At 40.9% G+C, this 130829-nt stretch overlaps 5 protein-coding genes across 13 annotated transcripts; 3 read left to right on the top strand and 2 right to left on the bottom strand.

Moving 5' to 3' along the window:
- Positions 1-14116: 14116 nt before the first annotated feature.
- On the top strand, positions 14117-31430 carry LOC125297707 (zinc finger protein 664-like). Its single transcript, XM_048248159.1, has 4 exons — positions 14117-14291; positions 14512-14832; positions 24201-25094; positions 31306-31430. Exons 1-4 carry the CDS (start codon positions 14267-14269, stop codon positions 31428-31430), a joined length of 1365 nt encoding a protein of 454 aa, XP_048104116.1. The 5' UTR covers positions 14117-14266.
- Positions 31431-54263: 22833 nt separating this feature from the next.
- Positions 54264-58469, top strand: LOC125297405 (stonustoxin subunit beta-like). The gene is made up of 3 exons (XM_048247778.1): positions 54264-54312; positions 55382-55428; positions 57887-58469. The coding sequence occupies exons 1-3, from the start codon at positions 54278-54280 to the stop codon at positions 58447-58449; spliced, it is 645 nt and encodes a 214-aa protein (XP_048103735.1). The 5' UTR covers positions 54264-54277; the 3' UTR covers positions 58450-58469.
- Positions 58470-63546: 5077 nt separating this feature from the next.
- Positions 63547-80987, bottom strand: LOC125297416 (zinc finger protein 239-like). The gene is made up of 3 exons (XM_048247799.1): positions 80812-80987; positions 68904-69228; positions 63547-65025 (listed from the first exon to the last, which is right to left on the bottom strand). The coding sequence occupies exons 2-3, from the start codon at positions 69181-69183 to the stop codon at positions 64316-64318; spliced, it is 990 nt and encodes a 329-aa protein (XP_048103756.1). The 5' UTR covers positions 69184-69228; positions 80812-80987; the 3' UTR covers positions 63547-64315.
- A 3170-nt stretch (positions 80988-84157) lies between these two features.
- On the bottom strand, positions 84158-114755 carry LOC125297260 (zinc finger protein 91-like). 8 transcript variants are annotated; one of them, XM_048247514.1, is made up of 4 exons: positions 114696-114755; positions 111211-111546; positions 90334-90432; positions 86876-86961 (listed from the first exon to the last, which is right to left on the bottom strand). In XM_048247514.1, exons 1-3 carry the CDS (start codon positions 114709-114711, stop codon positions 90353-90355), a joined length of 432 nt encoding a protein of 143 aa, XP_048103471.1. In that variant the 5' UTR covers positions 114712-114755; the 3' UTR covers positions 86876-86961; positions 90334-90352. The 8 variants fall into 8 exon arrangements, with proteins under 8 accessions (XP_048103463.1, XP_048103464.1, XP_048103466.1 ...); XM_048247506.1 differs by lacking the exon at positions 90334-90432 and having other exon boundaries at positions 84158-86916; XM_048247507.1 differs by lacking the exons at positions 90334-90432; positions 114696-114755 and adding an exon at positions 114325-114689 and having other exon boundaries at positions 84158-86961.
- Positions 114756-123780: 9025 nt separating this feature from the next.
- On the top strand, positions 123781-129951 carry LOC125297399 (oocyte zinc finger protein XlCOF6-like). 2 transcript variants are annotated; one of them, XM_048247761.1, is made up of 3 exons: positions 123781-123994; positions 124191-124497; positions 129447-129951. In XM_048247761.1, exons 2-3 carry the CDS (start codon positions 124236-124238, stop codon positions 129935-129937), a joined length of 753 nt encoding a protein of 250 aa, XP_048103718.1. In that variant the 5' UTR covers positions 123781-123994; positions 124191-124235; the 3' UTR covers positions 129938-129951. The 2 variants fall into 2 exon arrangements, with proteins under 2 accessions (XP_048103718.1, XP_048103720.1); XM_048247763.1 differs by lacking the exon at positions 129447-129951 and adding an exon at positions 127061-127110.
- The last annotated feature ends 878 nt before the right edge of the window (positions 129952-130829 follow it).

Genomic DNA, 130829 nt, shown 5'->3' with positions numbered 1-130829 from the left:
GTTATTGAACTGTTAAGCCGCAAACTTGGGTTATGTTTATTGGCGTTACTATAGAGATGACGATATCTGGGGCTGGGGGACATGAGTCCGGGCGTGTGCAGGCCCAAACTGCACTGTATGACCACTGAGCATAGATAAACAGTAAAATGTAGCTGGGACGGTAGAGGGGTTAGAAACCCATGAATGAAAATAGCCTATTTATTTCAGGTAGCCTATTTTTTGAAAGACCATGAAAGTTTAAAATTAAAAAAATAAAAACTCACGTTCCCAGCACCCCCCTAGGTTGTATGAACGCCCCCCAGAAACCCTACACTAGAGAGAAGCCTTATAAATGTGCACAGTGTGAAAATGCCTTTAGAACAGCCGCACAACTGAAACGTCACATGCGTATACACTCTGGAGAGAAAACCCTCCCGAATTACATTTGGTAAAGTTGACTAAAAACATGTAGCCTGGCTAACGTCAGACCTCATCTCATTGAGATGGGGTCTGGGAACTAGACATTCATTTTCTCGTATTTGAAACGTGGTTTACGAATGCCCAGGGCCTATCAAATGTGTCTATCAAATGCGTCTGTACGTAGCTCATAACGGCTTCGGTGTGTCATCATCGTCTTGCTGCCCTCCCTCTGTTCTGTGATTGGTCCCCTGAGGCGAAAATTTGCTCCATGGAATCCAGGCTGCCTAGCAGCGTGAATAAAATTGCGCGCGTAAGGCAGCATGGGAAAACCCAGGTATAAAAAATTGTCTTTTGATGATTCATTGTACTCTCACAATGAAAACAATTAGGAAAAAGCGGTGGCGATTGGCTCAATGTCTTCACAACACACCTCATTATTGGCTCAATATATTCACAACACACCTCATTATTGGCTCAATGTCTTTCCAACACACCTCATTATTGGCTCAATATATTCACAACACACCTCATTATTGGCATGTTGATGCTACAACTGCCATGTTGATGCTACAAACTAACCCCATGCATTTCTATGGAGGATTTTTAAGTGCTGTGTCTACTCATTAGAAAGACTAAACTTTATAGAAAAACCGTGGGTGAGTCACAGAGGAGAATGTGGACCTAGGAATTTCGACTATCTGGGGAGATTTTGTGAAGACTTAATTTTATGTGTTAAATCCCTTGCTTTGTATTTTCAAACGTTATAGGTTGTCACAGGAGAATTTGCTGTTTTATTGACAAAGGGAGGCTTAAGAAGGTATTACAGGTAGGAGTGCCAATAATTGTGAGTGACTTTTTATTTTTCTCAAAATAAATTTGCTTCCCTTCAACGTTGTAGTACGGTGTGTTGTGTAATCCCACTGGATTTTCTTGTAAAATTGTTTTTTTGTGTGTGTGTGCATATTTTGCTAGTATAGAGTCTAAGAAACAATATATTTTTTTGTCTTCAAATTTTCACAATCCATTTTCACACTTACAAGACATCATCATTTATATAATGCATAATTAAGACTGGGACAACTATCCCTTGGGGGTCAAATGTGAGAAAACACTGATAAAGAGGGTATTTTGCCTAATTTTTGGTTGCTGATTCTGGGATGCGTTTCCCGTACAACTACGGAGGTTAGCTTTTTACTAACGTGGTACGATGCATCGTTCAACTAACCAACATGTAAGTTACGACTGTTTCCCAAAACCGTCGTACTTACATAGTACTTTGTTAGTTTGAACCATGTTGGTTTCAACCAACATAGTTCAGACTACAATGGTTGCAGATGTGTTCGGAGAATGTCGGGCTATGTCGGTTAGAGCCGAACGCATGAAGTCACGTAAAAGTAATGAAATTTGACATTGCATGACGTTTCCTGGGCCCAGCAGTTATAATATCATTAACAATAATAATAATAATAATAATAATAATAATAATAATGTTAATACTTATTACAACAATAGCCAGTAATTTCAATAGGCCCTAGCAGGGTAGGAATTTCACGGCGGCCACGACGGCCATGGCGTTGGCCGAGATGCCCCTTTGAAAATCAGAGGTTTACAGGCCACTGTGGCCTTGGTGCCCCCTTCTCTCAATATTCTGGTTTGCGTCGGACTCATAGCGTATTTTATTAGCCTATGGCCTGACAAAATAATCTTTCACAGCGCAAATTATTGTAGCATTTTACGCAGTGGAAAAGTGACAGCGCACGGCAAGAAAGTAAGTGCGTCCAGATTCCCATTCTTCTCAGTTGAACTACTCGCGAAGTAGCCTACTCATCATACAGGCATCACAAGTATTACATCACATGAAAGAGCTTTTTCTCAGCTTTTAAACGATGTTAGCCATTTGGTGAACGGTTCGCGAGACAGATAAATACTATGATTAAATTGAATCATAAATTCTAGGATCTGCGCCCATCTCCCTCATTCATCTTGGAATACTTAACGAACCCTTCGTTCAAAACATGGTAAACCATATATCAAAATAAATATCAGACCTTACCGAACACGAAGGTATAAAGCAGTCCCCTGTACAGTTAGCCATTCCAGAGTAATCCGGTTTTGAATTTGTAGCAAATTTCGACATGCATGTCTCCAAATTTGGGCTTTAAGTTTCACAACGTGTTTAATTTTTTTTCCTACGTGATTTCATAACACGCCAAATACAAAATAAATGTTACAAATATCGCCTAGATGTCGGTAAATATTAAAATCAGAGGATATACAGCTGACTAAGAGTTTGTCAAAGTAGCCTTAATGATGACAAAATGCTAAGCATGCATCTAGGCTATTTGAGTTTCTTAAAGCTGAGCTGTGCTTAAATTGTTCAATTTCATAACAGGCCAAATATAAAATAAATGTTAAATATAGCCTAGATATCTGTAAATATTAGATGATCAGATGATTTACAGTTCTATGTAATATGTCATGTTTCATGTTTTTGTAATGTTTCATACCAGTGGCGGAACAAGTCAGAGCGGGGGTGGGGCACATGACCGGGCCCTTTATTAAACTCATCATAACATCATTTTACAACAGGCTACACATGCCCGCAACAGCGGGTCTTACAAGCGTCAGCACCACGGAGAGCAACTATGTAATTTTGAAGTCCATCAAACGTACATGAAGTGTAACCAAGAGAACAACAACAAAAACATTAGGCTACATGACCCCTAATAATAAAACAACAATAATACGCAGCACTATTTGAAGGGCATACGACGAGCCTTGCGCTCCGCGAACTCGTCCACGATGCTCTGTGTATGTCCATTTTCTTTGCTCTCTCATTCTCTATGGTGGTTTTTAATGATCTTTAACTTGAAGAATGAGTGCTCAGAGGTTGCAACGGTGACGGGAAGAGTCAAAAATAAAATTAGGGCGGTGCAAATCTCACTGAATGCAGAAGTTACTGCTGGGTGGTTGCATTGGCGGAGTGAGGGTATGGTTTCGGGGGCTCAAGCCCCGAATCTCTTTTCAAAAGCCCCGAATATTTTTTTGTATGTGTTTTCAATTTCCAACGATTCTAATTTCTAATTTAACTTCCCCTCGGTTTCTCTATAAATGTTACAAAATGAAGCCTACTATTACTGAGCAAATATCCCTTACTTTCAACGCCCAATATTGACAGATAATCTGATTTCCCACACGATGAGTTTAGGCAATGCCAGAGCCGAGATGCGGTTTACGTCATAAACCTGGCAGGAAAGTTCAGAGCGGCGCAGTCAGTTTAAACAGCAAGCCGGTAAGAAAAACTATTGTCAAGACATTATGCAATTAGGCTACTGTACCCCGGAATACAAAAATAAACTTCAGAAAGACAGAAAGTTTGTTGTACTGTAGTCTGTATTCTGTAGTCTCAATGACCGAATCAGTAGATATACCTGTTGTCAGTTGAGTTCGTTCAATTTATTGTAGGCTAGTAGCCTAGTAAAATATGAAACGGAGATGTAACGTGGCTACCGGCGGGATTTTGAACTTGCGTGTTTCATGCATTTTAGGGCAAAAAATACCATGGGATTGATGTGTTTCCCATTTGAGGAACGTAATCAATTGCGGACGTGCACAGACAGCTCAGTCACAGAGTGCATATAGGTTAGGCTACTTTCACTTTCTAGAGCGCATTCATTAGGCTACGTAAAATATGCTTCATACCAAAACAACGATCAAACATAGACCTCTCCAGAATAAGTCCGGCCTCCTAACTTCCGTATCCATCCAACTTCCTGGCGTCGATTGTCTATGGGAAATAACATGGCGTTTTGAAAGATCGTACCTGTCAAACTCTGTAGGTGACAAAGTAGAAAAAGCTTCTGGGCAGATTGGCCTACACACTTCTGCCATCTAGTTTCCACTGGATTTTTTTATTTTCGGTGCTGTTTAAGTAGTATAGTCTATAGTATACTACTTAAACGGCACCGACAATCCAAAAATCCATTTGAGGCGGGACTTATTCTGGAGGGGTCTATTATCAAATGTATCATGACGTGTTGTCACAAAGACTTACTCCAATTAGAAAATCGAAACCAAAATCATGTAGGCTAAGTGTAAGTGTTCTCTCATTGACGCCTGTAGGAGACAATATCGTTGATCCAATTTTTGTAAATTTGCACGTCAGAAAGTTCAATATGAGAGTTAAAATAAAGCCAGTCATACAGCAGAACATTTTATTCAATATTTTACACCTACTAAATTATCAAAGTAAATTTCAAAACTTTTCAGCAACCATGAGTCATAACTCGTCCTGACTGGGGCAACCTATAAGCCTAATACGTCCCACTCTGATGAAAATGATTGAAAAGAAACCGTTTGCATGATCTTAGCTCCTCCGCCTTGTGCGGAGAGGCCCGGCCCCCCCTTACCCGGAGGTGGGGAGGGCGCCCACACCGGGCCCCCTGCGGGGTCCCGGGCCGGGGGCGTGACGCACCCCCTCAAGCTCCGCCCCTGTTTCATACAGTGATGCAGGTCTATTGAATAGGCTAAATACAATTTCAATCATTTTTACCGTAGGCTATAAAAATGATTGAAATTGTTAAAGGAACCATATGTAAGATTGTGGCCAAAACCGGTATTGCAATCACTTTCAAATTACTGTAGGGCGGTGTATCCCCTCCCCCTCCCTCCTGACTTGAGGTTGCCAACCCAGATGCCGAAACACTACCATACCACACTCCCGTTTTTCCCGGGTTTCTCCCGTATTTCAAGGTCATCTCCCAGCACCCTCCCGCTTTGTTATTTCTCCTGGAAAACTCCCGTAATTTGTATGGCCATCAAACTTAATCTTAAAATCATTGATCCATTCAGGTTGCCAGATTGTGTATGAAATACACCCTACACATACACGATCACTTAGTTTCAATTTCAACCGTTTTGTCATAGGCTAAAACCTGGCAACCCAAAACCCAAATAAGGAAGCGGGTGCCGACTGCGCAGCCTAAGTCTCGTCGCCGTAAGCAAGCCGGGCTAGTTGAATGGCCTACTCCAGAACTAGCTGTTGTGAAATTGTTGGGAATTTAATTGATTAACACATCACATAAACTGTTATTGAGTGTTGTTGATACACTGAACTTGTGCCCTCGAACCAAATCTGACAGCAAGCAGCTTTGGAGTTTTGGAAGTAGGCTGCAGGCAGGCAGCTGGTGGATACATAACTGGCGTGGGTAATGGTAAGGTAAAAGCAACGACCGAAATGCAGTGTTGAAACACGTGTATGAAACGTATTGAATATGCAAACACAGATCCGGTATAAACACTGACCCCGAAAAAAAAAATCTCCGTTTTTGGAAAGCTAAATGTTGACAGGTATGAACACTACTGACTTTGTGATTAGTAGTTAGATGGAGGGTGGCGATCAGGCCAAAACCACGACATGACATGACAAAACACAACATCAACATCAGTTGAGGGCTGCAACTTCACTTTTAAATGACAATATCCTGGCGGACTACTGTTATCAGTGATATAAGTATTTGAAATTAACATGATTTCTTCATGTCTAGTGACATATCAGGGCTATTTTATGATTAAGTGAAATACATTTCTTACATACGGTTCCTTTAACTTTGGCCTTGGTGCCCTGACATGTGGCCTTTGTGCCCCCCACCAAATATGCCCAACTGAAGGCCAAGTGGCCTTGCCCCCAAAATGGTGAAATTCCAAGCCTGGGCCCTAGGCTATGTATGCTTTTAAAAAATATATATATTAGGCTATTAATAATAATAATAGGCATAATAATAATAATTTTAATAATAACGTCACAGTCTATTGAACATAGCCTACTAATTAGCCTAATCAGTGAAGCATAAATCGCCAACCAAGCAAATGTGAACAAATAAGTTACACATTTAATGAAACACACCGAATAGCCTACATATAGGCTAAATACTGGCCCATATTTTCATTTGTTATAGGCGTGACAAGGTGGGCGTGAAAGGATAGACCTCTGCATTTCGATCTTGTAGTTGTAGGTTCGGGCCTGGATAATGATCAATTAACAATGGTGTTGGAATCTTGGCTAGGCTCAATCACTAAATATTCCTATGATCGTTTAGAACCTGTAGTCCTAGTTTTAACTACTGATTGGAGACCATATGCTTACTAGCCTAGGCTTAGTATAAATGTATATTATGTTCTATGAAAATTGGCATGGTTAGATTAGATTCAACTTTATTGTCATTGTGCAGAGCACAAGTACAAATACAACCAAATACAGTTTGCATCTAACCAGAAGTGCCAAAAAGGCAGAAAAGTGCAATGTGATATATAAAGTATAGACAGGTGGTGAAATATAGTGCATTGTAGACAGTAGTATACAGTTGGTTTGCAGAAGGTGGTTTAGAGCAGAGGTTCCCAAACTGTGAGGCGCGCCTCCCCTGGGGGGCGCCAAATAATTTGAGGGGAGGCGCGGAAGGTTGAAAGAAGGAAAAACTTTTATTTCATGTTAGAACTATCTATGTTTTTTTTTTTTCAATGATTATGTAATTTTCAACATTATAAAATCTAAATAAATAACAGGAGAGATGTATACTAAATCTTTGGGATAGTGGAAAGTATTATTGATCCCTATCCTGAGTGAGAATGTATTGTGCCAAACTTCATAACGTAATTTAGCAACAGTGCCGCCAGCCGAGCTAGCTTAGTTGAACAGTGAACAGTAACTTGCAGCTTGGAGCTCGAGCTCCAAGCGGATTTGTACACACAGCCTTACAGCACTGTTTACAGCTCTTCGAGTCACGGTAAAATGTATTTTTTGGTACATAGCTAATTTAGATACACTTATGGTGTGGGTGCTTGCGTTTCTTTAGGAACGCCGCCTTGGTTTGTATAGAAATGAATATTAAGTGGCAGATACACGTAAGAGGTTGGACATACGTGACAGTAATATATGTGACGTTCCGATAGCTAACTTAAAATGGACAGATTTGTCACATTTTATCGCTGCACGGACCCGAGCCTGATATGGGCAACAAAACCAAACGTCGAAAATATGATGAAAACTCACTGCATTGCATAGTACCGATTTAAGTGGCTAAACTGAAGTGAATATCATTATTTGTAAATGATTGTCGGAGGTGTCACTGTTTTCAGAGGGAGGCCCACATTGATGGAGTTTGGGAACCCATGGTTTAGAGTAATATAAATGAAATATAAATATGTGCAGTATGTTACCTTACAGTAAGAGCAGAATAAATATGGATATGTAATATGAACAATGTTGAACAACATGTTGTTGTGTAAGTGCTTTGGGTTTCACTCTGTTCTAAAAGCGCTATATAAATAAATACTTTACTTTATGATTGCCCTTCATTTCACTGGAATATTTTCATGCCTTTATGCAGCATTTTTCCAATGTTGCCCTTGTTATGTGTTTTTATTGTGACACTGAAAACTGAATACTGTTACCACACACAAGTATTTCATGATATTTTAAATGCACAGATACAGTTTTTTTTTACCATTACTTTTCATCCATTGTAGTTATGAAGTTGTGTGTTGAATCACAACCACAAAATGACAGTTCACATAGCACAAATGTTTCAATGCTCAAATGGTTGAAGGATCTGCACCAGCTGTACCCACACACACACACACACACACACACAGTGTTACTGTAGGTGCTGCTCATGTTGTTGCCTTCTGCTGCTGAGATAGTAGCAAAGTCTATACTGTTGTTTTCAAATGCATGTCTATATTCCCTGAGTGCACTGACATTTCAAGACCTACTTTATTCCATCAACCCCCTATGATAATACAAGCATGTCAACTGCTCCATCTAGGAGCCCAACAGCGAGGCAGAGGCGCGGTACAACAACGCCCATAGCCGGACCCGCGTTGTTGTGGAGAGGGCCCTGGGCATAAGGAAAGGTGTTTGAGCAAATCCGCTGGTTTGCTCCATCCTGCAAAGGCGTGCAGTGTAGTTTTGGTGGCGGCGCTTCTGCAACATGGCCCTTCAGGATCACATCCCACTGCCGGCTGATGAGGAGCTGTTAGTGGAGGAGGTGGAAGAGGTCATTCCAGTGGCTGCTGCACACCTTCCTGCTGGCCTGGAAGCACACTGGGAATTAGTTGCACATATGTTTGGCCCCTAAACACCCAAACCCCTCAATTCCCTGCCACATTCCCTGTTTTTCCCCCCGTTTTTCCCCCCGTTCTTTTAGTTTGGTGGGGGTGAGGGGGTAAATGTACTTAACTTTCCCACCATCACTTTCTACCCATGATCCCTCCCACACACACACACACACACACACACACACACACACGTTTCCTATGAGCCATGACATCAAAATACATACACAGATTGAAAGGTCACAAAGCAAAGGCAACTTACCATTTTTCCGCCTCCCATGACAGGCCTACCCATACCTGGGCCATGAAGGACAAGTTAAACCAGTGAAAATCATGTCACATTTTGACACTGACCACAGCACTCTGCATCCTCACTTATCCGCCAAGTCCCAGAGGTCTTAAAGTTCTCCAAGCGAGAGGCTACTCAACTTCACAGCAGCATTCTCCAATGTCATTGTACCAACATAATTCAGCTATGTGTTCAAATATCAAGATCATATAATAACTAAGAGTAGCCTAACTTATACACCCGCTAAACATAGCTTGTGATCACTCACTCCACAGGGATGCTCGCCTCACACCCATCGACTCAGTCTTGAACCCCTGACCTCTCTCATGTAAAGCTCACACGCTACAGTCTCTGCCACAGCACAGTCAAAGATTCTATAGTTAACTAAGATGAATCATAAGACGATTCACCAATGGAACGAAATGGCACTAGTTCCGGACTCCTAAATAGGCGTGTCAAAACATAAACTTTTCTCTGAATAAGCAATAATAACATATACATATAATTTTGTATAATATTTTACAGTCATTGTTTGTGTGTGATGCCAATGAAACACTCTTTCGGACACGGAATGAATAATTTCATTTTGCCCCGTTAACCGCGCTAGCTAGCTAGCTAGCTAACGTTAGCACAGTAAACGGAAAGTGAATGGGAATGTTCGCTAGCTAGCTAGCAGCTAAGAATTTTGGTTAAACTTATATATTGTTGCAAACAAACCTGAAGTAACATATGTTCAGCAACTTTGTGATAGTCTACTAGTTCTAGTAAAAAATATGTTAGGTTAGTTTATCAACCATCTCTGAGTTTAGAGCCTCTGAGAACAGGTGGATGTGCACAAGAGCTTTGAGGAGACAGTGACAGATCACAAACAAAGCTATTTTTGTCTTTATTTGTTTCGTTGGAAAATACAATTTCAATGTCGGAATGTTAGGGAGACAAGTGGCTTCTAGAAAATGGGTTCAAAACTTACATCGCTGAATGTAGGGCTAAGGGATTGGTCATATTCAGTGAAAATGTTCATTTCTCCCATAGGAATACATAGACACTGGACCTCCCGCTAGACTCCTAAATAGGCGTGACAGCTTCGAACCCCACGTCACAACGTGCCAGAATTTACCCTCTTATGAATCGTCTCGCTTTATCAACCGTCTCTGGCACAGTCACTTCACCACATCATAATGGGCTGTAGAGTCCATATACCGTTAGCTATGTGTATGATTAGCAGATGCTTCATCCAGACACACTTAACATACGACTACAATGTAACGTTATCCTTTTATAACAATTACAATGCTAGCCTCACATAACAATACCGTTGGCATTCAAAAGCTTTATCACCAGATAACTTAACGGGTGTTCGAAAGAATCTGTGCTGACACATTAGCATTAGGCTACATGTAAATTCAATGAATAATAACAACACAAATGGTTGCGGGTCACCATAACACTTCACCACAGGCCGCTCTGTTGTAGGCTAACTCCACAACACTTCACTTTCCACTGTACCACATAACGTTGTCCAGTAATGTGCAATTGTAGCCTCCAGCATTGCTATGGTATGGTATCCCACAGCAATGTTATGGGATCGTTTAATGGCTACCTCTCTTCCATCTGTCTGCTGAGTCTTCCGTCATCAGGGTTACGTCGTCTCCAGCAACTATGGTTCTTACTACATACTACAGGTTGAGAGGTGTAGCTGTAACTACACAACTTTACGATAGTGGTTGCGAACGTTAGTTGCTACTATGGTTTTGGGAAACACTGACGCAGTGTCACGATGCATCGTACTATGTAAGTTCCACCACCATAGTTCACACTATCGTTTTGGGGAACAGTTGTGTCGTACTTACATAGTTGCAACCATGTTAGTTGCTACTGTAGTTAGCAACGATGCTTTTGGGTAACACACCCCTGAATATCATATTTACTTAACTGATTTTTTTTTGTTTTAAACCTGCTAATTAGCATTTGCGGCCTAAAACTGGCTTCCATAGGCAACATAGAACGGGTGAATAGGGTAAAAAATGTAACTCCTTGTTATTCTTATGAAACTTTACTAGTTGATTATTTATGTAGAGACAATATTTTTTTGCATTAGAAGTTTTCTGAAAATATATGTTTATGGATGTAATTTAACAATATTTCATTAATTATGCACATACATTTCAATTACAGACATCTGAATATTGGATAGTTAATATTGAATGTAGTCATGTTCAGATTTGCCTTCAGAACTTTTTCTGAATTCAGAGCCTTAAAAGAATGGCTTGTTCAAGCGTCAGTCCTAGGTTATGCCGATTTCATTTGGATGCAAGCCATGTAGGATTAGGGGCAGTTCTGTCACAGGAGAAGGATGGGTAACAGTGACCAATAGCCTTTGCTAGCCGGGGCTTGCGGCCAAGTGAGAGGAACATGTCAAATTATGAAACTCAAACTCCTTGCAGTCAAGTGGGCAATCACAAAAATGGCAAGTGTCTCCTGGCAACAAGTTCATTGTGTACATTGACAACAATCCCCTCCTGCAAGTATCTCCTAGCAACAAGTTCATTGTGTACACTGACAACAATCCCCTCCTGCAAGTATCTCCTGGCAACAAGTTCATTGTGTACACTGACAACAATCCCCTCCTGCAAGTATCTCCTGGCAACAAGTTCATTGTGTACACTGACAACAATCCCCTCCTGCAGTCAGCGCTCTGGAACGAGGGGCAATTCGGTTTACAGCCTACCCATCCATGAAAAGGGTTAAAAGTGAAAAAGTGCATTAGCATACACTATATAAAAAGTATGCAATGTTAAGAATAATAAATAAACAAATAGATAAGTAAGGACTACAGCAGTCATACATCACCTGTCCAGCCAAACACACACGCACTCACACTTCACCTGCCAGTGAGGGAACAAAGCAGCAGAGTGCAAGAACCAGCAGTCAAAGTCAAAGTCAAAGTCAAAGTCAAAGTCGGTCTTTTTATTGTCAATTTCTTCACATGTCAAGACATGGTGGTGGTGGTGAGAAAAGAGAAAGTCAAAGAAATTTTCTTCACATGTCAAGACATAGAAAGAGATCAAATCCCTACTATCCCACGGTGGAGACAAGACATATTTTACCAATTAGGTCCACAGACAAACATAACATTCAAGTAAACAATATAAAAAGTAAAAATAAGAAGGCACATACAATGAAGAAATAAGAGCAGCAAAATTTGGTAGAAATTGTGCAATTGTGCATACAGTAGACAGTCAATATAATAGTGCAAAAGTCAGGCCAATAAATGGCTGAGGTAGTTTTGTTTGACCTAAGTATGCAAGTGGCATAGTGGTGCAAGTTATGTAAGAGCAGCAGAAGTGTGTTCAGAAGTGTTCAGGACAACAGGACAACAACAACAAGTTGCAAGTGTGCAAGTGTACAAGTGGAGTAGTGCAAGTGGAGTAGTGCAAGGCAGCCATTTTGGGTCTAAAAGTCAAAGGATATTATGTAGCTGAGGGTGGAGGGGGGAGAGAGTTCAGGATCCTAACAGCCTGGTGCATGAAGCTGTTGGTGAGTCTGGTGGTGCGGGAGCGCAGGCTTCTGTACCTCTTCCCAGAGGGCAGTAGATCAAACAAATTGTGAGCGGGGTGACTTGCATCTCTCACAATTTTGGTCGCCTTGCGGGTGAGGTGGGAGGTGTAAATGTCCTTCAGGGAGGGGAGAGAAGCACCAATAATCCTTCCAGCTGTGTTCACTACGCGCATTGTTGTAGTTATGTGCATTCTTTTAACAGTCTTATATGATGTTCATTTAACAGTCTTATAGGGAATGAATGAGTTGGCATAGTTTTACGTATTGGCACATAGTACCGCCGACCTGACTGCATGATTTCAATTTATTACTGAGTACATTATTTGGTTGGTACGATACTCTCTCTGCTTTCTTAACCACCTGTGTTTTCCAGAGAGAACAGAGATCTGCTAACTAGTTCCTGTTCCTGGCTCTTCCCATCTTTCCTCAGCCATTAATCTGATGAGCACATCCTGGTCTGTGTGTGCGTGTATGTGTGTGTGTGTGTGTCCAGGTCTTGTAGGCCATTTAAGTCGGTGCCTTAGTGGCAGAAGTTCTGACTGTCTGGAGAGAACCAACTCCATGTACATTTTAATGAATGTAAATAAAGACAGTTTATTTTTGGAACCACGCCACTGGTTTTCTGTGACCACAAACCTGTGTTGCCTGGTTGAGCTTCACGTAACGTATTAAAAAAGTTCAAGTGATTGAATATTCTGAGGGGCAGGGCCTCAGATGGCGTAGTCGACATGTTACAATATAGAGCTAACCTCCCACTTGCTACACATATTTTTATTTGTTAGTCTCCAGTTTTCATCAGAAAGTGACAAATCTGCAAGCGGCCACATCTGTCAAAGCATAATCTGTTAACATGTCATCAACGCAGCCAGTTGCCATTTAACACCATGCATCAGCATGAAAATGTGCCGATTGTCTTACATCCTTTTGGCATTTGTCAGTATCTTTCTCATTCACAAAAATATATTGGTCAAGAGAAAATTCAACATTCAATCAATATTTTCTAGGGGTATAAATATAAGACTTATTGGAATAAACTGTATGTTATAGTTGGTTTATGGTATTGTAACGTCGGTGCACAAGACATTGTTAGCGTTCTCCCACGCAGGGCATGCTGGGATACGGGAGCGAACAATTGGGGGTTTATGTCTGTATTTCTCCTTAGTTATGAGTGTAATGTTAGCGTCTTTATTGTAACATGTTTCCCTTTTAGTTCTCCCTCGTGTGTGATCCTTTTTGTGTGGGGGGCTGCGTCCTCCCCTGTATGTCTAGTGTGTGTGTGTACTTGACCTGCTCCGTGTGCATTGTGTACTGTGTCTGTGTCCCTGCTCTCGTTCTCAGCTAATAAACCTTTTGATCGGACAACTGTGTGTTATCTATGGTGAATTATTTCTAGTTTGCAAATTAAAATGCTTTGGACAATCAAATAGATTATTAAAAATTATATGAATATATGCTTACTTGTGTTGAAATTAGGCTTCTCTAAAAACATCAATTAAATAATTTATTTGATAACCTTGAGAAACAGTGTCATCTAGACAAACCCCTGGCACACAGAGAAACAGAGATCTTTTGACGTGTGTTCACTAACCCCAGATTGGTCACGTGCATGAAACGATTTCCATCAAGACAAATAACAGCATCCATCCATTCATTCACCCAAACCGAAAAAGATCAAAATCAAAATGCCTGCAGTAACACTCCATTCCAGGTGGTGGAAGTATTGCATAGTTGTCTGCCAATATTTGCCAACCACGGTGCACGAGGCAGAAAGTTCCATAAGCCACAGATATTTTCTGATATCTAAGTGTTCTCATATCTAAGTGCTAAGGGTTCAAGAATGCTCAGTTTTGTGAAGATAAACACGGTTTCACATCTTATTCAACATAAAATCAGATCACCTACCTCCGTATGTGGAGCAGCGGACTTGCTTTAGGTAGGCTCGTTAAATGTCTAACTAACTTGGCGACATTGTTAGACCCAATAACAGTTGTCGTTACTCAAAGTGATTGATTCAAGTAGCCTAAGCCAAGTAGCCATAAGCAATACGACATACAGCAAAACGGCAACAGGTCATGTTGTTTTTGTGTATTTTATTTAAAGCGAAACATGATCTTTAATGGCAACCTTTTGTTTTTGTGGTGTTCTGACTATAGAAAACTTTGGATGGGATCATCTTTGGTCCGTTGGGAACATGGATCTCGGACTTTCGTTTAGTTCTGGCTGTAACGTTACTGACACGCGGCAGCTTGACCAACTGAGCGTGATGGTGAAAGAAGAAGATATAAAAGAGGAGGAATATGGTCATATGATTTCATGTCCAGATGAAGATGAAAAGCCCTTTGCAGAACTTCACTGTAAAACTGAAACAGACGTCACAGAGTCCAAGGTTACTTACAATGAAACACAACAGACAACCGCGGAGATTGAAGTGAAGATTGAAGATGATAAACAAGAACACGATTATCTGCTGGGAAGTAAGTCCTTTCAGATCCTCCTTCTGGATGTGAATCCCTTGTAACCATGTTTATAAAAACAGTATATTAATGATGACCTTAGCAACCACAGGAAAGATTGTTGTTGTGTAACCTGAATCAAAGTTTCTTTTCTCAATATCAGCTCATTAGTAAAAGGCAGTCTTGGGTTCAAAGACCTCAACCAATTAGTAGGCTATGCTGTTAAAGGAAAATTCCTGCTCTTTTCCCTTCACACCGTAAAATCCTCAAATTATGGCTTTATTTACTTAGGGCCTGTCCACACGGAGACGCTTTTTGGGTTAAACGCAGAGGTTTTGCTTGCCTTGGCGGCCCACACACGAATCCTGTAAACGCACTGCCCGAAACCGCACTTTTTTGAAACCTGGTCCCAGAGTGGAAAAATCTGAAACCGTAGCCCTTTTGAATTCGTTTGGACAGCGAAACTGCACATCCTACTTGTGTATCGATGATGTCATCGCCACACCTCAGCTGCCCTGGACTTGACACTTATAGTATTGCCTAACAATACTAGCTACCACAGGTTACTCTATACAACCACAGGTGGCAGTGTGGTGAGTCAAATTGGTGTTTTCAAAAAGAAGGGATCATTGAGAATAAGGGAAAACATATTTAAAAAATCTTTGTATATTCCCACAAGGTGTTTGGGTGCTCTGAAAATGATAACCAAAATGATTTTTCAGACTTGTGAGGTCTGCTGTTCAGACCCTGAAGGGATTTATTTTCTGTTCATTGCTTTTTGTGAGAGTGTTTCTACTTATCTCAGTAAGGAAAATAAATCAAGAGCCTATGTTGAGTACAAATATGTCTTCTGAAGGCTTAAACAGAGCCCAGCCAAAAACTCCAATAAAATTTGTATCAACTTTGAGGGACAGCTATGACCATGCAGGATTATCCAGACCAAACGTGACGATTTTGTTACATACTATTCCTATTTATGTACCACCAAGCAAAATTTGAGCCTCCTACATGGTTTAGTTCTTGCGCTGTGGGCTTGTGAACTTTGACAAAAAAAAGAGGCTGGACAAAATCGACACCCCCCTCCCCCTGTAAAACTGGCTGTATCTTGGAAAGTATTGATCTTACATAAGAGTAATTTTACAGTGTGTCTCCTGGGTAACATAGGTACACCTGTTAATTTTTTCAGAATTTTTGGAGACCTAAGTGCGTGGGCCCTGGTTGAACTGACGTGGAATGACCTAGTATTGCCTAACAATACTAGTTTTCATACATGACATTACCTACGATTACACTCCGTAGGATAAATATCACAACTGGTGCTGCGCAGCGCCGATAGCTTATGACTTGGTGGACTGAACACTGTTTTTCCTGGTGTTTTTTTATGCATTCTAGCTACTGTCAGTGACGCGAGAGAACTAGGGAAGTTATTAGGGAAGTGCGGTGTAAGTTTACATTAATTTGTGCGTAGTGCCGGTGTCATTCATTCACTTACAACATAAATAAATGCATTCATAGTGAAGTCAGATATGAGTATACAAAGACGCTTAGAACTCATGTTAAGCCGATGGTAGCGCACTAAATGCGAATGCGCAATTTGATGCAGGCAAAAGTATTGACTGTTACTAACGAAGGTATTATAGCAATATTATAAATGTGGCGACGGAATAGCCTAGAACTTGGGTAGGCCTAGCGTTTAGTAGCCTAATTGGGTGATAGCCAAAACTAATGTGAATTGCGGACTATCCTACCACCAAAAAAAAGTAAAGGAGATTATTTGTACCTGCGTTAGCCAAATAAAGGACGGGACTGCACCCTTCACAAACCGTGAAAATGAAGTTTATTAGTTTTACAGTTGACTACAGTTGACAGTTCACCATCAGTCCACACAATCAATTCTGGTTTCCTTGCACTAGCCATTTCGTCATAGCCTATTCTGTCTGTTTGTATAGCCTACAGCGAGCAAGTTTTGGTCAATTTCTGTAAAGAAACAGTGCCACCTATAGGCCTGGGATATGAAGTAACGTGTTGAGTCGTGTTGAGATGGATCCGTTTGGACGCAAATATTCTTGATACGGTTCCAGGGAAGACGGAGGAAAAAAAAGATCGGTTTGGTACGTGTGGACCAGGCCTTAGGCTGCGCAAAGCACAGGCCTTTTATTTGGGGCAGGCTTCGAGGCAGGCCTTTATTTTTTATTAGGCTTCTGTTGTAGAATTTCATTCTTAGAGATAGATAGATAGATAGATAGATAGATAGATACTTTATTGATCCCTAGGGGATATTCAAAGGTCTCAGTAGCATACAGACATCACACACAACATGCACTTACAGCAGAAATAGTAAATATAAGTATAAGTATAAACATATAACCAAACTCTACTGTACAATAGAGACAGTAGAAGATAAGAAAAATAACAAAACTAAATACTAAATATACTATATAAATTAAATTTAAAAAAATCCACAGTAAGTAAAAAGTAGTCCAACAGTAGTCCTGTAGTTCTGTGTGCATGGTAAGGTGCTCAAGAGAGTGAGTTATGGTGAAGGTGCAAAAAGTAGTCCAACAGTAGAATTGTGATAGAAGTTGCAGTGTTTTTAGCTGTTTGTTGCGAAGAAATTGCGAGAGGAAGTTTTTTTTTAAATTATTTTTTAATTGAGGGTAATTAAGGTTAGTAAGACCAAAATTACACTAAACATCTTGATGCTTATTAAAAAGGATAAGTAAAGGTAAATAGTAAGGGTTACAGAAAATCAAAGTAGGCCTACTTTATTTGTGTAAATACTTTGACTGGGGTAATTCACAAAGCAGTATAACCTTTCGTAGAACTGTCCAAAAAAGACAGCCCCCTAAAGAGATAGCATCATGTCATATGTTTCAATACATTCATATATGTTGTAATTCATGTTAAGTTCATATCTTTTTAATAATTCATATTCTGTGACTTGCATAATTACAAATAGTACAAGTATCTAGTAATTTCATATTGATTTAAACTATTAGACTACACTTTTCTTTAATGTTATTACATTGGTGGTGTGTAAGTCTAATTGACTGCCTGCCACTTTAAGGACGTGAGAGTAGCGTAATAACATTTCTAAGTGGATTGGAACGCTTGCATCTCACTGTGTTCAGCTATGACTGGAAATAAAATAACTTTTTGCGTAGTGCATTACGATATGTGGATGGAATTCGGGATGTTTCTATGTCAATAGTTAAAATAAATGTTAAAAAATAACTCGTATGAAATCATTCTTAGATCATAGAAGAGGTAAATGTCTTACAATGTTATTAATTTCTATGATTTTGGTAGCACTACACAAACTGAGCCCACAAGCAAACATGACACGAACTAAAAGGACATCTCCAGGTGTAAACGTTTGCCAATGGGTTGCATATTGTAGCCTACTCAAATGTCAGTAAACCGAGTAGGCCTTAATTAACTTACTTTCATAGCCTAGGCAGGTTAGCAACACTAGGTTGAGATGACATGCAAGTAAAGCAGATCATTAACGTTAGCCTTCTATTTATAGTCATCAAAACTGCAGAGGAGTGAACAAGTTATAGGGCAGTCTCTGGTGTCTGCAGAAGTGAGTGTGGCATCTGACTCAATATTCTGTGTGAGGGGCTGTTGTTAGGTGAAATTTCCAGGGGAAAACATGATGATTGGTCAAATTTGCGAGAAAGTTGCAGTGTTTGGACAAAATTGCGAGGTCGCCCAGAATTCACGAGGATTTGCTGAATTTGCGTTAATTGTTGCGATCGCAACATCGCGAAATTCCTGGAGGGACTGAGAGACCAGCATAAATAATATGGACAAATAGGAGAGTAAAGTATAATGTAGACAAGGTAATATAAAAAACTATGTCAGTGCAAGAACAGGTTGAGGTAATAGGGTTACAGCCATTCAGTATTCAGTATTGTAGCAGAAGTCATTGGTCATGTGTGCTAATATAGCATGAAACACAGTGTAGCAGGAAAACAGTAGTAAAAACATTAGGCTGTGGACATTAGTAAAACAGTAGTAAAGCAGTAGTGGGCAGTCAGTACTCAAACATTGAGAGGGTGGAGAGGCAGACAGACTAAGCAGAGAAGTCTATCTCTCCTCTTCCCTTTAGTGAAGCATTGAACAGTTCAATAGCCCTGGGGACAAATGACTTCCTCAGCCTTTCAGTTGTGCATGGCAGTGAGCGAAGTCTCCTGCACATCAAGCTCTTTTGCTTTTTAATAGTGCTGTAGAGTGCATGACATTCATTGTCCAAGATGTTGATCGGTCTGTTAAGGGTCCTTTTGTCAGATATTGAAGTGATGCACTCCAGTTCAGCTCCTACTACAGAGCAAGCTTTCCTTACCAGCTTGTCCAGTCGCCCAGTATCCTTCTTCTTTGTGCTTCCTCCCCAGCATACCACTGCATAGAGAAAACAAAGTAAAAGACTACTCTTAATGTGAGCCAACACTGTTCAACACTTCCTGTAACCGGCATACTGGTAGGCTATCAAAAGCAGAAGATTTTCGGTTTGGGATTTAATTTATTTTTAATTTAAATGTGGCAGGTGACCACCTCACAGGTGTTTGTAGACCAAATCTATGCATAGATCTTAAATAGTATATCTGCATCACTAATCGTTGCAAAACTATAGCCCTTTGAAACTTCAAGTCATTTTAAGCATTGTAGTGAACAATCCTTTTTGTTCAACTTCCAACATTATTGGCTCTTTTGGTATTTCACACACATTAGTGAAACTATGTCAATAGAAGAACATTTTCCTGTTGAATTAAAAAATCCAATTGGATCAGACGCATCTTGTGTAATTTCCCCTCTGCAAAGCTCTGAAAATGGCTATAAATTTCATTATGTAAAAAGACATCACCTTTGAGGGCTTCTCATTCAAAAAGTATGCGACACAAATTCATCAGATTTCTTTCCCACTTATATGGATTATAAGGTCATGTCCATGCATTAACTTTGGTTGTTATCATTATCATATTGTCAGAGCATTTCACCACGTGGACGGTTAACCCTTAGAACCCTAAGCTGTTTTTAGGGCATTTTCACTACCCTTATTCATAAGGATTTATTCTGGTCATTGTAAGTGCCACACACACACATATTTGGGGGCCAAGCAGCAAAGCTGCGTGGCAACCCATAGTGATTCTACCTTTTTGGGGGCCAAGCAGCTAAGGCACCCATTGTGTTTCTAGCTTTTCCTACTATTATTATTGGGGGCCAAGCAGCGAAGCTGCGCGGCAACCCATAGTGTTTGTACCTTTTCTTATTATTCGGGGCCAAGCAGCGAAGCTGCGAAGGCACCCATTGTGTTTCTAGCTTTTCCTATTATTATTATTATTTAACATCTTTCCTCTGCCATTGAAGTCTATGGCAGCCCATAGAACTGTCTGGTGAAAAGTTGTGAAATTTGGCACACTGATTCTACTCCTAGCACTGATCACTTTCACCAATGTACAGACCCCAGACACCAAAATTCTAGCGCCACCAACAGGTCAAAACTCATACACTTTTAACAGCATTAATGCAAGTAGCTCTGCAATACTTGGACCTATGAAGCTGAAACTTCCAGAGTTGATTAAGGCAAAAGGTACGGCCCCACACACCAATTTCCAAGACTTTATCATGCTTGCTGTAGCGCCACCAACAGGCCAAGGTGCAAACTTTCCAAAAGTTTCACGGGTCTCAAATTTTGTCTGTTTCTCACGAAACTTGACACACATGATCTTCAGCCAAGCCTCACAAAAAGCCTCACCAAGGCTCACAAAAATCAGGAGACAGATTTTTCAATTTCAAAAGTATCGGCAGGTGAGAGCCAATCAAATATGGCGGCGAAGCCGCCACACAGGAAGTCAGCTCATATCTCTTCAGTGCCTTGACTTATACATTCCAAACTTGGCACATGCCATCAAGGCATGGCCCTGACCATGCACACCAACTTACACGCCACTAAGTCTTACCCTCTAGCACCACCAACAGTTCAAATTTTTGAAAGCAAGAAAACCTTAAGAGACAACAAACTTTAACCGATCTTGACAAGAATTGGCACATATGATCTTTAGACAAAGCCCAACAAAAGTTAGAAAATATTTCTGATCACACAGGGCATGGCAATGAACACGCACACCAATTTACACACCTTTAGGTCTAAGCCTCTAGCGCCACCAACAGGTCAAAATTCATAATTTTCATCAGAGTAACAGGAAATGAGCTCATATCTCTCGTAACAGGAAATGAGCTCATAGCAACCCTTTCACATATCGAAACCCATCTTGGTACATGGACTTGAGACCACATCCTGAGGACGCACAATATATGAAGTGACCGATGACCACAAGGGGCGCTTTAATTCGCAACACTTTCTTGTATCAACACCAAATTTGGTACATGACCTTGGGACACCATCCTGAGGACACAAAAAACTTTTTGACTTTCGACCACTAGGGGGGCACTAAAGTTACAGGAAATGAGCTAATATCTTGGCAAGGCTTTCAGATATCGGAAGCAAACTTGGTTCATGGACTCGGGACCACATCCTAAGGAAGCACAATAAATTTAGTCACCGTTGACCACAATGGGTGCTATAATTAGCAACACTTTCTCGTATCGACACCAAACTTGGTCCGTAGCCTCGGGACCACATCTTGAGGACGCACAATAAATTTAGTCACCGTTGACCACAAGGGGCGCTATAATTAGCAACAGTTTCTCGTTTCGGCACCAAACTTAGTACGTAGACTCCACCACCAGGGCGCCGTTAGAGGAACAGGAAGTGCTGATGCATGTCAGTTGCAGTGCAGTGCAGTTGAGAGACCCTGGGCAATGGGCAAGTGGTGCGGTAGAGACCTTTAGGCAATTGGCAGGCGAAGCAGTAGAGACCTTGGCAATGTCAAATTTATCTGCCATCTCGGCAGCTCAAGGATCTGCAACCAGCTTGGCCCCCTCATTGCTGCTTTGCAGCTATATTATATATTGTTGTTTTTTTCCAGCAGAGTCTAGGCCAGACATTTTTTTTCAGCAGAGTCTAGGCCAGTCAAAGTCTACGGCCCCCGGGATGATATTTGATTAGTATTAGAACCGGCCCGCAGGCCACAGCCGCCGGGTGCTGTTTTGCGCATCAATACTCCATTCCCCACAATGCAACGGTAGCCCACGAACTCACTGCGGCGCCGCCAGTGGGCCTCGGCTTCATTATTCATCAGTATTCAGTCAGGGCAGATGTCAACTTTCAGCTACCCCCTCCCCAGTGTTGTGCCTGAACGCGTTCATTGAACGAAAGTCACTCGTTCATATGTACAGTATTTTGAGCGAACGTGAACTGAACATACTGTATTAGGCTACTACTGCCTGATGAACGTAACTGTGAACTCGTTCATTCTGGTGTCGCTCTTTCAGTTTAACTTCGTTGAATAGGGTGCCAGATTTCTACAGAGCCTTCCACGCGAAAACCCGGCTAAAACACACCGTAAAAAGGCCTTAATATGGCAGCATGCAGGTCACCATTTGTCAAACTATGTGCCGCGGTCCGCAATGTGGAAAATGGTCTGCAGAGTGAAATTATTCCCGGGTCATCGTCTGATAATTTGCTGCGCAATTGGTCAAGGAGCCCGGACAGAAAAAGAAAACAAACATTTTTGCAATTAGTAGGAAATACTTGTTAATTTGGTGTCATCAAACATAGAGGCATAGAATTAAGTCGTGGTATGAGCGTTTATTCAATGCATGCGTGTGCACGTTGGTAGCAAAGCTAAGCTTCAACCTATTGGAAGGCTAATTATGAAACGACATTTAATAGAACGACGTGGATTTATGCAACTTCCATAAAAAAACAGCACAAACTATATAAAACACTGTTTGGCATTAAGTATTAAAGTCAGCCAAAAGCTATTAATTAGTCTTAGTTAAAGATAGTTAAAGATCTCCAGATCAGTGATTTACGCATGATCTGATCCGCCATTTACCATTCACACAAGCTGGTATTGTGTCTCCTGAATCCTTACATTCAGGCATTCAAATTAAATGTAATTAAATAACATAAAATATTCTATCAGTGTATGATGCTTGCATGAGGGAAACATCCCAAAACAACGGCACCCATATAACTGCTGTTGTTTTGAGAAGTATTTTTTCATGCAAGCATCATGCAACAATGCAAAAACAATGAAACTACTGTAGGCCATATTATATTTTACATTAGTAAAGCAGTACTCTGATGTGCATGTTTTCACAAACTTTTGTGAACAATCTTAGCACTTTAAACATTGACTGTTTTGAAGTGCACGTATAGCAATATAGTATAAAAATAATACTAATTGATATCATTATGATAATTTAATGGGGGGTGGGAGGAGGGGGTGGGTTCATGTAGGTGGGCCCTATGACCCCAAAGTATGCCTTGACTGGGCCTCAGGTCAAAGAAGTTTGAGAAAGGCTGATGTAGACGACAAAGCAGCAAGGAGGCATCATATGATCATTTAAACAAGTTTTATGACAAGGTCGGTGAGGATGGGAAAAATCGTGACATTTTGTGCAAACTTTGCCCGCACTTCAGTCACAGTCATTATTCATTTAATCATTAAATAAAATACAGTACACGTCTTGGTTCAATAGGTTACAAGCAGTCATTTTAATATGTTTTAATAAACATTGAACCAGTCCGGCCCTCGGCTTGTAGCAAATTTATTTTTTTGGCCCTCTAATGTATTTGACTTTGACATCCCTGGTCTAGGCTATCCAGATCTACAATCATTTCATGTATTAGTACTAGCATTGATTTTCATTTTGATTTTTAAAAAATTAAAATATAAAAAGCGTAAAATTATTATATTTTGACATGTATCTCACCACAGCAAGCTCATAGCTCTACATGCATTTCATGCGTGTGTAGGGCAGACTGTCTTGAATTCGGCTATATCATTGCCATGGTGGAGGTATTCTCTGGGGCTGAGCAATTTACAGACATATGTGGTGTGCGCCTTACAGAAATAAATGCCATTTTTTTATTTAGTGATTATAAATGACCTTTCTGCGCTCCATATCTATGACACAAACTGATCTGACCTGACTTGCTTAGCACTCTCTCGTAAGATCATTTTGACTTCATTTAATAAGATAGTTTTGAGGAGCCCTGTCAAGACAAATTTGCTCAATGCGCAGGCAGACAAATTTCCTTGTTTTCATGATGGAAATGTCTTAAGTTTGACTCATTTTAAGTCAAATGATCTCATGAGAAAGGTAAGTCTCTTTATACTGAAAACAATACTAACTAGATTTTTTTAGTTTTCACAGTGTACCAGATAATTGAATCACTAGATGTAGGACAAATGCCATTCTAAATCCATATTGTAACTAATTCTAATTCTCTGTCTCTATGGTAACTCTTCCAGGTGTGTCTGAATACCCAGATGCAGCGCAACAGAAGATCCATGGACAGAACGATGAACTCAACCTGCAACTCAAAGGAACGCTGCACCACTGCACGGTCTGCAGGAGGAGTTTCACAGCCTTGAGAGAACTCAAGAAACACCAGCAAACACACTCTGTTAGTGTGAATGAAAATCAGAACACTGGTAGTAAAAGGCGACATGAATGTGCCCAGTGTGGGAAAGCATTCTTAAATGATTCAACTCTTAAAACCCATATTTTAACACACACGGGACAGAAGCCTCATCAATGCATCCAGTGTGGAAAATCTTATTCACGCGTTTGGTGTCTTAAAACCCACATGCTAAAACACACTGGTGAGAAGCCTTATAAATGTGACCAATGTGGAAAAGCTTTTACATCATCCAGAAATCTTAGACTGCACATGCTCACACACTCTGGAGAAAAGCCTCATAAATGTGACCAATGTGGAAGAAGTTTTTCAAAGAGATCAAATCTTAATATCCATATGATGACGCACACTGGAGAGAAGCCTTATAAATGTGACCAATGTGGAAAAGGTTTTACAACATCCACAAATCTTACACGGCACATGCTCACGCACTCTGGAATAAAGTCTCATAAATGTGACCAATGTGGAAGAAGTTTTGCACTCAGATCAAATCTTAATATCCATATGAAGACGCACACTGGAGAAAAGCCTCATATACGTGGTCATTGTGGAAAAGGTTTTACAACATCCACAGATCTTGGACTGCACATGCTCACACACTCTGGAGAAAAGCCTCATAAATGTGACCAATGTGGAAAAAGTTTTTCAAAGAGATCAAGTCTTAATTCCCATATGAAGACGCACACTGGAGAGAAGCCTCACATATGTGGTAATTGTGGAAAAGGTTTTGCACTAATTTCATATCTCAAATCCCATATCTTAGTACACACTAGAGAGAAACCCCATGTATGTGTCCAGTGTGGAAAAGCGTTTTCACGAATTGCACATCTTAAAGCCCACATGCTAAAACACACTGGTGAGGAGCCTTATAAATGTGCCCAATGTGGAAAAGCTTTTACATCATCCAGAAATCTTAGACTGCACGTGCTCACACACTCTGGAATAAAGCCTCATAAATGTGACCAATGTGGAAGAAGTTTTTCACTCAGATCAAATCTTAAAATCCATATGACGACTCACACTGGAGAAAAGCCTCATATATGTGACCAATGTGGAAGAACTTTTTCAAAGAGCTCAAATCTTAATGCACATATGATGACGCACACTGGAGAAAAGCCTCACATATGTGCCCAATGTGGAAAAGGTTTTGCACTAATTCATTATCTCAAAACCCATATGTTAGTACACACTGGAGAGAAACCCCATGTATGTGTCCAATGTGGAAAAGCGTTTTCACAAATTGCACATCTTAAAACCCACATGCTAAAACACACTGGTGAGAAGCCTTATAAATGTGTCCAGTGTGGAAAAGCGTTTTTACAAAGTTCACATCTTAAAACCCACATGCTAATACACACTAGAGAGAAGCCTTATAAATGTGCCCAGTGTGGAAAAGCCTTTACAACAGCCACACACCTGAAACGTCACATGCGTATACACACTAGAGAGAAAACCCATACAGTACCCTCCAGAATTACATTTGGTAAAGTTGACTAAAAACATGTATAAAAAAAATATCTTTTGATGATTCATTGTACTCTCGCAATGAAAACAATTAGGAAAAATTCACCCTTGAAGGGAAGCAAGTTTATTCTAAGAAAAAGGAAAATCTCATGAAGAAATACATATTTTTAACGAAAACATGTTGCTCACAATTATTGGCACCCCTAGAAAAAATCTTATAGGATGTCACAGGAGAATTTACAAGCTATTTTATTGGCAAATGGGAGGCTTAAGAAGGTATTACAGGTAGGGGTAGTGCAGCTGGTGAGTTTCTCCATCTCAAAGTACCTGCTGTAGTAGTCTACATGATGGAGTCTTGCGAATTCCATGTGAACAGGTTAGTTCCCACAACCTGCCTTGGTCTTTCTGGTATCTGTGCGATAGGAGTGGCTCTTTGGCGTCGGAGCTGCGTCGTTCCTGGCATATTCACACCTTGCCACAGATGCTTCTATTTGTTTTCCCCATGCCGGGCCAGAAGAGGATGTCGCGAGCATGACTCCTGCTTTTCTCTGTGCCCATATGCCCGGTGTGTATACGGACGATGCTGTCTACATTATTGTCAGTGTTGGGGTAACGCAACTACGCAAATCAAAACAGTGGTGTGATAATTGAGCCAGTAGAGAAATAACTGTTCAGAATTAATGTAACCTTGGGTAGGCTTCTGCAGAAAACAATGTTGGCGATTTAATACTATCTAGCGACGTTTTTAACAGGCTACGCAATAGAGGCTTAGACAACTATTAGCCACGTTTTGGTTTTGTAAATTACAGTTTTTCCCAATAGTTTTGATACCTGTGTCAACTCTGACATCACGTTCTCAAAACAGTTAACACCCGTGTCTGAACAAAAGCACTCTGGACAAAATGACTTGCTTGCAAAAGGCTGTTACTCTCTCAAAACACTTAAAACATGCAGCAAAAGCAAATCTTGCCTTCAAACACTACAACTTGTTGCCAATTCAAAAACACTCCTTAATCAATCATTACACACTGGACAACAAAATGCAAAATCTAGTTTTCAAAATGGGCATTTTTGCTATGTCTGTTCCATTACTTTCTCATTTTTCTGGTATCAGAAAAAAACTGTGAAAAGACAAAATGTACTGAATAAAAAAAGAATTAATTCATTCCTCCCAAGATGTAACTGTCATTGACATGTAAGACATACAGCAAACACCAAGATACTGTAAATTTCATTGAACTACAACTTTCATCGAAATAGACCTACACCTTTTGTACTGTTTTCTCCATCAAAAAGGCAATACAGTACTTTGTCTAAATGTGCATTAGATCCATACTTGCAAATAGCAACACAGAAATTACATTTCTTATGTATAATGAATGATTGCTGATTGAAGAATTGTGCAAAGGAGTTTTACACAGGTGTATCAGAGATTCAGACTTATGCTTATTATTAAGGGTGTGAGAAATGTGTGAACCCAATGAAAATGTGTGAACACATTCGCAAGAGATTACTTCTGCTGTGCAAAGAAAGTAGTCATGAAGACCAAGTGGATTCCAGTTTACTTAAGCAGGTAAAAGCAATCGAGAAAAACTGTAATTTGCTATGCCTACCCCGCTCTGCTAACTTCTTGACTGCAATTGACTGCTTGACATGTCATTTTTATTGTTCTGTACAATAAACAAATACATCTGCTTTATGCCGCAGAATTACATTCATATTTGGGACTTACATAGTCCAATGCATCGTTACACTACGTTAGTGTTTCCCAAAACCATAGAAACAACGAACGTTCGCAACCACTATCGTAAAGTTGTGTAGTTACAACTAGGCTACACCTCTCGACCTGTGGTAGAATGCTAGTAGAAGCATTGTTCCGGGGATCTTCATGTCAAAGACGTCACTGACGCCAGTTATTTGTTTGCAAATTAATAATTATGACCGCCGCGCAGCGAAGCTAGGTTTAGTCAGATTTTTTTTTTTTTTTTTTTTTCGCATGTCCAAATTTCCATCAAGGATTCCCGGACACTGAAAGACCGGGTACACACGAAACTTGGTGGGCATGTAACCCCACATGGATAGCATGGAACCATCGTTTTTCGCTTTGATCTGTGGCCCCCCTGCTGGACTGGACCCCCAAAAGGAGGGTAGGGCAGACACAGTTTTCTGTGAATATCTCGAGAACCGTAGGGTTTAGGAGGACCATTTATTTTTTGTATGTTGATCTCAAGGGGCCATGTCAACCCATTCCATAACCACTCATTTCATGTATAAGCCACCTAGTTAAACACAAAAAAAGTAAAAATTAGGTGTTGTAATCGCAGGTATCTGTGACCTAACATAGTCAAAACTGCACGAAATTGGAAGTGTAGGATCATTATGACACCCTCTGAATGCACGCCAAGTTTTGTGGAATTCCGCTCATGGGGGCCACACAATAAATTAATTTATGTTACTATACACCAACTGGCCTGTAGGTGGCCGGAGACAGTTTTCTGTGAATATCTCAGAACCGTGGGCCTAGGAGGTCCACCTTTTTTTGTATGTTGGTCTTAAGGGGCATGTCAACCCATCCCATTACCACTTATTTCATGTATAGCCACCTAGTTAAAAATTAAAAAGCAAAAAAAATTAGGTGTTTTCATCACAATATCTCTGGCTGACATGGTCAAAACTGCACTGAAATTAAAAGTGTAAGATCATTATGACACCCTCCGAATGCATGCGGAAGTTCTGTGTACTGCTCATGGGGGGCTTTACAATAAAATAATGTATGTGTACATGTAGTGACGTACACCAACAAGGATTCCCGGGACACTGAAAGACCGGGGTACACAAAACTTGGTGGGCATGTAACCCCACATGGATAGCATGGAACCGTTGTTTTTCGTTTTGATCTGTAGCCCCCCCTCGCTGGACTGGACCCCCCGAAAGGAGGGTAGGGCAGACACAGTTCTCTGTGAATATCTTGAGAACTGTAGGGCCTAAGATGACCAATTTTTTCCATATGTTTGCCTCCAGGGGTCATGTTAACCCATTTCATGTGCACAAACAGATACACACGCACACATACATTCACAGTAATCATACGTATGACACATACTCACACAGTAGACATATGTACGTATGCATGCACAGGCACATACGCAGGCACACACACAAGCACGCACACACACACACACACACACACATATAACATAAAAATGTACATGCACACATGCACACAATTCAAGAATTTCTCAGAATTATGAACATGCAAGATGGAGGTGGGCTTGTATAAAATTAATTTTACATGTGAAATCTATGAACTAATCATGTTTTGGTACTTGTTGTCTAACAGATACCAGTGAGAATTGAGTGTGGATAATGCAATTTAGTGAGACAGTTAGAATCATATAGGCCTTTCAGCGTGATTTATTTTTGTGGAAAAAATTTGCTGGACTGGGCGGCGGTCATATTTTGTACTGCTCTGCGGTACATCTAGTTCATGTTGTGATGCCTTCTGTTATTTTCTAAAAGTAGAAACGGATCTGGGAAACTATTAGGTTACATATTTCATTTAGTTATACTGACTAGAAAACTTTGAATGGGATAATCGTCTTTGGTGCTTGAAAACATGGACCTCGGATTGCCGTTGAGCTCTGCCTGTAACGTTACTGAATCACACCGTTGAGCTCTGCCTGTAACGTTACTGAATCACACCAGTTTGGTTTGAGAGTGATTGTGAAAGAAGAAGATATAAAAGACGAGGACTATGGTCATATGATCGCATGTCCAGGTGAAGAGGAAAAGCCCTTTGCAGAGCTTGACTGTAAAGCTGCAGACAGCAGTGGAGATTGAGGTCAAGAAAGAGGACGAGGAGGAGGTAGAACAGAATGATTGTTTGCAGGAAAGTAAGTTAAAGATACCATTTAAAATAGTCAATAATCACATAAAATGGCAATGCAGTAGGCCTAATTCTATGTAATAAACATGTAGTCTATGTCATTGCATTATATTTTTAGGTGATGAAGGCCTACAGTAGTGCAGTACAGACGATAATCATGTAATTCAAACGTGACTTGCTTTCAGACACAACTAAAACTAGAAAAATGTGCAGCTAATAGGCTGGCATGTTGAGCTGTCAAGGACCGTGCCTTAATAAATTAGTCTTAGCTAATGGTGATTGTCTGTCTGATCCCGAGCTGATAACAGAATGGGTAGACGACGTTAGCAAGTGGCCGGAGATTCATTGGCCCGCCATATACAGCTATCTGGTTGTCAAGCCCAGTGTGTACACACAAAAAAAGTAGTACAAGTAGACATTTTTCTTAATGCTTCCTTGATGTTTCAGTCAATTCACACACACACACAATTCAATGGGGTGGACAGCTTTCTGACCCCGATATGCGCACAAATTGAACATGTAAACGGGTCAGTTAGAGTAAGAGAAAGTAATTGTGAAAGATATTACCAACTATTTTCCCTCATTTTATAGTTGTTTTATATTGTACATATGTTCCTTTTCATGGTTTTGACATGAGGATGAAGAAAAATATATCTAAAAGATTTTAGGAAACTTTTAAAATATGCTGTTCTGTAACAGTATTTTTCCCCTCCCTCAATGGCATTAAGCGCAAAAATGAAAATAATTTCCAAAAGAAAGCGTCTTCGTAAGACACTTGGTATATTTAATTTGAAAATTTTCTCTACTCTAACTCTACTGATATGGTAACACACACACCATTATGCACAAATACCCCCCACCCCACACACACACACAGACACACACACACACTCACAACCCCAACCATTCATAAACTAGCACACACAAATAGCAAGAGTAGAGGATAGAGACAGATGGACAGGCGTGATCCGGTGAGAATGTGTGAGAATGTTTTTCTTTCATTGATAAAACATACTAGCCTGACGAGCCAGACCATAAAATGTAGGGTCTGGGCACTCACCGTTCGCAGTGCTCAGTCCGAGGGGCGGGATAATCAGTTGTCTTTCAAATACCCTCTGCACGCAATAGGACAGCGGCAGCGCTATGAGTTCCATGCGTTTCCCACCAGCGGAGTTAGTTGGCTAGTTCAAACGTTTGCCAACTTAATAAAAGCTTAACTCGTAGCAGGGAATTTCAGCCAAACCGTTGCCACTCTGCCATCAATCATTATGTTAAGCCCACCTAACGACTCTATACAAGATTTCATTGGCCTGATTGAGTTTCGATTTCTGGAGCTCACAAGCCAAAGGAGAGTTGCTAGACTAGCCCTGACAGCAAATGTAATTTGCTGCCGCTAGGGACGCGTCTAGATTTCTAGGCTAAAAACATACTATTACTAATGAAAAATGTCATATATTTTTGGTTACAGTGGTCAAATTTTACATTTACAATTATTAGTTTGACATCTTTCTCTGTCATGCTAAATCTCTATGGTAACTCTTCCAGAGGATTCTAACTCGCATTTTAACTATGGTAACTCTTCCAGGTGTATCAGAACACTCACACATCACGGAGCAGAAGATCCATGGACAGAATGATGAACTGAACCTGCAACTCAAAGGAAGGCTGCACCGTCTGCAGGAGGAGTTTTACAGACTTGAGAGAACTTGAGAAACACCAACAAACATACTCTGTTGCCATTTATCAAAAGCAGAACACTGGTAAAAAGGTTCATAAATGTGACCGTTGTGGAAAAGTTTTTTCACAAATTTCACATCTTAAAAGCCACATTCTAATACACACTGGAGAGAAGCATTATAAATGTTTTCACTGTGGGAAAGGTTTTTCTCAAACGTCAAAATTCCCATATGTCAATACACACTGGAGAAGAGCCTCATAAATGTGACCAGTGTGGAAAAGCTTTCACACACCTCAACTCTCTAAAATCCCACACTGGAGACAAACCTCATGAATGTGCTACCTGTGGGAAAGCATGCAAGAGTTCCATGGAGCTTCAACGCCACATGATTGTACACACTGGAGAGAAGCCTTATAAATGTGTCCAGTGCGGAAAAGCTTTTTCACGAACGTCAAGTCTGAAAACCCATATGTTAATACACACTGGAGAGAAGCCTAATGATTGCATTCAGTGTGGAAAAGCTTTCTCTCACCTTTCATATCTCAAAAGCCACATGCTAACACACACACTGGAGAAAAGCGTCATCAATGTGCCCAGTGTGGAAAAGCTTTCACACACCTCAACTCTCTTAAATCCCACATGCTCACACTCACTGATGAGAAACCTCATGAATGTGCTACCTGTGGGAAAGCATTCAAGACTTCCACAGAGCTTAAATGCCACATGATTGTACACACTGGAGAGAAGCCTCATAAATGTGTCCAGTGTGGGAAAGCTTTTTCACAAACTTCAAAATTTAAATCCCACATGTTACTTCACAGCGGATAGAAACACTATAAATGTAGCCAGTGTTGAAAAGCATTTTTACATGTTAAGTTATAAATAAGTCATATGTGAACACACACTGGAGGGTAGCTTCATAAATGTAGCCAGTGTGGAAAAGCCTTTGTATAAATTGATTCTCTTAAAACCTGTATCCTTATATACACCTAAGAGAAGCCGCATAAATGTTTCCAGTGTGGAAAATGTTTTTCACAAATTCATCTCATAAAATTCATATGCAAATACACACTTGAGAGAGAAATGTTTCCAGTGTGGAAAGTCCTTTTCACGCCCTTCAACTCTTAAATCCATAAATACAATCTGGGTATTTCATTGAATATATTGTACAATGCTGTAAAATGGCCTATGCTTCCTAATATGTTGCTGGAAAACAGAATTGTGTGTTATGTATTTATTTATTATTATATCTGCAGCAGCAGCTGATTTTAACTCTGTTGAAGAGGATATATTAAGAACTTGTCATTATTTCAAAAAATTTGACAATTTTAAGCTTGACCTACCACTTTCTTAGAGCGATGAAGGACAGGTGGGGCTCGAGAATGCCCCCTTGATCAAAGTGGGGAATGAAAGAAAAAGTTTGAGAACCACTGCTGTAGTGGAATCAGGCCAGTGTTGTATAAAGTACTTGAGAGCAATACTTGAGTAAAAGTACAAGTATCGTACTAGAAAAAGACTTTGGTAGAAGTGAAAGTTACCTTTTAGAATATTACTTAAGTAAAAGTCTTAAAGTATCTGATATATACTGTACTTAAGTATCAAAAGTAATTTTCTGATATTTAATGTACTTAAGTATTTGAAGTAAAAGTAAAAAGTAAACAGCAGTTTTATTTTGGACTTTTATTGTGAATGTTATTTTGGCTTTCTGATAGTAAAGCATAAAGAATATTCAGGGTTCCCATATCTTCTTAATCTCACTCATCAAATCAAAATCACATTCTTTTTCAGGCACAATTCTCTTAAGTTCAAAGAACAAACAGCATATTTTTAGAGCTGACATCAAAGAAAAAAACAGAAACAGAAATTTCACTTTTGTATGAACTTCAATCAACTTATTTCTTTAAAAAAAAAATACCTGCTGGTAGGGAGAACATTTTGGTATGAGCATTTGGCTTACTCCCCAGGTCACCATCTCACTCTCTCACACACACACACACAGGCCACCTATGTCCAGCAGCTACTAATATGCCAGTCATTAGTTGAAACTGAAAAGGTGTCTGTTCATCTTCAAAAGAAGCTGGTTTTCAAAGTTGCCAGAATTCAGTGCCTGGGAGTTTCAGGCCCAAGACCGGCCCACGTTTTCCATAGTGGTGGAAATTGGATAAATGAAGCAACATTTCAGCTCTTACTATCCTGTAGTTTTTATTAGTACCATGGTTAAACAAATGTGTAAAGGTTATATAATAATTCTCTTCAACTGAGAAGTTAACAAAAAATATTCCACTATTCCACATGTTAACAAAAACAGAAAGAAAGAAAGCCTTTGAAATGTAGCCTATCCCACGCTTCCACAAAGAGGCATATTGAACTAATGTTTAGGCTACATGTTTTTTGCATGGGTAGGCTATATTGTTGTTTTTTAGCCTACTCTTTTTCTACATCCTCTTCTGAGCAAACAAGGCATATAGGTTTATCATGCAGGGTAATTGCTCTTTCTTACATTAAATAACTTTAATTTATCCTCTCTACTTGTCCCTGTAGTCATGGCCTCCTCATCACTAATTAGGGGCTCATCACTTTTCAGTGGTTGACTGGTTGATCTGCTGCTCAGTCTCTCATAGCCTCTTTCTACCATCCATCCTTCCTGACGCTTGTGTCTATAGGGCCGGATCTGCTATCCGTATCTGAGAAAACTTTTTGGAAAAGACGGGCTATATGGACCCAACCGACTCTTTTTTGGGGATGGGAGAACTCCCTCACTACAACCAATGCAGAGGCATTGCATTGGTGTCATGCACAGAATGCGGAACGTGTCCTACTTTAACATGTCTTAAACGTTCCACATACTCGACGCACCGACCGGTAGCGCGACAATGTGACGTCACAGAAGCGCCGTAACCATTTATACTCGCGCGTCGTGGACACAACACTAGTTGCAATATTCTCCTGAACAGAGGTGTCGCTGTTGTGAAAAGATTAACACTAACTACGTTACACAGCAGAAGAAGCTGCATTAAGAAACACTAGTAGCAGAGAATGTAAACGGGCTCTGCTATTAGCTAGCCTCTGTGATGGTACTTCAGACTTTGGTTGCTACTATTCACAACTACCACCATCATTATCATCTAGTTTCCAAGGTGTGCGCACAGGTAGATAGATAGATGGATATATAGATAGATACTTTAGTTAGCTGGCTAGCTAGCTAGCAGCTGGCTGAGTTTGTGTAAGTGGTGTGCTACTCAAGGGGGCAGGCGAATTCCCGGAAGTAGAAGAATCGACGTAGGCTGGAGGGACCACCTCTCTGCTAACTCCCATAGAAGTCCATTCATTCTAGGATTTTTTTGAAATACCATAACTTCATATAACATATATCCTGTGCCGATATTGTAGCTTCTGTGTAATCCACATAAACACAACAAAGGCAAAACAGACTCCACTACCTCGTCCGTAACGTTGGTTACCCGTAAGAAGAATGGTTAGCTTGTTCGGTTGGAGGGAAGCTAGCTTTGACGTAATCTCTCTTTCGCGCCGTAGGGAGATAACCGTATTGTTTGGATAAGAAGCTCAGTCCACTTTACTGTCTATGACGGTAACTCATAAGCAAAACCTAGCATACACGACTGTATGTTAAGGTAAAGCATTACACAGAGGCAACCTAATAATAATAAAAAAGTAAACCTATTTTTTTTTTTAAATGGCACTAATCATTTCAGAGGTTTCCGATGGATTGACCGTAGGTCGGAAAAGTGGAAAGAAGATTAGCTTCAAGGCTATAACTTTTTTGTTTTGTTTTAGCATGACTGTTTTTGAAGATGATCATGTATGGTAGTTTCAACATTAACACGACTTGGTGAGGATGATATTAATAATAACACATAAATAAATGTTTACTTTGATGACTTTGAAGGCGAAGGAAGTGTGAGAAGAATTTCTGTGTATCTATCATATGAGTTACAAGATTCAGTTCGATGGCTAACGTCACGAAGTTAAGTGTGAGTCTGCGCAGTACTGGGGGGACCAACTGAAAAATCGTTCTATTTGACTCAGTGCCCTCCCATTGAAAACGACGGAGTCTGTTCGTCCATTTCTTTTACTGTCTATGGCGCTACCTCGCGCTACCTGGCTAAAATCCTGGCGCGCCAGCAAGATCTACATCATTTTGACGTCACGGTGTCGCGCTACCGGTCGGGTGCGTCGAGTATGTAGAAGCCCTTACTCTTCTTGGACTGAAGACAAGTCCTGCGATGCTAAATAGCCTTTCATAGGCTGCTGAGGCAGGTAGCTGAGTGTTCAGCTTCACAGAATACGGCCACGGATATATGACGTTATCTTCACCAGTACCCTGTTCACCGAGTTCACCACTATCGTCGGGGTGGTTGTCTATGATAACGGGAGGTCCTCCAGTAGATGCTCGTGCTCATGGCGGTTTCAGTTGTGCGTTCTCCTCCTTTAGCAACAAACAAGCGCTGAATATTGAAATAGAGCGTGCAGCGTGCGTAATGCAATCTAGGGGCAGTGATTCGCCAAACCTCCCTTATTGCAGTCGCACACATTTCTTCTAATTTTATGTTTTAGTAACAAGTAACGAAGATGCTTAGTGGAAATATAACGGAGTAAAAGCATACATTCAAATACATCTAGGAAATGTTGTGGAGTAAAAGTGAAAGTTGACATAAATTTAAATAGCGAAGTAAAGTACTAGATACGTGAAATTTCTACTTAAGTACAGTAACAAAGTATTTATACTCCGTTACATTACAACACTGAATCAGGCCTCGGCTAAATTGACTCCAGTAAAAGTATTGAATTGCAGACAAACTCTGGGACAATATTATGACTTATGCTACGCCAGTATATTTTTCTGGCCTGTCCTGTGTGTGTTAAAAGTAGTCGAAACAGCAGTAGCTACCTTCACAAAGATTAAAAAGCCTACAACTTTATTTTCTCGTATGAAAATATATTATAAACCTCTAGATGGGAAGATAACCTATAGTCACAAAATAACTGGAGCTGAAACTGATCTAATGCTGTTTTATTATTACTCGCTAAAACATGCCCGAGATTAAAACGTGAACTCAAGTGTAAACCCATACAGAAAAATAACATATCCATATGTGCAGCTTGAACATATTCCAGTATAATCACATCTATGTTAAATACATATATATCTATCTATGTTAAATAAATATTTCCATGTATTTATCAATATATTTCAAAACAGAAGCAAATATTCAATATTGGCCACTTTCATATAATTAAATAGATTTAATATATGACACTAAGAAGCATGATCACATGACCCTTGATGAAAATTCTGATCACATGATCTATATATTTCAGAGTATATTTCTCTAATATAGTTCATATTCTACTATGGTTTGATATTTTCAGCATTAATCAATAAATATTTCACTATTGTATTTACTTTATAAAGAGGAAGAAACACACATTACTTAGGCTATATCTTTTATTCTATTTTATTGAAAATCTTTGTTCTTGTTATGGAACCTCAGTTCTGTCACTTTGGCATTTATTGCCTGGCCCATCAAAATACAGATGACACAAATACAGATGCTAAAGTGCAGAAACACTGTTGTGTATCACGATAATTGGAGACAAATACAAAGTGAGTCAGCAAGAAAGACATACAAATAAATTAAACTCACCAATTATGGCCTTCAGGGTCCAGGGTTTCTTTATTTTCTGGCTTGCACAACCTTTTTGATTTTGTGTATTCTCTGTGTATTCTAGGGCACTTTCAATGCTGCAAAAATATTGTATTCTTCCCCAGATCTGTCTTCACACAATCCTGTCTCGCAGGTCTACAGACAATTCTCTCAACCTTGTGGCTTGGTTTTTACTCTGACATATACCATCAACAGCAAGGCCTTATATAAAGAGATGTGTGGCTCTCCTAATGATGTCCAGAGAATTTATTTAGGTACTAGTGTACTCTGATCAAGTTGTAGATGCATCTCAAGGACCATTAATAGGAGTAGAATCAAAGATTGTTAAGGCGGAGCAAGATGTTTCATCAGGAGCCACTTCCGGGAACCCGGATCGCACGAGGGGGGGTCAAAATCCCCCTTTATGCAGAGCAGAGGCAGCGACTGCTCCATTGAAGTCTATGGGCATAGCTCAGAATTTCACCGCATATGCTAAGGTATTGGTTCTATAGAGTTAGGAATGTGAATTTCGGGCACGTTTTCATGATCCTCAAACCCTTCTGAACATTTCAGGTACATTTTTAGCATTTTTGAGCATTCCAGTCTGGAGAAAATCAACCTTATATCAGGTGTGCGCCGGTTATTTATGCAGCTGCTGTTGGCCGGTTGCAACGTACGCTCGTCAATACGTCATCGACACGCCTCTTTATGCAGACAGGATTCGATCCCCATTTCGCGCCCATAGACATGAACTACGACGAAGTATCTTTGCTCCGCCTTAACAATCTTTGGTAGAATGCACCAGAGCTCAATTGACCGATCCCAAGCCCCGCCCCCTTTTACTATGTCACAATGAGGACTTCGGAGGACCTCGGTCAACCTCGGTCAATTTTGAATTTTCTAGTGTTCATTCTGTATGACAATACGCCGGTAATGTGAATGCTATACTGCTTCTTTTGCGAATAGACTAAGTAACTAAATAACTAAAGAGCTCAAAAAGGTTAAAATATATGCCTGGGTACTTGTAGAAGTGACATCCGATATCCTGACCGTGTGAAACGCTACCACAGGCCTAACTTTGCATAACTTTGGATAGGCTGCTACTTTTCAGTAAATAAATCTGAGTGTGTACGAAAATGTTCCCTTTATTTGTGTTCATAACTACACACAAAAACATAACTAAACCTGGTTTCCACTGTTGAAACGACAACATAAGCTTACGCAAAAAATTATACCTACCTTGCAGGAACTGAACTCGCACACTCATACTCATACTCAATCACGTATCGCCTTACACACAACAAGAATACTTTCAGCTTTTAGGCACAGGCTACCTTGCCATGTTTAACTTGGGATAGAAGACTGTTCAAAGAAATAAGCTAACGATTATTTTTTCAACAAACGCAATAACCTACTGCGATGCATTATTGATGGCTGAACGAGAGATAGTCTTCTAAAGATCAAATCATGTGCCAATTCAAAACTAGGCTTTGCTGTATAGGCTATGCAGTCTCGAAATCACCAAAGGCCTACTACATTGCCCACATTTAGCCTAATCGGGCACTGATGAAGTCTTATGCAAGACAAATCATGTCTGCAATTGCTCGTGATAGCGTCTGCCTGCCATGCAGATATGTCGTATGCGTGGTAGGTTTAAACTCGATAGATCTAGTGGTTTCTTTTTCAATACACTTGTATCATGTTTATTTGAACTCTTCCTTCTAAAGCAGCCATTCAAAATAATAAGTAGGCTATCGGCCTACCAAAGCCCCTATCTCTCCACCTCCCTACATGAGCTGCTTATAGGCTAGCCACTCTCCCAAGTTGCGTGGGAACTTGGATCTGCAGCACTTGGTCCCGCTTTCAAATAATCCATGAAATATGGTTAGATTTTGTTATGACACGTCAACACCATATGTTTGCACAGACCTGTTTATTGAATCAGAGTCACATCTGCAGCAAATAAGGTAAACTACCTGCTTGTGATAACGTGCTAATTGTTTATCCCCAGTTAACGTGCATCCCATTAAGATCCGTAACACCGGATTGGTTTGTCCTCGATTTGTTGTGTTCCACCTTGTTGATAACAGCGACATTGTGAATGTGTCCTTATAAGATACCTGGAAGGCCTTTCTGGCCTCTGTTTTTTGAATATATCAATATTACTTGACGCCCAGAAATCCAGCATACACTGTTACACTAGGCTAAATGGGGGTGCTGGGGGTCCCCAAGTTGAACACGCGTTCTCACACACTTTCCTGCAAACTTGTCCGACTTAGCAACAGTAACTATGGGACTGACAATGGGAGGTGGGGCTTTGGATCGGTCAATTGCAAGTGTCATAACAAAGGGTCTGAATATGTAAACGGCATATTCCAGTCTTTTATTTTTTTATAAATTTACAAAACACTCCAAACAACTTATTTTTTTGTGGAGTGTTGGAGCATTGTGTGATCAGTAGATTGATGTGAAAAACAAAAATTAATTGAATCCATTTTAAGATGAGTCTGAAACATAACAAAATGTGGAAAACTTGAAAGGGTCTGAACACTTTCCGGTTGCACTGTATTTAGCCTAAAAGTATCCCTGATCTTACTAACAAAGCAATATGTGACTGTTCCTGGGACACAAAATCAGTGTTACACTAAATAGGACCCCATAGCCAATAGAAGATGATCAGCAACAAAATCAGTACAAACAATCAATCAACAACAACAACAACGTTCTGTTCCCGTCTCTTGCCTCCCCTCCCCTGCAGCATCTCATCCCTGTGAGTACCAGGCCTTTGATTATCATCTTTATTTCAAAACGGACTACATGCAGCTTGTGTGTGTCTGTGTAAATATGTTGTTCATTGTAGTTGTTCCTCACAGTTTTAATGATCCATGTCATGTCATGCGATGGAATGTAATATTCTAATAGACAGAATGATGATTTTACAAAGAACTATAACATAAAACAGCAGAAGCCATCATGAAATAATACATATACAAGTCGGGAAGACTGAAATATTAACATTTATACAGATTCATATCCAACATTGGATAGAGTGGCTTAGTGAATGTGGAGTGGAACGTGTGCAGGTGGGTGAGTGTGTTAGTGGAGACGCTGTAGAAGGACAGAGTGCCGGCCGGCCAGTCCAGGTAAACTCCTACTGCTCTGGAGCGGGAGGAGGGGGCAGGTATGTCAGTCTCTTTGTTATTGTGCCAGACAGAGTACTTGTTTGGAGAGCAGTACAGACTCCAGGACATGGCATTACTTCCCACCCGACTTATCTTTCACTGTCATTACCTTTCCCTTTCCTCTTGATGCTTTTATAGGCCACAGCTATATTAGCCCCATCCTTACTCCATTCAGCCTTGTCCAGACAGACCCTCTCTACACAACACCTGATACCAGAAGTCAAATCTCTCTGGGTAGTCAGGATTCGGCTCACTCACATACGTCACCTTTCTGTTCCCCTCAGAGAGAAAGAGTTATCTGTATGCTGTGGTTAGGTCCAGTGTGAGGTCACAGGCATCTGCAGACAAGAGGAGAGGAGAGAACATGAGAACATCCTCATCCGAATATGTGGAGTGACACACACACACACACACACACACACACACACATCAAGGCAAGTTTATTTGGTAACGCTTTACTTGAAGGTATCTACTGAGTGACATGACACTGTCATAACCCTAACACTAACCCTAACCCAGGGGTCGGCAACCTTTTTTGCCTGGAGAGCCACTTTTACCAAATGTATTATTTTTTTAATCTCAGAAGAGCCACATAAAGACAGTTACAAGAAAAAGTTTGGATATTTAACGTACAGTTACTTTCATTCAACAGAGGATTTTTAAATACATTTTCTACTAGTTTTAATGTGCAAGTAACTTGAAATGTAAAGTAGAATGACAGAAGTATAGGCCTTAGGCTTCCAATGTTGGCTAAACACCACCCCCTATTTTTCCAGTGTCCTTTGGTATGCAAAGTAACATCATAGCTAATAACACAACAGTCAATTTTCGTTGACATGCCATTGGCGAAATTGAACATTAGGCCTACCAGAGATTAGATTTGCTGATGGCCTTGGAGTCTGGCTGGCTCATATTCAGTGAGGTGAAGTTTCATGCAATATTTGAGGCTGTCACCATTTAAGGGCAACTCCACGCAAAACTGTCATATCCATAGAGCACCACAGTCCCGCCCACAGGAGTTTCCGGAAGTAAGAATTCAATGCAATTTCTCCATTGACAATTCGTGTATAAGCCATAAAAACTTAACTGCACATGATAGACTCAAAACCAGCTACGGCTGTACAAAGCGATTGTATATGGTCATATAGAGGGCGAAAATTCAAGGGGCACTAACCTTGTTTTGAAATAAATGTGTTTTAATCGCAATGTCTTGGATAAGTACTTCATTACCCACAATCCTGAACAATCCCACAATCCCACAGTGATGCCTCTGATTGGTGGAAAGGCCGTTATGATCATAGTTTAAAACTTTATCAGCGAAAATTATTGACAAAGATGGCGGAGTCTTTTACTGCCAATGGCGAAAATCTTAATGTGAATAAAAACTTTCTAGACGAACATTGGTACTTATATCAACAAGGATTGTGGTTTATATATCACACGAACTTAGTCAGGGCCAATACACCATCAAATAGAACACTGTAAATGCTAGTTTAAACACTTAACTTTTCAGGTAGCCGATAGGCTAATCATTAGCTTTTTTTAGACATTAGAATGTCATTATAATGCTGCTAACATTAATATAATGTTTTAGTGACCTTGTTGTTTCTATGAACATGAATTGTTGTTTATAGGAAACATCAACTTAGTCGAGGCATAAAAAGCCCTGTGTCTCATTAAGTACTTCAACTTTTGAACTAGCTAGCTAGCTGATAGCACATGCAAGCTGGATGCTACCACCGGCTAGCAGCTGGACACTGCAGTAAAATGGTTAGCAAACCGTCCATGCCCCCGTTAATATTTCACTGTTTCAAGGACGAAATCAAGAGTGTCCAAAGGGGTGAAAAACACTTTAAATCGGGTCACATTATTGACTGTTGTGTGTCCGAGGGTTAGCTTGTGGGTTTTGTAAGGGCCAGCATGAGGGACAAGACCTACAAAGTTGTGTGGTGAGTTTTGCAGGGAGGTTGGTAATGCTAGTTAACATTAGCTAGGCTACTGTAGCCTTCATACTGTACAAGTCATATCATCAATTATTAACCTAGAAATACTTCTTTGTACATTTAATGAACATTTTGCGTAATAATTCACAGCAAACTGAATATGGTGGTCCAAGAGCAGACCATGCACCGGTCCATGCATCAGGATGGCAGTCAGATACGAAGCACTGCACAATGTTGCTAACGTTAACCGCTTTCACATACACACACACACACACACACACACACGATATAAAATACACAATGGTAAATATAACATTCAATACCAAAACACGATTATTTGCACGATTACTCCTGAAATAACTGCTATTAACTGCACATTCACTATATAAAAATCACTGTTTGGAGGAAAGGGTTCGCGTGCTGTCGCCTGTTGGAAATGATTTCGCGCTGGTTCGTGCATTGCTTATACACCAATCCGCCGCAAACTTTATGGGCGCTGCCATCTTGCCTGCCACCATTACTGCGTGCCTGCGGAGTGTGACGGTGTGACACTTGCCAGTGCCTTCCAATGGCTTTTCAATGAAAGCATCCTGTCAGAGAATATCAAATAGGAGATCCTGCTCATGAAAAATGTCAGGTGAAAGGGAACATTGGGTAGATGTCAGGCAGTGGCCAAAACTTACCAATGAAGGTAATTTATTGACAACATAATGTATTAAGACGTGTATTAATTAATGACAACAATAAGCCGAATGCTATCATTAGTAGCTGTGTTGCTAATATCACAAGCTTCAGAAGTTGCACATAACTATTAGCCACGACCACTTGTAGCAGTTAAATACATGTTCTTACAGGTATTCAGGATTATTTTATTAATCGTATGTATTTCATCCACTTTTAACGCACATCTTGGTCCTCCACTCGACAAGGAACTCTGTGTAATCCGTAAGCCTGTAAACATGGGCACTCAATGTGCAACAAAGGTTTGTGAATTTCACAAACGATTTAATTCTAGGTCTGTATATTCCTACTGTTGTTAAAACAGCCGACCACACAACACGCTTTTCCTGGCATCACTGGACAGCATACGTACTAAATAAAAATTAAGAAAAGAAGATTTCGTGATCTACAGCTAACGCCTGCTACAGCCGCCTACAGGGCCAACACATTACTTCGCTACTTCCTTAGCAGCAAGGCAACGCAGTAATGGCGGCGCTGCTTTACTTCCATGTTTCGCCGGATTTGTGTATATATTATTCAGTGAGGCGCGTTGGTTTATAGGATGAGTAGTTCCTTCGCTCGGAAATTAAAATATGTACACAGTCTTGTACCTTAGACTTTTTTTGGACTTTCTTCGTTTTTTCACTCGAAATGATATGTTGTATGCTTTATATACAGCATATCTATGTTTTTTATATACAGTAGGCCTAGGCTAAATTATTATTTACTGTATATAATAGCATATTTCTCAACATAATATATCATAACATTTTCTCATTTACAAAAGCATTACAAAGGGCTTCACATGATGAATGTGAGTAAAGCCCTCCCTGATGAACTTAATGCTTTTTATGCTCGCTTTGACATGAAAAACACAGACTATATTGGACTAGCTGCAGCATGTGAAGCAAATGAGGATGCACCTTTCTGTGTCTCTGAGGTCGATGTGAGCAATGCCTTTAGGAGGGTAAATTGTAGAAAAGCTACTGGACCGGATGGAATTTCTAACAGGGTTTTGAAATCCTGCGCTGCTCAGTTAGCTCCTGTGTTCACTTATATCTTTAACACATCATTGGCTCAAGAGACAGTTCCTACTTGCCTCAAGCAGTCTGTTATTGTTCCAGTACCGAAAAACAAAAGTCCATCATGTCTGAATGACTACCGCCCAGTAGCCCTGACGTCTACAGTGATGAAGTGTTTTGAGAAGCTTGTGAAAAACATTATCTGCTCATCCCTCCCTCCCTCCTCCTGACCCCCTCAATTTGCTTACAGAGCCAACAGGTCTACAGAGGATGCCATCTCAAACCTCATGCACACCACCTTAACTCACCTGGAGGAGGGAATGGGAATTATGTGAGGATGCTGTTCATTGACTTTAGTTTAGCATTCAACACGATAGTACCTCTCACCTTGGTCACAAAGATGAAGGCCTTAGGACTGAACACCACCCTGTGTCACTGGATATTTGACTTCCTCACCAACCGTTCACAAGTGGTTAGAGTGGAGATCTGACATCTGACTCATTAACCATCAGCACTGGTGCTCCCCAAGGCTGTGTTTTGAGTCCACTGCTGTACAACATCTACACACATGACTGCAAAGCCAACAGTAGTCATACCTCCATCATCAAGTTTGCAGATGACACAGTGATCTTGGGCCTGATTAGTAACAACAGTGAACAGTTCTACTTGGATCAGGTTGATGAGGTGGCACAGTGGTGTCAATCTAACAGCTTGACACTGAATATCAATAAAACCAAGGAAATGGTAGTGGATTACAGAAGGCAGCAGCAGAACTACAGTTACACCCCACTAATGATCAGCGGGCAACCTGTAGAGAGAGTCACAAGTTTTAAATACCTTGGTGTCCACATTACTGAAGACTTAACATGGACTGTTAACACTCAATATGTTCTGAAGAAGTCCAGACAACGACTCTACTTCCTTAGTCAGCTAAGGAAATTCAAAGTTTCTACATCCATCATGAAGGCCTTCTACACTTCAGCGGTTGAGAGTGTTTTAACTGGTAGCATCATCACCTGGTATGGGAACTCCACAGTTAGAGATTGTAGTACTCTGCAGAGAGTAGTGCGCTCAGCTGAGCGTATACTATAAGAACTCAACTCCCTGCTCTACAAGATATCTATTCCAGAAGAGTACTCCTAAGAGCCCAAAAGATTCTGAAGGACTCTTCTCATCCTAACAATGGATTATTCCTACCGCTGAAATCAAGAAGACGCCTATGTAGTCACAAAGCCAGAACTGAGAGACTCAGGAGAAGTTTTTATCCCCAGGCCATCCGAACTCTGAACTCACACTATACTGACTTTGCACACATTCACTCCTCAGCACTCTCAAACATTTCCCAACTCTGAACTCACACTATACTGACTTTGCACTCATTCACTCCTCAGCACTCATGACCCCCACACACACACACACACACACCCACACACACCTACAAGACTTTTAGCACTTTTACATCCCTTTCCCTATGCTACAGATCTTTTATTTATTTTCTTATTTCATCACACGTCAAAACACACACACACACTCACACACACACACACACACATATCTGACTTTCTCCAACTTTTGCACACTTTTTATTTATTATTTTTGATTTCTCCTCCATCTACCCATGTCCTTGATTGCCTAGCCTTTCTGCCCCCCCCCCCCCACTCCACCCCCATCCCCAACACACACACTTACATCATCACTGTCATCACTTCACATACATACAGCACACTGCTTGCTACAGTAAGCCTCCTCTACATACTTGCTGCACACTGCCCCCACATACACAGCACATTGTCTTCAGGATCTTCTCCAACACACATCCTCTACATACTTACAGCACACTGCCCCCACCTACCCACACACACACACACACTACACACACACACACACAGTCACTGCTCCACTCCCCTCCCGCCCACACACACATCCTTGGTAAGGGAGTTTTTCCTTGCCCCTGTTGCTCTTGGGTGCTCCTTGTTGGTGCCCTCCACCCAATCCCAATCCTCCCCCACCTTTTTTATGCAGCCCTTGCCACTTAATCTACTAAACCCCTCTTCTACTGCACTCCCCCATACACATATCTGACTTTCTCCAACTTTTCCTTACTTTTTATTTATTATTGGTAAGGGGTTCCTTGGTAAGGGAGTTTTTCCTTGCCCCTGTTGCTCTTGGGTGCTCCTTGTTGGTGCCCTCCACCCAATCCCAATCCTCCCCCACCTTTTTTATGCAGCCCTTGCCACTTAATCTACTAAACCCCTCTTCTACTGCACTTTTACCCCCATTAATGCACAAATAGGCTGACACCAGACATAATTTCACTGCATTTCTTACTTCCAGTAACTATATGCATGTGACAATAAACTTCCTTGTATCCTTGTATCCTTGTACATGTTTCTATAGACCCTTTCAACAAGATAAAGAAAAACAATGCTTGAACGTTCTATTTTGTTCCCAATCTACTTCCTCTGCATTAAGATAACACTGAATGGCAAGTCACCTTGAAGTTGGATCAAAATGCGCTGTTCCGGCCAGAGACCCAGGAGATCATGCCGAAAATGTACTGAGCTAGAACAGAGGATTTCTACTTTGGAATCAAAGATAAACGCCCTTCCATCAAAGACGGATGAACTACAAGAGACATCTCATGAAGTGAGTACAGCAACAACTGGAAATGCAGAGAATGTAACTCAGCAGTCTAATATCACTGCTAATAGAGCAGATAAATGCATAACTGCGTTTATCCATTATGCCCCCAAACTATGGAACACCCTGCCTCTGTACATCAAGCAGGCGAGTTCAGTAAATATTTTTAAAAAAGATCTGAAAACATACCTGTACAGGAAAGCTTTTAGTTAACTCATCTTATCCTGTAGACTACATTTTCAGATTATTCTACATCTGCTACTATTGGAGGGCGCAGCCAGCCAGAAGCAGATGGGCTCCCCTATTAAGTCAGGTTCTGCTCAAGGTTTCTTCCTGGAATATGGGAGTTTTTCCTTGCCACAGTTGCCATATGGCGTGCTTGTGGGGGGTAAGAGGGTAAGAGGGTTAAGGCTGCCAGTCTTATGACGTCATTTTCTATATTTTTGATATGTTGCTGAGTATAACATAAACAGCAAAGAAAAGTGATTGATAATGACTGACAGACTATTATTGTGTTACATGCTTCAAATGTAAAGCACTTTGAGCTGCATTCTGTGTATGAAAGGTGCTATACAAATAAAGCTTTATTATTATTATTATTATTATTATTATTATTATTATTATTATTATAAACCTCACAAAATGAAATGTGAGTATAGAGCCTTGGCACAGGCAAGGTGCCAGACCAAAAAACAAGAAACGTAATACAAGAACTGTCCTTACCTCAACACCAGTAAATTCAGATGTTAAAACTTCAGGCCTCGTATTAGAAATACAGACAGATCAGCAGACTACTACAGGGCTTGTGGTCCTAAGGGAAACTCACAGCCCCTAAAAGTAAAAAAAAAACAGATTTGAATGCCTCAGGGACGTAAGAGAAGAATTTCCCAGGGAACAGACCCAAAGCAGGCAGCGAGCAAACCACAACAATAGAAAGATGGGCATAGACAAGAAGCAGCACTGGGCACCTGTTCAATCCTCGTTCTAGGCGACTCTGCTGTGAGACTTTTAAATGGGGAAAGGATGATTGTATGTTGTTTCCCAAATGCTTTGGTGTGAAGGGAATTAAAGGCCTGTCTCAATTATAAGGAACATCACAAACTAGGCTAAGCTTTAACAGAAGAGTCCATTCAATAGTGTAAAATCTTACAGAAGTATCAAATACAAGGTTAAAGTCCATCTTAATCCTTTTCCCCTCACACTATAAACACAGCCTGGACTACTGACACTTGTGACAGTGACACACACAGGATCTCTCTCTCCCATCCTTGATACTCCTAAAACCTTCCACCCTCTCAATACAAACCTCCAGTTTTGGCATTGGTCTGCTGTCAGAATTTATTTAAAGTTGTTGAAGAGGTCATTTACTAAATGAGGTAAGTAACAATTTGAAATCTATACCGTCCATAATGGCACTTGCTAATGTGATCTGATCTCAACAAGTTTTGACATTTTATAATTTCAAAATATAATTTTATAATTTCAGAATGTGCCTTTGGAACATTGGATGAATGGTTGCTGATAATGAGCATTAGATATTGCATGAAATATCAGCCATTTCTTTCTACAACACCCGGGAACCCTTTTGCAATTATGTAAGCACATAATGTAATCTGAAAACTGCTGCCCTGATTAAAAAAAACAATACAACTGATCTCAGCTGGTATTCTGTCTATAACATTTCTGGTTATTTAAAATGGTATAAAATGGAAATTTCTAGTTAGTGACACCAAACTTTTGACCATTAGTGTAGCCTTTGTTGGGTCCCACATATACCTGCATATATATACATTCTTGTACAGTATATTTATTAAATATATTGTAGCCACCTATTCAAATAAGCTGTATGCAGCTGCATATTATTATGTAAATATATTTCCCCTTGTTTTTTCTGTATGGGTGTTCCGGATGCAGCGGCACCTGCGCCTGCCACAGACCACACCAGTAACTGACGCTTACTCTCAAATCAAAAGTGAAAGGTTGTAAAGTTATCGTGTATAGCGGACAGACGTGGTTCGTTGTAGACTGTAGACGTCTTAGAAACTTGATATTTTACTAGCCTACAGGAACCTATTTCTTGGTGAGTAGACCTGCAATACTGTTTGTTTGTCCTGCTTCATTAAATTGACTAATCATTAAGAGGGATATACTACTGTACCCATAGGCTAATTTGCATTGTTCTTAGTTGTTCAGTGGCCTAACGTGAATGAAACAAGTGAATGGTGGACATGAAACGGAACAGTGTTATCAAGTGCACCAGATGTTAGATATCTAATCAGACTGATTTGTTTTCACGTTTTTTTTTTGTTGGATACTTTTGCATTTGTCCTGGTTGACATCTGAGAGAGATTACCATATATCCAATAGCCGTTTATCTGCCTGTCAGGCTAGCCTGTCTGTGGGCAACTTGACATGCTTCGGGAGGTGTAATGGTTCAATTCTGTGTACTAGCTTCAGGGGTGCTGCTAGAAAATGTGGGCCCTATGACAAAAAAAAATTAGGGCTATTTTCTATTCTTTTTATGCGTGGGGTCTATAATGTGTATGTTTGTGACAGTTTGACTGGAAAAAAAGCATGTGCATTTGTCTAGGAACAGTTTTAGATTCAGAGGGTCAGCAACCACTCTGACACTGTAGCAATTGGGGTTGAGCTGAGTTTTAAGCTGCTGAAGAGAGAAGAGACTCTCTCTTCAGCAGCTTAAAATTCTAGTGGGCTAGGGGGCAATTGATGAATTGAAACTTAAAATATAACATAGCCTACTACATTCATTGATTATAGCAACACAGCCTATTAAAACCTACACCTAGGAGAATGGCGCTGTTAGAAAATGTGGGCCCTGTGACAGAAAATAATTCTGTCCCCGCCCCCAATGCTAGGGGGGCCGGGGGCAATCAATGAATTGAGACTTCAAATATATTATATTCATTGATTATAGCAATACAAACCTACACCTACCCAGGAGAATGGCCCTTGTAAGTGGCTTTGGATAAAGGTGTCAATGAATAAATGTAAATGTGGTGAGGATTATATATACTGTATTCTGTACAGACAACAGCTTTTAACAGTGTATTTGTGCAGGTGTGGTCACCTGCATGTAGTCACGTAGCTGTAAGTTAGAGGTGTTGGAGGAATAGTGACAAGATCTCTTCACACACACACACACACAGAGAGAGAGAGAGAGAGAGACAGACAGACAGACACACAAATAGGAAGGCTGTGGTTCAATGACTGCTCACATTTTGTGCATACTGTAACATAGCTCTGAAAGCTAGTTTCATGTCCCCTCCTCTCATGGGTTTTCAGCTTTGGGTGTATTTAACTTTTTCTACCCTCAGTCAATGTCTTGCTGAGGTGAGTTTAACAGGTGTCACTTTTACATTTCAGGTCCCTCGGCTATCTCTACTTATCTACAAGATAAGATAGCCCATATAGAAGTAGAAAGGAGGGTTTGGTTTTAAGGACTGAAGGCTTTAGTGCTGTGTGAAGTTATCTAAGCTGTAAAACCTTTTATAACAGCTTCTTGCAGGAACACAAAGTTCACCCAGAAACAGGTATCAGCCAGTACAGGTGGAATATTTTTAGGTGATTAAAAAGATCTCAATGTGAGTGCCTCTAATTATTTTGTTGTGAAATGGAATTGGGTATGGTTTGAGGGTGAAAATGAAAATAAAAATAAGTAATTGATCTTACTTCATGCATTTAAATGCTCTAAACCAGGGGTCGCCAAATCCGTCGATCATGATCGACCTGTAGATCTGGGACTTTCCCAGTAGATCCCAAGAATAACAGGAAAAATAAAAAGTCATCAAATCTCTGCATGTTCGGCAACGCCACTTGATTTATTCAAGTCTCGCAACTCTAGCCATCATAATGCGAGAAATTCCTGCACACATTTTACAGCGCTGTCTGATAACGTTAATCTAATAATGGAGCGGACGGACCAACTTCTGAATCGAACATAACCCCATGCAGAGACACACATGCGCACAGAACCACATTTTACAGCGCTGTCTGATAACATTAATCTAATAATGGAGTGGATGGACCAACTTCTGAATCGAACATAACCCCATGCAGAGACACACATGCGCACAGTACCACTTCGCAGGTGCACTCTCCTGAGGCCATGAGACGCAATGTGTTCTCCATTTGAGGAACATAATCGATTGCGAACTTGCACAGACAGCTACAGACACGGAGCGTGGAGTAAGCCTTTTACTTTCACTTTCTATAGTGCGCATTCATTATGTGAAAGATGCTTCATACCAAAACAGCAATCAAACATTATCAAATTTGTAAGGACGTGTTGTCACAAACACTTTAGAAAATCAAAGCCAAATTAATATAAGTCAAGACTATGCTAAGTGTTGTTGTCTCATTGACACAAAAATATGATTTCAGTTTGTAAAATGTAGACCTAAGCCATCTTTGTGTAACCTAACCCAGACTAAACGGTAGAGACACAGATTTACAAGGAGTGGAGGATGTGATATTTTTGACCTGATACATTTACGTAAGGCTCCCAGGACTTTTCGGACCTTAAGCAAGACCCTTGGTGAGCGATAGGGCAGGGCAAGGTAGACCGCTTCATCACAGGGAGATTGAACCATCAAGACTTTGGTTGTGTCCAGGCCGCTGATATCATGGAGAATCATTAGAGGCATTTATCTGGCGAATGACAGCGGGTACATTTGTGGCACCTCTTATTCTCTACAATCCAATCTTTGAGCTGAGATGGAGTGTACATCATCACCTCTGGGCATGATCCGAAGTAGTGATCATGGTTGTGATAAGGAAAGTAAGGCTGGAACTTATGCTTTATTTTTAAAGGGAGGCTTGTTACCTACCCTGTCCTTGTGTGGTGGCACTGGCCATAGGCCTACATTCAGTGGAAAGGGTGTTAGTGGCGATAGTATTCAACGTGGTACAGGCAGTGGTGAGATACATGGTGGTTGGACTCTTTGCACCTCACCTCTTTTTAAATAGGTTCCCTCCTCTCCCACTGGACAAAAGTCAACTGCTGCACTCCTGGCCCTTCCCTTCTAGCCATGCAGATTAGATATTAAAGAGTGTATGTCCTTGTGGTCCCATCTTTTAAGAAGCCATGAGCATAGCAGTGATCGACAAATCCATCATGATATGAAGGGGGCAAATTACCCAAAAGCTTGTCTACATGTGAGCCGTACCTCAGTTCACTGCCATTCTTCCCCTCTACTGACTAACAGCCCAATAAGAGAACTGACAGCGAGAGCAAATTCTTGAGAGGCAGCGTTATCGGCCATTTTGATCGTCTGGGTGTTCAAAATGCTGCGGATCTCATTCAGGACTAGTTGGCGAGGTTGTCCATACCTAGTTCTCAGGGCAGCAAGGGCAGATGTATAGGGTATAGGAGTCTCTGGCCTATATATGTGATTTAGCTAGTTTATAGGCACTTGAGAGCTTTTAAATGGTCAAGAAGAATTTGGAACTTGAAACGAAAAGAAGGTTAAACAGAGCCCACACACTTGAATCACCTTTCAACCACACACATACATAGACTCACTCAGAAAGCAAACAGCAAGCACACCGATCACCCAACAATAGAAAAGCAGTAACCTATGAACAGCAAGAGAAAGCAGCAGACCCAGTCGAGTGGCGCGGTCAAGACCAATTGTCCCAGCCAGTAGGTTAGCAAGCAGTGAGAGAGACCAGTCTGTTTCTGACATGATTACACACTAAAATACAGATAGAATTACCTACCAACTTGTCTTCGTAACAAACCTGCGGCGATGCGTTTCGAGCCCACAACCCGTAAGTGCTATAATCCTCCAATACATCAAAATAGCAGTGCTTAGTACTATGTATAATGTAAATCATGTTTATAGGCCAAGTATACTTGTGTATACAAAGAATTTGGTCTCTGCATGTATCCCATCCGTGAATTAGTGATTCACACTGAAGTGAAGCACACACTAAACCAGAGCAGTGGCTACAGTTAATACAACTGCGCTCGAGGAGCAGTGAGGGGTCAGGCACCTTGCTCAAGGGCACTTCAGACGTGGATGTGGGCATGGGAGAGCAGTGCTCAACCACGGTTACAAGCCCAAAGCCCTAACCAGGGGTTAGCGCCTTGCTGACATCAATTTTGCTGCTCACTTTTCCCTTACACCTCCAACATTCACTTACCTTTACCACGGAATGGTGCAACAATCACCATGCCAAGTTTCCACAGTTCAGTTTCACTTTCAGTTTCTTTACGAACTCCACCAGAATACGGCCAAAGTACTTGAGGTTCTTTACGAACTCCACCAGAATACGGCCAAACTACGTGTCTGCAGTCCATGTCCAAGCCCACAACACTGCTGCTTTTAAAGGGTGTGTGCGTGTTTGTAAATTATGAACACATTGATGGATAAATTGGTGCCCCACTCCCAATTTTGCCCCCCCCCACCCCGTAATTAACCATGATGACCCATTTGCAAAGATGGAGTTTGTTTTTCTATATTCAGTATTATACAGTATGTGTTGCAACTAACATGATTGAGTTTGTCTTGTCTGTCTTGTCACCCGTCTTGTCAACATGGGCCCCGAATGAGTGAATGTATGTGCTGGTCAGCTGTGGGTATGAGTGTGGAAACCAAAGGGAATTCTGTGGGTGTATATGTGGAAACTTAATTCCAACCACACAGTTTTGTACCAAAGGGAATTCTTATAAATGTACATTTGTTTTGCACTTGGCATCCGTTCCACTCACCTCCCTAAACCTCACTCCCGATCCGGGTCACGGCACAAATGTAACCAGAACCTGTAATGTTGAACCTGCGCAGACTAGAACCCGCAAAACAGCAGTACCTCGGATTGGGAGCATTACAGGGGGTACTGGGGGGTACCAAACCCCCCAAAGAGACAGAAATATCAGTTTTGGGGGGGTCAGATAATTTTTCTGATATTATGCGGGTAATTCACACTCTGATTGGGAGTCAAGCTCCAGTATTTTTTGCTGCACCGTGCTAAGCTGAAAAATGCAACTGCACAAGTTTCCAAAATATTAAAGCCAAATCATATAACTCTCAATAATTGAACAACAATCTATGGAGTTTGTTTTACAAGATGCTGTAACCCATCCATGCCGAAGTTTAGGCTTATGTCTTCTTTATATTCTGAGAAATGGGCTTACAAAATTACAAAGTTTTATAACTTATTACCATTGAATGATTCATGCTAGATCCTTGAACTTTTCCGGGATCTACAGTACACTGTTAAATGTCTTCAACTTTTAAAATAATTGTCCAATAGTTACAATATTGCTAAGTTATGGCTTCCTGAAAATTGTATAGGAAATGTGGAGTAGCTTTTGCCCACAATATCTTCACTCTAAGCCACACCAGAGTGTTCCTTAAAGGGGCTAGAACTTCAATGGTGACAAAAAGTTAATGGGCACCATTGCAAACTGTCTAGACCAACTATCTGTATTTTTTGTGTGTCAGGTGAGCATCATGGCTGGGAACTCTCTGGACCTGCTGTTGGGAACTCTGGATGAGTTGGGGTCTGCAGAGCTGAAGCGGTTCATAACGTACCTATCTGACTCTGACGGGACCATGGAGGGGTTTAAGCCCATCCCCAAAGGAAAGCTGGAGCACTGTGACTCTACAGATGTTGCCTCTAAGATGAAGGAGACCTATGGAGGGGAAGCCTCAGTGAAAATGACTCAGACCATCCTGAGGAAGATGAACCTCAACGACCTTGCAGGCAAACTAGAGCGGTAAAGATATACACTGCTGCCAAGTGGTTGGCAATGATCAACACGCGACAAAAACTAGGCTAATAATGATACTAGTTACTATCTTACCTTTATAAGGTCCACAGAAAGTTGAAGCATAAAGCAACATTAACGCACCAGGCAACGTGAGGCAAAATTACGATTGTAGTAACCCTGGACATAATACCATTGTCAGCGGCATATAGCCTATATAAAAGTATAGATATATTATCATGAGCTGCGTCCAACCGGGTTTAAATGCCTAAGGCCTATTCTAACACTTCCATTTCCGTGAATGATCATGAGTTGCGTCCAAACGGGTTCAAATGCCTAAGGCCTGTTCTAACACTTCCATTTGTGCAGTGAGAAGCTCTCTGTTCACTGCTGTAGTGAGATTTAATTAATGAAATGATGGGACAGTGGTAAGAAGTGGGGAAATCACTACACTGCACATTCATATCAAAATCATTGCACCTCTGTACACCACTTACACAACTCAGCTTTAATTCAGCTAGCACTAGCCAATCTCACGCTGCATTGTGCAGGCCAGACGCTAGGCCAGGTGCTACTGCCAGTTATAACGATAGCCTAGTAATGATGGATAGGCCTACCTACCGCTACTGATGATATTAACAACTGCAATGAACCAGCTTTAGGGGGGCCCAGCTTGCAAAATGTTGAGAACCCCTGTTAAATATGTATTACGCCCATTAACACTGAGTAACCAAAGAAAGTGGTGCAACAAGCATTAGTTCAGGGTTCTCAACAAGGGGTCCGTGGCCCACAGCTGAGAAGGTGTCGCTGGTGGTCCCGTTGGAAAGTGCATTTTGTTATTTGTTGTTAGCCTCCAAAGTCAGGACAGACAGTGTCAGATCTTTTTACTTCCATCCTTCTACCCTTACGGTGTATGATGATTTTAGAGGTGATAAAGACAGCTGGCATGCGAGTTACTTCATTACTTTTATTACTTCAGAGGAAATATATACAATAGCAGACTAGGTGACAGAAAAACAGCAGTGGTTGACATCTGTTAAATGGTACATGTGTCTGACATTTTGTTTTTTTCTTACAGAACTGACCATGCTACTGTAAGCAGAGCACGACCACATTTGCTGAAATGTAAGATTTTATTGTTTATTCAGTATTTGTGTTCATTCACATTCACATGTTTTAGCGTGGTATGCTTGGATGGGTGTCTAATAGCAGTGCGTGTGTGTGTGTTAATGTACAGGGGATTGCATTACATCTTTGTGTTCGGTAATGTCTTTATTCTGATATACGGTTTGTCATGTGTTGAGCGAGGAGGTTGTGAGATACTCCACCTATATGACCTATATCGGATTGGACTAGCGTGTGTGTGTGTGTGTGTGTGTGTGTGTGTGTGTGTGTGTGTGTGTGTGTGTGTGTGTGTGATGTGAGCAGAAGTTTGTGTCCGTGTGTGTGTGTGTTCTCATGTTCTCTCCTACGGGCAGAGAGTTTGAGAGTTCGGGAGAAATCGATATTCTTTCAACCGTCCATGCAGTCCAGCAGCTGTCAACATGCAGTGGAAATCAGGCGATTTCGGAAGGTATGTATCTGCTTTTAACTTTTTTTTAAATTATTATTATTCAGACGGATTTTAAAAGTCCACCCAGGGATACCCTTCGAGATATGAATGGATATTCTGCCTGCCAATTTCGTTCAGCCTCAAGTAGGTTAAGAATTGTGTCATTCAAGCCAGCTAACGTTAGCTAAGATTAACGTAAAATTACTGCTCATGTTAATGTTAAATCTACACAAAGACAGACAAAGAAAGAAAACATAGTTCTTTGTTCACTGGGTATGAACTGCTGAACAGAAACAAAACAAACTTTTACAACGAACTAAAATTAGCATACCAACAGCTGGCTAGGTTAACGTTAGCAGACGGTTGGTATGCTAACGTTAATTAAATGCTTCGTGGTAGTGCAGCATGTGTGTCAGCTAATGAAGTAGTCTCTTCACACGTACGGTAATCATCATGGCAAACAACATATTAATTAATTCAGGGTAGCTTCATATTATAGCCATGTAGCTTACTGGGCGGTTTTTGGTGGCAACATGAACGTTACAGACAACTTGGATTTAACTAACTGAATGTGTTGCTACCGGTAGAACCAAAGATCCTTGATTACTAGCTCCGCTTTAACCCTCTCTTCTAGAACTATCACTTCCACTAACGTTAATGTTTGTGAGTCTGCTGTTAAACAACTCCATGAGGTGGTCATCGTTTCCGAGTGTGTTGCGCTAATATTTTCTCTCCGGATTTTTTATGTTTGTCAACATCATTCACTGATAATGGTTCGTGAAAGTCTTGATATAAAGTTCTGTTAATAGCATTGATTAATTCACTCTTTTTCTTTCTTTGATTGACAGGGCTGACCCCCAAATGGACCGTGGAATCTAGCTGTCTTCATGGAAGTAACTTATCACATGCTGATGCTGCTTTTAGAGTAGGCTATCCATTCAAAAATAAAGTAAACGGTCAAATAAATAATTATGTTGAACTGTTTTATGTCATTGCATGGCTATTTGTTGCCCATTTTCTCTCAATGCAACCCAAATACTGGGTTTAGAAAACCCGACAACTGGTCATTTTAACTAGCAGTTCTGTTGATATAACCCAGTGGTTTGGGTTGAATCTATACCCAATATACTGTGTAAATTTTACTCATATATATAGTTATAACCCAGCACATTGGTTACCTTTACCCAGTCTATTGTGCCAATTTAACTAACGTTGTGTTGATATAACCCAGTGTTTTGGGTTGGAATCATACCCAACCTGCTGGGTTTAATAATGTACCCAGACCATTGGGTTAGGATAACTCAATGTGGTGTTGGTCCAATAGTTAACCAGCGGCTGGGTTATATTTGTTTTTTTTTTAACCCAACATTTTTTAGAGTGCACTGTCTTTATGCCTCACTGTTTGCGTGCTATATTAGCACATTAGCACATATGCATAACCCCCCTCCACCCCTCCATGCCACAGCCGAACTGTGGCCACACTTATACATTTTCTTAAATAGTTAAATATATAGATATATAGACTTTACTTTACTTTATTTCTGCATTGTTGCACTGTTGACTTACTCATTTGCACTATCACCATGACCGCTATCACCATTGCACTACCACCATGACACTCATTCACACAGAGCACCTTACCATACCTTACTATGCACAGAGAATCACAGGCTCAGTCCCTGCCTCAGTCATTGCAAGCGCCTCTGATTTATTAATCACCACTATGTGGATACTGTTTTAGAATTGATTTAGATTAAGTGTTAGTATAATTTGTATTTTTTTAATTTGTATTTTAGTATATTTTTATATATTGTATTAAGTATAATTTGTATTTTAGTATATTTAGCATATTCTTTATCTTCTACAGTCTTTACTGCTTAGTTGTGTTTTTATATTATATACTTTAATTACTCTTTCTGCTGTTAAAGAATGTGTTTGTGTTGTATGTATGCTGCTGAGACCTTGAATTTCCCCTGGGGATCAATAAAGTATCTATCTATCTATCTATCTATCTATCTATCTTGTCTGCAGATGCCTGTGTGCTCACACTGGACCCAAACACAGCAGGCAAAGAACTCTCTCTCTCTGAGGGGAACAGAAAGGTGACATTTGTGAGAGAGCAGCAGCTGTATCCTGAACACCCAGAGAGATTTGACTGGTGGAGGCCTCAGGTGTTGTGTAGAGAGGGTCTGACTGGACGCTGCTACTGGGAGGCTGAGTGGAGTGACAGAGGTGATATGTGGAATGGGAGTAGAGGAGCTCGTATAACTGTGGCCTATAAAAGCATCAAGAGGAAAGGGGGGGGTGATGACGTCATAATGGGATGGAATGCCAAGTCCTGGAGTCTCGACTGCTATCCTGACAGATACTCTGTCTGGCATAATAATAAACACACTGACATACCTGCCCCCTCCTCCCGCTCCAGAACAGTAGGAGTTTACCTGGACTGGCCGGCCGGCACTCTGTCCTTCTACAGCGTCTCCACTAACACACTCACCCACCTGCACACGTTCCACTCCACATTCACTGAGCCCCTCTATCCAGGGTTTGGGCTTTGGACTGACTCCTCAGTGTCCCTGTGCCAGATCACATGAGCTTCTCCAACAGTATGTCCACCTGTCACCCTTTCTCTCTACCCTCAGTCTCTACTCCCCCCTCCTTTCTCTTCCTCTCTCTTTCTCTCTACCCTCCTTTACTCTCTACCTCTCTGTTCCCTTTCCCCCTCTCTACTTCTTCTTTTCCTCCCTCTCTTTCTGACCCTTCATTCTCTCTCTGTCTCTGTCTGCCATTCTCTTCCTCTCTCTCTCTCTCTTCTCTCTCTATCAATCTCGCTCTCTTCTCTTCATCCCTCCATCTCTCAGCTGTTTGCACAGATCTGGCTCTGCTGTAGTTTGGGGCTGATGCGTTTTCAGGTTTGTGTGTGTGTGTGCGCAGTAGTGTAGTCTAGTTAGCTGTAGTGGGTATACTGTGATGTAGCAGTTAGCTGTAGTGGATATATTGTGATGTAGCAGTTAGCTGTAGTGGGTATACTGTGATGTAGCAGTTAGCTGTAGTGGATATACTGTGATGTAGCAGTTAGCTGTAGTGGATATACTGTGATGTAGCAGTTAGCTGTAGTGGGTATACTGTGATCAACCCCAAATGTTATCCTGGGTTTCTGGTTTGCGGTGAGGTGTCCCACACATGAGAATCACATGAGCTCGTCCTCCAACAGGTATGTCCACATGTCACTCTTTCTCTACTCCCCCTCTCTTCTCTTTCACTCTCTGTATCTCTCATTCCCCTCCCTTCCTCTCTCCCTCTCTGTCCTCTCTCTGTCTCTACTCCCTCTATTCCTCTCTCTCTCCTCCTCTCTCTTTCATTCTCTCTGTCTCTGTTCTCTTTTTTTTCCCTCTTCCATTCCTCATTCTCTCCCTCATCTCTCCCTCCTCCCTTTCTCTTCTCTCTCCTCCTATGTTTCATCCCACCATCTGTCACCTGTTCCTACAGATCTGGCTCTGATGTATTTTGGGGGCTGATCCCTTTTCAGATGTGAGTGTGTGTGTGTGTGTGAGAGAGAGAGAGACTGTTGTAACCCCTCTTTCTTCACTTCTCCTCCTCTCTTTCTTCACTTCTCCTCTCTTTCTTCACTTCTCCTCCCCTCTTTCTTCACTTCTCCTCCTCTCTTTCTTCTTCTCTCTTCCCCCTCTTCTTCTCCTCCTCTCTTTCTGTCTCTTGTCTTTCTGTATAAACGAGGCTACTGTGGACCATCAGCCCAGGAACTTTGGGTCTTGTTCCGTCCTGAAGGGACTTATTTTCACAGTAATGATCGGCGTTCTATACATTATCCCGCTTATTATACGGTTACTTGCCAAAACGAAATAATAAACTCCCCAGGATATGACTTTAGCCTACATAGCCTAGCCTATTTACCGCTAGAACTTTGGGAAATCCCATTCAAGTCAATGGAGTGTTCTACTAGCATTGTGAAGAGCCGTATAATAAACATGTGTAATGCTGAGATGCTGTTGAGATATTGATATGTATATTCAATTATAGACTACTGTTTTGGTGATGCTAAACAAATGCTGATATTGCTTTCTTTATATAGTAACACACTCATCTTCACTGTCATCACTCATATACATTACATACAGTACTCTGCTTGCAATAGTAAGTCCCTGCCCCCCACATACACAGCACATTATTTCATCAGGAAGCTTCTCCAACACACATCCCCAACATACTTACAGCACACTGCCCCCCCCCCCAACACACAGCACATTGTCTCATGAGGAAGCTTCTCCAACACACATATTGCACACTGCCCTCTCCCCCACATACACAGCACACTATCCCATCTCCCCTGTCATCCCCCAACACACACACCAAGACCCTGGCAGTTGGGTTGCCCCTTGAGCCGTGGATCTGCCCAAGGTTTCTTCCTTGGTAAGGGAGTTTTTCCTTGCCCCTGTTGCTCTTGGGTGCTCCTTGTTGGTGCCCCCCACCCAATCCCAATCCCCCCCATTAATGCACAAATAGGCTGACACCAGACATCATTTCACTGCATTTCTTACTTCCAGTAACTACATGCATGTGACAATAAACTTCCTTGTATCCTTGTATCCTTGTATGTTCATACACATGTGTAATGCTGTTGAGATGTTGATATGTGTATTCAACTGTTTTGGTGATACTAAACAAATGCTGATATTGCTTTCTGTATATTTTGCACTTTTCCTAAAATGAATGTGTGGATTATAAGAATGTTTTAGCAACAACAGTATGATATATTCTGTACTGGTCTTCTGGTATTTGCTGAATTTCTTTGTGTCTGAGGTGTTAGTGTTTCTATATGTGTTCACACAGAACTATAAAACATTCTTGTTTTTCTGATTTAAAATGTGTAAATATACTGTGCTTCTGACTTTAAAATGTGTAAATATACTGTGCTTCTGACTTTAAAATGTGTAAATATACTGTGCTTCTGACTTTAAAATGTCTAAATAAAGATTCTGAAAGGACTTGTGATGAACCTGTTATCATTTCTTTGTTTCGTTTGTTTTCTATGCCATAACAAAATACAGTTTTGCGGGATTTATTTGATTTTCCATACTGTAGCCTCCAGGTAGATGAGTGTACTGCAGCAGTATAATAACTAAGGTCACATGTCCATACTGTAGCCTCCAGGTAGATGAGTGTACTGCAGCAGTATAATAACTAAGGTCACATGTCCATTATACTGTAGCCTCCAGGTAGATGAGTGTACTGCAGCAGTATAATAACTAAGGTCCATATTGTAGCCTGCAGGTAGATGAGTGTACTGCAGCAGTATAATAACTAAGGTCCATACTGTAGCCTCCAGGTAGATGAGTGTATTGCAGCAGTATAATAACTAAGGTCACATGTCCATTATACTGTAGCCTCCAGGTAGATGAGTGTACTGCAGCAGTATAATAACTAAGGTCCATACTGTAGCCTGCAGGTAGATGAGTGTATTGCAGCAGTATAATAACTAAGGTCACATGTCCATTATACTGTAGCCTCCAGGTAGATGAGTGTACTGCAGCAGTATAATAACTAAGGTCCATACTGTAGCCTGCAGGTAGATGAGTGTACTGCAGCAGTATAATAACTAAGGTCCATACTGTAGCCTCCAGGTAGATGAGTGTACTGCAGCAGTATAATAACTAAGGTCACATGTCCATTATACTGTAGCCTCTAGGTAGATGAGTGTACTGCAGCAGTATAATAACTAAGGTCCATACTGTAGCCTGCAGGTAGATGAGTGTATTGCAGCAGTATAATAACTAAGGTCACATGTCCATTATACTGTAGCCTCCAGGTAGATGAGTGTACTGCAGCAGTATAATAACTAAGGTCACATGTCCATTATACTGTAGCCTCCAGGTAGATGAGTGTACTGCAGCAGTATAATAACTAAGGTCCATACTGTAGCCTGCAGGTAGATGAGTGTATTGCAGCAGTATAATAACTAAGGTCACATGTCCATTATACTGTAGCCTCCAGGTAGATGAGTGTACTGCAGCAGTATAATAACTAAGGTCACATGTCCATACTGTAGCCTCCAGGTAGATTAGTGTATTGCAGCAGTATAATAACTAAGGTCCATACTGTAGCCTGCAGGTAGATGAGTGAGGGCAGATGCAAGTTTGTCTCCAGAGAGACTCTTCAGGCATTCAGCTGGTTGAATGAAATGTGTTTATTTCAGGTTTAGATGGAAATCTCATTTAATAAACTGATCTGAAGCCTTCAACCACAATTAATGTATAGAATTACAATCCCTGCAAAACAGAGCTATCAAGTGTTTTAGTGTTGACAAAGCACAAATGTGACCCTGCAAGACGAAACCAGTCGCTTTGGCAAAACAGAGCTATGAACAGTTATAGTATAATTATATGGGCAAAATAGAGAAAATGTGATAAGAATTATAGCAGCAAATGGCATGAAGGAATCTCACACTCTTACTGGACTTGTTGGAGCAGTGACAGGATTGGTCCTCTAATGAAATAGCAAAGCATGAATGAAGTGTGTTTATAAGGATTGGTCCTCTAATGAAATAGCAAAGCATGAATGAAGTGTGTTGATTTCAGGTTTAGATGTATGTGTGTCATTATGGGTTGTTGATGTTCTGTGATTCATTAGTTAATTAATTTATTCGTTAATTTGTTTCACAGTGCTGCCAGAAGCCTGGAGGCCACTGGCCTGGGCGTGAGTTCTCTTTCAACACCACATACACTGCGTCAGTGACAAAATCAGTTTCCTGTTTTGAATGAGAAAGACCTAATTGGCTGCAATGTGAATGCCTGATGTAGATCGGATGGATTCATATTGTTGTGAATTGAGAGCAGTCAGCACATAGTGTGATGTAGCGTTCATCATAAATATGTTAATTTCTCATTAATCCAAACTGTGTGCCAACAAGGCCAGGCAACAATACACCCCAATGGGGCCATGTTTTTCCTTTACTCCTATCAAAATGAAACTTTCCACAATAAAAGTACCCATGAAAAGTAACTTTTTTTTGTATTACAAGTTTTTAATATGCAAATGAGCTATACACTAATCAAATATAGGCTACCCAAAATATATCCGCATAGGCTTAATTCCTTTACTCATTTACTCAATTCTTAAGGTCAATAGTAAGTGTGGCAAGTGACTTCAAAGTTATCATGTCTATGCATAGGTTCATTTACTTAATGGACATGAATGTGTTAGTTATTTGGTTATTAGTTATTTGGACACTGTTTTACTTTGTATGGCTTATTGAACAAGTCCATTACGCCTAGTGTTGAGCTCATTTGCATATTTAAAATAGATTTTTCCAAGAAACCTGTAAAACAAAAAAGTTCACTTTCACTATGTGAGGTTTGATTGCGATAGGAGTAAAGGAATTATGCCTATGCGGATAGAAGAAAATTATCCATTTGGCCAATTGTATTTTGTAGGTGTGAGTCTGTGGTAAGAGTTTAGAAAAAGTATCTGAAGTATGGGTAAGCGCTTGTTAGCGATTGAAAAAAACTAAGATAACATATGGAATGTTAAAACGGAAGCCTTGTGGGAACAACTATGATGCTGACAACAGAACTCTCTTGAAACGTTCTATATGAAGCAGAACATAGTGGGACATATTTATACTTTTTGAAAACGTAAGGCTTTCTTCTTCATAAAACGTGTCGGACATCACCACATTTGTGTAAATATTTTTATTCATTTATTTTAGTAAAGCTACAGGACAGTGTTTTTCAAAAACATGATCTGTGCAAAAGAGAAAACAAATGTTATTGCATTTCTGAAAATGCACTTCCGAATGCATCTCTGTCCCCAGCACATTTCAAACCAAACTGACGCCCGTGAGTATACAACAATATATATTTTGTCTTGGGCGAGCTTTATACCCTCAGCTTACTGATTGCAACTCACTTGACTCCATTTGACATGTAGATTTTTAACTTTGGAACTTTGATAAAACTGAATAAACTGAAACTGAATAAGCTACTTGAATGCTGTCCACATTGGAGTGTGTGATGGTTTGGTTGTCTGATTGCCGAATAACAGTGTGTTCATTTATGGGGCTTCTCTCCTGTATGTATTAGCAAATGTTGTATAGTATAAGTATAAAAAATTATTTTGATCCCGTGAGGGATATTTGGTCTCTGCATTTATCCCAATCCGTGAATTAGTGAAACACTCAGCACACAGTGAAGTGAAGTGAAGCACACACTAATCCCGGCGCAGTGAGCTGCCTGCAACAACAGCAGCGCTCGGGAAGCAGTGAGGGGTTAGGTGCCTTGCTCAAGGGCACTTCAGCCGTGCCTGTTGAAGAGTTATGAGGTGTCTAAATGCTTTTCCACACTGGTTACATTTATGAGGCTTCTCTCCAGTATGTGTAAGCATGTGGTTATGAAGATCTTTGGAAGATCTCAATGAATTTCCACACTGGGTACATTTATGATGCCTCTATCCAGTGTGTACTACCATATGACGTTTAAGACTAGACATTTGTGAAAAACCCTTTCCACAGTGGGTACATACATGTGGCTTCTCTCCAGTGTGTACTAACATATGACGTTTAAGACTAGACATTAATGAAAAATCTTTTCCACACTGGACACATTTATGAGGCATTTCTCCAGTGTGTATTAGCATGTGGCATTTAATATATGAACGTTGTGAAAATGCTTTTCCACACCGGGGACATTTATGAAGCTTCTCTCCAGTGTGTATTAGCATGTGGGTTTTAAGAGTTGAAATTTGTGAAAAAGCTTTTCCACACTGGACACATTTATGAGGCTTCTCTCCAGTGTGTATTATCATATGCTTATTAAGATTTGAAATTTGTGAAAAGCCTTTTCCACACTGGACACATTTATGAGGCTTCTCTCCAGTATGTGTAAGCATGTGGCATTTAAGACCTTCGGATGCTCTAAATGCTTTTCCACACTGGACACATTTATGAGCCTTCTCTCCCTTGTGTGTAAGCATGTGGTTGACTATTGAGGATGTTGTAAATGCTTTTTCACAATGAGAATATTTATGTGGCTTTTTGCAAGGCTTCTCATTTTCTGAGTGAGGTTGGTGTTTCTCAAGCCTTCCTTTGAGCTGCAGGTTGAGTTCATCATTCTGTCCATGGATCTTCTGTTGCATTACATGTGGGTCTTCTGGTACACCTGGAAGAGTTACAATATGCACTTAGATTGACAGATAAAGGTAATTAAAGATGGAGATACAGATAGATAGAAATACTTCTGCATTTAATTGCTATGTAAAACTAGGTATAATCATTTGTTATGACACATTAAGTATAAGTATTTTTATATATATATATATATATATATATATATATATATATATATATATATATATATATATATATATATATATATGATCCTGTGAGGGAAATTTGGTCTCTGCATTTATCCCAATCCGTGAATTAGTAAAACACACAGTGAACACACAGTGAGGTGAAGCACACACTAATCCCGGCACAGTGAGCTGCCTGCAACAACAGCCCGGCTTCGAGGGGAGCAGTGAGGGTTAGGTGCCTTGCTCAAGGGCACTTCAGCCATGCCTACTGGTCGGGGTTCGAACCGGCAACCCTCCGGTTACAAGTCCGAAGCGCTAACCAGTAGGCCACGGTTGGCCCCAAAGTAACATTATTTGACTAGACATTACAGACCTCATGTCATCTATTCTAACAGTTATTCCTTCAGAACCTACTAGACTAGTTTGTGATATATAGTTCCGTTTAGTAATCTGGATTTTTTGATTGGTGTACTAGGCAGTGCGGTATCTAGGATTCTATATCTATGGGAGAAACTACATCATAGAGCCCGGCCGATTTATTGGCAGGCCGATATTAGGCATTTTCCAAACTATTGGTATCGGCATTTATAACGGACGATAAATATTTTAAAATGAAATAAAGGAAAACCGAATATTGATCCTTCATTTAGTTTTCCAGTATTGTTGTTACGTGGTTTGTCCACCAGATGGTGCAACTTCTTGCTGCAAGACACGCATGCTGCTTGACTTGGTTCCACTTCCTAGCCAACACAACGACAACGAATTGCAACTTGCATGTTTGTGTGTTCATGGTAGGATGATTTTCACATAGAATATAATTATCATCTCTTCTAGAAGCCTAAATAAACTTAAAAATGTTTATTGGACATGCTTGGTTTTTACTGCAGTAGGCTAGCGTTAATCTTAGAGCCACTGGTCACCAGCTTAATGTTACGTCCAAAGGTAAGCTAACTTTGGCATTGGTTGAGTGATGGAGGCTATTTTGACTGTTGTCGTATTTGTGAAACATAAACGCGGTCATGACCGAGTATATTGGTAGCAGCACTATAATTGCCTCTTTCGACTGTCATCCCATTCATTTTCTGATCATAATGAGAGGAGCAAAGTTAGTTAGCCACAGTGCCAACATTTAGCTAATGCATGGTTCACTGGTGGAAATACGACGCAACCTTAAAAACACTGGACTGGGACAGTTCTGTTGGCTAAGACTGTTTAGCTGTTGTTGACTCATTCACAACACTGTCACATCTCTCAGACTGTCCTTGGTGGTCCTGTCAGTACTGTCAGTCAGTGTGAACTGTTATATTAAGCTCACAAAGACTGCACAAAAAAATAAACGTGGGCTTCTGAGCTAACGTTAATGCCCAAACACTCACATACTCCTCAGTTTCAGTGCATATTGATAACTCTCCTGTTGAGATCATGTGCAGCTTTACGTTTTTTGGATACTTGATTTAGACTTGATTTAGATTTAGTTATAGCATAATTTGTATTTTAGTAGATTTTTTTTTATCTTCTACTGTCTTTATTGCTTAGTTGTGTTTTTTTTAATTTTATTTATACTTATATTATTTTTTTGCTGTAAGTGCATGTTGTGTGTGATGTCTGTATGCTGCTGAGACCTTGAATTTCCCCTTGGGGATCAATAAAGTATCTATCTCCATCTTTTTACCCCTATTATTATTATTATTATTGTTATTATATTTTTACAATGTCATGGTGTGAGCTGTACTGAATGCACAGAAAGTTTAGACTTCTCATCGAGGCAGTTGCAGACTGGGCTTCAGCGGTACGGAGCTATTTTTTGAAGGTAAGGCCACTTAAATTGCTGAAGTTGTGATGAATCACAATCCTCTACACTGAAGTTGCAAAAACACCACTTTGCATGCTTTCATCTCTTTAATCCAGTTCAATAAGTAAAGCTTCCTTCATTTAGCTAATTCCCGATTGATGCACATTAGTGATATGATGTTTACTAGTTAACCTATCTTACGGCTGTTTTATGCTTCCGCGTCATCTCCACGGCGTAGCTCTCTATCACATGACGCATAAGCATAAAACAGAGTATTATGCTTTCTCTCTCTCTCTCTCTTTCACTCTATCCATCATAAAAAGAAAGCATAATACTCTGTTTAATGCTTCTGCGTCATCTCCACGGCGTAGCTACGTGGAGTTGACACACGTAGCCACTGCACTTCGCCACAACTTGCCACGCACATGCGGGAGACCAAAACATTGCAGAATCGAGGACGAAACAGCAACCTTCTCACAGAATTCCCACCAAAGCCCTGCAAAAAGCCCAAACAAAAGCCCCAATAAAAGAAAACATCCTAAAACAGCTCACCCTACCTCATCGAAGGTATGGGAATACTAATTCGGGCCAAAATGTAAAAGGTGTCGTTATTAGCACTCTTTGCCAAATGGAGTTGGCATACCACAACAGCAGTGGGAGCATCTGAAACGGGGACAACCCCTGCTGCTAGATCTAGCTAATGGTAGCAAGCAGATTGTTGCTTTTAACGTTATCTGTCTAACGTTAGCTAAATCACGATTCACAACGTATAGATCTAGCTAACGGTAGCAAGCAGATTGCAGTAGTCTTTAACATTATCTGTCTAACGTTAGCTAAATCACGATTCACAACTTATAGTTAGATAGATAGATACTTTATTGATCCCCAGGGGAAATTCAAGTTAGCGCTAACTCATGCTTTGGTCATTTACGAGTCAAATACATAACATTAGACTAACGTTAACCAGCTAATAGTATCATGATTCAGTACACTAGTTCGCCAATATCAACTAATGGCCACCTTACATCAAACAACTTTGACAAGAATTGGGACAGATTGTAGTCTTTTAACTAATGCTCCACATTCAAACTTTACTCAAAAGACCCCAATCTTTCAAGAATATTTCCCCTATCTTGAAGCCAATAAGCTGGTGCGCAGTGCTCATGAATGAATGAATGTTTGGACTGTAAAACTAAAAACAGGAATTTTGTGTTAAACACTCTTATACACTCTATACTGTGCACTGCACAGTTGGTTTGTTTTTGCACTACAACTTTTGAATTATTTGAACAGTTATGTTGGTACTGTAAAAAAGGCTTTCATTTTGAATAACATTACAAATGTTTATATATATTTATTTTATTTTGTGTAAAACAGAAGATTTTTTGCTGTGCAAAACTGTTGAATAAAGTATATTATTAAGAATTGTTTGGTATTTGAGATACATTATGTTTTTTATTAATTGAGCAACAGAAAAATAATTGTTAGATTAATTGTCTAATTAGTCGAAAAATGATAACCCGATTAATCGTTTAATAAATAATTGTTTACCCCCAGCCCATAAAGAATATGTCCGCCTATTTCAGACATTAGGAAAGCAGGCAACTTGATGTTGAGGCTACTGTCTTGGAGCACCTACCAAGAGGGAGAAAAGTAAATGTGTGAGGGCCTCAATATGGTTGCATTGCTCATCCTCTAACACTGTTTTGGGTTTACGGTATTTGGTGGGGTATTTGGCAGACGCTTGTCTAAAACGAAGGGGTTTGCTGCGTTTTGAACAGCTACTCTAAACCTATACTAGATTTACATTCATTAATTTAGCAGACTAATAACATCTCTAATCTAAACATGCTACTTTGTTGGCTGTATATGAGCTTTTGTTAAGTGGGTAACAGCTCCCTCTAGAGTCACAAAACTCCGATCTATTAAGCTCTCTGTGAGAGGACTTACTTTCCAGCAGCCAGTCATGTTGTTGCTCCTCCTCCTCTTCCTCCTCCTCCTCTTCAGTCTTCACCGTTTCATTGTACGTAGACTCTGGTGACTCTGTGACGTCTGTTTCAGCTTTACAGTCAAACTCTGCAAAGGGCTTTTCTTCTTCTTCATCTTCATCTGGACATGAAATCATATGACCATACTCCTCCTCTTTTATATCTTCTTCTTTCACCATCACGCTCAGGTCAACCTGGTGTGTTTCTGCACAGCCAGAACTAAATGGAAGTCCGAGGTCCATGCTGCTAGTAGAACAAAGATGATCCCGTACAAAGTGTAAAATTGCCTGTAGTCAGAGAAACAGAATAAAGACAAATAGAAAGGTCAAAGTCGGTTTTATCTTCATTGGAAGTCAGTTTCTTTTCAGAATATGTGCTGAAGCTTTTAGTAATGTTTAGTTTTTAGAAAAGTAACAAAGTTACATCTAACCAGTGGTGCAAATGAGTAGGCTAACTGACATGTCAAAAAGTGCATGTGAAATGCGTCGGTAGACCGTTCCATACACATGGTGCTAGGATGTTTCTCAAAGTCGATAAATATAAATATTTAGCTCGCAATAGCCATCATTAGAAAATGTTTTAATACCCTCCTTATACCTGCCTTATTTACACAATTACAGTGTGAGAGTTTGAAGTGGTTAAAATTAGTTGAGCCCATATATCATTTAGGTTACTTCACATAGAGACAATAACACAATGTTTACATTTAAATACATAGTGAACTACCTTATTTAGTACAGATTTTAAACCTTCCATACATGTGCACACAGGATTCTGGGTGTTCCAAGCACGCAGTGGATACACACTATGCATCCTCGAAAATTATAACAATAATAATAATAATAATTTGTTTACTCAGAAAAAATTGACTGAGCAGAAATCCATTTTACAGCAAAGCCCTGATGACAAACAATCCAAAGAAAACAGAGTAAAAAATACAAAATTGAATCCAAGAAGAACACAATAAAAATGTAAGAACACAAAAGAAAAACATAAAACAGACAAAAGCGAGTTAGTTAAAAACAGGAGCACTATACTGAAGCCATATAATAATAATAAAAAAAAAAAGTTGAAATTATCAACTAATACAAATAGGCTTAATTTCAGACTTCCTTGCGGTTTGTTCCACTTATAAGATGCAACAAAGTTGAAAAGTAGGAAGTCAGATCTGGGGTTTCAATGAGACTCTGTGCCCTGTCCCCTGGTATTTTGACACAGTCTACTTAAATTTAAACAGGGAGCTAAGTTAAGGGGGTAGTTTCTAGAGACCGACCGATTTAGGTTTTTCTAAAGCCGATGCCGATTTTTAGCGGTCGGAGTCAGCCGATGGCCGATGTGACCTGCCGATTTTTTGGGCCGATATGCTATTGTATTATCCTTAATTGGCATGCTAAAAATCATACTACTAAGAGGAGGCACAACACTTGTAAACTTCACACGATTTATTGAAAATTGAACATTAAAAAAAAAATCAACATATGATAAATAACATATGTTCTATACACTATATATTTATGTATATAGTAGAAATATTATGTAGGCTATTATATAAAAATGACTGAAGGGGGCTACTCATTGATTCATAACAACTAGAATTAACAAATGTATGACTTCTTGCAGTCTGTTAGTCTATTAATTATTCATTTTAATATGTTTAAGGGTCATTCCACGTCAATTCAACCAGGGCCCACGCACTTAGGTCTCAAAAAATTCTGAAAAAATTACCAGGTGTACCTATGTTACCCAGGAGACACACTGTAAAATTACTCTTATGTAAGATCAATACTTTCCAAGATACAGCCAGTTTTACAGGGGGAGGGGGGGTGTCGAATTTGTTCGGCCTCTTTTTTTTGTCAAAGTTCACAAGCCCACAGCGCAAGAACTAAACCATGTAGGAGGCTCAAATTTTGCATGCTGGTACATAAATAGGAATAGTATGTAGCAAAATCGTCACGTTTGGTCTGGATAATCCTGCATGGTCATAGCTGTCCCTCAAAGTTGATACAAATTGTATTGGAGTTTTTGGCTGGGCTCTGTTTAAGCCTTCAGAAAACATATTTGTACTCAACATAGGCTCTTGATTTATTTTCCTTACTGAGATAAGTAGAAACACTCTCACAAAAAGCAATGAACAGAAAACAAATCCCTTCAGGGTCTGAACAGCAGACCTCACAAGTCTGAAAAATCATTTTGGTTATCATTTTCAGAGCACTCAAACATCTTGTGGGAATATACAAAGATTTTTTAAATATGTTTTTCTTTATTCTCCATGATCCCTTCTTTTTGAAAACACCAATTTGACTTGTCTTATGCAAATCTTTCTTTTTTATTATCCACCCTGAACATGGGCAAAATGCCCCATTGACATCAATAGGTTTTATATAGAGTCACCACACTGCCACCTGTGGTTGTATAGAGTAACCTGTGGTAGCTCATATCGTAACATAGCAGTCACCGCAGTAACATAGCGTTGAGGGCAGGGGCTTGCATAGCCAGCGCATTCCCAACGCACTCGTAGCCACAACGCTAAGCAACTTTCATTTCTTCTTCAACTCAGACGCAGTTGAAAACGAATGGACATGGGATGACCGTGTTATAAAGCGTTCACATGTTAGATTTGCGTCCTCTTTTTGTTAAATTTTCACTTAGATTGTCCGTTACTATAGTTTAGATCGAAACATCACGCTGGTCACCAGTGTGTTTCTCGACAGTGTCGTTGCTAACTAAGTTAGCAACTTACTTGGTTGGAATGCAATTTCCCATAGGCAACCTACTAACAAAGATTCTATAGCTTTATCAACCGTCTCTGCTACTAAGTTGCTAACTGGTTAGCAACAATGCTTTCGAGAAACGGGGTCCAGCATTGAGGGGTCTTGCCGGCACATTCCCAACACACTTTCGGTAAATGAAGCAACACCACAGATTACAACCATAAGATAAATTATAAGAGAAAATATAGCTGCAAGCAGCAATGAGGGGGCCAAGCATTTAAGCAGTTGAGCAGGAGTTGGGATTGGATTGGACTGGACTGGACTTGACTGTGTTGTGTTAGATTGGATTGGACTTGATTGGATTGGACTGGACTGGATTCGAAGGTCACCGAATTTATTGTGTGTCCTCAAGATTAGAGATGCACCGATTGCAATTTTCTGGGCCAATACCGATTTCCGATTTTTCATAGAGTTTGACCTGCCGATACCGATTTTAGCCAATTACGATTTCATTTCTTCTAACCATTTTACAGCACACACACAAATAGTTATTTTCTATCTTTTCTTTGATAGAACATGTTAATATAGACATATAATCAACTTATCAATAATGAAATGGCTGTTAAAAAAATGGAACTGGTGAACAGAGGATGCAATCTGCTCTGCCCTCCACCCAGCCCTCACCCACCTGGAAAAAAGAGACTCATATGTGAGATTGCTGTTTATAGACTTCAGTTCTGCATTCAACACCATAATACCACAACAACTCATCTGCAAACTTGACAAACTGGGACTCAGTACCTACCTCTGCAACTGGCTACTGGACTTCCTCTGTCAGAGGCCCCAAGTAGTACGTGTTGGCAACAATACCTCAAGCAGCATCACACTGAGCACAGGGGCCCCCCAAGGCTGCGTGCTCAGTCCGCTGCTCTTCACCCTGCTGACGCATGACTGCACTGCAACCTACAGCAACAATCACATAGTGAAATTTGCTGACGACACAACTCTGGTGGGTCTCATCACCAAGGGCGACGAGACTCAATACAGGTTGGAGGTCGACCATCTGACCACGTGGTGCAGGGACAACAACCTCCTGCTGAGCGTCAGCAAGACCAAAGAGATTGTTGTTGACTTCGGAGAGGTCACACCCAACACCTGCCACTGACCATCGGCGGTGCTGTGGTGGAGAGAGCGAGCAGCACCAAATTCCTGGGGGTGCACATCAGTGAAGACCTCTCCTGGACCACCAACACTGCATCACTGGCGAAGAGAGCTCAGCGCCGCCTGTACTTCCTCAGGAAACTCAGGCGAGCAAGTGCTCCACCAGCCATCATGACCACATTCTACCGAGGCACCATTGAGAGCATCCTCTCCAGCTGTATCGCTGTGTGGGGCGGAAGCTGCACTGAATACAACAGGAAAGCCCTGCAGCGCATAGTGAACACAGCTGGAAGGATCATTGGTGCTTCACTCCCCTCCCTGAAGGACATTTACACCACCCACCTCACCCATAAGGCTGACCAAAATTGTGAGTGATGCAAGTCACCCCGGCTCACAATCTGTTTGATCTACTGCCCTCTGGGAAGAGGTACAGAAGCCTGCGCCCCGCACTACCAGACTCACCAACAGCTTCATACACCAAGCTGTAAGGGATGCTGAAGTCTCTCCCTCCTCTCCCCCCCTCCACCCTCAGCTACATAACATCCTGGACATTGGACCCACAATGGCCGCCTGCACTACTCCACCTGCACACTTGAACACTTGCACACTTGTACACTTTACAACTTGGTGTTGTTGTCCTGAAAACACAACACTTCTGCTGCTCTTACATAACTTGCACCACTATGCCACTTTCTTTATTATTTAGGTCAAACAGTATTTTTATAGTATTTTTTACAGTATTTGCACTAGTATTTTATTGACTGTCTATGCACAATTTCAACAAAATTTTGCTGCTCTTATTTTTTTATTATTATTATTATTATTATTATATGTGCCCTCTTATTTACTTATTTACTTACTTTTTTGTTTACTTGAATGTTATGTTTGTCTGTGGACTTAAAATTGGTCAAATATGTCTTGTCTTCACCGTGGGATAGTGAGAAACGTAATTTCGATCTCTTTGTATGTCTGGAACATGTGAAGAAATTGACAATAAAGCTGACTTTGACTTTGACTTTGACAGATTCTTCTTCAAGTCTAACTTTAGTTGCAGTATCAAATTATGGATTAAGTTAAGTTATGGAACACCCATTTTATTCTTCTCACATCCAATATCCAACTAAAGATATAAGAAAAATTGTCATGATACATTTGAACATGCTACCATGTAACATATTTTCATATGCATTGATGAATTTATGGGATGGCGAGTGAAAAGTGGTTGTAGCCTAGGCGATCACCAAACACAGGGGAGGAGAAGTGCTAATAGCGATTAGGTGCTCCACCATATATGAAAACAGTGCACGTCTGTTTTGCGGTGAAAAAATTAAATCCAAATTCCGGTTAAATGCATCAATTGGGCTATAGGCCTAGAAACTTTCAGAGGCGGCTGATTCAGTATTCAGAGCATCAGTTTTCTTCATTGTAGGCTACTATGTCAAAAGCAACTTTAACGTTTGTTTGCCTTTCTAATAGGCTATCATTTGTTCATTTTCACGACATCCACTTCTCAATCTACTAGGGTATTTTAAGGCATAGCCCTAGTCTACGTGCAGTAAATAGTTCCGAGTATTTTTTTTTAAGTGGAGTAGAACTACTAGGGCTACTGTATGTTGCTGCTTGTTGATATCTTATTATGTAGCCTATGATCTCTAAACTTTGATTATTTTTAATGTCGTAATCAGTCATCTCCGTTCAGCAGCGCTTGTGGTTCAGCTGTGGGCACGCATGCTTAGCGGCAGTGACGGGCGGATGATGGCGATGTTTACGTAGCCTAATGAAGTGACAGCTTAGTAAATTCCACGCAGTAGGCCAATGGCAAAGCACAGCGTTTGCTGCATAGAAAAACTCAGTAGCCTATTAGCGCTTTCTTTGTAGCCCTACATCCAGCCCTGAGTGTTGGCCTGGTTGCTAGCTCCTTCAAACTTTGCAAACTCAGCTGGGTGTTGATACAATTGTGGTGCACAAGTGCATTTGACCGGGATAAAATCGGCATGTCTCAGACTGACCGGACGGTCGCCGGTCATGGCCAATCACGTGAAAATCGGCCGATTCCGGTCACCAGCCGATCTATCGGTGCATCTCTACTCAAGATGTACTCCTAAGTCCACATACCAAGTTTGGTTTAAATCGGTGAAAGTGTTGATAATTATAGCACCCCTAGTGGTCAAAGCACACCAAATTAATTGTGGGTCCTTAGGATGTGTTCACGAATCAACGCACCAAGTTTGGTGTTGATTCGAGAAAGTCTTCCTAATTATTGCGCCCCTAGTGGTCAAAGTACACCAAATGTATTGTGCGTCTTCAGGATTGGGTCCTGAGTCCATATACCAAGTTTGGTTTCGATACGTAAAGGCGTTGCTGAGATATGAGCTAATTTCCTGTATCTCTAGCGCCCCCCCTAGTGGACAAAGGTCACCAAATGTATTGTGTGTCCTCAGGATGGGGTCCTAAGTCCATATACCAAGTTTGGTTTCAATATGTGTAAGCATTGCTGAGATATGAGCCTACTTCCAGTGATTATAGCGCCACACTGTGGTCAAAATGTACCAAATTTCTTGAGCCTCCTCCTAATTGGGTCCTGAGCACATGTAGTAAGTTTAGTCTTGACACGAGAAAACCTTGCTGAGATATCACTTCACTTCCTGTTTGGCGGCTTTGACAACAATTTTAATTGGATGTTACGGGCGAACGGTTTTAGATTTGAAGACAAAAAGGGATAACTTTTTTGAGGCTTGGTCTGAAGATCATCTGCACCAAGTTTTGTGAAAATCGGACAAACTTTGTGACCTCTGAAAACTTTTAGGTGTTTTTGATTGAATCCAATATGGCGGCCAAATCAATTACGATGACATCACAATTTGGCTTGGGTCAGCCTATGGACCTCCAACAGTACTAACAGACCCCAGTAGTACATTTTAATTCCAAACACAACAGCAGCTACAGGCCAAAATACATTTCCTAATTGCAGCGCCCCCTAGAGATGAAAGGTCACCAACGTTTTTGAACATCCTCCTGATTGGGATATGAGTCCCCGTGCTAAGTTTGGTTATGATACATGAAATGGAATGGAAATTTGGATTGGCTGTTACGAGACAACGGTTTTAGTTCCGAAGACGAAAAGGGATAACTTTTGTGCGGCTTGGTCTGAAGATCATATGCACTAAGTTTCATGAAAATCGGACAATTTATGTGAGGCGTGAAACTTTTTAAAGGTTTTTGACAAAATCCAAAATGGCGGAAAATCCATCATGGCGGAAAATGACGTCATAGAGTTGAACTCGGCTTGGTCCAAGGATTCCAACGATACCTCATTTTTGACTATCGGGTTAACGGGTCAAAAGTTACGTGCGTGAACGCACGACCAACTTTGGCCTGTTGGTGGTGCTAGAGTGCTCGAGGTGCCAACTTGAAACCTGGTGAAATTAATCATGGGACTGTGCCTAATTTGTGTGCCAAATTTTACAACTTTTTACCAGACGGTTCTATGGGCTGCCATAGAATTCCATGACGGAATAATAATAATAATAGGAAAACGTAGAAACACAATGGGTGCCTTCGCAGCTTTGCTGCTTGGCCCCCAAATATACGACTTTGGGACACTGGAATGTAAAAATTGATGCCTTTCCTGTAGACAGTCTTGCTCCTTCTTGAAACCAAAGATTTTCTTAGTTCTAAATAGACCGTCTCTTAAAACCTGTTGTGCATAATTTGTTCCGGTACCGACCCAAATCACTCGTTCAATCACTAATCTCAATGTAAAGTCAATCGACGCCGAGTCATTGTGCTAGCTACATAGTCATGGCATATACCATTGGAAAGCCTAGAGCCTCAGGATTCATTTGAGACCCGTGTCGACTGAATTAAACCCATCCCGAACGGCTAAAACCTACAATTTGTATCACTAGTCACGTTTCAAAATGCCCCCCACCACCACCGTGTCTCCTCACATTACAGCCTTTGTGTACATCCCGGGCTTCATGCTACCCCAACATGCTTGGTGTCATACTGTTCACAAGAAGCCAGAGAATCCGAATATCCACCGTGTTTTGTCGACATTACGTTTAGAAGATGCATAATTCCACCCAAACAGTACCGTTTTGTTAGTAAAAAAATAAACGATAACTTTTCTCTGACAGAAAACCACATAGTTCGTATGCTTATCCTATGCATCACCAGGATTAAAACCACTCAGCGTGTTCAGGAAGCTCTCCTGAGTACGTAGATACCAGTGACAACTTTGTGTGACGTACCGTTGTCGACAAACACGTGTTAGAAGGATGGTAGCCATGCTAGCTGCCTATGTTATCTCTGATTGACAACAGCTCTGGCGTATGACAAGCTACGAGGATGGTTCAAAGATAGTCTTGTAGCCAATGAGTAGACCTTTCGAATGACGCATACAATCCCCTCCGGTGAGGGGAACTCTGGGAAATTGAGTCCACCTTCGTTGTGCGTAACGATAGCTTACTAGTACGACCGGCTCGTCAGAGGAATACAGTCGCAATTTTTACAGATAGATAGATACTTTATTGATCCCCAAGTGTAAATTCAAGGATCATTTGGATCTTTTGAAGAAGTAAGCAGAAAATCTGCCGAAAAGACAGGCAAAGAAGAACGTGGAGGTCGAACCAGCTGAGGAAGGTACCAGCAGATTGAGTGAAAGTAGAAAAAGTGAAGAGATAAGTGACATTGAGGAAAGTAAAGTTTCAGAAGACTCTGAAGGATTCATGGACTTCTTAGAAGGAAAGGACCCCGACTTTGAATGGTGAGTAAACACTATATATTTGTAACAGAAACTCGATATATGGTATCTTTATGTATAGTACATTGCCATGGGGGAGGGGATGCAATCTACCTGTGTTTGTGTGTGTATGAGAAAGAGAAAGACACACACACAGGGGGATGGGAGGTGAGAGGGACCTAGGTGTCATGGGGGAGGGGATGCAATCTACCTGTGTGTGTGTGTGTGTGTGTGTGTGTGTGTGTGTGTGAGAGAGAGAAGTAGGGGGAAGGTGAGTGTCCTGTATTAGTCTGAAGGAGGGGGGCTAAGGTGACTGATATGTGTGTGGGGTATAGTCTGTACTGGAGGTGGAATGAGAGCATGGGCCTGTGGTATTGTGAACATGCAGTCATAGGGGAGGGAATGCAAATGTAGTGTGCATCGAATGTGCTCCTGTGTGTATATGCTTTGATTGTTTTTAACCCACGCAAAGCAGCAGGCCCAGACAACATACCAGGACGAGTGTTGAAGGACTGTGCAGAAGAGCTGAAGGATGTTTTTACAGACATTTTCAACACCTCTCTGGAGCAAGCAGTCATCCCATCACTTTTCAAAACTGCCACCATCATACCCGTGCCAAAGAATTCATCACCATCATGCTTCAATGACTACCGTCCTGTAGCACTCACGCCCATAATCATGAAGTGCTTCGAACGGCTAGTCATGTCACACATCAAAGCCACCCTACCCTGGACCCCTTCCAGTTTGCATACCTAGCCAAACGATCCACGGAGGATGCAATCTGCTCTGCTCCCCATCCAGCCCTCACCCACTTAGACAATAAAGACTCATATGTGAGAATGCTGTTCATAGACTTCAGTTCAGCATTCAATACCATAATACCACAACAACTCATCAGCAAAGTGGACAAGCTAGGATTCAGTACCTCCCTCTGCAACTGGCTGCTGGACTTCCTGTTGCAGAGACCACAAGCAGTAATGCGGTCGGGGACAACACCTCAAGCACTCTGACCCTGAGCAGGGGGCCCCTCAAGGGTGTGTGCTCAGCCCCCCCTGCTCTTCACACTGCTAATACATGACTGTACAACCACTCACAGCTCCAACCATCTGGTGAAGTTTTATGGACTGACACAACACTGGTGGGCCTCATCACTAAGGGCTTATGAGGCTCACTACAGAGACGAAGTAGACCTGCTGGCTAAATGGTGCAAAGACAACAACCTCCTGCTAAATGTCAGCAAGACCAAGGAGATTGTTGTCAACTTTCAGAGAGGCCACAAACAACTGCCACCACTGTCCATCGACGGAGATGCTGTGGAGAGAGTGAGCAGCACAAAATTTCTGGGGGTGCACATCAGCCACGACCTCTCCTGGACCACCAACACAGCATCACTGGCTAAGAAAGCCCAGCAGCCCTCTACTTCTTGGCGCAAATTGAAGGCTGCAAGTGCCACGCCCCCGCCATGACTACATTCTACAGAGGGACCATCGAGAGCATCGCCTCCAGCAGCATCACAGTGTGGGGCGGAAGCTGCACAGATCAGAACAGGAAGACCCTCCAGCACTGTTAACACAGCTAAGAGGATCATTGAGCACCACTCCCCTCCCTGCAGGACATTTACACCACCCGCCTCACCCTCTGCTAAAGCACTAATGATTGTTAAGGATACAACCCACCCTGCACACGAACTGTTCAGCCTCCTGCCCTCTGGAAAGCGGTACAGGAGCCTCCGCTCCCGCACCACCAGACTGGCAAGTAGCTTCATCCACCAAGCAATCAGGATGCTGAACACTCTACCCACTCTACCATCACTGACAGCCCCCCCCACCCACCAGCCAGCCAGGAACCTAGGATCCTGTCTACCCCGAAATTTCAATTCTTTGTATGACCAGTGCATGTAAAGAAATTGACAATAAAAGCCGACTTGACTTGTTTTGTCTCTGTTCTCTTCAGTGAAAGTGATGACAACTTCAGCGATGAAGACTGGCACAGTGCACGGTTTGCCAGCTCAAGACACCATTTTTGTGTGTTCTACTCTGCACTTTATTGCATTCTTTTGTGCCAAATGTAAATAGTTTCCCCCACTCATATTTTGTTTTACTTTATGTTTGCACTGAAGCAATTTTGCTGCTCTTCACCTATTTTCATATTTGCCTTTTACAAATGTTTGCACTACTACAAATTTACTTTTACAATTACAAATTTGCACTATAGCACATTGTTTGTCCTTTTTTTATTGAAATTCTTGAGGCGTTTTGGCAAAAGTAGAGTTTTGTGTGAAGTAATACCTCTAATACAGTACCACAGCCATCTCTGACTGAGCCAGATGCAACCCCCTGGGTGTCATCTTTAATTTGATCTAGGCCAATGGGTTCTTCTGTTATTAGACTTTCTTTGGAGTATGCGTTTTGGGTAACCAAAGGTCCTTTTTGGAGTCTCCAACAGGACACTGAGCAAAACGCATATGCATTTCCACACAAAAATGGCTCTACAGGGGTCATACTTCATTGTACAAACATTTCCTTAGATATTTATCTTCACAACACCTGGGAGTAGGCCTCTGATGTGTTTCAATGGCAATATTAGGGACTTTCACATCTGAAATATGGCCATTTCCAGGGATTTACATAACCGCCTGAAAGAAAAAGCAATATTCCAGCTACTGTAGCACTTTGACAGTACATAACAGAGTCATTCTGACAGTTTCTAAAAATTCTACAAGGTCTCAGCTTTCAGGGGATACCAGGCATTTGATGATATGTCACAGTATGAGGACACACCGCTATTACAGTAGATGCTGTGCAATTTCGGGCAAAATCCCAAAAATAGGCCCATACGCATATCAGGCGCTGTGTTCCAAGTAGCTGCCCGCAGATGTGCCTGACTTCGGCGCGGCCAAATAAGAAAATCGGCCTATGCCGATTGATTAAAAAATAGCAAAAATCGGCCGATTAAATTGGCTGGCGGATCGATCGGTCGGTCTCTAGTAGTTTCCCTGCTAATGCCTTATAAACAAAAAGAAGGCAATGGGGGAAAGGCAGGTTTGAAGGATCCGTCAGTGGCTTACTGAATATAGCTGAAGGTCTGTGGTTAAAGCAGCCCTAATAAAAGTGTCGTCAAGGGTTTTTCGGAACCGATAATGTTCTTGTAACAGTTAATTAAGCACTACTAGTGGTCTGTTACGGATGAAGTGGGTTCAGGTTCAACCCCTACATCTCTGCGAACTAGCTCGTGGCTACTGTTTGTGTCCATACCTTCCTCCAACAAGTTCGTTGCTCCGTCAAGTCTGCTGATTTGCTGTTTGTGGCTGATTAGACTTCGGACGTGTTTATATCCAAAAAATGTCTTAAAGCAACATTTACACATCTTCTCCCGTGGTGGACTGCATGTGAATTTTCCTGCTCGCGACTTGAGGTACGTGAGTCGTGGAACCTACATAGTTAAAAAGAAACGGAAGTAGTGTGACACTAGCGACAGTAAAGACAGTAAAGTAAATGGCCGCCATTCGCGAATCCTTCAAAATAAAAGTCAGAACATATTCATTACTTTTTCAATGAAAAAGTAATGAATATGTTTAAAAAATATTAATTTAAAACTGTATTGTGTTACCAAAGGGAAAGTAAAGTTAGAAAATAATTAAATAAGACATTTAAATCGAAAATACACATTAGAATGCTATATTTTTTCTACACCAATATAATTAAACTGTGTGGCTGATAAAAAAAATAAATAAAGCTGTGCATATGTAAAAGTGGGGTGAAATGAAATCCTTATAACATGTACTTTCAAAATATATATAGATATTTATACCAAGTTTACCTTTGTAGGTACCAGGCCATACTAAGTGTGTACCGAGTCATATACTATGTCTGCCATTGACATACACTGTTGAACTTCAAATTGTGTGGCTGTGAAAACAATAAGTTGTGCATGTAAAAGGGGGGTGAAATGAAATCCTTATAACATGTACTTTCAGAATATATATGTTTATACCAAATTCGCCTTTGTGAGTACCAGGCCATACTAACTCTGTACTGAGTCACATACTAAGCCTCACATTGACATACACTGTTGAACTTCAAATTGTGTGGCTGTGAAAACAATACGTTGTGCATGTGTAAAAGGGGGTGAAATGGAATCCTTATAACATGTATTTATATCTATATATATTCTGAAAGTACATGTTATAAGGATTTCATTTCACCCCACTTTTACATATGCACAACATATTGTTTTCACAGCCACACAATTTGAAGTTCAACAGTGTATGTCAATGTGAGGCTTAGTATGTGACTCGGTACAGAGTTAGTATGGCCTGGTACTCACAAAGGCGAATTTGGTATAAACATATACATTTCACAGCCACACAATTTGAAGTTCAACTGTGTGTGTCAATTACAGGCTTAGTATGTGACTCGGTATAGAGTTAGTATGGCCTGGTACCTACAAAGGCGAACTTATAAATATTTATATTTATTCTGAAAGTACATGTTATAAGGATTTCATTTCACCCCCCTTTTACATATGCACAACTTATTGTTTTCACAGCCACACAATTTGAAGTTCAGTGTTTGTCAATGGCAGGCCTAGTGACTTGGTACAGACTTGGTATTGCCTGGTACTACAAAGGCAAACTTAAGTATAAGTATATATACTTTTTTGATCCCGTGAGGGAAATTTGGTCTCTGCATTTAACCCAATCGGTGAATTAGTGAAACACACTCAGCACACAGTGAACACACAGTGAGGTGAAGCACTCGTGTGAACAGACCACCGTGTCGTCCATTATCCCTTACATGTTTTACGTTTGCACTGTGTCTGTCTAGGTAGCGAGTGTTTGAGGTGTTTGAGGGTTTTTATGTATATGCTGTGTTTGTGAGTGAATGCAACGCCCTCTCTGTACAGGTCGTGTTAAAGCTGACCAGGTGGTCTGACTTCCAGGCCAGTGGCTGTTAATAAGATCATACGTGACACTGAATCAGAGTTTCTCCGTACTGTCAGTGTAGCTGACCAACTTCCTTGTGTTCGTTTCTCCGTACTGTCAGTGTAGCTGACCAACTTCCTTGTGTTCGCTTCTCTCTCTCTCTGGCACTGCACTGGAGCTGTTGTAGTTGCTGTGCAGCGAGCTGATTCCCAGGTGGTGGTGTCCCCTCACTGTCCTCTGTAATTGCTGTGCAGCAAGTGTGTGAGAAGAAATCGCTATTTCTATACCACTAAAAAGGCTCAAAATAGCACCACACTTACAGTTGCATGAGGGTCTCTACATGTAAACCGAAGCATTAAGAACTTTGTAAATGTACGGGCAGTTTATTAAAAACTGCCTGTATGTCCTTATCTTTTCAAGCCATGTCATGCTCCATGTCAAATCAGCCTAGAAAATCACCACGTTTCATTTGTGACCTTAGCCGTCCACTCCATCTACGGCCTCTACACACAGTTATGCTCCGTCCAACGATGCCAGTGGGCGTTCCCGACGGTAGCTATGCAAATGACTTGAAGTATAACCATAATTTGATTGGTGCCGTCCGTCGATTGGCTTGATTGGCCGGTGTCGTCTGTCGGTGCAGCAACAGCTGAACTTCTCAACGTGAGCGACGGGAGAAACGCGACACAACGGACCCACAATTCAGTTCGGCAACGGATGACGTGAGCCCATGTAAAGTGAATGGGATGCGTCTCCAGCACTGCAACGCTCGCAGCTGTGTGTAGGAGCCGTATGTGTGTGGTGTGCCCAGATCCTACCCCTTTCTGTCAGCCTCTTGCTAGCCCTGGTGAGCCCACAGCCCTGTGTGCAGTAATAGTAGGCCTATAGGGCCTCTTGCTAGCCCTGGTGAGCCCACAGCCCTGTGTGCAGTAATAGTAGGCCTATAGGGCCTTGTGCAATATTTGGGTGCAACCTGCTTGTCTATGTGTGTATAGTGTATGTGATTAGTGTCGATTGTGTTCCTGTCTGTAAGCGCAGTCCATAATGGACCTGTTATTGTTATGTGTCAATAAATTGTTTCCTTTATTTTTATAGAACCATGACCAGTATTTGTGTTCGTGCAGATCACTCACCTTACATCAGGTACCACAGAGCCCACCAGATAGCTTGCCTGTGACAAGATGGCCGCCGGTGATGCCGTTAGAGACTCCGCCATAAGACATCTAGCCTTTATTATGTATATCTATGGCTCCACCTCTCAAACAGGCATTATCTGAAGCTGCTGGGACACCATCTTCTCTGGCTAACACAAATGGACTACATCTCAACAGTCATGTGACTTCATGCCATGAGATCATGTAGCTGCCTTGTGTATTAATGCCAGAGTTACTTTCTGTGATTTGAGTGGGCCTCTTTTTCAAGTCGGAAAATCTGGAAATCTGTGAAAAAAATCACATCCCTAAAAGTAATGTTTGAACTACTTGATTAACATCGTTGACCCTGATTGATGGAACCTTTCGCTCTGGACAATACTGGGGCACTTCCTTGTTATGTTCATTGATGTGTAACCTAATAGTAGTTGTCAGCATAGTCTATAGTACATTTAGTTTCATGGCAATCGATGGCAGTTGCAAAGACCAATGGAACAAAAATACAGATGAATGTAAGGATTAAAATTCATTCAATCTTTCTTTATTCTCTGAGGTTCATTATTAGGTGGTCATTAGGTGCATTTAGTGATTGTGCTCAAATCATTTTTAGTCACATTCAAGCACTATAAACAATAAGCTTTCCACAGCTTTCACCATACTACTGATTTTTTTTTTTTTTAAAAATCACCTTTAACTTAATTAAATCAATTGATTTATTCCAGTATTTTTTCAATTCACAACCAGTTTTACATCACCATTTTGACTTTGCACATATTCATTACCTCCTGTTTATAATCTTTAAGTGTGTACTAGCATATGGCGTCTAAGACTAGACATTACTAAAAAAAAGCTTTTTCACACTGGACACATTTATGAGGGCTCTCTCCAGTGTGCAATAATATTCACATGAGAATTAAAATCTGAAATTCACCGAGATCCTTTTCCAGACAAAGCCTGTTGATAAGAATTTGATCCAGTGTGTAATAGCATATGACTTTTAAGACTTGACATTTGTGAAAAAGCTTTTTCACACTGGACACATTTATGAGGTTTCTCTCCAGTATGTGTAAGCATGTGGCGATGAAGATCATGGGAGGTTCTAAAAGCTTTTCCACACTGGACACATTTATGAGGCTTCTCTCCAGTGTGAATTCGCATATGGGTTTTCAGCTGTGAAGGGTGCTGAAATGCTTTTCCGCACTGGGCACATTTATGAGGCTTCTCTCCTGTATGCATCAACATGTGTTTTTTTAGAGTTTCCGTTTGTGTAAAAGCTTTTTTACATTGATTACATTTATGAGGCTTCTCTCCAGTGTGTATCAATAAATGGGTTCTAAGAGTTGAACTTTGTGAAAATGCTTTTCCACACTGGGCACATTTATGAGGTTTCTCTCCAGTGTGGAATAATATTTGCATATGAGAATTAAGATTTGAAATTCGTCGAGATCCTTTTCCAGACAAAGCCTGTTGATAAGAATTTGCTCTAGTGTGTAATAGCATATGGTTTTTAAGACTTGACATTTGTGAAAAAGCTTTTTCACACTGGACACATTTATGAGGTTTCTCTCCAGTATGTGTAAGCATATGGCGTTGAAGATCGTGGGAGGTTCTAAAAGCTTTTCCACACTGGACACATTTATGAGGCTTCTCTCCAGTGTGAATTCGCATATGGGTTTTCAGCAGTAAAGGGTGCGCAAATGTTTTTCCACACTGGGCACATTTATGAAGCTTCTCTCCTGTATGTATCAACATGTGTTTTTTTAGAGTTTCCGTTTGTGTAAAAGCTTTTCCACATTGATTACATTCATCAGGCCTCTCTCCAGTGTGTATCAATAAATGGGTTCTAAGAGTTGAACTTCGTGTAAATGCTTTTTTACAGTGGACACATTTATGAGGTTTCTCTCCAGTATGTGTAAGCATGTGGCGTTGAAGATTACGGGATGTTGTAAAAGCTTTATCACACTGGACACATTTATGAGGCTTCTCTCCAGTGTGTGTTATCATATGATTTTTCAGCAGTGAAGGATGAGCAAATGCTTTTCCACACTGAACACATTTATGAGGCTTCTGTGTTAAGATGTGTTTTTTGAGATATTTGGATGTTGCTAATGCTTTTCCATACTGGACACATGTATGAGGCTTCTCTTCAGTGTGAATTCGCATATGGGTTTTCAGCAGTGAAGGGTGCACAAATGCTTTTCCACACTGGACACATTTATGAAGCTTCTCTTTACTGTGTGTTAGCATGTGGGTCTTCAACTCCGAAATCCGTTTAAAATCCTTTCCACAAGAGGCACATTTATGAGGCTTTTCTTCCGAGTGAATTACCATATGGGATTTAAGATTAGACATTTGTGAAAAAGATTTTCCACACTGGGGACATTCATAAGGACTCTTGTCAGTGTGTGTACGCCTGTGGCATACAAGGTTTGAATATCCTCTGAATGCTTTTCCGCACTGGGCACATTTATGAGGCTTCTCTCCAGTGTGTATTAGCATGTGTCTTTTTAGAGTTCCTATTTGTCTGAAAGCTTTTCCACACTGATTGCATTTATGAGGCTTCTCTCCTGTGTGTATTAGCATGTGGCTTTGAAGAGTTGAAGGGTATCTGAAGGCATTTCCACACTGGACACATTTATAAGGACTCTTGTCAGTATGTGTGAGCCTGTGGCGTATAAGATCTGAATAAGCTCTGAATGCTTTTCCACACTGGGCACATTTATGAGGCCTCTCTCCTGTATGTATTAACATGTGTTTTTTTAGAGTTTCCATTTTTGTGAAAGTTTTTCCACATTGATTACATTCATGAGGCCTCTCTCCAGTGTGTATCAATAAATGGGTTCTAAGAGTTGAACTTTGTGTAAAAGCTTTTCCACAGTGGACACATTTATGAGGTTTCTCTCCAGTATGTGTAAGCATGTGGCGTTGAAGATCACGGGATGTTGTAAAAGCTTTTCCACACTGGACACATTTATGAGGCTTCTCTCCAGTGTGTGTTAGCATATGATTTTTCAGCAGTGAAGGATGAGCAAATGCTTTTCCACACTGGACACATTGATAAGGCTTCTTTCCTGTGTGTTTTAGCATGTGACTTTTAAGAGTTGACATTTGTGAAAAAGCAACATTAGTAGTGTGTATTTGCTGGTGTTTCTCAAGTTCAGAAAGGGATGTAAAACTCTTCCTGCAGACTGTGCAGTGGTACATTCTTCCTTTGAGCTGCAGGTTGAGTTCATCATTCTGTCCATGGATCTTCGGTTGCCTTAAATGTGGATGTTGTGATGCACCTGCAAGAGTTACCATAGTAACCATGCGAGTTACAGTAGAATCACCTGGAAGAGTTACCACATGCACTTAGAATGACAGACACAGGATCCACATTCAGCAATTAAGTAAACTAAGTATGAAAGGAAACATTCAACTTCAAATCGAATTCAAACACATAAACATATGTAGCATAATACAGTGGGGGCCAGGACACCCTGGGGGGCTGCGAGGGAGTGCCAGGGGGGCCTCAGCAAGTTGGAAGGAAAAGTAAAAGCAACAAATTTCTACATTTGAAAAATTTAAAATATACCTATTACTATGAGGGTTGTTATACAATGCCATTATAATAATTTGTTACATATCTGAACATTATACTTTCCATGATAATGACTGGGAATAATAGTAGAGAGATAGCTCTCATATAGAAAGCCCCAAATGCAATTTTTACACACTGTATGCTCCATCGCGAAGTGCTTGTGGCTATAACAATTATTAGGAGAAAAAGTATTTTTACATTTTCCGTAGTATTGTCGAAGGGTTTAATAACACATCAAGGGGGTCCTTGGCCAGAACCTAGTGGTATTTGGGGGGCCTTGTCGTGGAAAAGTTTGGGAACCCCTGGCATAGTACAACAAAAGCAGAGCTCCAGACTATCTTCTTGCATTGGTTGCACTGGTGCACTTAATTTTTTTATTTAGGTGCACGTGCACAAAATGTAGGTGTACCCAAAGTTTTCATCACGTCACCTTTAACGCCACAATTTCAAGGTCACCTTTTTATCGCTCTCCATATACATTCCATGTCAGAGCAGAACAGTAGGCCTACAGTACTTTTCTTAACGAAAAAACTTTCTATGGTTCTGTTCTGTTAATTTTTCATTGGCTGTTACGTTGCTTGTTTTTCCTTTATGCAGATTCTCTGGTGCTATGGTCACAGCTCGGAGCAGTGTACAGGACTATCTAGACCACAGCCAATCAGAGGTAAAGAGGTAAAACCTCTGTCTCTGGTTTAGACCACAATATGATTCTACCATGAGTGTGAGTTCAGTCAAAGGTAGTGTTGTCACAATACCCACATTATTGTTTGGATACAGATACCGAGTGAAAAATTTCAGTAATACTGAATATTGTGTGTTCACATCAGTGGCCATCCTAGACCCTGCTTGACCCTCCGCACACACAGAAGATTGTGGCTTATGTCATGTGTTAATAATTTAGTGTTTTATGATCTGCATAATTACTGTAATTAGGGATGAACGATATATCGGCGGACGATACATTATTGGCCGATAAGTGAAAAAATGACAATATTATAACAGATATATATACGATTATATATTATAATATATATATATATATATATATATATATATATATATATATATATATATATATATATATATATATATATATTTTATATTATATTATATTATTTAGGGCTGTCAAAATAACTGATTAATTTCGATTAATTAATTTGAGAAAAAATAACTGATTAAAATAATTAGTGCAGATTAATCGATTTGTATGACCTTTGACCCGTTCTAGTCAGTAAAAATTAGACTGTAAAATGAAGGAGAGAGAAGAAAACGTGCTGCCTGGATCATTGATTGGAACATTTACTTTTAAAAAACGGCCTGATGGTGTTGATAAAAAATAAAGTGTTGAAAATAAAGTCCTCTGCAATGTCTGCAGCAAGGAATTTGCATATCACCGGAGTTCATCAACTCTATAGTCGCACATCAATGCAAAGAAATAAGTGTTGACATTGAGGGGAGTGTTAATTTATTTTCACTGTGTCCCCTAGGTTATATCTGTGGCCTGAAATGCCTTGTATGTGAAAAAAAGAACTTCTTCCCGAAGCACTTTTGAATTTATTTCCTCAGCATATTAGGTCATATCATAGATTATTATGGCAATTATTTGAACAGTGAAAATAATAATAAAAGAGTCTTTGAACTTTAATGTCACTAATGCTGATTATTCAATGATTCATTTGAATTTAAATATTTAAAATACTTTCACAGCAAAAATTATATATGCGATTCATTTAGATTAATTAATCACAGAGTATGTAATTAATTAGATTAATTTTTTTAATTGATTGACAGCCCTAATTATATTATAACAGAACAATAATTGCCCGCAGCTGAATGGAGATAACCAATTGAGACATTAAAAAGAATCCAAATTTAGCGATCACAAGCTGTATGATAAGATGTCTAAGCAGCGACATACAGCCCTAGTAGTTCCACTCCACTTAAAAAAAACAAAACTCAAACAATTTACTGCACATAGACTAGGGCTATGCCTTAATACCAGTCTTGCAGATTGGGAATGTCGTGACAGTGTACATACGATAGCTTATTAGAAAGGCAAACAAAATATAACTGATACTCTGTCTCTGAAAATTTCTATAATTGATGCATTTCACCAGAATTTGGTTTTTCATATATGGTGGAGCATCTAATCAATCGCTATTCGCACTTCTCTTCCCCGTGTTTGCGTGATAGCCTACTCCCACTTTTCCCTCCATAAATGCATCAATGTAAAAAAACTTTGTTCGAAATCAGAGACCTTCCCCCTCGCCCTAGTTTGCCCTGAATCCAGACTCTTCTAGACTAGTGTTACCCATATTCTCCCATTCCCGCGTCTGTCACACCGCAAGTTTGAAATCAAGGCGGCCTTATGAAAGAGGCGTGATTCATTTAAAATAGAACCAGACTGGTCCACCACCTCGTTAATTTAGGTAGATATGAAAACATGGAACGTGGACTCTCACTGACCTTCTGAACGCCATCTAAATCCAGAAAGAAGTCATCACATAGCCTAACAAAAAATTGTCTTCCCAAAATTTCACTTTTGCTTTGAGGTTTGTTTCTAAATGAGTCAAGATGTGCTTAAGGTGTGTAGATCCATAATTTAAAAACTCATTGTTGAGAAAAAGTTTGAATGGCAACTGCTTCTCATATCAATTTATCTATGCTAACATCACCTGCAGTAGATAACAATACCAGCCTCTATTACAAACGAATCAAGAGACAGGCAAATATACACCATGCTGCTCGACAGTGCATACGTCTGTCGGTCAAGTTGGAAAGAAAAGGACAGATTCGAACGAAGTAGGCTATGGGATTATGACTTTACATCAAGTTAAAACTGAAGATACACAGTCGGTAAACACCAATATCTAAAGTGGGTGATTACAACATGTTTAAAATGTTCACTATTTAACAATGTAGCCTCATGGATAAGGTAATGTCCGGAAATAAGCCATCGTGTGACACTGTAATGGGGGAAAACATGAAGCTGTATCATCATATTAAGCAATAAATAAGATACTGTATGTTTCGGCACTGTATGTAATTTGTAACATTCTCTGTAACCTACATGTATTTACAACTAGGCCAACTGTGTACATTGAGCAATATGCTGTCTCACCTTGTAGTGGCGCTCAACCTTAATGCAGCCCTCCGAAGCATATAGCTTTGGGGCAACCGTGGCCTACAGGTTCGTGCTTCAGACTTGTAACCGGTAGGGCTGCACAATATTAGGAAAACATGCGATATGCGATAACATTATTGAGTACTGCGATACAGATATAACTTATAATTAAATATTCAATGTTTTTCTCCACCTCATGTTTTTCTCCAACCTCATACGCTGCGCATCCCACGTTATTAGGCAGTCCCTCCAGGATTTCGCGAGGATTTATTTAAATTGTTGCGATCTAAAATGCCTGATTTCGCGGCAACTTTCCTAAAAAATTGCGATGGAAGTTGCAGTGTTTTTAGCTGTTTGTTGCGAAGAAATTGCGAGAGGAAGTGAAAATTGCACAAATAGTTGCGATTTTTTTAAAATTATTTTTTAATTGAGGGTAATTAAGGTTAGTAAGACCAAAATTACACGGATCATCTTGATGCTTATTAAAAAGGATAAGTAAAGGTAAATAGTAAGGGTTACAGAAAATCAAAGTAGGCCTACTTTATTTGTGTAAATACTTTGACTGGGATAATTCACAAAGCAGTAGGCCTATAACCTTTCGTAGAACTGTCCAAAAAAGACAGCCCCCTAAAGAGATGGCATAAGTTTCAATACATTCATATATGTGTGGGGCGGAAGCTGCACTGAATACAACAGGAAAGCCCTGCAGCGCATAGTGAACACAGCTGGAAGGATTATTGGTGCTTCACTCCCCTCCCTGAAGGACATTTACACCACCCACCTCACCCAAGAAGGCTTACCAAAATTGTGAGTGATGCAAGTCACCCCCTCCACAATCTGTTTGATCTACTGCCCTCTGGGAAGAGGTACAGAAGCCTGCGCTCCCGCACTACCAGACTCACCAACAGCTTCATACACCAAGCTGTAAGGATGCTGAACTCTCTCCCTCCTCTCCCCCCTCCACCCTCAGCTACATAACATCTTGGACAATGGACCCACAATGGCCGCCTGCACTACTCCACTTGCACACTTTCACACTTGACAACTTGTTGTTGTTGTCCTGAAAACACAACACTTCTGCTGCTCTTACATAACTTGCACCACTATGCCACTTTCTTTCTTACTTAGGTCAAACAGAACTACCCAAGCCTTTTATTGGCCTGACTTTGCACTAGTATTTTATTGACTGTCTATGCACAATTTCAACCAAATGTTGCTGCTCTTATTTTTTTCATTATTATATGTGCCCTCTTATTTACTTATTTACTTACTTTTTTGTTTACTTGAATGTTATGTTTGTCTGTGGACTTAAATTGGTAAAATATGTCTTGTGTCTTTGTATGTCTGGAACATGTGAAGAAGCTGACTTTGACTTTGATATGTTGTAATTCATATTAAGTTCATATCTTTTTAATAATTAATATTCTGTGACTTGCATAATTACTGATAGCCAACTAAGTATCTAGTAATTTCATATTGATTTAAACTATTAGACTACACTTTTCTTTAATGTTATTACATTGGTGGTGTGTAAGTCTAATTGACTGCTTGCCACTTTAAGGACGTGAGAGTAGCGCAATAACATATCTAAGTGGATTGGAACGCTTGGTTTCTGTCATTAGTTAAAATAAATGTTATAAAATAACTCGTATGAAATCATTCTTGGATCATAGAAGAGGTAAATGTCTTACAATGTTATTAATTTCTATGATTTTGGTAGCACTGCACTACACAAACTGAGCCCACAAGCTAGCAAACATGACACGAGCTAAAAGGACATCTCCAGGTGTAAACGTTTGCCAATGGGTTGCATATTGTAGCCTACTCAAATGTCAGTAAACCAAGTAGGCCTTAATTAACTTACTTTCATAGCTTATGCAGGTTAGCAACACTAGGTTGAGATGACAGATGCAAGTAAAGCAGATTATTAACGTTAGCCTTCTATTTATTGTCATCAAAACTGCAGAGGAGTGAACAAGTATAGGGCAGTCTCTGGTGTCTGCAGAAGTGAGTGTGTCATCTGAGTCAATATTCTGCACGAGGGGCTGTTGTGGTAGGTGAAATTTCACAGGGAAACCATGATGATTGGTCATCGCGGATTCCTGGAGGGACTGATTAGGCTACCGGCATGCCAAGTGCAGCGGAAAGTGAAAGTAAGGGGTTGCGATCGCACAGTCCAACGAAGAACTTTTACAAATAACGAATCCTGATTACCGCTCTGCTGCTGTCTGTGGCTTTGGCTAAATGCAAATCATGAAATACAGTGAAGGACAGATATCTTCTGATCCTATAACGATAACGAAAGAAATTGTTTATTTTAACACGGTGGAGAAGGAAGCATTTGGCGCTGTGTTTGTAAAACGTCATCCTTAATAAAACCAAAATATTTCCATAGAACAGACTTTTCCTTTTAGTCACCAATTCCTCTTCACCCAAGTGTAACCTACCTCGCTCCACTCACTATCTTCACCCAAGTGTAGCTACCTCGCTCCACTCACTATCTTCACCCAAGTGTAGCTACCTCGCTCCACTCACTATCTTCACCCAAGTGTAGCTACCTCGCTCCACTCACTATCTTCACCCAAGTGTAGCTACCTCGCTCCACTCACTATCTTCAGCCAAGTGTAGCTACCTCGCTCGACTCACTATCTTCACCCAAGTGTAGCTACCTCGCTCCACTCACTATCTTCACCCAAGTGTAGCTACCTCTCTCCACTCACTATCTTCACCCAAGTGTAGCTACCTCGCTCACTATCTTCACCCAAGTGTAACCTACCTCGCTCGACTCACTATCTTCACCCAAGTGTAGCTACCTCGCTCGACTCACTATCTTCACCCAAGTGTAACCTACCTCTCTCGACTCACTATCTTCACCCAAGTGTAACCTACCTCGCTCGACTCACTATCTTCACCCAAGTGTAACCTACCTCGCTCGACTCACTATCTTCACCCAAGTGTAACCTACCTCGCTCGACTCACTATCTTCACCCAAGTGTAACCTACCTCGCTCGACTCACTATCTTCACCCAAGTGTAACCTACCTCGCTCCACTCACTATCATCACCCAAGTGTAGCTACCTCGCGACTCACTATCTTCACCCAAGTGTAACCTACCTCGCGACTCACTATCTTCAGCCATCACGACATTAGCTCCTGCCTCAACACCTAAAACATCACACACCTAAACTGGTAGGGGATGGGCTTCTAGGACAGCATGACAGCATCGGTTTGGTAAAATATGTTGACATTCAGAATGTGAATACACCATAGACTGTATAGAATGCGCACAGCACAGAAAATGTATCGAAATTTATTGAAAATTAAGTAATCTTTGCAGTATGTCCATCGCAAATGGTGATATCGCGATAACGATAGATTTTAGATATATCGTGCAGCCCTAGTAACCGGAAGGTTGCCAGTTCAAACCCCGACCAGTAGGAATGGCTGAAGTGTCCTTGAGCAAGGCACCTAACTCCTCACTGCGCCGTGATTACAGCTCACTGTGCTGGGATTGGTGTGTGCTTCACCTCACTGTGTGTTCACTGTGTGCTGAGTGTGTTTCACTAGATTGGGATAAATGCAGAGAACAAATTTCCCTCACGGGATCAAAACAGTATACTATACTTATACTTATACATATAGCTGGAAAGGTGTTTAAGCCATGCGCGCAAGAGTTGTACACATAAGAAACGCCCAGATTTTGGGTTTCCTCCTCTCAAAACGCGTAACTCCCTCTATTGCACGTAAATAGCAGATTTAAGCGAAGAGGAGAATTCGTGCGTGTGAAATGCTTGTAGTTATGCGCTTTATTGACTTATGTGGGGAACTCTTTCATGTGCGTAAGGGTGATATAAGCATTTATACTTGTGCTTGGCAGTGCTACAATAGTTTACATTTACATTTATTAATTTAACACTTTTCTTCCAAAGTGACTTTCATGTCAATGCAGTTTGATTGAACTGATTTAGTTGTCCCAGGACCAACTTCAGGTTAAATGCCTTGCTCAAGGGCAAAACAATTGAAGCCGGCACTGCATGGCAGACCAGCTCCTTAACCACTATGCTAGCATCATATGTTGGATCATTTTTACGTCACAAATTGCATAGCAGCCACATACCTGTATGCACTGTGCACACCTCTTTACCACTAGCCTAAAATCATGAGACTGATGTTAAATTACTCTCATTTTCTTAAAGTAACAGGCATTCAATTAGGTGTACACATGTAAAGATAAGTGTAATGGTTTGAAACTCAATAAGTAGTATTAAATTTACTCTTGATTAATTAGGGCCATCAGTGTTAACTTATTAATCACAATGAGATTAAGAACCAGACGTTTGCTCAGATTCACTTCTTGCACACTTTTTTTTTTAAATCACAAAAACAGTTAGTCAGTAATGACAGCATGTCATCCATCATCCCTTCAGGGCAAAAAAATATTTAGCCAAGTTGTCTACAATCACATCACACATGCAGCATCGGAAAACATTAATGCGAATCATATATTGTACAAATACAGCATAAAACCTACACCTCCGATAAACATTAGCGGTTTCACGTTACTTTACCAAAACTTTCATGCATTAAACAACAATCTAGGGTAGCCATTCAACCATTCAGCCATCATTCAAAGTATAACTTGCTTCTCCAAATCACCAAATTCATTGCTAAAGTGTAAATATACCCAGAACAAAGAAAGATTCAGGAGGAACAGGAAGGAGATGAGATTTTGAGAACATAATGAGAGAAGGAAAGGTGATGCATGCCATTGAGGGGCTGTAATATACAAAATATAGCTGTAGTGAACAAATACAATAGTAGCCTAATATTCTCGTTTCCTATGAAGGTAGAATGCAATCATATTTTCCACCATCAGGGTTGGCCCGAGGCATAAGCTAACTAAGCGGCTGCTTGGGGCCCCCTGGCCCCGATCAAGTTCTTTTTTTTTCTTTTTTTAACATATTAAATAACGTAAGCAAGTGACATAAATGAATAAATGAAACAATTAATAATTAAAAACAAAAGAAATCTGATTTCATGATCAATATACCTGCCTACTGCTACTGTGTCTGCCAGCCTTTGAGTCATGCGCATAAACTAGACACCTCGGTGTGCGTAGACAATTAGTGCAGACACTGCATCAAGTTCAAAAGAGATGGTAGCAGCTAATGTTAAGACAAGTCACGAAAAAGGACGTATCCCTCTGGTGCCGAAAACAGAAAGAAGAAAAGGATAGAGGAGAAAAAAAAGCAAGATACAGGTATGTTTGCAATATGATTTACAGTATGTTTTGTGCTTGAGGTAGCTAGCTAGCTGTCATGATCACCAGAGTTAAGTCCCCACCATCAACAGAGAAATGTCTCCCATTATTATATATTTATCTAGGTGTATTTTCAGATGTCAAGGATATTGTGATTGTTCATGATGTTTAATCAAGCATGTACCCTAACGTTACTAGCTCTAGTTGGGCTTATGTTGTAAACTAAAGTTAGCTAGATGACTGAAGTGGATATTAGCTACATGAAAACGTACCTGAAGGCAAATTTAATAAAATTGTTTCTGATTTCGGACCTGAAAGTGTTGATAGTTTATTACTGTTCTATAATATGTGACATAGTGGTAAGTCTGATAGCAACAGCAGGCTAAGCTCAGGCTCCCAGTCCCAACCCCAAACCCACTGACTAGTGCGACTCTCTAAGGTCTTTGGTGAGAGATGGTATTGGTGTTTATGAGAAAATATACCATGTTGGGTGGGGAGACTTTGGTGATGAAAATAGACAATAGATCACCATGTTATGCGTTCACCATACTGAAATTATGCCTCATTTGCCAATAGAATATGAATTGTTAGATGTGGAATTGCTTGTTGATGAGTAAGTAATGATAGCAAAATAAACTCATTCTGCTCGATCAAATATGCACTTATGCAATGTTATTTATTTTTTTCAGATACACTGTTGAAGTACTTTGGAGCCCATCTCTACCTCTACCTAACCTGATGTTTCAAGTGTCTGCCTCCATGGTTCATGACACAGAAGGTGGACTTTTTCTTGATGGCAAATGGTTACATAGCCTGTTAATATGACATGACACATTTAACATACCGGTAGCTTTTTTATTTATTTATGTATTTATTTAATCATTGCAGGTTCGTCCACTGCAGAGTTGTAGATGCCTGAAAGCCAGAAACGAAGTAGGAATAAGTATCTATTTTTTGGGACATATTTTTTCATTATTAATGTTGTGCACATGTAATGTAATATGTAATGCACATTTGTTCTGCTAATCTGTTGAGAAACAAGTCATTAAATTACAACAAATACAAATGCTGTTGTATTTTGTTATTTGTCAATTCAACTTAAGTAAATCACACTTAGTGCTTCACTTTGAATATGAAAGTTTCAAATAAATCGGTGATTTTAGTACCCTCTAAGATTAAAAAGTGACAGGGTTGGTGTAAATAACAACTATATTGATACATTGGTTTACCAAGCCCAGGGGGCCAGAAGTCTAGTGCGGAGCCCCAAAACATCTTCACCATGTGAGCAGGGATGCATTAATGATTGAGCCTACAGAGTCCAAGAGGTTAAGGGGCACTAAACCCCAAGTAGTTGCGTGAAGTCACTACCTCCATAAGTCAAAAAGCAAAAGGCTATGAATCTGAACACATTTAGTTATTGCCCTTCTCTAGCTGACCATCCCAAAAATGCACCAGAATACAGAAAATCACATCTACCAAAAATCAAGAGCCCCCCTATCCGTTTGTACCCACATTTGCACAAAAAGGGTAAGGGGAGAGGGCAGGCCCGGAGTGGGTAATCGGGAGAATTCCCGGTGGGCCGCTTCACTTTTGGGCCGGTAGAGGGAAAAATATTGACATTTGCCACGTTGATCTATCTTCTCTTAAAAGTTGGCTACACACGTTCGCATTCTATGCCTAACACCGCAGCCTCTGCATGGGTTGTTCTCCCCTCCCAAGGAGAGTTGGTTGGGTCCATATAGCCCGTCATTTCTAAAAAGTTTTCTCAGATAGCCTACCATAGCCGGGCCGGCCCTACCGTGGTGATCAGCGTCAGGGAGGATGGATGGTACGAAGAGGCCATGAGGGACTGAAAAGGTAAAAAAGACGAAAAGTATTGGAGCAAAATGCTGCCAAATGTGCCAAGCTTCCAGATACAGCTTCCAGACAGCCACAACTGGTAAAGAGAGATAGCCATGATTATTAGCGGCGTAATTATTGGGCTAATACTGGACGTTGTAGCGTTGTCAACCTATTCGCAAGCAACATATTAAATTAATTAAAATATTAGCCTTTTTGTATAATCCAATATGGCGATTCATTTACTTTGCAAATATTATGCAAATATGGATAACAAATCTCAAGCTTGATCTGTGTATGCAGTAGCCTAGGCCTAAAAACAAAAGTAGCCTCTGAGCAGCAGATCAGCCAGTCCCCCGCTGAAAATGATGAGCCCGAAATTAGCTATAATTAGACAAGTAGAAAGGATAATAGAGTTAACCATATGAATTAAAGTTATTTAATGTAAGAAAGAACAATGTATGACGGCAGTAGGCTACATGGTCAACCTATATGCCTTGTTTGCTCAGAAGTGGGTGTAGTAAAGGAGTAAATCACCAAACATGATAGCTGACCCATGTAGAAAAAACATGTAAACAATAGTTCAATATGGCTCTTAGTGGAATTGTGGGATACATTTAATGCTTTATTTCTTCCTTCCTTTTTTTGTTAACTTATCAATCTATCCTTGTGGAATAGTGGAATATTGGTACTAAAAACTAGAGGATGGTAAGAGCGGAACTGTTGTTTTATTTATCCAATTTCCACCACCACTAAAAAGTGGGCCGGTCTTGGACCTGAAACTCCCAGGCTGAAAAGTGGCCCCACTCCGGCCCTGAGAGAGGGTCCTTATGCATCGGTGTCCAGGGGGACAGTAGTTCATAATCAGTCACTGTATTAATACATAACCTCACTGTATTAATTTATAATATAACATTATAGTGTGAAGTTGTCAATTATCGTCAAGCACAGGTGACTCCACGTTGTGGGAGGGGGCCCCCAAATCAAATTCTGCTTAGGGCCCCCAAAAGGCTCGGGCCGGCACTGTCCACCATTGATGGAAATTTTGAAAATATGATGGAAAAATGTGAATGCTGTGTGTGTGTGTGTACAAAACTGAGTGAGAATTTAACAGCTTTGAAAATGTTTCATAAGTGAGATTGCAGAGTTGTGGGAAAACTGAGGAGTCAGTGCATCACCTGTAGAGTGGTTATACAAAAGTTGGCCTAGAACATCAACGTTTTAGGCAATATTGGTGGTTGCATGTTAAATGGGTCGCGATGGTTTGTCATTTTTAAAAAGTGGGTCCTCAGAAAAAAAGTTTGGGAAACACTGGTTTAGCCAGCTGGTTACTTAGCTATCAAAGTTCTAGCCAAGTAACTGTTGCTAACTGGCTAGAAGGCTGTGAAATTACATTCGGTTTTGTGACATTGTGTGCATACTGTTTTTGACTGATGTTATAACAATACAACCGCTGGTGTTCTAAACAACTAGATAAGTAACAGGCATTATCCAATCTCTCTTCTGATCATGACTGCCATGTTTTGTCACTGACTGACAAAATACTGCAATTACAATTTCACACAACAATCATGTTGCAAGGAAACTATGAAAATAGTTTCCAAAGTTAGCATTTGACATTTCTCTGTGGCAGCTGAAGTTAAATTATGTGAGTTTTTGCAGGGTTTTGCATTACTATGTTTTAATGACTTGATAGAGATCTCAGAAGAGTGCAATAGTGACTCTAATATACTTTTTTTCCAAGCAATATGATACTATATTAGCAATATGATACTATATGCACACACGAGCAAAAAACATCAAAATATGTATTTTTGTATAAAATATTTATTTATATTGAAATAAATGAATGTAGAAAACACAAATACATAGACTAAACTTATTCCCCCATTAATTTGCGCAAAGGGAATATTTTCTTATGCGTACAAAATGTCGGTAGTGTCCACCACACTCTATTTATGATGCTTCTCTCCAGTATGTATGACTATGTGTTTTTTTAGAGTTGATATTTGTGAAAAAGCTTTTCCACACTGGGCACATTTATGAGGCTTCTCTCCAGTGTGTGTAGGTACGTGGCGTTTAAGACCTGTGAACGTTGTAAATGCTTTTCCACACTCGGCACATTTATGAGGCTTCTCTCCAGTGTGTATTAGCATGTGGCTTCTAAGAGCTGAACTTTGTGAAAAAGCTTTTCCACACTGCACACATTTATGAGGCTTCTCTCTAGTGTGTATGACCATGTGGTTTTTAAGAGATGACCTTTGGGAAAAAGCTTTTCCGCACTGGACACATTTATGAGGCTTCTCTCCAGTATGTGTAAGTATGTGGCGTTTAAGATCTTGATATGTTCTAAACGCTTTTTCACACTGGGCACATTTATGAGGCTTCTCTCCGGTGTGTGTAAGCATGTGGCGTTTAAGATCTTGGGATGTCCTAAAAGCTTTTCCACACTGGGAACATTCATGAAGCTTCTCTCCCGTATGTATGACCATGTGGCTTTTCAGATATTTACTCTTTGAAAAAACTTTTCCGCACTCTATACATTTACAAGCTTTCTTTCTACAGTGTACTTGCACATGACCATTAAGAGATGAAATGAGTGAAAAAGCTTTTCCACACTGGACACATTTATGAGGCTTCTTTCTAGTATGTATAAGTATGTGGCGTTTAAGCTCTGCGGATAATGTAACAGTTTTTCCACATTGAGCACTTTTATGAGGCTTCTTTGTAGAGGTAATGTGTGCTAGCATGTGGCTTTTAAGAGTATACATTCTTGAAAACGCTTTTCCACACTGGACACATTTATGAGGCTTTTCTCCAGTGTGTTTTAGCACGTGGCTTTTAAGACTTGACATTTGTGAAAAAGCTTTTCCACACTGCACACATTTATGAGGCTTCTCTCCAGTGTGTATTAGCATGTGGCGTCTGAGATCTGTGGATGTTATGAATGCTTTTCCACACTGGAGACATTTATGAGACTTCTCTTCAATGTGTTTACGCATGTGGCGTTTCAGTTGTGTAAACGTAACAAATGCTTTTTCACAAAGAATACACTGATGGGGCTTCTCTCCTGAGCGTATTTGGGTTTTAAGAGTTGAAATTAGTGTGAAACATTTCCCATACAGGTCACAGTTTTTGTTAGTGTTCTGCTCTTGTGGAACACCAGTAGTGTGTGTTTGCTGGTGTTTCTTAAGTTCTCTCAGGACTGTGAAACTCTTCCTGCAGACTGTGCAGTGGTGCAGCCTTCCTTGCAGCTGCAGATTGTGTCCATGGATCTTCCGTTGTGTTACATGTGGGTGTTCTGATACACCTGGAAGAGTTACCATAGTTACCATGCGAGTTAGAATCACCTGGAAGAGTATGGCCTTAGGATGACAGACACATGTTCCACATTCAGTAATTAAACATCATCTGAAGAGGAAATATGTATATTTCAAATGTGATTAACCCTAATGCTTGACCGTTCTAATTTCATTAAAATTTTAACGATGACCAATAGTGTTACTGATTGCCATGTCAAATTCCTGTGTCTGTTGGTGAATTTGGCGAATAAAGTGATTCTGATTTTCTACTGCACGTGCATGTCCCCTTTTGAAAGATCACTGATTGGAGAAACCTATGGAGCTACATCGAAGTGGGGAGCGAAAAGGGCTTATACTTACTAAATCTTTAAAAGAACACACCACCGTTTTATAAAATTTGGTTATTCAGTCTTCCTTAGAGTTAGAGAAGTGAGCAAAAACATTTTTGTCTCCGCGCATGAATTGTCTTAGTCCGGCAGCGCCCCTGCTAGGTTAGCTTAGCATAGTGAATGGAATTTGTAGCCAGATAGTACGTCATGAGTAAAAGTGAGGCAACAAAAAAAACATTTACTTCTTGTGGCCTCCGTCTTCACAACGAGTACAAATGGCAATGCAGGTTAAGACGAGGCGATCTCCTGTATTGACTTGGGACTATATTGGGGCGAAGCACAGACGAAGCACTGCTACTTGGGTGCAGAGATTGTCCATGCTGTAGCGAATGAGAAAAGTACTGATGTGTTGCATGCATGATGTGTTCGGCGATATGTTCAAGTTTTTTTATGGGTGTCAGGGAAATAACTTGTCTGTAGGCATGCCGTCTTCATCCTACGACTTGTCCACATATCAGTAGTCACATTGGTGTAGTCTACTTAGCTGTAGTCGGAAAGTCACCTATTTTCGCCCTTTTGCATGTATGTCACTAGGGATGTAACGGTATGAAAATTTAACCTCATGGTTATAGTGACCAAAATTATCACGGTTTTCGGTATTATCACAGTATTTCTAAGTGTGTTCAATATGTTCAGAAAGCACTGATAGGCCTACACAAGCTGAAATAGTTTCAAAAAGTGTCCCGTTCACTTTTTTCTTCATGTTTAATTGTCTATGTGCTTATAGCTTAACTTACCCTAACTTGGAGTTTGTTATTTCTGTTATTTGGATGCAATGAGTGAGAGAGTGGTTACATGATACAGTGCACGTTTTGCGGTGAAAAAGTTCCGCCTTATAAAATCAGGTGTAGCCGAATCGTTGTTAAAACCATCAATTAGACAACAGAATCAGTAGGGTACCAGTTTTGTTCCATTGTACCAGGGCTACTGTATGTCAAAATCAGGCTCGGATGAAGCTGGGCAGGATTAAACACACGGTTTCCACACCGCGGTAATCAAGAGTGATAATCATGATATTTGAAATGAAAACGGTAATTATTATCGTCAACATTTTTATCGCGGTTTACCATTATACCGGTAATCGTTACATCCCTATACGTCACTTAATATTAATTTCTATAGAACCCTAGACGACAGATTTCTAAAGAAACGCAATACATGTATTTCAATTAGCTATGTACCAAAAGTTACATTGTACAATTACTCAAAGAGCTCAAGAGTGTAAGGCTGTGTGTACAAAACTGCTTGGAGCTCCAGTGGACTTTTCATTTCATAACGAGAATTTTCGGTCTAACCGTTGATGTGCCGCCTGAATGGGCGGAAATAGGGCACCCACCAGCGCAGCACCAAAATCCGAGCACTGTAAATAAAATCCATAGACAGCAAAAGAATACTCAGTGTCCACCATGTTTGAAAGTTTGTAGTGCTGCGACATGATCAAATTTGACTCCCTGTCTGTCTCACCTACCAGGGCTGCAAGAAATTTAGGAGTTGTTCTCGACAACCAACTAACCTTCTCCGATCATGTTGCCTCGGTCGTCCGGTCATGCCGTTTCGCACGTTACAACATACGGAAAATCAGGACTTACTTGACTCAAGATGCTACCCAACTGCTGGTTCAGGCAATAGTCATCTCACAACTTGACTACTGCAACACCCTGCTGGCAGGTCTCCCGGAACGGGGCGGCGCGCCTGGTCTACAACCAACCCAAAAGTTGTTACCCTGCTGCTCATCCAGCTACACTGGCTACCTATGGCTGCCCGCATCAAATTCAAGGCTCTAATGCTTGCCTACAAAGTAGTCTCCAGTTCTGCTCCAACCTACTTGAATGACCTCACATGCTACCTCCCAACAATTGAGCTCCTCAGACAAACGATGTCTAGCTCTTCCACCGGTATATGCTCAGGCCAATCCAAACTTTTCTCATCTGTTGTTCCCCCTTGGTGGAACGCGCTAGTGGCTCCTACTAGAACAGAGACATACCTCCCCATCTTCAAAAAACTCCTGAAGACTCGGCTCTTCAGAGAATATCTCCTCTCGTAGCACTTCTTACAACTAGTGTTACTAATTCTTATCACCTGACTAGAACTGACTCTTAACTGTATAAAGTCATCACTCACTGATGCACTTATTCTTATTGTACTCTACCTTTTAAATTGTTTTAAATTGTTCTAGAACTGTTGGGAGAATTGTTTGAAAAAGCTTTAAACTGTTTACCATGTTGTAAGTTGCTTTGGTTAAAAATGCAGACCAGAATGAGTCAATTAAGTGATGCAAGTTATTGATTATTATGCTATGTTTATTACGTAGAATGAAAAAAAAAATCAGGCGTTTTTGAAGAGGTCATAGGCCTTAGGGACCCTTATTAGCATAGCCTAGTAGCAGTACTGAGTAAGCATGATAAGATATGCATATTTGTTTAAATAAATCAGATAATAAACTTGTTTTAGACAGACCCTTTTTCAGGCTAGGGTAGACTAGGCTTGCATTTGTAAAGTTGATTTGAAACGTTTTAACCAGCAACCTAAGCTACTTGCAAATTGTGCTAGTTAGTTTGTTTAACCAACCAATAATGTTGTGAGAACAGTGTTCACATTACATGTTAAACGGTGCCCTAGACATCTGGTCGGTTCACATCACTATTCCAGTTGCCATTTCAGACGCAGCTTTTTGCAATCGAACAATCGTAGTATTGCGATTTGATACTGCAATATATTGCGATTCATGTCTCCCATATTATTCAAAGGCATAACAAAAAATAGGGAAAATAAGACTGTTCAACTCACTTTAAATGTCACATTTAATTCTGTGAATATTACCTTCTACATTTTAAATGAAGTGCACAAACTTAGTAGGAGGGTAGTGCAAAAAATGTATCATGGCACGGTGCATGTCAAGGTCCTTTCTAGTCGCTTTTTTTGCTTTTTGTTGAAAACCATACATACATATAGCCTAGAAATCTAGACGGACCCTGTGGGTCGTCAGGCTAACATACATATATTTTACAAACCGAAATCACATTATCCTTATTACAGGCGTCAATGAGAGAGCAACACAGTCATAGTCTTTTACTTTGGTTTTGATTTTCTAACAGGAGTAAGTGTTTGTGACAACACATCATGATAAATTTTTGATTCAATGTTTGATCGCTGTTTTGGTATGAAGCATCTTTCACGTAATGAATGCGCACTCTAGAATGTGAAAGTAGCCCAACGATGGCCAACGATGCGCTCGGTGTCTTTAACTGCACGTCCGCAATCGATTACGCTCCTCAAATGGAGAACACACCCATGTTCCCTTGTGTCTCTATGTAATCCTTCTGTGTTTTCAAAATTCCAGACAGTTCCTGAACGCTAAACTGTTGTTTTCCTTTCCTGTTGGTTAGCAGTTGAAGCACCTATAGATAAATTATGCGCTATACCTGCAATCCCACGCTGAAATTTAGGCCCTGAGAGTAAACCCAACTCAAATAGCCTAAAATAGATAATTATATAATTAAATATTACGATACTTTGGGCTACTGTATCGATATAATTGGGAGCACAAAATATCGCGATACTGAACAGAATCGATTTCATCACCCACCACTACTGCAGTGTTTCCTCTACGTTAATTTCAGCATGGCGGCCCCCCACAGTTTAATTAATACCGCCATGGTATCAGAATCAGGGCAGACACACATTTGCTTTTTAAATAATCCTGCGACGTATCCTCCCCTGCTGGCTGCCGCTCACATTGCAATTTAACAGCCTAAACTAGTCAGAGGTTATTATGGCCCCTCCAGTTTCAGTTCACATATTATATATTGTATTGATGTAGGTGTAACCCACCTTAAAGTTTGGTTACTAAGACCATAACTTTAGTTTTAGAATGGTTTGAGTACAATAAATATTTTAATATATGAAGAGCTCTTTTCCAAAACGCTATATATCCATTTTGATTGTTTTGAGATAAAGGACAATTATTTACCCAGACCTACATATTTTGTAAGTATTTAATTTATATAGTTAAAAATCATTTTTGGGTCAGTCTGAACACCATCAACAATAATTGAGAAATCAAACAAGAATGTTAATGATTATAAATCCAAAGTTTATTATATTTCTTTTCAAAACGCTATATATCCACTCTCCACTACATATCCACCATGTGTTCTTTGCTCAAAAATTGTATAAAACCATTCATTTTTTTCAGTCTGTTTTTAAAACAAGTTAACATACAATATCATGAGCTCTATATGAGACTACATGAGACTATAGAGCGCTCGCTATTCTTTCCTTTTGCCATTTAAGTTCATTAAGACTGTCCACAAGAGACACAGTAAAACATAACACACACACAAACAAATGGCCAATTAGTGCAATATTAAGTGCGAAACCAATTAAAATGTTGTTGCTTGAAGTGCATAACCTTTATAACAATAAAACAAAGATTAAATTTAATACTGCATTACATACTGCATTACATTCATTCACTACACTGTAGGAATTTATTCTGGGTCTTCGTCACTCTGGTGAGCGTTTTCATTCACATCAGATAGTGCATCACTATAAAATGCGCTCACTGCCTCAGATACACCTATTGCTTTCAGGAGTGCAACCACATCTTGCTTCTTTGCTTTCTTCACTGTGGTTTGGCTTTCAAGAATGGCAGGTTTCAGCCCACCGTTTGCCCCGTTTCAGCACACTGTGGAAGCAGTACTCCCCATTGTATGCCACCTTTATACCAACCTTGTTGGTACTCTAATACAGCATGCGTGCTTCACTGGTCTTGAAGCTTCTCTGCGCCTTCACGCACTCTTTTGTAGCTGACTTGTAATCAAAAGCCTTCCAGTCTGTGCCGTAAATGTACACATTACCAAACTGCTGCAGGAGGGCATGGTATTCTTGTGGCAGGAGAATTGTGTCGATCCTTCTGATTTTCTGCTCAATCCTGCCAAAAACTCTGTCTGCGGGGAGATAGCTGTGCCCCCTGACTGGAAATGTGTGCTCGATGCAAAGATTGGGGAAGGTTTGCCTTAGCTCCATGAGCATGGAGACCATGGTTATATTTTTGTTTTGTCCATAGCACGAGTCACTGAAGAGCCGAAGCCCCTTGGATCTGCGAATTTGACTGGCAAGGCGAACTGTGAAGCAGTCATTCAAAGCAGATGCAATCATGTTGCTGTCCTTGGGACTCTGATTTTCCTGCCACACATAGAGATGGACATCCTCTTTTGGCTGCTGACTATTCTCTCCATGGTGTCTTACAACACCAAACAGGTAGAGATACAGCTGACGAGAGTAGTAGGCCTGCCCTATTGGAGTTTTGGGAAGGATCAGATTCTGCATCATGTCAAAGCAGACAGACACAGAATCCTTTGCCATTCTGCCTAGTAGGTCATAGAAAACACGAGCTCTACGACGATGCAAGATGAATGATGCAGATTCTATCTGCCTCTCTGCTTCTGTCATATTCGGATCTGTGATTCTGAATTTGTATTTGGCACAATCAGAACATGCATCTGTTGCTGGGTGGCCGAAGCCAAGATTGAAATTTTTGGCAAAAACAGAAGGGAGTAGAGGGAGTAGCTTGTGTGTGCGTGGTTTAGAGCCTCAAAGAGCTCATGCATCTTGCGCATACTGAGGTCAGCTGGCAGATACCTGCGCCCAGGTGCTCCCCTCCGCCCATAGTGGCTGGCCCTGCACGTGAAGGTCTTGATGTGATTTATGATCAGTTGCCTTCTACTGTCGTTCCCCTCGATGTTTCTCGCACCACCTCTTCTCTCCGGACGAGCCTCTGCAGTCTCAGCATAATACCGGGCAACCCGGGAGGCCCGGTCTTTGCTGATTCCTGTGGTAAAGTGAAGGTAAATTAATGAATTAGATCGACTTCAATGTAAAACCAACATGCATACACATCATTACACACACTATACACATAGTCCAGTACAGAATCAACTTAAAACACTTCTCTTGATGTTCCAAGTAGCCTAGTTTTAGCCATGTAGTCTAGAGCATTGTCTCGCAACCTTTTTTGACACCCAATAATGTAGATTTCGCACTCCCACACATGCGCGCGCGCACACACACACACACACACTGCACCACTGCTCTGCTCTGCTCTGCTGACGACACGTGACACACACACACACACACATCCCAAACTTCCCCTGTGAGTGTGCACACTCCCCCCTGCCCCTTGATTCCTTCCCTGAACACCGCTTTACAGCCCCAGTCTCCTCCACTATCTCCATCAGACAAGCAGATAAACACACACACACACACACACACACACCTTCCTACTACATTTCATAAAGCGTCTGACCAGTAGCACCAGTAAGACATGAACACCCCTGGAGTTTACAAACAGTTAGCACCGCTTTGTCTAGAAATGGCTTTAGCCATCCACTACACAAATAAAGGGTTGTGTATCATCATCACTTTTCTCTGATAAGTAGCCAAGAAACAATCCTTCTAATAGTATGAAACATGACGCCCATCAGTGTAACTACAAAGGAAAATCACATACAAAACGGATTTCAACTATTCCAAACATGAAAACTGTACTCACCCAAAACTGACAGGAATGTGGCCTTGCAAACTGGCAATTTGTTGGGGTGCTCATCCCACAGCAGGCTGTATTTCACGGTGACATTCCTCCCCTTCTGTCGGTTTTCGTCGTTCTGATCCTGCCGTTTTACCTCAGATACGCTCATCAGGTGAAGAAGTGCCGCATCTTGTTCCACCTTATTAAGTTTGTCATGAAACTTCTGAAAATTCATGACAAGGTCATCGGGTGTCAATCTATCTGCTTGGCAAAAGCATTTAGCTGAGGTGTGTTTACATCCAATGGTGGGGATCCGTCCTCCACCAGAGTAGCGTATCTTCTTAGTTTATTGACGTTCGTGGTTGTCTTCGTTTAAACGCCGACGTCTTCCACCTGGCGCGGGCTTACCAGCTTCTTCGGACCCATCAAAAGTGTTTATCACAGTCAACACATCCATTTTTCCGACGTATTTAATTCACACTGACAATGTTTACCTCACGCCTCAGTGTGCCGCCATGACAGCTATTTTGGGACGCTCACTCTATTCTAAATTCTCTGACTGAACTCTTCTCTCTGCTTCTACCGAAGACTCTGATTGGCCGAGAGAATATGTCGCACTGGGACTCGAAACGAGTGTAGCGCCTGTCGCTGTTTGGAGTAAAACGACACCTTTCAGTACAATTTAAACAGGGATATGTAGCGATTTGGTTAGAAACATTTATGGAGCGGTGAGTAGGCTCGGTATACAACAGAATGACGTGACAAAGTCGTTTTTTTTTTATTTGGCGTTTATCGCGTTTTGGAAAATAGCTCTTCATATAAATATGAATAAATAGAATAAATATGACGAAGTAGCAAGAACAAGAAGCTGAGTTTAAATGATTATATGCATTTCTTTTTCATTCTTTTTTTTGGTCTGCTTGAATGTGCAGGTATTCTAAAATACTTTTATTGTGGTATAGTCATCTCCTAGGTGACGGGTTTGTTTTTCACTCGAGACTCCACTTGAATGAAATTGATTAAACGTTACTGATAATCCTCTTAAGAAAACTAGATGTACCGCAGAGCGGTACAAAATATGACCGCCGCCCAGTCCAGCATATTTTTTCCACAAAAAGAAATCACGCTGAAAGGCCTATATGATTCTAACTGTCTCACTAAAATGCATTATCCACACTCAATTCTCACTGGTATCTGCTAGACAACAAGTACCAAAACATGATTAGTTCATAGATTTCACATGTAAAATTCATTTTATACAACCCCACCTCCATCTTGCCTGTTCATAATTCTGAGAAATTCTTGATTGTTTGTGTTATGTTTATGTGTGTGTGGGTGTGTGTGTGGGTGTGTGTGTGGGTGTGTGTGTGTGCTTGTGTGTGTGCCTGCGTATGTGCCTGTGCATGCAAGCGTACATATGTCTACTGTGTGAGTATGTGTCATACGTATGATTACTGTGAATGTATGTGTGTGTGTATCTGTTTGTGCACATGTGAGCACATGAAATGGGAAATGGGTGAGACGCAAAATATTGTCCGGAAGCATAGTAGGCTAAATGCCCTCCGCTGGCTGCTGAAAATTGCAGTTTAAGAATAAACAGCAATGCTAATCCGAGGTAGGCTTACCTGTCTAGTTTTATTCCATAAATATATTGTTTTTATAGACAATAGTTAAATAGCAAAACATTTTGTATGCACTCGCTGTGATTGACTAGTAGGCCTAATGTGAATCGCGGACTATAAAGTAAAGGAGATTTGCACCAAATAAAGGCAGTGTTGTGGGTTGTGTTTTTACAACGTGTTGGCACAAAACTTAATTTCTGTCATAAACGAAGTAAGCTAAGCGTTTCTCCATTGTATATAAGTAGTATAAGTATACTCTTTTGATCCCGTGAGGGAAATTTGGTCTCTGCATTTATCCCAATCCGTGAATTAGTGAAACACACTCAGCACACAGTGAACACAGTGAGGTGAAGCACACACTAATCCCAGCACAGTGAGCTGCCTGCAACAACAGCGGCGCTCAGGGAGCAGTGAGGGGTTAGGTGCCTTGCTCAAGGGCACTTCAGCCGTGCCTACTGGTCGGGGTTCGAACCGGCATCCCTCCGGTTACAAGTCCGAAACGCTAACCAGTAGGCCACGGCTGCCCCAACGTGACGTTGTCAACTGTTAAAAAAAATTCTAGAGGAAACACTGTACTTGTGGCTTAGACCTTCTATTATTTCTAATATTCTCATGAACTTGAACTGTCAGCTTAGTTAGACAGGCTTATTTAGCCTATGACGTGAAACCTCTCTGAACTCCAAATATCAATTATAACTTACTAGATGACATCCGGTGCACCTACATTTCTGTTTGAACTCCTAATGTTTTAATTTGGGCAAAAAAGACAGTGTAGAGCCCTGATACTTGATCCTTCCTCATTAAGTCTCATTTCATTTTTTATTAGATTAATATCGTGTCTGAAAGGGAATTATGTCCGAAAGGGACATGATAATAAAACTAACCGAATATCTAAAAGGACTTACTTTCCAGCTGGTAATCATGCTGCTCATCTAAAAGGACTCTTTCCAGCTGGTAATCATGCTGCTCATCTAAAAGGACTTACTTTCCAGCTGGTAATCATGCTGCTCATCTAAAAGGACTCTTACTTTCCAGCTGGTAATCATGCTGCTCATCTAAAAGGACTCTTTCCAGCTGGTAATCATGCTGCTCATCTAAAAGGACTCTTTCCAGCTGGTAATCATGCTGCTCATCTTTCCAGCTGGTAATCATGCTGCTCATCTAAAAGGACTCTTACTTTCCAGCTGGTAATCATGCTGCTCATCTAAAAGGACTTACTTTCCAGCTGGTAATCATGCTGCTCATCTAAAAGGACTTACTTTCCAGCTGGTAATCGCTGCTCATCTAAAAGGACTTACTTTCCAGCTGGTAATCGTGCTGCTCATCTAAAAGGACTTACTTTCCAGCTGGTAATCGTGCTGCTCATCTAAAAGGACTTACTTTCCAGCTGGTAATCGTGCTGCTCATCTAAAAGGACTTACTTTCCAGCTGGTAATCATGCTGCTCATCTAAAAGGACTTACTTTCCAGCTGGTAATCATGCTGCTCATCTAAAAGGACTCTTTCCAGCTGGTAATCATGCTGCTCATCTAAAAGGACTCTTTCCAGCTGGTAATCATGCTGCTCATCTAAAAGGACTTACTTTCCAGCTGGTAATCATGCTGCTCATCTGGGACTCTTTCCATGGTAATCATGCTGCTCATCTAAAAGGACTTACTTTCCAGCTGGTAATCATGCTGCTCATCTAAAAGGACTCTTTCCAGCTGGTAATCGTAAAAAGGACTTACAATCATGCTGCTCATCTAAAAGGACTTACTTCCAGCTGGTAATCATGCTGCTCATCTAAAAGGACTTACTTTCCAGCTGGTAATCATCTGCTCATCTAAAAGGACTTACTTTCCAGCTGGTAATCATGCTGCTCATCTAAAAGGACTAATCATGCTGCTCATCTAAAAGGACTTACTTTCCAGCTGATAATATCTGAAAGGACTTACTTTTCAGCTGGTAATCGTGCTGCTCGTCCTCCTCAATCTCCACTTCAATCTCCGCTGGTGTCTGTAGTGTTTCATCGTTAGAGTCTGTATCGTCTCTTTCAATTTTACAGTGACGTTCTGCAAAGGGCTTTTCTTCTTCTTCATCTTTGACCTGACATGATATCATATGACCATATTCCTCCTCTTTTATGTCTTCTTCTTTCAAGATCAATCTCAGGTCAACCTGGTGCATTTCAGTCTCGTTACAGCCAGAGATCAGCGGCTTTTCCTCCATTTCATCCATGGTCCCACTGGAGGATCCAAAGATCCAAGGTTCTCTCTTTCCTGTAATCAATGCTGCACAAACAAATAGAATGTTGTAGGCAATGATGTCAAAAGCAACATTACTGTTACATGAAAAAGAGGAGGATCCAAAGATCCAAGGTTCTCTCTGTCCTATAACAAATACTGCACAAACACAGTCATAGCAGAGAATGTCTAATAAGGGTAGAACTTCCACTCTCGAAAAAACTTTCGGTTTCTGAACTGAAACTCTCTTATACACACCCATTGAACCAGCAAAGTAAATGCAAAAATAGACTTTTGTGTAATTATTCCTAGTTTGTGTAGTCATTCTATATCAGAACACTTGACATACAATCCAAATAGTCTACAAGAAACCTCAGAGTGCTACTTTTCATTTGAGACCATGACTATGCTTCTAAACCAAGGGGTTTATAATGATGCAGTAAGCATTTTTTTGTCAGTATGCATTTTGGATAACTAAAATGCTAAAAAAAGTCCTAGTCTATAGGGCATTTTATAAAACGCATTAGCATACCTTGGCAAATAATGGTCTAAAGAACTCATATTTTCATTCTATATTGATCTACTTTTGCACACAGCTTCACAAGACCTGGTGCTAGGGCTCAGTTGTGTTTCTAATGGATATCAAGAGACCTAGAGGGCTGAAATGTGCAGAGATGCTTAATCCAGCAGAAAGACAAAACTGTATTCTAGCCTCTGTAACTCTGTGTCATTACATCACAGTTATTCTGATTGTTTCCTGCTGAAACTTCTGTCTCAGCTTTCCAAATAAAGTCAATGCAACAGTTTTGAACAAATTCGTGCAGCGTACTAATGATGCTAACCGTAGCAATTTAGCAGTAGTCTTGCACGATTGTGAATGTTTGGATTACATGTGCATGCTGTGGAGGGATGCGCCTGTTGAGAGGGAGAGGGAGAGAGAGAGAGTGCGCAAGGGGCAAGGACTCAGTGAGGGTCTGTGCTGAGGTAGGCCTACTTCTATCGCCTAGGCTACTCTGGTCGAGTTGCACATAGCTACAATGCAAGATATATTTAGCCTATTATTTATGGACAACGTAAGGTGGGAGGTGTGTGTTGCTTTTAATTATCGAATGCTCTATCTAACATATTTTTTATTGATATCGATTACATGTCTATTGCGATATATATCGCTATCGTTTTATCGCCCAGCCCTAGTGGGAACAGTGTCCTCCAGTGGTGTAGTCTACATGATACGCAGGACTATGCAGTATGCCCACTTGAAAAGCATCACCATCTCAGTATACCCACTTAAATTAGGCAAAGATACATATTAACATCTGGGGTTGATCACAGTATACCCACTACAGCTAACAAGACTACATCACAGTATACCAACTACAGTTAACTAGACCAGTGAATTTCAACCTTTTTTGTGCCACAGCACACTTTTGACACTTAAAATGTCCCACGGCACACTAACATCCTGTGTGAAGAAAAAATAAACATACCATAGCCTAAAATTTCAAATAATACACAGATATGGCCTTATTATGGCTTCTATGCAAGACCTGCTCAATAAAACAAGCACCCTCTGTTTCATTTGTAGGTGACTATATCTAATTTAATTGTTGTTATGAACTGGATGTGTGATGATTCTGTGAATACTAGATATGGGGCCCCCGTTGTACAATGCCTGCATACCACAAATATTGCAATCATACAATCAATGAGAGCATGTGGTTATAAATTATTTGATGCAACAGTTGCTTTTCTGGACAAGTGAGTGACATTTGGGTAATTTTCTGCGGCACACCTGATGATATCACGGCACACTAGTGTGCCCCGGCACAGTGGTTGAAAAACACTGAACTAGACTACACCACTGGTGTCCTCTGAAGCAGGCGCTGTGCAATTTCAGGAAAAACTTGAAATTGGTAGTAAGAAGTTCGAACCAAGTGGTTAACAAAATGTAGCCTACAAAAATAGAACGGACAGAAAATGAAATGAGCACTATTCTATAATACTAATAAAATGGGTCGATAGACTACTTACTTACACATATTATTCTTTATGGGATCCCACCTGTCCTTGAAAGCTTTTACTATACTTTATTCCACTGCTTGGTTGAATTTCCCATTATCCTACGTAATTTAGAACGACCATTAACCGTATGTTATCTGCACACCTATGAAGTAGATCCATTTTTTTGGCCGTATCACACTTGTATATTAATTCGCCGAACTCGTTGTGAAGTTTAAATGAACTGTCACATGAACTGATCAGAGCTGTAAAATGCAGACGTTCATAACATTGCAACATTGTAGCATATGACGGAGGTGGCTTTTAGCTACTACGAGGTTTAAACCTCCGCTTCGCGTCGGGGCCGTTTTACAACCTCGACCGTGCATAAACTTCTGTGAACAGACCACCGTGTCGTTCATTATCCCTTACGTAATAGCCTAGGTTACTTATGTTTCATAATGTGCTATTTAACATGCTTACGTTCCGTAAATAATAGATACCTTAAGACATTTACTTTCATTTTTAATTGAAGTGTAACTCCGAAAAATAACTATTTATCAGCTAGATAACAACTTCAAAACTTTTACCACCCTGCCCAGTTAGCATTGCTGTAACGTTAGAGGCCATTCAGTGTCTAAACGCCACCAATTAACAATCTCAATTAGAAATTAGAAGTTGTTAACTACCGTAAATAGACCCTAGGTGGTTTTGCGAGTTAAACTTTAAGTCGTAAATAGACCCTATGTTGTAATGTGAGTTATACTTTAAGTCATTTTCTGCTCAAATACCTAGTTTCGAACTACTCAAATGTCCAAAACTTCACACCTCTGCAACTAGCTTCACCTTAGCAGGCGATGGCCGTCCGTCGTAGTCGTGGTCCAAAGCAACACTAGCAGAAACAGCAACACTAATATTCGTGCCCACAAGCAAGCCCTCGTGTTTCAGTTGACTCCAATCTAAAAATACAGGCCACCACCTCTTTTTTAACTGTTTTAACAACCATCAGTTGTTTTCAACAGGTCGCTGCTACGAAAATGTAGGCTATAATCCGATATTTTAGACAGCGGCCATTCCAATCTCTTGGCTTGCATCCACTATCTCCGACGGTCCACATCACGGGGAAATGTGTGAAAGCTAATAGGGCTGTTTTTGCTTGTTGTTGGCACACAAAGAATGACCACAAAACCACTGCCTACCTCTCGTCTGCGCCATTTTCAAATCACAAGTGATGACCCGGAACCGGAAGTTGAGATACACCTGACCTGGTTGGTGTGTAACACATACAAGGTAAAAGTTTTTAGGACTTTTTTTTTATTTTGATCTATCTATAAATTGCAGGAACGTCTGTCTGTTTGTCTGTTTGTTATCCGCATATCTCTCGAACCTGGTGACCAGATGAGAATGGGTAAAATTCGGGACAGGACATAACTGGGGGGCAGCAACATCCAATCAAATCACTCCTCATGGCAGAGCGTGAATTTCAAAACTCTTGCTTTTTAGCTAGGCCTACATATTCATCTGGTCCCGGAACACCAGCCTGAGCCTCCATTTCAAGAATGAATGAATGAATAAATGATGAATGAAAAAAATAGTAATGCGTGTTTTCAAAATTCACGCCTTGCGCCTATGTAGGGCCTACGTAACCCACTGCAGCTGTCTACGTTCTTTTACTGTCTATGGTTGCAATGTGCAGCCGACGGGAGCGGACTGTAGGACGACTCAATCACCATGAACAGTTTTTTATGTTCTATCAGACTTAAACCAGAGACTTTCTAATGAGACATGCCACTCAGAAAATCCTCCATAGAAATGCATGGGGTTAGTTTGTAACGCCAATATGGCAGTTGTCTACATACATCCCACCCCTTCCGTGGCAAAAACGTCAACATGTGTATACATTGAGCCAATCATGTGGTGTGTTGTGAATACACTGAGCCAATCATGTGTTGTGATCTCGCCGCTAGAGCAAGATTGGTGTAGTGAAGCCTTGCGCATGCACATTTCTGCCGAAATAGATGCCCCGATAAGTGTCCGAAAAGCGTTGCAATATGGCCGCCGAGTGAAGGAACTTGCCTAAAAGGACGTTGCTTTAACTACTCGAGAGTCTGCTCTTGAGACTTTGCTCTAATTTTCGGGACAATTAGGGCAGGATTCGGGATTCGAGACAACTGCTTGGATTTCGTGACTGTCCCGAAACCCGCTGGGGTGAGTACAAAACAGGCACTAAACTTGTTAGACGTGATGTTGTCACACAGCTACTAGAATGCTGTGAGGAGGATCTGAGGAAAGACCTCACCCATGCGGCGGACAAGAGCCTTGCCGCCATGAAAGCACTCGCCGTCCATGCAGAGAATACCATGGTAGCTCAGGTGGCTCTCTCTAATATGCGACAGGGGGATGGGGAGCCCATCCAATCATTCCATGCCCGCTTGAAGGGACAGGCGGACACATGTAAATATGACATGAAGTGCACTAAGACGGGGTGCGATCAGGTCAATGACTTCACGGGAGAGATACTACGCGATGTGATTGGCCGTGGGATAGCAGATCAAGAAATACAGCTACTGTTTATTCGCTTGGAAAATCGCCATGTTTCATGTTGTGTGACCGTAGACATTTTTATCAACTACTCGTGCAACTGTATTTATGTCGGGAAAACGTTGATGTTTTTGATTACTTCTATGTCTGGCTACGTCTGAGCCCGCTAGCATAGCAACATGCTAACACAGTCGTGCCGCGCACCAGAGCGTTTGAGTGCACGTACCGACACGGGAGAGCGTCCGTCCAACCACACAGCCATACATCAATCTCACTCTCACCATCGAATGCTAAGATTACAGGGCCCTGAGTCTGAGAAACTTGCCATGTTTAAACCTTTATACAATAAGCTATTTTTTCTGCTTTGTTTATTCCAGGTCCATCATAGGGAAGTTTGTCCAGGTCCGTCACAGTGAAGCTGGTTCAGGTCCATCATAAGGAAGCTGGTCCAGGTCAATCACAGGGAAGTTGGTTCAGGTCCATCATCAGGAAGTTGGTCCAGGTCCATCATCAGGAAGTTGACCCAGGTCCATCACAGTGAAGCTGGTCCAGGTCAATCGCAGGGATTTTGGTCCAGGCTCATCATAAGAAAGTTGGTCCAGGTCCATCACAGGGAAGCTGGCCCAGGTCCATCATAAGAAATAGCACTCTGCAGTCTGCACACACTCTGCTCTGGTCTGGACCCAAATGAATGGTCAATAGCCTTGTGCAATGGCAGCAACGTCTGCTACACAAGCGATACATCACTGTTTCAATTTAATTTTCTCCTCATTAATCTGTTTATACTATAATTTAAGGGGGTGGGACATGGAACAGCAGTTTAAGAAAGATAAGATTAGTAGGGGATTGACTTTTGCCATGTTAAGCTATGGAGACTGATGGAGTGTGGGTCGGTAAGAGTACTTATTTGGAAAAATATATTGAATTATATTTTAAGTGTCAAAAATATATATTTTTGTCATATTTGTCAATATATATTTTGTCAATATATATTTTTTGTATATATTATATTTTATATTATATTTTTAATTTTCTACAAGAGGCCAGACAACATCAGAGACTATGAAAACAGACTGCCCACCTGCACCAACACCACAATATTTCTAGATGGAAATTATCCATGTGGGCACTGAGCACAGGACAATTTCACACACAAATGTCACTCTTTAATCACCCTATAACAGGAAAAGAACTATGGGTTAAAGGAAAAACACGCAGGGCTCTGAAGACAAGAATGTGAACACAGAAGCAACATCAGAAACAATCATGATAAGAGTCCCCTGGCGGTTCATTTAAACAAATTTGGAGGTTCATAGGGATAGAACAAGTCAAAAACCACCGAAGAGGAGGGGACATAGACAGTCAGCTTTTAAAAAGAGAGGCTTTTTAGATCTACCACCAGGGAACTTTAGCCCCAAGAGGGCTTAATGAAGATTTTGTAATCAGACCTTTTCTGTAATATGAACTTGTAATATGGACTGTGAACAGAAAGTCTAATGAATGAACTTTATATTTTTTCAAATCTGCATTTGTATACACTAGAGATCTGTTTTGGTCTTATATAAAGTTCTACTAATGTTTCTTATAATGTTCTTATGCATTTGTTTGGCATTAGTCACGCCACAAGCTTTCCTGCCATACCTGTAAGGGTTAATGAGTCACTGAGCTGGCTCCCCGCTATACTGTAGGCCAGGTGATTTAGACCATGTGCAATGCCTGTGTTTGCAGTGAATCTGAGGAAGAACAATCAAGGTCATAACGTCTTGCCAAACTATGAGAAAATAAAATCAAGAAAAGAAAATACCGAGGAGTGTGTGGACTTTTTCCTAAACACTTTTGCTTGTTTTTGTCCTGTATCTGGGATTGTGCACAAAGTCCCTTTACAAGTTGTTAGAGAATGGAGTCATACACTTTTCTAAGAATCTCTGAATTTACCTGTATAGGTGTCACCAAGCCATATATAATTATTTTACAATCTCAGAGAATCATGTTTATTGGTTGCAAAAGAGTTTGGGGTAGATTGTGGAATGACAGTGGCAACATACTGTAGAATAGCATTCACAATTTATTGTAACATTGTAACATAATGTGTCACAAAAGAACAGTTAACATCGCTATAGAGTCAGGGACATCAGTATAACTTTACCCAATATAGCCTTTAACTTTTTCTTTTTGGGTAATCTTTGAACTATTGTACAGTTGAGTCACATTTCCTATTTGGAAACAGTGGCTGATCTTGCATACATTATTTGGGGACTTGCTGACTGCAGATTTAGAAACCGGTATACTGTGGTTTGTTTATGAGGCACTTTGAAGCTTGCCTAGCAATGTCCATCAATAGGGGGAAGTGAATGGACAGTGTAAGCCACATGGCAGTCCCATGTTTGAGGTGGGCTACACGCTTCACAATGACAGCAAAGAGTTGTTATCAGACATTCACTAAGACTTATTACCCAGCACCAATCTATCTAATAAAAACTTTTGGAAGTGCCATTAATGATATGTTATAACATATTATAAAATATACCCGACTGAGGACCGAATATTTTAAAACTAAATAAAGGAAAACAGAATATTAATCCTTCATTTAAATTTCCAGTATTATTGTTATGTGGTATATAGGAAGTGGAACCAAGTCAAGCAGCATGCGTGTCTTGCCGCAGAAAGCTGCGTTGTCTGATGGACAAAGCACATAACGATGACAACTCTTTGCTGTCATTGTGAAGCGTGTAGCCCACCTCACAATGATTCTGCCATTTTTATAGCTGTAACAGTAAGTGTTCACATTAATATAATGTTCCCCATACACAAAAAAATATTTGACAAATATTTTCACAATATATTTTGAAATATATGTACATATTCAAAATTGACAGAAAAAAAAAACAATTTTGACACTTAAAATATATTTCAATATATTTTTCCAAATAAGTGCCCTTAACGACCCACACTCAGTCAGTCTCTATAGCTTAACATGGTAAAAGTCAATCCCCTACTAAACATCTTTCTTAAACTGCTGTCCCACCCCCTTTAATTATAGTATAAACAGATTAATGAGAAAATTGAATTGAAACAGTGATGTATCGCTTGACCATCCATTTGGGTCCAGACCAAAGCAGAGTGTGTGCAGACTGGTATTTCTTATGATGGACCTGGGCCAGCTTCCCTGTGATGGACCTGGACCAAATTTTTTATGATGAGCCTGGACCAACATCCCTGCGATAGACCTGGACCAACTTCCCTGTGATGGACCTGGGTCAACTTCCTTATGATGGACCTGGACCAACTTCCCTGTGATGGACATGAAGCAACTTCTCTGTGATGGGCCTGGACCAGCTTCACTTTGATGGGCCTGGTCCAACTTCCTTATGATGGACCTTGACCAACTTCCCTGTGATGTACAGGGACAAACTTCCCTATAATGGGCCTGGAATAAACAAAGCAGACAAAAATATTTTGTAGCTTATTGTATAAAGGTTTAAACATGGCAAGTTTCTCAGAAATGTAGCAAAAAAGAAAAACAGTCTAACGACAACTGACAGATTTGTATTGCCTATTAGCAAGCTATAAAGTCGGTCCTGGACCAACATTGTAATGACGGTCCTGGACAAACATGACAATGTGGGTCCTGGACCAACATTGTAAAGACGGTCCAAGACCAACATGGCCGACCAACATTGAACGCGTCGGCTCCAGGACCATGTACACACAAAGCTACTGCTTTAGCCTATTACCAAGCTACATTAGTAGTCCAAAAGTGTGCTCCTTAGTAAGTGAATTAACATAACACCGGCTTGGCACTTCACATAGTTGCATGCTGCACCTACCTATTAGCAAGCTAATTTGGTAGCATAAATGTATGTTCCCTAGCCTAGCCTAGTACCATAATAACAGCGGCACCAAGATTGCTAAATGAGCTTCAAAGCTACTTCAACTACTGTATCCCTTCGAAATAAGTTATTTAAAAGATGCATAGCCACTGAATTACCTATTAGGAAGCTAATGTGCTACAGTAAATGTATGGTCCCTAGCCTGGCAGCTAACATTAGACAAACATGGAACCAAGTCAACTAAAACGAAAATAAAAAAAATCTAAGGTGCATATATTCAGATTCCACTCGGAATTACTTTATTTTACAACTATTTTACACACAAATATGCAAGGACCTACCTTTATTTAGATACAAGTTGGTGATCCACTGGTTGTTTCTGGAGGGAAATTTCAAAATGGCAATGGGAGAAGCAGAAGACTCACATTGATGACACAAGGCTGTGATTGGTTAAAGAGTTGTTGGTCCAGGACCGTCTTTAGAATGTTGGTCCAGGAACAACTCTTACTTGAACAAATTACGGTCACCGGGAATATGGATTCTTGGGGCTGCGGTCGTCAGGTTCGCTGGCAACAGTGACGATGCTTGGAGATTGGAGACACACCAGATCGCGTATGTGACGGACAACTAACTTTCTAAAGTTACCAGCCAATCAGAATTTCCAATAGCCAATTTTTTTTTTGCCTTCATGATTTCATTTTATAAGTTTCTTAGAATAAAAATGTATCATCAACAATGACAAGCCAGCTAGAACCTGCCACTCATTTTCTCTCCCTCTCATGCGCAAACTATCATCTTTATGTAACATGCTGTTGGTTCATGTTGACGTTGTAAACTTTATCTAACAAGAGTGAAAAACAGTTTGCAGTAAAGCTACTATTTATTGGCTAAATGTTGGTCCCTCCTCTGTCTATTGGTGCCCTACTCACAGTGTGTGATGTGTGTGGTGGTAGCGGCAGCACTGATCACTGATCAGGCAGCTTTTTTAAACTGAAACTTTTCGCCTACAAGCTCCTCACATTCCTCTCCATCTTCAGCTAACTCCATAGACAATAAAATAAACAATTTTGCGGTTTCAGTTACATGACATCAGCCCCCCACAAAGGAAATAGGAAGGCTAAACACAATGCGTTAACACAATTAATTGTGTTAATATTTTATAATGTGTTATGTATTTCAAAATGAATCGCTGCGATTAATGCGTTAATTTTGACAGCACTACTTTTATTTTACTTTACTGGCTAACTCCCTCCTCTTTGTCTATGCTCCCTGCTCTGTGTAGGTGTGTGTGTGTGTGTAGGTGTGTAGGTGTGTGTGTGTGTGTAGGTGTGTAGGTGTGTGTGTAGGTGTGTGTGTGTAGGTGTGTGTGTGTGTGTGTAGGTGTGTGTGTGTGTGTGTAGGTGTGTAGGTGTGTGTGTGTAGGTGTGTAGGTGTGTGTGTGTGTGTGTAGGTGTGTGTGTAGGTGTGTAGGTGTGTGTGTGTGTGTGTGTAGGTGTGTGTGTGTGTGTGTGTGTGTAGGTGTGTGTGTGTGTGTGTAGGTGTGTGTGTGTGTGTGTGTAGGTGTGTGTGTGTGTGTGTGTGTGTGTCTATGCTCCCTGGTCTGGCTCCATTCATTCTTCTTCTACTTATGTTTACTAGTAGACGCTCCGTTCATTTCCAGGGTCTCTCGCGCTGGTTTCACTGCAAACTGCACGCAGCCAATGGACGTATGAAACGTCATCACGTAGCGTCATCACGTAGCACGTAGCTTGAAACAACAGCGGCGCTCGGGGAGCAGTGAGGTGTCCGGTGCCTTGCTCAAGGGCACTTCAGCCATGCCTACTGGTCGGGGTTCGAACCGGCAACCCGACAAGTCCGAAGCGCTAACCAGTAGGCCACAGCTGCCCCCAAGACGACTTTCATCACCCCATGGAGGCGCTACTTCATGTTGGGCTGCGGAGGACCTAATCGTGGCTGTCGACTGTTGTCTGTGTGTTCTGTAGCTGTTCTGTAGCTGTTCTGTGTGTTCTGTAGCTGTTCTGTGTGTTCTGTAGCGGTTCTGTGTGTTCTGTAGCTGTTCTGTAGCTGTTCTGTGTGTTCTGTAGCTGTTCAGTGTTTTCTGGTATTTGTGTGTTCTGTGACTTTTCTGTAGCTGTTCTGTGTGTTCTGTTGCGGTTCTGTGTGTTCTGTAGCTGTTCTGTAGCTGTTCTGTGTGTTCTGTAGCTGTTCAGTGTTTTCTGGTATTTGTGTGTTCTGTGACTTTTCTGTAGCTGTTCTGTGTGTTCTGTTGAAACTCCTTGGCGACAGAGCACTTGACGACACACCCAACCCCTGCCTCAGGAACCTCAAAGAAAAGACCCTGCGTTATCGGATGAGGAACAGGGCCGCGGATGCCATGTCACGCAGGCCGGTCGCCACCTCACGCCCATCGCTCATGGCTCTCCCAGACGACAATGCCGCCACGGTGGCCCACCTCTCATACACGCTGATATCCTGTCTCTCCTACGCGCGGGCCGAGCCTGTTGCGCCTGTTGTGCCGCCACGGTGGCCCACCTCTCATACACGCTGATATCCTGTCTCTCCTACGGGCCGAGTCTGTTGCGCCTGTTGTGGCGTCATGGCTGCCTGACCCCATGAGTGGCCCCATAACGCCCCTGTTGGAGACAGAGCCTGCTCCGCCGCCAGTACTGGCGTTGGCGGCCCTCTCCCCTGCGCGGGACGCTGACGACTTCTATTACACCAGCAGTGCCAGGTCAGGTGTACGTTGAGCCGGGACATCCTCCGTGCACCGCTGTGGCTTCACCCCCGTCGGAGCCCAGCGTGTCCCCGGCGACAGGCCTGCACCTGGCCAGTGTGCCAACATCCTGTCTCTCTTACGCCGGAGGACGACGACATTGAGGAGGGCGACCTGACATGGTGCGCTGCGGGCCTTGAATCATTACGGTCGGTGTCATGGGACCGCGTCCGGGAGGCCACCAGCAGCGACGTCGACATGCGTATTCTAGAGGAGATTGCGGTGGGCGGCTTCCCCGAGTCGAGGATCGGGATGCAATTTGTGGCTTCCACCAGTACCGCGAGGACATTACCTCAGCTGACACAGGATGGCCAGTGTGCCTGCCTGGCACAGGGACTATTCTATGGGTTGACATTACTGTGGGTCCTGTGGGCGTTGTGTTGTACACCTTGGTTATGTGTTTATAGTGCATGCAGCCTCTCGTTTGACTATGTTTCTCTTTCAGCCTTTCTTTTAGTGTATTCGCCTTGAACCAGGGGGATAGGGAATATTGCACTACGGTCCTTTAATGCTGTTGCACATAGCAAAACAGGAAGTTGATAACACTTTGCAATGTAAACATACTGGTACTTTCAGCTGCTCGTGACATATTTGATTATTGTCATTTCGCTGCTATTTTCCATTAAAGCAAGTGAACAAATGGAATGTTGTTCTTATCTAGATACACAGAATAATGCCTTTCAATCTTGATTAAGTTTTCTGTAATTATTTCAAATTAGAAGTCTCTGTTCCCAGCTCTCCACTATTTTAAGCAAAAGGTTATGCTAGCAAACCATAATGAAACAGTGCTCCACCACATCTGTGGATTAAACCACACAGTCAACTCAATGTAAGTAAGATAAATAAAGATGTTAATTGTTTTCATCAAAATGCCTAACTTTCCCTGGCTATGTATATTTTTGCTTAATGAAATATGTCTATATAAAACTGATGGGTTTTCTTTTGCAGGCACACCATGTGACAGATTTAAGCAACATGTTTTGAAGCATAAACTAATGTTGTGGTGTAATGTGGGAGCATATCAGTGAGAACAGTTAATTGATGCACATGTTATAAGGATCTTGTGCAAATAAAGTTGTCCGTTCACGTAGGCTAGCCTATATTCCTGCAGTGAAACTCCATTGCAAGCGGTGGCAGTAATGCATAGCCCAAGAGTATGTTTTGCTAACCACGAGGAATTCCATTCACCAAGAAAGTTATCTCTACGACGGTGTTCTCCACGGGAGTTTGAGCAACGTTGGTTCAAGAATAGAAACGTTTGCGAGGATAAACACTTGTTCACGTTTTGTGCGACCTAAATAGCAGGTTAACTAACGTATGCAGAGCTTAATTGGGTTACTTGAGCCTACTTGAGGTAGGTTACGTGTTTAGACACATTTCTTGATCCTATGACGTTAACTTACAGATTGTAGGCTACAGTCGAACAGCCCTAGTTAAGTGATGGATAAGCCATGTGTATAGCCAAATAATCGTTCAACTTCTTTCTGTTTTCTTCAAAGAAGAGAAACGACCTTGAAATGCATTTTGTTGTTTTTGTGTTTGATTTATAGGCTATAGAAAACATTGGATGGGATCATCGGTGCGTTGTTGGGAACATGGACCACGGACCACGGACGCAGCAGGTTGACCTGCCTAACGTGGTGGTGGTGGTGAAAGAAGAATATATAAAAGAGGAGGAATATGACCTTAAGATTGCATGTCAAGGTGAAGACGAAAAGCCCTTTGCAGAGCTTGACTGTAAAACTGAGACAGACTTCGCAGGGTCCAACGTTACTTATCCTACTGAAACATGGACAAAGACGGAGATCGAAGTGGAAATCGAAGAAGAGGACGAAGAGCACAATTATCTGCCGGAAAGTAAGTCATGTCAATTCACCCTAGAAAACACACACACACACCTTCAATTTTCCATAATATCTACAGACTTTTTCTGTTTGCGCTGATGTGGTTATTAAAAAAAAGGGCTTGTAGTGGACAACTCACTGTACAGTAGGCTAATTCACAGCCGAATCCTGGTTATTCCCTTACAAAAATAACTGCAGTTATACAGTGCAGTGCAGTAATATTTTCATGTCTAAATGAAATGTCGTGGCATTTTGGCTCCAAAGCAGCTGGGAGGGGGTGGTCCTTGTACTTTGTTTTTTTTTTTTTTTAATATTGGCATGCTTTTTAGAACAGTGACAGGCTATAATTGCCCTTCGCTGGCTGTTGCTATCACATCATCACAGTTAAACAATAGTCAGCTGTACTAATCCGAGGTACCTGTCTATTTTTATTCCATAAATATGTTGTTTTTATGAATGCGCTCCAAGAGCTTCCATTAACTGCCATAGGCTACTGTAGTGCGGTATGTCTGTCAACAATAGGCCTATTGCAAAAACCACGGTTCGGGTGCGGAGAGACTTGTAACATCTCTCTGAGGACAGTGGGGTGAACAGTCCGTGGTTGGGGTAAGAACAGTCTGATGATTCTGTGCACTTTAAGCAAGCATCGTTTGCCCTTGCTAGCCTTGATGTAAGGGAGTGAGGAACCAGTGCGTTGGGCAGGGTGAGGTTCACCAGGATCTGAGGAGACGGGTGGACCTTCTCTAGTCTGAAGAGGAGCAGCAGCGGTACTGTTCATGTAGAAAGCCCCTTGTGTTGATGTTTATGTTATAAATATGACATAAACATCAACACAAGCATTTACAAAGCATGATTATTGCAGTACTTGATCAGGATTATTCATGTTTTTCTTTCACCTTTTTCATTTACATTATTAGTAATTATTACTTACATTATTATTAGAAATTGAAATGAAACAGATAGATAGATACTTTATTGATCCCCAGGGGAAATTCAAGGTCTCAGCAGCATACAGACAACACAAACACATTCTTTAACAGCAGAAAGAGTAATTAAAGTATATAATATAAAAACACAACTAAGCAATAAGGACAGTAGAAGATAAAGAATATGCTAAATATACTAAAATACAAATTATACTAACTAACACTTAATCTAAATCAATTCTAAAAACAGTATCCACATAGTGGTGATTAATCAATCAGAGGCGCTTGCAATGACTGAGGCAGGGACTGAGCCTGTGATTCTCTGTGCATAGTAAGGTATGGCTCTAAGGTGCTCTGTGTGAATGAGTGTCATGGTGGTAGTGCAATGGTGATAGTGGTCATGGTGCAAATGAGTAAGTCCAACAGTGCAACAATGCAGAAATAAAGTAAAGTCTATATATCTATATATTTAAGAAAATGTATAAGTGTGGCCACAGTTCGGCTGTGGCATGGAGGGGGGAGGGTTATGCATATGTGCTAATGTGCTAATATAGCACGCAAACAGTGAGGCATAAAGACAGTGGTAAAAGTGGCTAGTGGACAGATAGTACCAAACATGGAGGGGGTGATGAGGCAGACAGACTATGCAGAGAAGTCTATCTCTCCTCTTCCCTTAAGTGAGGCATTGAACAGTTCAATGGCCCTGGGGACAAATGACTTTCTCAGTCTGTCAGTTGTGCAAGGCAGTGAGCGAAGTCTCCAGCTGATCAGGCTCTTATGCAATAGTGCTGTGGAGTGGGTGACACTCATTGTCCAAGATGTTGATCAGTTTGTTCAGGGTCCTTTTGTCAGATAGTGAAGTGATGCACTCCAGTTCAGCTCCCACTACAGAGCCAGCTTTCCTTACCAGCCTGTCAATTCACCCCACATCCTTCTTCCTTGTGCTTCCTCCCCAACATACTACTGCATAGAAGAGGACACTGGCAACAACAGACTGGTAGAACATCCTGAGGAGCTTACTGCACACATTGAAGGACCGCAGCCTCCTCAGGAAGTACAGCCTGCTCTGCCCTTTCTTGTAGAGTGCATCAGTGTTGGCTGACCAGTCCAGTTTATTGTCCAGGTGGAGACCCAGATACTTGTAGGTGCTAACCACCTCCACATTGACCCCATCAATGTGGACTGGTAGCAGAGTGGGCTTAGACCTGCGGAAATCTACCACCATCTCCTTGGTCTTTGAAGTGTTAAGTTGAAGATGATTGAGTTTGCACCATTGCACAAAGTCCTCCACCAGGCTCCTGTACTCCTCCTGCCCCTTCCTGATACACCCCACAATTGCAGTATCATCAGAAAACTTCTACATGTGGCATGACTCGGTGTTGTAGCAGAAGTCAGATGTGTACAGGGTGAACAGGACTAGAGAGAGCACAGTTCCCTGTGGCTCGGGTGCTGCAGATCACAGTGTCAGAGAGACAGTTCTTCAGTCTGACTAACTGTAGTCGCCGTCAGGTAATCTGTAATCCAGGTTACCAGGTGAGCGCCCACACCCATCTGCAAGAGCTTGTCTCCCAATCTGAGGGGCTGGATGGTGTTAAAAGCACTTGAGAAATCAAAGAACATGATTCTCACAGCACTTTTCCCCTTGTCCAGGTGGGAATGTGTCCTGTGTAGAAGATAAGTGATGGCATCGTCCACGCCCACTTTCTCCTGGTATGCAAACTGTAACGGGTCTAGTGCATGGCGTACCTGGGGTCTGAGCATGCCTAAGACCAATCTCTCCATTGTCTTCATCACATGTGATGTAAGAGCGACAGGTCTGTAGTCATTAAGCTCACTAGGGTGTGGCTTCTTAGGGACAGGGGTAAGACATGATGTCTTCCACAGGGTTGGAACTTGTCCAAGGCGTAGGCTCAATTGTAGGGGAAACACTGGTGTTGCTATTGTCAGGGTGGGACAGGGCAGAGTGAAGTGCCGTAGAGATGGTACCCTCTGTGCTTCTGTTCTGACGGTAGGCGAATTGGAAGGGGTCCAGTGAGGGTGGTAAGCAGGTCTTGAGATGGGCCAGGACCAGCCTCTCAAAGCATTAGCTGCTCAGTGCCTCACACTAGTGATGGGCAAATGAAGCTTTGGTGAACCACTAAACCACAGCAGTGTGAAGCTAGCAACACTAATGAAAAAATCCAATATTGCTGCCACATGTAGATTTTTCAACATAAGTCCTTACCCAGACCAGTATATGTAACCAAAAATATTGGTTTGCTAAGGACTTTTATGTTGAAAAATGTATGTGTGGCGGCCATCTTTTTTCAGCTAGTGTCGCTAGGTTTACACTCCTGTGGTTCAGTGGTTCACCAAAGCTTTATTTGCCCATCACTACCGCACACACATCGGTGGTGGAGAGTGTGTGGAGCTGGTGATCTGCAGAAACCACAGCCTTGATGGCCACCTCCTTGTTGTCCCTATCAAAGCGGCCAAGTGGTTCAGCTTATCAGGCAAGGAGGTGTCGTGACGGGGGGGTGGAGTCAGTAGTTTTGTAATCTGTGATGGCCTAGATGCCTTGCCACATGCGTCCGGGGTCCGAGTTGTTATTGGAGTGATCCGTAATCCTGAATTCCACCGCCATGGCCGTCGCTGCACCTTGTGTTGGCTGTGATGCCCCTTTAAAAATTAGAGGTTTACAGGCCACTAAAAGCGACTGACGAAAAGGAGTGCGTCATTGACCGCAGTTACATGCAGGGAGTAACCCGGTTTTCAACAGCAATATTCGTTTTGCGCGCGAGTTGTGTAAACTCATTCTGATGGCATGGCGCAAACCGAATATCGCTGCTACATTTAAAGCCCGAATATTCCCTGCATGTATAACTGTGGTCATTGTGTACGGTGAATTGAATGGACACATTTAGATCGAGCATGGCAAGTCATTGCAATAGCCTATAATAATAGGCCTACCATTTCGTTGCTGCATTAAGCATAGTTATGTTCTTAATGAAAATTTAAAAATACTAAAATTAAAAAGTAAATTGCATTGTGAGGCTGTCAAATGATTATTGCAAAATCACATAAAAATCCCCCAGGGTATTTGGAACATCTCTTTAAATTGTGCTCAAATACATTTCTATGGAAGATGCTAGCATGGCGAGCTGGTTTAGCCAAAAGATCCTTAAGATCATGAAGGATAGTATGTAAGACATTGAGCCATGAGATGTGCAGTTTGAAGCCCTTAAAAGATGTGCACTGTTAATTTACTCACTGTTATTTTTATTTAATTCATCTTGAGATGTTTTAAGTTTAAATTTCAGCTCAGGGAAGCACTTAAAGCACCAACACTTCATTAAGTTACTTTTCTTGTAGAATTGTAAATCATAAGTCATAGGACAACCTATATAGGACAGTAATTAAGGGAAAAAAGTGAACCTGCTGCGGTGTTAAATGCAATGTGGTTGAAAATTTGGGTGCACCTAACTTTTGTGCTGGTGCACCTAAGAAAAAAAGTTAACCGCACCAGTGCAAAAAGTTAGTCTGGAGCCCTGCAGTAATACATTAGAAACATCCTCTTCCATGGTCAGTTTGTTTAAACCAGCCAGGCCCCTTATCTGTTGCAATGCTCAACAAATACATCAATACTAACAATTATACTTTGTCGTCTTTATTAATAAATACTAACAATTGTACTTTGTCTTCTTTATTACTATAGGGCAATTCCATGGAAAATTAAATTTTGTGTAACTTCCATAATGCCAATAAAATGTGATGGTATGGTATGATGTAAATGATTACATGAAATTTGAGCAATTGCTATTTTTGGCTGAACATGAGAAAAAATGCACAAAAAATGAATTATCATTCTCATCACACAAATGCCAAGGCATTTCACTGGCGTTATGGATGTGACAAAAAGTCAATTTTCTGTGGAATTGCCCTATAGCAGTTAAAGTAATCAAAATATGTGATGTTATTTGATCACATCTTGAAAATTAAGTGGAAATGGTAACTCTTCCAGAATATCTGTGTCATTCTAAGTCTCTAACTCTTCCAGGTGTATCAGACCACTCGTATGCAATTCAAGAGAAAATCCGTGGACAAAGTGATGAACTCAACCTGCAACTCGAAGGAACGCTGCACCACTGCTCAGTCTGCAGGAAGAGTTTCACGACCCTCACTAAACTTGAGAAACACCAGCGAACACACTCTGTAAGCATGAATGAAAAGAAGTTGTCATGCAGCAAAGCCCGCAAGAGGAGTTTCACAGCTCTGACTGAACTCAAGAAAGACCAGAAAACACACTCTGTTAGGGTGAATGAAAATGATTTGTCACAGAACAGAAAGCCACATAAATGTGCTCATTGTGAAAAAGCATTTACAAGAGCCACAGTACTGAAGCAACACATGCTTGAACACGTTGGAGAGAAGCCTCATAAATGTATTCTATGCGGGAAAGGTTTTTCACGAATATCACAACTTGAATTTCATATACAAACTGAAGAAAAGCCTCTAAAATGTATCCACTGTAGAAAAAACTTTTATTAAAAGTTGGGACCTGAATCACCATATGCTTAGTCACACTAAACCTCATAAATGTGTCAAATGTGGGAAAGGGTTTTCAGAAATCTCAAATCTCAAAACCCATATGCGTTCACACACTGGGGAGAAGCCTTATAAATGCGGTCAGTGTGGTCAAGGTTTTTCACTTAGGTCAGCTCTGGTATCCCATAGGATGACACACCCTGGAGAGATGCCTCATAAATGTGCCCAGTGTGGGAAAGGATTTTATATGATTTCATACCTTAGATCCCATATGTTGATACACTCTCAAGGGAAGCCTCATAAATGTGCCCAGTGTGGAAAAGCTTTTTCAAAAATGTCAATTCTTGAAAGTCATGCGTGTACACACTGCTAAGAAGCCTCATAAATATGGCCAGCATGTAACCCTGAATAAGTTGTAAGAAATGTAAATTTAGTTTTTGTTTCCCATGTTAAATAAATGTACAATAGGGAAGAGGGTTTGAAAAATGTGTAGGGATTATTTTATGTTTATATCCATGTAAATGTGCAGGAAATTTTTTTTTAAGTCTCTGTTTCTATATGTTTTATTTAATTAAAACATATGTTTTCTGGTTTATCCTCATTTGTGAATAATTTTTTTGAATAAATATATCCAGAGGTGTCATGGGCCTAATTCAAAGAAGCCCCTATGAAGGAAGGTGCCTTCTTGATAACCCCAGTGAAATGCTCTTGAGACTGTTCTGATGTTCTTCTATTAGTGGTAAACATCCTAATAGAAGAGCTGCATGGCTTCATTCTCCTAACAAAACAATGCCATAGGGCTCTTGTTGTAGGAGGTTTACCACTTACTCGGAGTTATCTTACCCAGGTTTGTCACTAAACCACGTAACCCCCTTGAAAAGACCTGCTTGTTCAT

The sequence above is a fragment of the Alosa alosa genome, chromosome 7 (assembly GCF_017589495.1).
Source record: "Alosa alosa isolate M-15738 ecotype Scorff River chromosome 7, AALO_Geno_1.1, whole genome shotgun sequence".
In the NCBI taxonomy this organism is placed as follows: Eukaryota; Metazoa; Chordata; class Actinopteri; order Clupeiformes; family Clupeidae; genus Alosa; species Alosa alosa.
Note: the sequence above shows the minus strand (reverse complement) of the source record. Positions and strands in the feature narration are given on the sequence as shown.

Excerpts from the sequence above, each read along its gene's own strand:
- LOC125297707 (XM_048248159.1), top strand. The coding sequence starts at position 14,267 with ATGTGGAGCAGCGGACTTGCTTTAG. Across the intron at positions 14,292-14,511 it reads GAGCAGCGGACTTGCTTTAG|AAAACTTTGGATGGGATCAT; the intron begins GTAGGCTCGTTA and ends TTCTGACTATAG. Across the intron at positions 14,833-24,200 it reads ACACGATTATCTGCTGGGAA|GTGTGTCTGAATACCCAGAT; the intron begins GTAAGTCCTTTC and ends TAACTCTTCCAG.
- LOC125297405 (XM_048247778.1), top strand. The coding sequence starts at position 54,278 with ATGAACCTCAACGACCTTGCAGGCAAACTAGAGCG. Across the intron at positions 54,313-55,381 it reads CTTGCAGGCAAACTAGAGCG|AACTGACCATGCTACTGTAA; the intron begins GTAAAGATATAC and ends TTTTTCTTACAG. Across the intron at positions 55,429-57,886 it reads ACGACCACATTTGCTGAAAT|ATGCCTGTGTGCTCACACTG; the intron begins GTAAGATTTTAT and ends TCTTGTCTGCAG.
- LOC125297416 (XM_048247799.1), bottom strand. The coding sequence starts at position 69,183 with ATGGACCTCGGACTTCCATTTAGTTCTGGCTGTGCAGAAACACACCAG. Across the intron at positions 65,026-68,903 it reads ACATGACTGGCTGCTGGAAA|GTGTACCAGAAGACCCACAT; the intron begins GTAAGTCCTCTC and ends TAACTCTTCCAG.
- LOC125297260 (XM_048247506.1), bottom strand. Across the intron at positions 86,917-111,210 it reads GCACGATTACCAGCTGAAAA|GTGCATCACAACATCCACAT; the intron begins GTAAGTCCTTTC and ends TAACTCTTGCAG.
- LOC125297399 (XM_048247761.1), top strand. The coding sequence starts at position 124,236 with ATGGACCACGGACCACGGACGCAGCAGGTTGACCTGCCTAACGTGGTG. Across the intron at positions 124,498-129,446 it reads GCACAATTATCTGCCGGAAA|GTGTATCAGACCACTCGTAT; the intron begins GTAAGTCATGTC and ends TAACTCTTCCAG.